The sequence below is a fragment of the Brachypodium distachyon genome, chromosome 3 (genome assembly GCF_000005505.3).
Source record: "Brachypodium distachyon strain Bd21 chromosome 3, Brachypodium_distachyon_v3.0, whole genome shotgun sequence".
NCBI classification, from domain to species: domain Eukaryota; kingdom Viridiplantae; phylum Streptophyta; class Magnoliopsida; order Poales; family Poaceae; genus Brachypodium; species Brachypodium distachyon.
In genome coordinates this window covers 3,376,311-3,494,733 of record NC_016133.3, presented here as the reverse complement: position 1 = coordinate 3,494,733, position 118,423 = coordinate 3,376,311, and the positions used below count along the sequence as shown (strand labels likewise).

The 118,423-nt window shown below is 46.3% G+C and overlaps 11 protein-coding genes, 2 long non-coding RNA genes and 2 other non-coding genes across 25 annotated transcripts; 5 read left to right on the top strand and 10 right to left on the bottom strand.

The window, feature by feature from the left end:
* Positions 1-6,496: 6,496 nt before the first annotated feature.
* LOC104583439 lies at positions 6,497-7,601 on the bottom strand. The gene is made up of 2 exons (XM_010235563.3): positions 7,241-7,601; positions 6,497-7,156 (listed from the first exon to the last, which is right to left on the bottom strand). The coding sequence occupies exons 1-2, from the start codon at positions 7,376-7,378 to the stop codon at positions 6,983-6,985; spliced, it is 312 nt and encodes a 103-aa protein (XP_010233865.1). The 5' UTR covers positions 7,379-7,601; the 3' UTR covers positions 6,497-6,982.
* Positions 7,602-9,327: 1,726 nt separating this feature from the next.
* Positions 9,328-12,202, bottom strand: LOC100829397 (tubulin beta-3 chain). The gene is made up of 3 exons (XM_003569914.4): positions 11,692-12,202; positions 10,579-10,848; positions 9,328-10,277 (listed from the first exon to the last, which is right to left on the bottom strand). Exons 1-3 carry the CDS (start codon positions 12,083-12,085, stop codon positions 9,604-9,606), a joined length of 1,338 nt encoding a protein of 445 aa, XP_003569962.1. The 5' UTR covers positions 12,086-12,202; the 3' UTR covers positions 9,328-9,603.
* A 3,919-nt stretch (positions 12,203-16,121) lies between these two features.
* Positions 16,122-18,695, top strand: LOC100831549 (pentatricopeptide repeat-containing protein At4g20770). Its single transcript, XM_024462158.1, has one exon. The coding sequence runs from the start codon at positions 16,411-16,413 to the stop codon at positions 18,529-18,531; it is 2,121 nt and encodes a 706-aa protein (XP_024317926.1). The 5' UTR covers positions 16,122-16,410; the 3' UTR covers positions 18,532-18,695.
* Positions 18,696-19,111: 416 nt separating this feature from the next.
* Positions 19,112-23,652, bottom strand: LOC100827678 (thiosulfate/3-mercaptopyruvate sulfurtransferase 1, mitochondrial). Of its 2 annotated transcripts, XM_003569908.4 has the most exons (11): positions 23,428-23,652; positions 23,071-23,130; positions 22,920-22,982; positions 22,601-22,725; positions 21,917-22,079; positions 21,766-21,825; positions 20,491-20,549; positions 20,096-20,177; positions 19,948-20,011; positions 19,608-19,675; positions 19,112-19,530 (listed from the first exon to the last, which is right to left on the bottom strand). In XM_003569908.4, the coding sequence occupies exons 1-11, from the start codon at positions 23,494-23,496 to the stop codon at positions 19,420-19,422; spliced, it is 924 nt and encodes a 307-aa protein (XP_003569956.1). In that variant the 5' UTR covers positions 23,497-23,652; the 3' UTR covers positions 19,112-19,419. The 2 variants fall into 2 exon arrangements, with proteins under 2 accessions (XP_003569956.1, XP_010233864.1); XM_010235562.3 differs by having other exon boundaries at positions 19,112-19,675.
* On the top strand, positions 19,672-20,698 carry LOC112271910. The gene is made up of 2 exons (XR_002965448.1): positions 19,672-20,056; positions 20,402-20,698. It is a non-coding gene; the product is annotated as an uncharacterized LOC112271910 (long non-coding RNA).
* Positions 23,653-23,825: 173 nt separating the features above from the next.
* Positions 23,826-27,452, bottom strand: LOC100825821 (thiosulfate/3-mercaptopyruvate sulfurtransferase 1, mitochondrial). Of its 3 annotated transcripts, XM_003569902.4 has the most exons (11): positions 27,133-27,442; positions 26,826-26,885; positions 26,676-26,738; positions 26,369-26,493; positions 25,689-25,851; positions 25,549-25,608; positions 25,220-25,278; positions 24,750-24,831; positions 24,588-24,651; positions 24,260-24,327; positions 23,826-24,181 (listed from the first exon to the last, which is right to left on the bottom strand). In XM_003569902.4, the coding sequence occupies exons 1-11, from the start codon at positions 27,199-27,201 to the stop codon at positions 24,071-24,073; spliced, it is 924 nt and encodes a 307-aa protein (XP_003569950.1). In that variant the 5' UTR covers positions 27,202-27,442; the 3' UTR covers positions 23,826-24,070. The 3 variants fall into 3 exon arrangements, with proteins under 3 accessions (XP_003569950.1, XP_024317927.1, XP_024317928.1); XM_024462159.1 differs by lacking the exon at positions 24,260-24,327 and having other exon boundaries at positions 27,133-27,452; XM_024462160.1 differs by lacking the exon at positions 23,826-24,181 and having other exon boundaries at positions 24,280-24,343; positions 27,133-27,452.
* A 3,391-nt stretch (positions 27,453-30,843) lies between these two features.
* On the bottom strand, positions 30,844-34,273 carry LOC100844888 (biotin--protein ligase 2). The gene is made up of 9 exons (XM_003570928.4): positions 33,809-34,273; positions 33,638-33,699; positions 32,908-33,056; positions 32,569-32,689; positions 32,321-32,476; positions 32,097-32,142; positions 31,891-31,957; positions 31,742-31,818; positions 30,844-31,583 (listed from the first exon to the last, which is right to left on the bottom strand). Exons 1-9 carry the CDS (start codon positions 34,225-34,227, stop codon positions 31,538-31,540), a joined length of 1,143 nt encoding a protein of 380 aa, XP_003570976.1. The 5' UTR covers positions 34,228-34,273; the 3' UTR covers positions 30,844-31,537.
* A 6,677-nt stretch (positions 34,274-40,950) lies between these two features.
* LOC100822544 (protein G1-like1) lies at positions 40,951-43,410 on the bottom strand. The gene is made up of 2 exons (XM_003569891.4): positions 43,247-43,410; positions 40,951-42,177 (listed from the first exon to the last, which is right to left on the bottom strand). Exon 2 carries the CDS (start codon positions 42,134-42,136, stop codon positions 41,318-41,320), a length of 819 nt encoding a protein of 272 aa, XP_003569939.1. The 5' UTR covers positions 42,137-42,177; positions 43,247-43,410; the 3' UTR covers positions 40,951-41,317.
* A 6,372-nt stretch (positions 43,411-49,782) lies between these two features.
* LOC104583438 lies at positions 49,783-52,771 on the top strand. Of its 5 annotated transcripts, none has more exons than XR_731165.3 (3): positions 49,783-51,766; positions 51,845-52,039; positions 52,468-52,771. It is a non-coding gene; the product is annotated as an uncharacterized LOC104583438 (long non-coding RNA). The 5 variants fall into 5 exon arrangements; XR_002965355.1 differs by lacking the exon at positions 52,468-52,771 and having other exon boundaries at positions 49,783-50,362; positions 51,370-51,766; positions 51,845-52,411; XR_002965356.1 differs by lacking the exon at positions 52,468-52,771 and having other exon boundaries at positions 49,783-51,558; positions 51,671-51,766; positions 51,845-52,411.
* A 932-nt stretch (positions 52,772-53,703) lies between these two features.
* On the top strand, positions 53,704-53,776 carry TRNAK-UUU. Its single transcript has one exon. It is a non-coding gene; the product is annotated as a tRNA-Lys (tRNA).
* A 4,162-nt stretch (positions 53,777-57,938) lies between these two features.
* Positions 57,939-59,644, bottom strand: LOC100844580 (actin cytoskeleton-regulatory complex protein pan1). The gene has a single exon (XM_003570927.4). It carries the CDS (start codon positions 59,538-59,540, stop codon positions 58,314-58,316), a length of 1,227 nt encoding a protein of 408 aa, XP_003570975.2. The 5' UTR covers positions 59,541-59,644; the 3' UTR covers positions 57,939-58,313.
* A 9,782-nt stretch (positions 59,645-69,426) lies between these two features.
* Positions 69,427-69,574, top strand: MIR160C (microRNA MIR160c). The gene has a single exon (NR_126875.1). It is a non-coding gene; the product is annotated as a microRNA MIR160c (primary transcript).
* Positions 69,575-70,515: 941 nt separating this feature from the next.
* On the bottom strand, positions 70,516-74,822 carry LOC100840649 (cold-responsive protein kinase 1). 3 transcript variants are annotated; one of them, XM_003575354.4, is made up of 7 exons: positions 74,426-74,822; positions 73,015-73,229; positions 72,793-72,905; positions 72,492-72,702; positions 72,138-72,375; positions 71,707-71,857; positions 70,516-71,216 (listed from the first exon to the last, which is right to left on the bottom strand). In XM_003575354.4, exons 2-7 carry the CDS (start codon positions 73,085-73,087, stop codon positions 70,836-70,838), a joined length of 1,167 nt encoding a protein of 388 aa, XP_003575402.1. In that variant the 5' UTR covers positions 73,088-73,229; positions 74,426-74,822; the 3' UTR covers positions 70,516-70,835. The 3 variants fall into 3 exon arrangements, with proteins under 3 accessions (XP_003575402.1, XP_003575401.1, XP_024318222.1); XM_003575353.4 differs by having other exon boundaries at positions 70,516-71,252; positions 74,426-74,821; XM_024462454.1 differs by lacking the exon at positions 73,015-73,229 and having other exon boundaries at positions 70,516-71,252; positions 74,426-74,821.
* Positions 74,823-92,069: 17,247 nt separating this feature from the next.
* Positions 92,070-93,589, bottom strand: LOC100831760 (2-methyl-6-phytyl-1,4-hydroquinone methyltransferase 2, chloroplastic). Its single transcript, XM_003575323.4, has 3 exons — positions 93,124-93,589; positions 92,656-92,962; positions 92,070-92,575 (listed from the first exon to the last, which is right to left on the bottom strand). Exons 1-3 carry the CDS (start codon positions 93,492-93,494, stop codon positions 92,420-92,422), a joined length of 834 nt encoding a protein of 277 aa, XP_003575371.1. The 5' UTR covers positions 93,495-93,589; the 3' UTR covers positions 92,070-92,419.
* Positions 93,590-105,243: 11,654 nt separating this feature from the next.
* On the bottom strand, positions 105,244-111,412 carry LOC100829021 (auxin response factor 6). Of its 2 annotated transcripts, none has more exons than XM_010235559.3 (14): positions 110,647-111,412; positions 109,896-110,014; positions 109,565-109,663; positions 109,383-109,439; positions 109,137-109,289; positions 108,936-109,020; positions 108,669-108,759; positions 108,373-108,537; positions 108,179-108,301; positions 107,883-107,958; positions 107,568-107,715; positions 106,258-107,441; positions 105,963-106,153; positions 105,244-105,877 (listed from the first exon to the last, which is right to left on the bottom strand). In XM_010235559.3, exons 1-14 carry the CDS (start codon positions 110,702-110,704, stop codon positions 105,682-105,684), a joined length of 2,745 nt encoding a protein of 914 aa, XP_010233861.1. In that variant the 5' UTR covers positions 110,705-111,412; the 3' UTR covers positions 105,244-105,681. The 2 variants fall into 2 exon arrangements, with proteins under 2 accessions (XP_010233861.1, XP_003575362.1); XM_003575314.4 differs by having other exon boundaries at positions 109,137-109,292; positions 110,647-111,411.
* Positions 111,413-118,423: the final 7,011 nt, after the last annotated feature.

The following is a 118,423-nucleotide window of genomic DNA, read 5'->3' as shown; positions in this document are numbered from 1 at the left end:
TCAGACGCATCATCCTTTCAGACTTCCAGTTCCTAAGCGTTCAGGAGCCGGCCCAACGACAGGGCTAGGAGGACTCCGGCCTTGTAGGCCCGTAGCAGGAAACAAGTACTTCAACTCACGATTTATCTCCTTTGCAACTGTACTCACGATTTTGACTTATTACTGTGATTATTTTCTTGTTCTAATGTTGACTTCATTACTCCAATTTTACATTTCTTTTGTTTCAGCAGGTTAGCATTCGGTGAGAGCTGATATATCGAGACTCCCTTTTGTGAGTGGTTCAATTGATTGCCGTGCATGCGGGCGCTGCACTTCATATTGTTGGCCATCCCCAGCTCGTGTTGTAAGGGTCCTGTTTGAAATACAAATTTATTTCTACAAAATACTCTCCTTCCTTCATCTTTTTAGTATTATTGCAGAGATCAATGTGCTTTTCTGCCTAATGTGTTCCTTGATTATCTGCTTGTATAGTTATATACCGACTTGGTTACAACACATTCCCCTGTGCATCCAAAAGGCACATTCTCTTGTATAGTTCTATTAATAGAACTAACTATTCACTTTGATGAGCAATTATAGCACATTTTATAGCCTTCCTATATATACTAGTACAACTTTGCAGCAACAATATTCTGTAACCATACTTTCCTTTGATTTTACAACAAGGAGACCTATGTTTATGCTTAGTCGCTCCTGCCCTATCTAGGGACAAAGGGTAAAAAATTCTAATTTATCATGGTCTTTTTGTAGGTTGCAGAAATTAGTCGAGTCCTTCGCCCTGGTGGTATTTTGTCGCTTCTACTTTCGTAGCAGATGAGCTTCCACCAGTTATCCTTTTGTTGAAGATCAGACGTTCGGTAATTCCAATTCCTTGTCATCCACAAACAATGCTCTTTCTAGCGATAATACAAATACATTTGCTTCACAACCATGATGACTATTTAAAGGCGACGTATCCTGGGAATCCACCTCACTCCGTGCATCCCTCCATCCGTCAATTTCAGTCATCGGATTAGAATCAAGCGCTTCAGCATAGCCTCCTGTAATTTTTGCACTTGGCGCCCGCCTTAGCCTAATCCACATCCACTTCTTGCAAATTAGCCCCGGTCACTATAATTTGTCCACCCTTTTCACCCGTAAGGACCTTAATCTGCTGTCCCAATCCAACCCTACAGCAGCGGCAAATCTGGAAGATTGTTGTGGCATCGATGTGAACAATAAGTCAATAACGAGACGTTGTGTCCAAAGACGGCCGGCCCATTGAAGATGTCCGTCGACTGTGATCTGGGAGGCCCCGTGAATCCGTGATGACTTCCAGCGCTGGGACAACACATTCGAGATTAAGCCCCAAATTACTCTGTCGAGATTAAGCCTCAAATTACTTCATTGATCACCTCAGGCACCACGGAATTATTCACTGTGGCAGTCCCCGCGAGGCTGGTGGCTAGCCGCCCCCGGCACGACCACGCCCGTGACTGCTGCGGTCCGCAAGACGCCGCCACGTCGGGTTCCGTGGCGGTACCCGGCCGTCGGTACCGTGGAGATTGGGACAAGCCAGCTGTCGTGATGACCCCGGGCAGGGTCACGACGACATGTTTTAACCGAGATGACGAAGACAAAATCGGCATGGCCGTGTATGCCGGCACCGTTGAGCCAAACTAATACTAAGCCGGCATTTCGAGAGTATGCCGGCATGACTATCTTATCTTATGAGTTTTCAGAATAAGGACGAACACCCTGATCTCGGCCAGCGCCGAGATGTCTCAACGGTCTTATCCTGACCGTGCGGCGCAAAATAAAACAGCGCTATCTTCATCACAGGAAAGCAGTCGCCGCTTACGTTGCGGTGCCAGGCGACTGCGCAAAGGAAGCACCGAAAGAAAATCTCTGACGGGAGCCGACAGGTGACAGCAGTACTTGTTGCAGGGTGCCAAGGAAAGTAAAGTTGTCTTCCGGGGGGTCGAACGACCAGGATTATTCTTCACACTTCGCACCGAAAAAAAGCGTATAAAGCAAGAAAACTAAAGCGTTAGCTTTCGCACTAGTTGCTCAATCAGTTGCGCGTTAGCGCATCCGTTTTCTTGCTTCGCTATCTAATAACTTTTTATACCCTTCTTCTCTTTTTCTTTGTATCATATTAAACTATTGGATATTCTCTTTTAGTTTTTTTCTCTATCTAGAAGTGGAATAGAATAACCCGGTTGAAGGGTAATGATCATACGTCTGTAATGCATTGTATGTCCCAGAATAGGTCCTATTCTTCTACCCTTTCCGGGTAGTCTGGCTATTCACAGCTACTACCTTAACACCAAAGAAGAGTTCGACCCAATGCTTTATTTCTGTCTTAGTGAATCCCGATTCGACATTAAAAGTATATTGATTCTTTCCCAATAAACGAAGAGTTTTTTCTGTAAATACTGCGTATTTGATTCCTTGTCCCCTGCGGTGCCACCCGGAAGGAACCAAGCCGCGTGCCCGGCGGGGCCCAAGGAAGGTGACGTTGGAACTCGGCCCGCATGTCAGTGTGACACGGACGGCCTATAAATAGAGAACTACCCCTCCCTGAGGAGGGGACTGGCACTTAGGCATCTAGGGTTTTCCCCTTCTTCTTGTTCTTCCTCAAGAATACAGCTCTAGGAGCGTCATTGTAGAGCTTGCTTATCTCGGCTAATACAACAAAGCAGGAGTAGGAGCCTTACCTCGACAAGAGGGCTTCGAACCTGGGTAAATCTGTGTGTGCTTGTGCATCTGTGCGTGTTTCCCTTCACGTCCTCCCTCCTCCGGTTTCTCCTTTGTCCATCGGCCCCAAGTTAAGCCATCTCATGACATCTGCCGTAACACCACCACGACACCAGCAGAGGGACACGGTAGGGGTTCAAGGATTAGAAGGTCCACCGGTGTGGGGTTTGTTTTGCAAAACGAGATTGTGGTTGAGTACAGAAGCGGGCGGCTAATTGCAAGTTTTCCAAGAATGATTACGGGACACATGATTTGATCGTAAGGCTGAACGTGGAGGGATGCAAGGATACACAAAGCTCGTGGATTCACATGATATGTCGCCCTATTTAAAATTGTCTGATTCTTTAAATATTAAGCACCTTTGAATTAGTAGATGAAGATGAAGCTTTGGAGAATCTAGTGCTTCTATTTGCAATTTCACGACAGTTGGCGCCCACCGTGGGGCTGGTTGCGGCGCTGGCTGGAGTTTTCATCCGGACGAGAAGCTTTCTCGCCACTGGAGAGCGCGTGGTCTCCGGTTTGGTCCAGAGATTCGGCTCTTTGGGCTTCATCGACAACAACGCGAGCTGCTTCAACGACGCACCGCTTCCCTGCTTGGGCTGGTTCATCAATTTCGGCACGCATGAGGTTTATGTTGCTATTGACAGTCCTTGCAGGTACCCCGAGCAGGTGATGGTGGCTAAAGATCCCCCCGCTGTCTGCACGGTTCGCGGTAGGCATGTCGACTGCCCTGATGACCGTGTGGAGGTCATGGTGACGGCTCATGGCGCTGGTGCTGGCAAGGGCACCGCAGAGAGTGGCGCGGTCCCAAGCAAATCCGGTAGAATGACGAAGTTCCCCCTGGAGAAGCCGGATAACGTCGTTGCTCAAGCCGGCACATCGGCTCTGCCCCCAAAGCCGACTCAGCTCCAGGCCTCCATCGAATGGCTGACCGTGCCGGTGGCGTCGAACGCTAACCCGGCCTAGCTATTTGCAGTTTCACTTGCGTTGAATGTGTTTTCTCTAAAACTTCTATGTTTGAACTATTTTGCAGTACATTGGTCAAATCACCGGCAATAATACCTTCTTATCAGAAACAGAGCTTGAAGATCTTTGCGAAGCACGCGGGCTGGTTGATTTCACTATTGTCAGAAATGGATTTTATATTATGTTCTCCGCTACTAAAACAAGCTAGTTAAATAATTGTAGAGTCTTAATCGCACAAATCCTTGATTTTACACCGGTTCTTAATTGAATGAATGAATTGTACTTTATTTTTATCATTCTAAGTATTTTATTTTGTTGTCACGTGGGCAGCCTAAAAGACTACGCGAAGACAATCCCATTTGTTTCCACAGCTTGGGTCTAGGGGGCAGCCCCCCCCCCCCCACACACACACCTATACATAGCAGGGGGCAGTGCCCGCCCTCCCCCCAGCATACATTTTTCCACCTGATTGCAGGAGCAACAAGGAGGGAGCCGATGAGATGGGCGATGAGCTCCTCGTGGCTTTAGAGGACAATGTCATGGTACGAAAAAGCCTCGGCTCAGCCTGTAGAAGAGTCGTTTCCTTACCATCTACTTCGTCGAAAAGCACAATCCGGGTGTTGTTGCAAACTAGGCACACGAGGTTGAATGGACGATTCGCCCTTCGGTTTCTCCTCCATAGGATGCAACCACAGCAGGAGCAGGCTGGGGCTACAATGGCAACGACGACGGCTACGGCTATGCCGATGCCGACCCGCCGGCCGGCGAGCTGGATCGGCCGGCCTTTGCACGGTGGTGAGAGTCTGGATTCATATTGTTGCTGGAGAATACGATGTCGGTAGTGAAGGATACGAGAGAGTAAACAACAGTATATAACGATGGCGAGCACGGAGCACATTTCCGGCAAGGGTCGTTGCGATGTTGCCTCGCCGGAAGTGGAAGGAGCCGTTGTTTGTTGCAGGCGAAGCGGAAGAGAGCCTTTGGGCCAGTCTCTTCGCGGGCACGCTTTTACCCCCTAGAGCGGCCCTCTCTAGTGGCAGGGAACCTCCAATCCGGTGAGGCACCGCTGAGGCCAAAATGGTAGCCTGGCTCATGGGCCCAGTCAGCTTTCACAGTTTTTTTAATTAATTGCTTCTATGACGAGTGTACCCATCCGGGTAAACTAAAACAAGGAATAATAGAAATGGTTAGCACTATGATAGGTCGGCCCAGTAGTTAGTTGGACCGATCAAGCTTGACCAGTCGAACTTGACCGTTGGCCCACCAGTTTTTTAGATCAACCATCGGCCGACCAATCAGCGTCTTATATTACAAATTACTTGGTATATAAAGTGCTGTCCAGTAGAAATTTTTTGTTTTAATCAGGAAATTCCAGAAATTGCTCAAAACGGCTGAAACATGTAACAATCATAGGAAAATTATCCAAACTAAAAAATGGAATGAACTTTACATTAAATACATGGTTTTGCATTATTGCCTTATAGAAATATTTTCATGGTCATATATGTACCATGTAAAATTGAACTATTTGCAATGGCTAAATAAGATTAAATATTTACGTCAAAAAAATAAGATTAAAATTTGACATGCAACAATTGACTATAGTTGCATGAGCTTCATGCTTCGATTTTTCATGTGCCATAAAATTATGTTTAAGTTTGTTCACTGACTGTGTCTGAAAATGTCTGGAGGTGCTATAAGGTTTTTTCCTCATAGGGATGGAAGGTTTACTTCATAGGGTTTTCTGATAATGCTGGACTCTGATACTCTCTTTCCCTATTTGGTCTGCACAGTTTTATGATCATGGAAAATGATCATAAAACTAGCTATATTATATCAATTTTGTATGTCATAAAATTATTATATTAATTTTGTATGTCATAAAATGATCAGTGGGTTATCCTCTTTTGAAAAATGATATTTCTATCCTTCTTATGCTCTTCATTTAGAGCATAAGACTGAAGAAACTTCTGACATTCCTTACGTAAGATCTTTCGCAAGTTATATTAATTTTGTATGTCTTCAATCTTAATAAATCTGCTAAGGATTTCTGTATACGTGTTTGGACCGGACGCTTAAATGGCTTTTCCAGATTTACTACTGTAGCATTCAGGAACTAGTGATGTAACTCGGATGCTCCGTCTTCAGTTTACATGGTCTCAAAATCTCAAATAGCACGACATTTTCAATGCAATATTAGCCTATTGCAGCAGAATGTGATCTCTTTTTCTCAAATTAAAATATGCACTTTTTCAATAAATTCGAGGCGCACATCGCAGGGAATCACCTTGTTGAATTTGAACACGAGACCGTCCTAGGCTAGTATACGAGAAGCACGATACGAGATTCTGGAGAGAAAGCACCACTCCGATCCCTATAATCTGGATTATTCAGACTATACATTAGATCCTAGAGTAAATTTCACAGAACCAGTCTTTTCGCGGCCGGGATTTCACAAAACCACGGTTGTTACTAATAGTCTCAGAAAACCACAAATATTGGGGCCGACTGTCCCACAAAACCCAAATCAAAGGGATTAAGGCGTCTGGCACAATTTCTGTTAGCTCTCTGTAACTTGTACAATGCAATGAGTTGTGTTTTAAACTCATCTAATATAGTACTCCCTTTGCCCATAATTCTTGTCACTTGTTTTAGTTCAAATTACAAGAATTATGGGAGGGAGAGAGTATTACTAAAAGGATGTATCCATGGTCTGTAATACTTAGTTTTTCTCAAGAAAAATATACTAGAACTTATGAAGTATCCATGTTGTCAGGCATGCTGCACAGCAGAAACAAAACATATGTAATCCATATGAGGAATGAGGATGATGCTTACACTTCTTGCAACAATGTACAAGAGAGGAATCCATGGATAAGTAAAATCCCATGGCACATTCTAGTATTTCAGAGCCATTCATGTGATCTCAATGCCTTTATGTTCACATTAAAGAATAACCATATACTAGAAACTTAACAATCATCATGGGATTCCATCAACAAGGTCTTGTTCATTCATTACACACAAACAGCAACGCTGCCAGGCATCCCTGCATCCATCAATCTGCATTGTTCCCACATGTATCAATCACAATCAGAAATTAGTAAAGGGATGCAAATAAACGAGACAAGCCTCCATTCTTGCAGTATATGTTTCCATGTCGGCATGTCCTAATTATCACCACAACCTACAGACATCAACACAGGAACACGCATTTGATCGAACACCTACCAGACGCAAATTCGAGACCACCAAAACTGAGAAATGTACAGCGCCATCACACGATCTCCGCCGTCGCTGCCGCGAGAAGCCCGACGAAAAGGAAGAGGAGCGGGACCAGAGCGATGACGAGGAAAAGCTCAGCAGCGGATAGCCGCGCGTTCCCGGCGGCCTCGCGCCGCGCCGCGATGAGCTCCGTGTGGAGGAGGCGCGAGTTCCGGAGCTCGAGCTCCTGCGACGAGAAAAAACCAGTAAGACGCGGCGTCCGAGCTGAGCATACTCAGACTAGGCGAAAACATAGGAGCGGGGGGGCTACCGAGGAGGAAGAGGAGCTCCGGCGGGTCGTCGTCGAGCGGGGCGGCTGCCTGAGGGAGGAGAGAAGGGCCGACGCCTTGGAACAGCGCAGGGCGAGGAGGAGGGCACCGGACCCCGGCGTCTGCTTCTCCTTCTCCATGGCTCCGGGAGGGCCACTCCTTCGCAAAATCACAGGAAGGATGCGAACGTAGAAATCGAGGTGAGGGAAGAAGGAGATAGAGGGAGAGACGGGCGGCGGCCGGAGACCTTGCGGGTTTCGGGGCGGTGGCGGCGAGGAGGGTAGGCCTGGTAATGGTTTGGGTTGAAATGGTCCGGAAGACCAATGCGTGAGGCCTGCTAGGCTTCCGGAACGACTGGGTTCTGACTTCTGGCCCAAGCTGGAGATAAACTCTCGTTGCAAACTTGCAATTTTACTGTACTGTTTTTCCAATAGCGAAGGCGATGGCGGTGTGTTATCTTTGGGGCATCTGTTGAATCTGACGTGTGAAATAGTTGAATCTGAAGATCAGATGGATAAGATATGAGTATGTTATTTTACCTGGGATTATTTTAATCCGACCCGTGAGAATTCGTAGCAGAAGCAGTTGAATAGAATTAAGCAAGAATTTACAAACGACAAACGGTCCAAAGAAAGCACCCGTTGGCGTAATTTTTGTACTCCCTTTGTCCAGAAATAAATGACTTAGTGCAAAATTCATTCCTCAGTTTGCAATATCAGACCAATCTCATCCTTGCGCCGGTTTAGTTGGCAAACATGCAACAGTTGTGAGATGAAAAATAAGCTTATCGGAAAAATATCCAAGACCACGTATCACAACTTCACAAGGCTTGAAGGTTGACAGTCGAACAACCCTGCAGTGACAAAGGCGACAAGATCCTAATTCCTAAAACAGTCAACCAGAAATATTATACTGCTCGTTCGTAACAGATTTGGAAGGCAATACAACACCAATATTTGGAACGCCTTCAAGCCTAGTTTTGAAAACAGGACCGGACCCACCGGTATAAACCGGAACCGGAGCTCTCCGCGGTTTGTTTAGCGCACTGGACCGGACGGGCCACTGGAACGGGAAAAACCGGATGAACCGGGCGGTTTAGGTAAAAACATATGAACCGGACGGTTTGGCTCGAACCGCCCGGTCCAGTTCTCGTTCCAAAAATCCCCCGTCTCCCTCGTCCCGCCGCCATCGAGCCGCCGCCGGCCGCCTGCCGCTCAAGGTCGATCCCGCGCCTTGCCGTCCGCCGCCCGCCTCCCGCTGATGCCCCGCCGCTCGATCCTGCGCCTCTCCGCCCGACCGCGACCAGCGCCGCCCCGCCGATCTCCTTCCTCGCCGGCCTCTCCGACCACATCGGCACGGACCCGAAGGCCGCCGCCGAGGCCTTCTCCGACGAGCACGAACAGCCGGACAGGGCGCCCCCTACGCCGCCACCAGAACCAGAGCTGCCCGCTCGAGCTCCGATCTGCGGGGCAGCAGGGAACGGGGGAAGAAGGCGTCGGCGCGGGAAAGGAGGGAGGCAGATAGCAGGGAACGGGGGAAGAAGGCGTCCGCGCTGACTCCTATCCGGAGCTCCGGCGAGCTTCCATGGCGGATCGGCCGAGCAGGAGCGTACGGTGGCCCGAAGACGTCGATCGTTCGATCCGTTCTTTTTGGCCAGAAGAAGAGTCGACCTGTTTTCTTGGGCCAAAACGACGGATCCATTTTTGGTTCCCAGAAGATGGGCCGCGAAGCAAGCCATGGGCCTCAGGTGCAAGCAAACCACCATGCCTCGGCCCATTAGTTAAAAATATATATTATTTTATATCTTAAAAAACCACCGGTTCAACCGGAAAAACCAGAACCGCGAGCCTCGTCGGTTCGGTCACCGGTCCGGTTTTCAAAACTAGGCCTTCAAGATAATACCCGTACCACAAAATCATCAAGAAAGCAACTAATGCATGGAACAGATCACCCATCTGGGAGTAATCTGGGAGTAACCATTAGTACGACTGTAAAAGTATACTATAATAGAAACAAGAATCCAAATGTGAGAACAAAACTCGAAGACCAATCTCCTGCTAACCACCTTGCACAGCATACAGAAATCACATATCACAAACCTTAGTCCATAGGTGGAACTAGCGAAATATAATTCCAGATTTACTAATATTAAGTCCACAGTTACGCTAGCACCACAATTTCCAGCTTCAAAGCACCATCAACATACAAAAGATGTTCAAAAATCCAGTTTCCGAAGGCAACAAAAGCATCTATAAGTGTATGAACCACCTAAAGATCTATCCGCACCACAAGCACCACCAAATACAGTAATAGTAAACACGAGACACATCTACGATAGCAAGACAATGGAACAAGGCCAGGTAGCTTAGGCAGCAACCTCCTCTTCCTCCTCATCATACTCTTCCTCATCTTCAGCTGTGGCGTCCTGGTACTGCTGATACTCAGCAACCAGGTCGTTCATGTTGCTCTCAGCCTCAGTGAACTCCATCTCGTCCATGCCCTCCCCAGTGTACCAGTGCAAGAAGGCCTTCCTCCTGAACATGGCAGTGAACTGCTCGCTCACACGGCGGAACATCTCCTGGATTGAGGTCGAGTTGCCGATGAAGGTGGACGACATTGTCAGGCCTGTGGGCGGGATGTCACACACGCTTGACTTCACATTGTTGGGTATCCACTCAACAAAGTAAGAAGAGTTCTTGTTCTGGACATTAAGCATCTGCTCATCCACCTCCTTGGTGCTCATCTTCCCACGGAACATGGCAGAGGCCGTGAGGTAGCGGCCATGGCGGGGGTCAGCAGCACACATCATGTTCTTTGAGTCCCACATCTGCTGGGTCAACTCTGGTACAGTGAGGGCACGATACTGCTGAGAACCCCTTGAGGTCAGTGGTGCAAAGCCAACCATGAAGAAATGGAGGCGAGGGAAAGGGATCAGGTTGACTGCAAGTTTCCGGAGGTCAGAGTTCAACTGGCCAGGGAAGCGCAGGCAGCAAGTAACACCACTCATTGTTGCAGAAATAAGGTGGTTCAGATCACCAACTGAAAAGCAAAAGAAAAGGCCAAGTCAGAATAACACGTATCTAAATCATAGGACCAAGGTAGAACAGCACTAAGAATGTCCAAATTCATTTCGATCATGAGTGCCAGAACATAGGAAATGCACAACAGAAAAAGAGGACTATATGGTTGTAAACCACTGTATTGTAATAATTACTAGGAGCAGAGAATGGGAACTAGCATAGTGATGACTGTAAACTACTATATTGTACCAATAGTTACTGAGAACATTGTATCAGAACTAGCACAGTAATTGGGCTAATCACAATATGTTTTAACTTACAGGTGGGTGTAGCAAGCTTCAGAGTGCGGAAGCAGATGTCATAGAGAGCCTCATTGTCAAGGACCATGCACTCATCAGCATTCTCAACGAGTTGATGAACAGAGAGCGTGGCGTTGTAAGGTTCCACCACAGTGTCAGAGACCTTAGGGGACGGGAAAACTGAGAACGTCAACATCATCCTATCTGGGTATTCCTCCCTGATCTTTGAGATGAGCAGGGTACCCATACCAGAGCCAGTTCCTCCTCCCAGAGAGTGGCAGACTTGAAATCCTGTGATACATGACAATCATACTTTAGCTTGGATGTCATTTTAGTTGACAAAGATAGAAGGTAATGAAAAATGATTGCAATTGTGTATGTGTTGAAATGTGCAGCACATCTACACAAATGAGGTACATAAATGATGCTTTGCTCATCTTCAAGAATTTACTTGGAGAGGGGAACAGCTACCATTAATATATAACCCACACTAATGTTTGGAAGCAAAGGATGCAACAGAACCAACATCAACCCACCGAGTGCTGTGAAAAAATAAAAAAATCTCAAGCTATGGTAGAAAACTAAAGCCCAAACTACTCGCCGTAGCATCAAATTTTGCATACCAACAGATGCATGTCTTATTCAGTTCTACTGTGAACCAATGCCGTTGTAACTGAAGAAGTTGCAATATAGAGCAAAGCAGGGTTGCACATTTGCAGCTACGCAGGCCAAACGGGATGCACTGGATCTCTCATATCCACTTACAAATTACACGCACAAAAAAACAAAGTTGTTGACAACTACCTCATCAATTGTCTATTCGCCGGATCTCGGCAGTTAGAACAGCATAAAACCATCCAAAATGGCTACCATAACAAGAGCACAAATAGGATGGATCCCAATCGCTCAAGTACTGGAACCCAGATCTGCTAGTCCAGAACCAGGGCAACCACATCCTCCTACGCAAAATGGGGGCAAAGCCCAGATCTACGAGCTAAGAACCCTAAAATCGTAGCATTCGAACTAATCATTTAACACGGAAGGACCACCAGATCCACAGGCCCCAGAAGCATACGGGATCTCGGGAACATTTCCAGAAAAAAAAACCGTCTAGATCCAGTCGGAGGGTTATACCTTGCAGGCAGTCGCAGTTCTCGGCCTCCTTGCGGACGACGTCGAGGACGGAGTCGATGAGCTCTGCGCCCTCGGTGTAGTGGCCCTTGGCCCAGTTGTTGCCGGCGCCGGACTGTCCGAAGACGAAGTTGTCGGGGCGGAAGATCTGGCCGTATGGGCCCGAGCGGAGGGAGTCCATGGTGCCCGGCTCGAGGTCCATGAGGACGGCGCGGGGCACGAAGCGGCCGCCGCTGGCCTCGTTGTAGTAGACGTTGATACGCTCGAGCTGGAGGTCGGAGTCGCCGGCGTACTTGCCCGTCTGGTCGATGCCGTGCTCGTCGCAGATCACCTCCCAGAACTTGGCCCCGATCTGGTTGCCGCACTGGCCGCCCTGGATGTGGAGGATCTCTCTCATGGCGGCGGCGGCGGGTGGGATAGGGTTCCGGCGAGGTTTAGGAGGAGAGAGGGGAAGGGAGTGTGGAGGCGCCGATTTGATTTGTGGGGAGTGGGAGCGTGGGCGGAGGGGAGTTTTATTTGGAAGGCGTGCGTGAGGGGAGCCCTGCGGGGTGAGGTTACCGGGTTCGAAATTTGAAATTCGTTTTGAGAGAGCAGTGGTGTTTTGGGGGCGGTGTGATCTGGAACGTTCGTTTATACGCTGCTTCAGGGTGGATTTCACTCTCTTTTTGTTTTACGGAAGATGGCATTTTCTCCCGGATATTCCGGTGACATGTTTTTTTTGTGATTGGATCCTGTATTTGTGTCGAGTATCTACTTTTGTTACGTGATGATGCGAGCATGTTTTTCCCAGTAATGTGCCGTCACGTCTATGCGAGAAGGGAGTAGTCACGTGTGTCTATGGGCTGATGTATAGAGAGCGAAGGGCCTCCCAATACCACCTTCCGAGATTGGAATCAGTGGTAGGGGGTGGCGGCGGCGGCGGTCCTAGGGTTCCGAGTCCAGCGGCGTCGGCAACGTTCCTGGGGTTTCAAGACGAGTGGCGAAAGTTGGGCCAATAATTTGGGAAGGGACAAATGGGTTATGAGAGCTAAAATACATTGTTTTGGGCTAAATTGAGAAGCAAATGGGCCAAGTATATATGGTGTATTGGAAAAACTTTATAGGCTTGGGGGGCAGGGCCCTCCCCGGCCTGCATTGGTTCGGGGCAGATCCGAGTCGGGGCCAGGGTGCATGCGGGGCATTGTATGTCTGCATTGAGCAGGCGCGGTGGTAGTTGGAGTGTAATTTGTGCGAACTTCGGGATTGGGAGTCGATGGAATCAGGAAAATTCGAGCTACGTGAACATGTGCTTTCACCAGTTCCGCCCAATGGATTCAACTCTAGGGAGTTGAATGTTTGCCCCAGTTATGACTGCTACGTCCATGGATCATGGAGATGGAGTGCTCCCGAATGAAACCTTGGTCTCATAAAAGAATAGAGTCGTAGTTATTGGAAGTTGTTGTCGATGGCCAAGATAAGCGCAAGAAAGGAGCAAAGATCTATAAGAGCATCCACACTCTTTAGTTTTTCTGCCTCTAACGCATAGAGACAACCTCTAAGGACTGCAGCCTGCTGCCTCTAAGGTTTAGAAGTAGGAAGTGCCTCTTTCTTTAGAGGCAACCTCCAAGAAGTAAACACCGCTAAAATAAAAGGGATAGAGAAAAATCATGAGAGACATGCATGTCAACTTTACTCAGACGTGGGACACAGCTTAGAAATAAAATTGACTCTAGCCGCTGCATCATTTGGTGATAAGCTTAGAGGTATGTCATGGGTCTCAACTTAGAGGTAGAACTACCTCTAAAAAGTGTGGATGCCCTGAGTCCATGGACGGACACGCTCGACGAGATATCTACTTGGCTACCCAAGTTATAACCATTTCTAGTGTCAACGATCCAAATAAAATAGTATAAAGAAAAATATGGAAGAATTTTATAGGAGTGGGAAACCTGGCGAATAATTTTCATGGAACGATCATCAATGAGTTTTTTCTTTCTCAGAAAAAAAGAAAACAAGAGCTTACATCCCATAAAGATCATATAGATATTTTCAACTGCATATCAATCTAGCTGGCGGTATGTCCTCGTCAGATTACAGCTCAAACTTGGCCAACGAAAAGATAGGTATCCAGTAGACGGTACTTCGCTGTCGAGGGCTTCGTTCCAACAACCGCATCTTGGTGGTTGTAGTCGGCTTGAACTAATCACGCCTCCATCATATAATAAACAGCTTTTAAAAATGACGTCTCATGATTGCATCAGAAGCTTATTCCCTAAACCAGAAATTAAGCAGCATGCCGTACAAGGGACGTACGAACCAGGCACATTTAGGCTGATTTGGGTACTGCTCCCGATTTTTTCACATCCTTAGCCATGCGAACACCAAGCTATCCACGAATACAGAAATCCTAGAAACAGAAAATAAGTAAATGGAACTTCCTCCGACCATATAGTGTTTCAAATTTTATACTAAGACCGTACAAAGCTGTATTAGATCATTTATTATGGATCGAAAAGAGTAGCAAAAATGAATACAAAGCGAAAATAGCCCCACTATGGATACAAAATCGGGCATTGGACTGAACACAAAATCATGTTCAGGAGGCAAAATTATACTCCGGCAAAATGTCCAGCACGTATTTTTAGACCACCAATTTACCAACGAAATATGAGTTATATACCACAATAAAGTATATTATCATTGAAATGTTCTTTTGGGTACAAATTTATTGGTATTTGTTGATCAAATTTGGTCAGATCATTTTGCCAAGATGACCACTAACATTAGCGTATATCATGTACAAAAACAGAAAGGGTATCTCACCGTAAATGTCTAGTTTTCATTCTACAAACTCCATTTTCTGCTTATCTTTACTCTGTTTATGTTTTGTTTTCAAGAAAAAGACGGGAAAAAAATCCACCCCTGAGTGGAGAATGCTTCCATGTCAAACAAAATAAACGAGTAAACATAAATATGGCAGAGGAACACCAGTTAATGTCTAGGTTGGACATCACTAGCGTTTGTCTTCCTTTCTTTCTTTGTAAGAAGGAAATGGACGCCACAAACGTAACCTCTACTCTAAACCCCACCATTACACCATTACAGCAATGCATAATTGGCCCCCGCAACTTGCGATGGCCCGTACACACGACACACCACCGCGCACATGAAACTGAGTACTGTATGTTTACTTTGCACTGCAAACTGGATCTTAAAACGGCCATTTGTATTTGTTAGTACGCACAGAAGGATCGATCCACATTGGTGGTCGGCTTAGCCACATGGAGTACCAGGGAGCGGCATCACGTGCCGGCCCCATGAAAAGCACAAAGCGCACTGGGTATGATACCGCCGTAGATCCCCCCGTGAGCTGTAACTAACCTGCCTTCCTCCGTTTAGTCACACTAGCGAGTGTAGTCAATGTTACGTGATCGATCGGTCAACATCACCGGTGTAATGAGATTTTTTTACAGATAGCCCACCATGAGTCTTCTGGCTCCTCTGTTCTTGCCATTTTTGACATAGCCCCTTGGCCCTTCCCCGCATATCATGTAAGGACTAATTCCCTACCAGCCGATCCCTAATTCTCTAACTTCTTTCTTTCATTTTCCCTCTCCTGTGGACTACTCGTCTCCTAACCGGCGCCTCCACCTCCTACAGATTGGCACCATGATCCCCTTTCCTCCATGCTCTCCTTATTGGCATTATGATCGAGTCCCTTTCCTCCATGCTCTCCTTGGAAGGCACTGTCACGTCCACTACCCATGACTTTTTTGTCGCCGCTAGCCACAACACACGCCCTTTTGTCGCCAGTCACCATCCCCGCCGAGTGAGCCGATCCACCGCCGCCGCCACCGCTTTATCGACCTCCACCCTTGTTGTACTAATTTATATCATTGTGCTCCTCGTCCACGAGGAAGGTGGTATCGTTGCCACTATATGAGAACAACATCGTGGTGGGCTGGTGGCGGGACCATTCCACTCGATGAGCATCCTAGGGGGCACGTCCTTCCAAGGCCATGCGACTAGGTCGAAATGGTGCCCTCATTGGTGACCCGTCCGTGCAGGTTGACCATGCACACATTCCCACAAGAGCGGACCACCTTCGGTACTCCCCACATAGCCCTACGTGTTGAACAACGTTGGGATCCTCTCCAACGTTGGGTTCCTAATAAAAAAAACTAATCCTTCCGATCCTAAGTTGTTGTCGAAATATTACATGTATCTAGACGCTTTTTAAAAATAGATATATTAATATTTGGGTAAATTTGAGTTAAAAATTTAGAATCAGAGGGAGTAAAAGAGATTTCCCTTGCATCCACAATCGTTGCAAACTTTGCGAGCCGTCAAATTCTCAAGCCCATGCCCAAAGCAAACGGTCCATCTCACTTGTTGGGCTTTACCGGACCCTATAGAAAGTGTGCCGTTGTACATGTTCCCGCGCAGATGGCGAACCCAGCAGCCCAGCTCGCGGGCGTGCTCCAGGCCTGCATCAAGAGGAGCCCCAAACCAAGCCGCGCCCACGCCAGGGCCGCCCACGCGCGCGTCCTCGCCGCCGGCCTCGGCGCCGACACCTTCCTCATCAACCGCCTGGTCGAGCTCTACTCCGTCTCCGGCCTCCCATGCGACGCTCTCCGTGCCTTCCGCTCCCTGCCCCGCCCCAACGCCTACTCCTACAACGCCGCGCTCTCGGCGGCCAGACGCGCGGGGGACCTCGACGCGGCCCGGGCGCTGCTCGACGAAATGCCCGACCGGAACGTCGTCTCCTGGAACACCGTCATCGCCGCGCTCGCGCGGTCCGAGCGCGCGGGGGAGGCGCTGGAGCTCTACGAAGGGATGCTGCGCGAGGGCCTCGTCCCGACGCACTTCACGCTCGCCAGCGTGCTGAGCGCGTGCGGGGCCGTGGCCGCGCTCGATGACGGGAGGCGCTGCCACGGGCTCGCGGTCAAGGTCGGGCTCGACGAGAACCTGTTTGTGGAGAATGCGCTGCTTGGCATGTACACCAAGTGTGGGGGCGTTGAAGACGCGGTGCGGCTGTTTGACGGGATGGCTTCCCCGAACGAGGTGTCATTCACTGCGATGATGGGAGGGCTGGTGCAGGCCGGGTCCGTTGACGATGCTCTCAGGCTGTTTGCGAGGATGTGTAGGAGTGGGGTTCGCGTTGATCCCGTGGCCGTTTCTAGTGTTCTTGGCTCGTGCGCTCAAGCTTGCGCCAGTGAGTTTGATGTTGTTCGTGCATTTAGGCTTGGACAGTGCATCCATGCCTTGATTGTTAGAAAAGGATTTGGGTCAGACCAGCATGTGGGGAACTCCTTGATTGATATGTATACAAAGTGCATGCAAATGGATGAGGCTGTCAAGGTTTTTGACTCATTGCCCAACATCAGTACCGTTTCTTGGAACATCCTTATAACTGGATTTGGCCAGGCGGGCAGCTATGCAAAAGCATTGGAAGTACTGAATCTGATGGAAGAGTCGGGGTCTGAGCCAAATGAGGTCACTTACAGTAACATGCTCGCGTCCTGTATTAAGGCGAGGGATGTTCTGTCTGCTCGTGCAATGTTCGACAAGATATCAAGGCCGAGTGTGACTACGTGGAACACACTTTTATCTGGTTACTGCCAGGAGGAACTGCATCAAGACACAGTCGAATTGTTTAGGAGAATGCAGCATCAAAATGTGCAACCTGACCGGACAACTTTGGCTGTGATCCTTAGTTCATGCTCCAGATTGGGGATTTTGGACCTTGGCACACAAGTTCATTCAGCTTCAGTAAGATTCCTGTTACATAATGACATGTTTGTTGCAAGTGGTTTGGTGGATATGTATTCAAAATGTGGGCAGATTGGCATTGCCAGGATCATTTTCAACAGGATGACTGAGAGAGATGTGGTGTGTTGGAATTCCATGATCTCAGGTTTGGCTATCCATTCTTTGAATGAAGAGGCCTTTGATTTTTTCAAGCAGATGCGAGGAAATGGAATGATGCCCACAGAATCCTCCTATGCTAGTATGATCAATTCATGTGCAAGACTGTCCTCCGTGCCTCAAGGTAGGCAGATACATGCACAGATCGTGAAAGATGGTTATGATCAGAATGTCTATGTGGGCAGTGCCCTGATTGACATGTATGCCAAATGTGGCAACATGGATGATGCACGAGTTTTCTTTGACTGCATGGTTACGAAGAACATAGTTGCATGGAATGAGATGATACATGGATATGCTCAAAATGGTTTTGGAGAGAAAGCTGTTGATTTGTTTGAGTACATGTTAACTACAGAACAGAGGCCAGATGGTGTCACTTTCATTGCCGTCCTAACAGGCTGTAGTCACTCCGGTCTTGTAGACGAAGCTATTGCATTCTTTAATTCCATGGAGAGCACTTATGGAATCACACCACTGGCTGAACACTACACTTGTCTCATAGATGGATTGGGGCGAGCTGGTCGGCTTGTTGAAGTGGAGGCATTAATAGATAACATGCCATGCAAAGATGATCCTATAGTGTGGGAAGTTCTACTTGCTGCCTGTGCTGTACATCACAATGCTGAATTGGGGGAATGTGCTGCGAAGCACCTGTTTCGCCTTGATCCAAAGAACCCATCGCCTTATGTGCTCTTGTCAAATATATATGCTTCCTTAGGCCGACATGGGGATGCATCAGGTGTTAGGGCATTGATGAGTAGCCGGGGAGTTGTGAAAGGTCGTGGATACAGCTGGATAGATCACAAGGATGGCGTTCATGCCTTTATGGTCGCTGATGATCTTCAAACGGATGGTGGAGAATCTAAAATGTTTAGCAACAAAGAGAGCACTGCTGGGATTACAGATATACATCAAGAAAGGACCTCTGCTGGCTGAATTGAGTCTGGAGTTTCTGCTGTCCATTTTGCACTGGAAGCTGGTCCGTTGTTAGCTTCCCAGGAGTGCCACTTGTGTGCAATTTACTCGAGAGTCTCAGCTTTCACTCTTTATGTAGCTTCATGTGGTACTGGAAGATGGGAAATAGTCTGAAAGTTTTGGCACGAATGAGCTCTGTTGCATATTAGGTGCAAATGAGACTACACGCTTGGTTCATTTCATCATATGCTGCAAAGGATTGGCCCCGATGAGCATGTACTTTGGTGTGTTGTTTCATGTGAAAGAGCAAAAGCAACTGCGACCCCATTATCCGAGGGTAAGCTAAATGGTTGGACGAAACACAGCAATTTGTCGTTTCTTTTTCAGTAACCATAGTTGTCTTATAGCAAAGGACATGGCTTTCATTACCATCCATATGCCCATGAGAGCAGAAGAGTAGTTGCACAATTGCCACTCATAGTATCAAGTGCACAATTTCAAGTAATCATTGTTTTTAATGCTTTATTTCCTCCAGCTACACGAAAAACTTATTTGGTTGAATGAACATGGGAGGATATGCAAGCATGATAGGCAACACAGGTGCAACTCCGAAACAAAATAAATTCAGATGATCAATGTTGTTTTCAAGCCAAGATTTTTTCATTAGTAACTTTAAGTACAGCTTTAATCATGATTTTGATGTTGACAATGCGGTCTAAAGTTTGTGTACGGCAAAAGTGCCCCATTTGCATACTATGTTGGTGTTGCCTTCGGGCATAGTACAGTTGGTATATCTTCCCCTGTAACCTTCACCTTGATTTAAGTGCAAAGCTTGCCAGAGAGACATCATGCTTACAATCTAAACTGATTGCTGCAGGCAATTGCATTCAGCACTTCAGAATCGTTGATTTAAGAGCCAGTGCAAGTAAATTTTGGGTAATCAATATCTGGCTGCGCTTCCCATTCTGTCCAAGATCCATCGTAAACTGGAATATCATGCTTCCCAACTCTATAGAGCCCCTGTAAACCGATATTGTTAGAGCCTGCTTTGTGGAGTCAATGGCACCATTAGAGAAGAGCAGGCAAGATTTCCAGACCAGAGCAAGTATGCAGGCAGTTACGCCAGATCCGCATGTGACGACAATCGGGTGATCAAGGGAAATCCCTGAAGAAACATCAAACTTGGTACTGTTATTGCTACTGTGTGGTGAAACTTTCATACATGATGTTACATATATTCCTGACGAAGTTTTTGTTCTTAGATCAGAAAATCTAGACAGTTGTATTATACATAACTGTTGTTCAGCTTTTGGTAGTGTATAAATTGGGAAAGTTGTTTACTTCATTTCTTGCATCGTAAAGGCCATGAGTATTCTAGAACAGTGAGGTGAAACAAATGAAACAGACTAGAACAGTGAGATAAAACGGAATTCAGACCTGCTTGCTCAAACTTTTTAGATAGTTCATCTGCAGGGAGAAGCATTGGTGAACCATCAAACATCTGGAAACGAACGATGTCAACTGTTAGCTATTTGTGGCTGTCCAGGTATGATGCAATATAATGCATATTTGCACTAATACCGACCTCAGGAAATGGAACACATTTTGTTCCAGGTATATGCCCACTTCTTACTCCTTTCCTTGGTTCTGGTTCTACGCCATCAAATCTATTTATGAAATTTCAGTGCATTTCATCACAGCAATAAGAAGGTAACTTTAGGGGAAGGTCAACAATAAATGAATCAGTTTCATTAAGTTTTGAAAAATAGGTGATAGAGAAAAGTCAAAACCCACGACAATACAGATTCATGTTTAATGCAATAACCTATTAATCTAAATGCCACCAACCTTTTCTTTTTGAAGGAAATTGTGATCCACTAATTTGTTGCAGGAAAGTTTCATGCCACATTTATGATCAGAGCTTCTACAATCGACTCTTCTAACAGGAGTAATCAAAGAGTCAAAATTAGGAGATGTTACCTGCCTCTTGATCGGGCATCAACTAGTTGGTGAGCCTGCACAGCTACATTGTATTTGACCTGTTACATGAACAAATCAGCATAACACACAGGGTGGATCCTCAAGATGTTAGTGTTACTGTCAATAATCTTTGAATTTTTTGTTTGAGTAAAGCTAGGATCTTCTCCAAAGAGGTTGAAACAAAGATCATGAGATAGGAATAATCCCATATTAGAAATAAGTCCGTTTTACCCCCCTGAACTTATCGCAAAGTTCAAAAAACACCCTAAACTCTGAAACCGGGTATTTTACCCCCCCAAACTTTAGAAACCGGACACCTGACCCTCCTCTGCCTGTATCTGCATTGTTTCGCTGGTTTTAGGTGGTTTTGACCCCGTTAACTGCCACGGTGGCAGCCCGATTCCTCTCTCCTCTCTTATTCTCTCGTCTTCTCCAGATCCCCTTCTGCGGGCGCTGCCTCTCCACGTCCACTAATTCCCAGCACGCGGGCGGTGTCGGCGCCAACACCGGCGGTGAGCGGAGATGTTGCAGTCGTGGAGTCTCCTCTCTCCATCCCCGCGACTCCCGCGCCGGTGTTGCAGTCCCATGGGATGCGTCAGTTCAAAGCAATTCCATGGCGGCGACGAGCGTGGCAGGGAGAGGAAGCCTCGCCGGCACAACTCGCTGAGGCGTCTGGTTAGTTACAGATCCAGCAAGAGGCATGAGGAAGAGGAGGAGAAGGATGAAGTAGTGGGGGTCGTGGTGGCTCAAACTCCCCAAACAGCCGCCGCTGGCGCCAGTGAGGAAGAGGAGGTGCCGAATCAGGTTCGCCGGCGTCAATTACCAACCGCGCCGCCACCGCCGGAGTCAAGGGTGTCACGCCGCTGCTGCCACAGGCCAGACTCCTCGATTTGGGAATATGAGAAGAGAGAGAGTAGAGGCCAGGCGTGGGAGAGGGTCAAATGGCTAACTTGACAGCGTGGTATGCCACCATGGCAGTCAACGGGGTCAAAACCACCTAAAACCAGCGAAACAGCCCAGATACAGGCAGAGGGGGGTTGGGTGTCCGGTTTCTAAAGTTCAGGGGGGTAAAATACCCGGTTTCAGAGTTCAGGGTGTTTTTTGAACTTTCCAATAAGTTCAGGGGGGTAAAATGGACTTATTTCTAATCGCAATTAACACCAACCGAGCAATTCATGATCAGATCTATCATTTACCCTTATGTATATAAAAACGCAAGAAATTTTTCAGGTAAAATGAAGTAACTTAAGTTTTCATATATGATGGAGAGCTAGCCTTTTCCAGTGTCCAGAATAGCTGAGGTTGAAATTCAGTCTGAAATGTGGAAGCATTTGCCTGCGAACAATGGAACCATGATTACTCAGTAAGAAGAAAATGGGGGTGGGTTTACAGTAAGATAGCCAGACCATCTTTAGAGCTATCTCACCAATTCACCATTGTAAGTAGTTTGAATAGCACTATTGGCAGCTTTGGACTTCAGAATTGTATCATCAGGGCAGTTGCTTCCAAGATTGTATCCAGAAGCTCGCCACTGAGGTAAACCTCCATCTAAGACCCAAACTTCATTGTGGCCAAGTACTCTGAACATCCTGTTAATTTATGAAGTATGAATAAATATCACCATCTTTTGCATGTAGAGGTAGAGCAGTTTACTAGTCTGGCATGTTTGCCAGATATACTTCCAAAGTGTGATGTCTGGGGTTATTAATTCATTCATTTTTTGTTGTTATGGAAATGGTGACCGATTCAACTTGCTGTCTGGCAACACAAATAAATGGATAAAACCATGACAGTGTAGTGTTTTAAATCGAGACACAGACACGCATTATCCATTCGTGCGTTTTGTCTCAAGATCAAATCTTTGGTGCTTGAAGTAAGCCACGAACAATCATTAAGACATTGGGTTGATAAGTAATTAACTCTATCAACTTGTATAGATGTGAAATGCTACAAAAGAGTAAAGAGGTACCTTCACATGCACTAAATAAAATAAGAAAAATATAATACCATGAACTTTGAACGCCTTACAATTTGACAGCTTAGCTTTCTTTGTGCATTAGCAGCATTCAATCTCATCATTTTGTTAAACTGAATCCAGCGTTCTGCTTACCACCAAACACGAGGCGCGCTGAAGAAGCCCTTGCCATCATAAACAATGACCTTATCATGGTTTGTGATACCAAGTGCAGAAACTGCTGCAGCAAAGGCCTCCTCTGATGGCAGCATGTGTGGCAACTGAAACAATTGCATCCAATAAAAACAAGTCATATATCTATATTCATAGGCAGGAATACCTTAAAAGACAGAAGAGAGGGAGGCTCTGTATTATGTCAACCGCCAAAAGCACCAAGAAATCCTTGCTTCCTATTTTCTCATGTCAATCGATCACGTAAAGAGGAAAGGAATAAATATCTGGAAACATTTCTCACGTCAGTCGTCCGATCAACAATGCCATCGATGTCGAAGAACAATGCACCAGGAATATGGGCCACCTGAGCATATCAGAATACATGAGCTGGGGAAGACATTGCCACAGAAAAAAAAGGGGGAAACAAAACAGAGTAGAACTAATCCAGAAACCTTGTACTCTTGCCATGGGTCCCTGCTCTCTTGTGGCATATACCAGGAGGCGTCCAGTACCTGAAACGGAGTAGTCAAACATAAGAGAGAAGAAACAAAACATAGCGTTCTCCAATCTCTGAAGTCTTGTGTGCACAGCGAAGATACACGGCATGAATGGAGCAAAATCACATCGATTATCCCAGTTGCTTCTTTCTGTTAATAATAATCAGTAAAATAAAAATCCACACGCCAACCCCTTGACTTGACTGGATGATAAGAACAGGTTAGTATTCCGTATCATCTTTCTACGGTGCAGGCGAATAATCCATTTCGGAACTGGAGATGGAAACGCGAAGTAGTTGAGAGATTCTTCACCTTGATGTCAGGCTGCCCTAGGTGCTGCTGCAGCCACTGAGCGGAAACAACTGGATCGTCCTGCGCCATCGGCCCGCCGTGCTGCCCTCCAGGTGGGTGCGGTGGGGAGCCGGGCAGGGGGCCTCCAAGAGGGAAGCGGAAGGGCAGAGAGGAAGGCCGCCGCCGCTGCCGGAGAAGATGAGTCGATTTGGACCCGTGAGGCAGCCGCAGCCAACAAAGGGTGTCAGCGCGGCGACAAAAATAAAAGGAAATACTTGCCGTTCTGGCGGAAGGAATTTTTTTTAATCGAGGTTCGGGCGCAAGGATTGGAGTAGTAAATTAGAGTAGTAATGAGCTGCAGTTGTAAGAATTTAAGCATGATAATCAACACAGGTGCAACTCCAAAGCAAAAAAATAAATAAAAAACGATCAATCTTGTTTCGAGCCAAGAATTTTTCATTAGTAACTTTAAGTACAGCTTCAGACATGAGTTTGATGCTGAAGATATGGTCTAACGTTTTTGTGTGGCAAAAGTGCCCCATTTGCATGGCCATAGTACAGTGGGTATTTCTTTCCCCTATAACCTTCGCCTTGATTCAAGTGCAAAGCTTGCCAGAGACATCATGCCGACAATCTAAACTGAACCTGCTTCAGAATTCTTGATTCAAGAGCCAGTGGAAGTAACTTTTGGGTAATCAATATCTGGCTGTGCTTCCCATTCTGTCCAAGATCCATCGTAAACTGGAATATCATGCTTCCCAACTCTATAGAGCCCCTGTAAACAGATATTGTTAGAGCCTGATTTGTGGAGTCAATGGCACCATTAGAGAAGAGCGGGCAAAGGTTTCCAGACCAGAGCAACTATGCAGGCAGTTACGCCAGATGCACATGTGACGACAATCGGGTGATCAAGTGAAATTCCTGAAGAAACATCAAACTGGGTGCTATTATTGCTATTGTGTGGTGAAACTTTCATACACGATGTACGGATGATATTCCTGAATAAGTTTTAATTATTTGATCAGAAAATCTACATGGTTGAAGTATAAATCAATGTTGTTCAGCTTCCGGTATTGTATAAAATTGGGAAAGTCGTTTACTTCGGTTGTTCCATGGTAAAAAAGGACATGGGTGTGCTAGGAATTTCAGACTAGAACAGTGAGATGAAACATAATTCAGACCTGCTTGCTCAAACTTTTTAGATAGTTCATCTGCAGGGAGAAGCTTTGGTGCACCATCAAACATCTGCAAGACCGACAATGTATCATTAGCTATTTATTGTCGTCCAACGGTCCAAGTATCATGCACTATATTGCATATTTGCAGTTTGCACTAATACCCACCTCAGGGAATGGAACATTTTTAGTTCCAGGTATATGCCCACTTCTTACTCCTTTCCTTGGTTCTGGTTCTATGCCATCAAATCTGATTATGAAATTTCAGTGCTTTCCATCACAACAATAAGAAGGTAACTTTAGGGGAAGATCAACAATAACAAATGGCACAAGTTGTCACACAATGCATGTATCAGTTACATTAAGTTTTAAAAATAGGCGATAGAGAAAAGGCAAAAACCAAGACAATACAGATTCATGTTTAAAACAATAACCATTAATCTAGATAGTGAGCTAAATCATCGTATATGTTTGAAATAAAAACACTATTGCCCAACCTTTTCTTTTTGAAGGAAATCGTGATCCACTAATTTGTTGCAAGAAGAGTAATCATGCTACATTTAATTATGATCAGAGCTTCTACATTCGTCTCTTCTAACCAGAGTAATATTCAAAGAGTCAAAATTAGGAGATGTTACCTGCCCCTTGATCGGGCATCAACTACTTGGTGAGTCTGCGCAGCTACATTGTGTTTGACCTGTTACATGAACAAAGCAGCTCAACACAAATGTGGATCTTCAAGATATTAGTGTTTATGTCAATAAATCTTTGAATTTTTTATTTTACTAAAGCTAGGATTTTCTCCAAAAAGGTCGAAAGAAAGATAATAAGATAGGAATAATCCCAATTAACCCTGAAGGAGCAATTCATGATCAGATTTATCATTTACCCGTATCTATATAAACACAAGAAAGTTTTCAGGTAAAATGAAGAAATTTTAAGTGTTCAGATATAATGGAGAGCTAGCCTTTTCTAGTGTCCAGAGTAGCTGAGGTTGAAATTCCGTCTGAAATGTGGCAGCACTTTCCTGAGAAGAATGGAACCATGATTACTCACTAAGAAAAAAAAGGGAGTAAGATAGTCAGACCATCTTGAAAGCTATCTCACCAATTCACCATTGTAAGTAGTTTCAACAGCAGTATTGGCAGCTTTAGACTTCAGAATTGCATCTTCAGGGCAGTTACTTCCAAGATTGTATCCAGAAGCTTGCCACTGAGGTAAACCTCCATCTAAGACCCAAACTTCATTGTGGCCAAGAATTCTGAACATCCTGTTAATTTATGAAGTGTGCATAAATATCATCAACTTTTGCATGTAGAAGACTAGACGTAGAGCATTTACTTGAAATGAGAGAATGGCTAGTCTGGCATGTTTGCCAGGTATATTTCCAACGTTTATGCATTAATTCATTCATTTTTGTTGTTATTGAAAACGGAGACTTGCTCAATTTTCTGTCCGCAACACAACAAATTAGGTAAAACTGTGAGAGTGCAGTGTTTCAAGTTGACAGACATACACATAGTACTCTTTCATGTTTTCAGTCTTTGAAGTAAGCCATGAACCATCAAAAAACAATGGGTTGATAAGTAATTAATTCTGATCAACTTGTATAGATGAGAAATTCTACAAAAGAGGAAAGATGTACCTTCACGTGCACTAAATAAAATAAGAAACATATATTACCATGAACTTTTGACACATTACAAATTGACAGCTTAACTTTCTTTGTGCAGTAGCAACATTCAGTTTCATCATTTTGTTAAACTGAATCCATGCGTTCTGCTTACCACCAAACACGAGGCGCGCTGTAGAAGCCCTTGCTATCATAAACAATGACTTTATCATGGTTTCTGATACCGAGTGCGGAAACTGCTGCGGCAAAAGCCTCTGCTGATGGCAGCATGTGTGGCAACTGAAACGATTGCATCCAGTAAAAATAAGTCATATATCTATATTCGTAGGCATAGCTTAAAAGACAGAAAGGCATTGTATCGTGCAATTGCCAAAAGCACCAAGAAATCATTGCTTCTCATTTACTTGAGTCAAATGATCACGTAAACAGGAAAGGAATTAATATCTGGAAACATTTCTCACGTCAGTCATCCGATCAGCAATGCCATCGATGTCGAAGAACAGCGCGCCGGGAATATGGGCCACCTGGGCGTATCAGAATACATGAGCTGGGGACGACATTGTCACTCGAAAATGGGGGAAATAAAACACGGTAGAACTAAATCCAGAAACCTTGTACTCTTGCCATGGGTCCCTGCTCTCTTGTGGCATGTGCCAGGAGGCGTCCAGTACCTGAAACGGAGTAGTCAAATAGTACTATAAAAGGAAGGAACAAAACACAGCGTTCTCCAATCTCTAAAGTCAATGGAAGTAAAATCACATTGATAAACATATCCCAGTTTCTTCTTTCTGTTAATACTTAATAATCAGTAAAATAAAATTCCACACACGCCAACCCCTTGACTGGATGATAAGAACAGGCAAATAATCCCTTTCGGAACTGGAGATGGAAACGCGAAGTAGATGAGAGATTCTTCACCTTGATGTCAGGCTGCCCTAGGTGCCGCTGCAGCCACTGAGCGGAAACAACTGGGTCGTCCTGCGCCATCGCCCCGCCGTGCTGCCTGCAAGAGCCGAGATTCTGGACTGGATTGGGAATCGAACCCTTTCAGGTGAGGTGCGGTGGGGAAGGGGCAGCGGAAGGGGAGAGAGGAATGGATGGCCGCCGCCGCTGCCGGAGAAGATGAGTCGATTTGGACCCGTGAGGCAGCCGCAGCTGCCAGCTCAGCGACGACTTGGCGCTCTGGCGGAAGGATTTGATATACTGTACTGAGCTGCAGTTTTAAGAATTTTTTAGATGGAGACGACGACTAGCTGTGAACTTGTGATCGTGAGCAGGCCTGGACGAAAATACAGAAGTTCGACAATGTTACTGAACGCTTCCTGACTGGGTTCGCCAAGGGTTCCATTCATTAGCTAAATAACCAAACATGATTTTCTTTTCAGATCGTTAAGCTTAACAATTTTAACGAGCTCGCTCGGTGAGCACTCGTTAAGTTTCTAGGTGGCTACTCGAACTTATTTTTTGTTGGAATTGTGCTGTTATTTTTCTTTTGCTGTGTTATTTCCGACCTTTAAAGCGTTGTTTAGCTTTTGATATATTTTATTTGCTATCAAAATTTATCCCAAACAAATAATTAATGCCAAAAAAAATAGATCAACATGACATCTATTTATCTTAACGATTTTTAACGAGCTTAACGAGCGCTCGCGAGCTGTCAACGAACCGACCCAAACAATGGTCTCAGATCGTTAATGATAACGATCTTAATGAACACAAGGTGTGCTCGTTAGCCAGCCCTAATCGTGACATATCTTTTATTTCTCTCTCGCTTTGGATTCTTATTATAATCAGGACAGCTGCAAATTGAAAAGCGAAAAATATGGCCATCACGAAGGTTAGAACACTCTTTCTGAAGCTAATCCAACAACTGCTGAAGGTGGACCTTTTTACGGTACACTTTTTCGAGCCCATGCTACTCCAACACTCGCACGCTCATCAGTTGCTTCCTGTCAGCCAAAACTGCTCGCTTGACGCGATGTGCTTCCGCTGCCATGTTTCAGCAATGTGGCCTGGAGACTCCTGAGTTCACTTTGCCCTCCAGACCGAGCAGTAGTATTTCCCCATCCTAACTCACGTACTCTCCTAATTTTGAGCATATCAAGCGGGGATCTGGATTACTCAAATACTCCCTCCGTCCACAAATAAGTGTATTTCTAGGTTTTGTTCTAAGTCAAACTTTTCTAGTTTTGATCAACTTTGTTGAAAAAAATAGCAACACATATGACATCAAATTGATATGTTATGAAACTAAATTTTAAATGGGTCCAATGATACTAATTTAGCGTCATAAATGTTGCTACATTTTCTTATAAAGTTGATCAAATTTTAATATCTTTGACTTAGGACAACACCCAAAAGAACACTCCAAAAAAACACTTATTTGCGGACGGAGGAAATACACCGTCCATATTGATTGGTGTGCACCATAAAAAGACATCAAGATGATTACAACCTCAGCTGGATGGATGATGATTACATCCGCATTTGTCATAAGACAAGTATACCGAAAATGTCAACAAACTCAGCGGCATACTTTCCTGCCCTTCTCATACGATTCAAAAACAACTTGCAAGCTCTTTTTGGTCCGTAAGATCCTAGAAGAAATGTTAACTTTATAAAAAACACGTTTGGTCAAGTTAGAGAAGAGCAAAATATGTACTTCATTGACTTTTTATTACATGCATCTAGATGTTGTTTAGACATAAATACATTTATATTTACACAAACTTGAGTCACTTAATATGGGACGGAGGAAGTACTCGGTTATCGCACCCAAGTTCTTTGCTTGTCTCTATAGTGACCAAACTGTCTACAGACTGATCTTTACTTGCATCCTGTAAGACACTCTTTGGCCACTACAATACAATAACAGTGAAGATGACAAATTAACTCTTTAATATGAAATTAAAAGGAAAATCAAAACATATGAAATACCATAGAGTCACTGTCAACAACTACAGTCAGGTGGTAGCATACAAACTACACTTGGGTACAAATTAGCACAATACCCGTGCATCGCCATGAACTAAAAATGTGATACGGAGTACATATTTAAAAATGTACTATCATCCTATCTTAAATCATGTAATCCATGTTTGGAACGCGCCCTTGTGGAACACGGCATCCAGGTACTTGCTCGGCGTCCAGGCCGGGGCACGCAGCGTCGTCCAGCTCGGGCCGGCCGGCTTGGCTCCTCCCGGAGCGAGGAGGAGCGACAAGCCGTGGCCGCCGCTGTGGATCAGCATCACGGCGTAGGAGCCGAGCCGGCGCCCGGGAGCCAGCGCCGCCTTGTGGAACATGGCTTCCTGGCCCAGGAGGCCCAGGTCCCTTTGGGCCTTCTTCCTCGGCAGCGGCGGCAGCGGGAACCGCCGGCCCGTGAGGGGGTCCAGGAGGGACAGGGCGGCGCATTCCGTGTCGAGGACGACGGCCCAGCCGTAGGCGCACTCCTACGACGCGCACCGGGTGATGACGATGATGAGCGGCGGCTTCTTCTTCTTCTTCTTCTTCTTGTAGCGGGACGAGGGATCGTGAGGAGCCTCTGCTGCGGTGGACGGGGCTCACCTCGACGTCGACGGTGTTTTGCCACCAGCGTACCGCCGCCGTGTCCGGGAAGTTGGGCTGCTCCAGCGACCGGAGGCGCGTGGCCTTCAGCGCGCCGCGCCATGACTTGCAGACGGCGGAGCAGGTCACGTTGTCCAAGGGGCCCACGCGCCGGGCGATCTGGTCCAGGGCTTCTGTCGGAAGGTCGGAGAAGCCGACGGCCGCCATGGGAGCTAGCTGCCGATCTGAATTGAGTCGGCGTTTGAAATTTGAAACCTTCTGGGCTAAGCCACGGCTCCTTTTAGGAGGGTGAACTGATTTAGTCAGCATTTATCCAAAATCCAAATCCCTCCGTTTAGCCTATAAATAGTGGGCATTTAATTACTTTACCTGTGCGTATATACACTACCGGATTTGAAAGTTAATCATCGCCGAATGATGCCACCGTGCTATGTCATCTGCTACCTCCATTTCACAAAGAATGGCACGCACGCATTCCAAGATTTTATTTTGACCAACAATTAGACTAATGGTTTGAGATTTATGTCTTACAAAAATTATATCATTGGATTCATATTTCAAAAACCTTTCCAACAATATAAAATTTGTAACATATAATCTACATACAATTGGTCTAATTATTTATCAAAGTTCGATCTCGAAAAGCGTGGGCGCCATTCTTTGTGAAAAAGTGGGAGTAGTTTGCTTCGTTTTCCCTGTAGAAACTATCCCTTCTACTACCTACATTCCTTGTATAAACTTGATTAAAGTTTAAAAAGTTTGAAGCTAGGCTTCTGCTAAATGAGAAAATTATCCCTTCTACTACCTACGTTCCTTGTATAAACTTGATCAAAGTTTAAAAAGTCTGAACCTACGTTCCTTGTATAAACTTGATCAAAGTTTAGAAACCTTGTGGCCTTGTGGGCAAAGCCACGGCACCTTTTAGGAGGGTGAATTGATTTAGTCTCTGCCCTTATCCAACTCCCTACGTTTAGCGTATAAACAGTGCACAATCACAAGAATATATTTTCTCGAACACGCATCCAAATACATGTCGTTCTGTGTATAACAAGGAGAGTGCCGAACGAAATAGCGCCAAAAATTATTTTTACTTTTGTCAAGAACCTCTAGGTTCAGAATCTGAACAACTGTGATTTCACTAATGAAATCGGGGGCGTATGCTCCTTTCCTAAAAAAAAAGTGCCAAAATCTACAAAAGCTCGAAAGGAGAAACCAGGAATCCATCCAAAAGGAAAAAAAAGGACAAATAGACAGAAAATGTATCAAGACTTAGCTCTGGCATTGCTCCATTTCCCGGCGTGAGCAGGATCGAGTCCACCGCCTCCGGGCATCTTGGTGTAGTGTCCTTGAACACACAAGCGTTCAGAAATGACCACAACTTCCACATAGTGATTTTGACTCCCTTGTTTCAGCCCTCATGGTTTCAAAAGTTTGGGCTCCCATTCGATCTTACGCGGATGGCTTAGTCCTCAATTTCCTTTCGCACCTGAAGGCCGATTAGACCTAATCCTCAAACATCCAAATAATGCCCAACAGTTTCAAACCTGACATGAAAACAGGACTTCGATTCCTCTGGGGAACACTCATGGTTTTAGGCACACACTAGAATGCAGGTGAATACCTCATTGGTTTTGCTGTTTGAAGCATTTTTTCATGCCGTGCCATTCACCTATATTCTGGGATTCTGAACTACCTACCTTCCATCCCCTTGTACAGTGTGTTCTACTATTTCACAACCTACTGGTCTACTGACGCCGTATTATGCTCCCATCTTCCTCCTCACCAATCCTGCGAAGAAATCAAAGCTGCAATGCAGGAAACTGTGTTAGATTTCTTTGATCAATGTGTTCGATATATTCTTCACAATTATGAAGGCAAAAGCATATAGAATGTAGCACAGATATAAAGCAATGACAATGAGAAACATGTTACTATGTTAGTGATGGATAACAAATGGCATTACCTGTTACCATCAGGGTGCAGCTCATAGCTTTTTCCATCATCGCCGTCAGCATATAAATAACCACTTGGTGTTAGTCCCTGAAAAGATTTAGTCTGGTTAAGGAAGAGCAAAATATGTACTCAGTTATCGCACCTGAGTTCTTCCCTTACCCGAATAGTGACCAAACTCTCTACGGAGTGGCCTTCACTTGCATCCTGTACGACGACTCTTTGGCCACTACATAACAGTGAAGGTTACAAAATAACTCTTTTAATATGAAATGAAAATAAATAAAAGAAATACCATAGAGTCAACAATTAAGGCAGGTGGACTGAAAATCAGTACTGGAAGTCCAGCAGAGCATAATTCCCAATACCTGTGAAGCCATGAGTTGTAGTATCGCTCCTCAAGAGCCTGAAATCCTGCGGTAAAAATCAGAAAATATTATGATGCCCCATACCACAAATTTTAGAATTCAGATTAGGTTGCGCACAGAAAGACAAAGAAACTTATGATAAACAAAGTAGTATTATGAGCAAAATAGTATTCACAATTCACTATCTCCTAGCAAAAGGAGAGGAAATATTGACACAAAATTACCTTGGTTTGAGAAAATCTCAAAAAGGACTTCCAATTTGTTGAAGAAGGATGCTAGTATGTCTTCTCGTTTCAGTCCAGGTGAATTAACAGTTAATTCTTGAAGTGCGGCATTCAAACATGTTGTAGGCTTCTTGTTATCGACATTTAAACCGATACCTGAAAAATATAAAAGAATCCAAGTTTTCATAATGAATGAATATTATTTAACCCCTGCAGTTTAGTATCAACAGCTTTAGAAACATGCTTACCAGTACAAATATTATAGGTTTTCAATTCATAGGACGATGTACAAAGAATGCCACCAACTTTTAGCCCATTTAGATATAGATCATTGGGCCACTTTATTCTTACATCTAGCTCTGAAAGGCCCTGAGTTTTATTGCATAGATAACGTCAGAACCAGGAAATTAGCCTGGTGAAAATTTCATTGTGCAATCAATGGACACACTCCCTCCCATCCTAAATTATTGTGTCGTGGTCTTAGTTGAAATTTGAACTAAAACCACGACAAGAATTTAGGATCAGCGGGAGTAACATATAGTACATACCAAACACCCTAACATAATGGTACGGCAGTAAACCCTCACCTCAGCAGAGGACAACTCTTTGATAGCTTCGGTCATGGCAAGGCAAACGACATACTGCATAAGGGGCAGATTACGCGCATCATTCATCTGCGATGTGAACGAGAACATCAGACAGCCCGGAGGTGATTCCCACACATTCTTTGATCGTCCTGCATGAGTCATGGCAATGATTAAGTCATTAAAAAGATTGGTGAAACGCTCTAATGCTTATTAAGATCTTTTTTGAATCCAGCGTACAAGGGGGAAACGCGGAATCAACTAAAACAAAATTCGCTCATGTTGTTTGCTTCACCAAAACTATACTTTTCACAGAAAATTATCAATTGCATCAAATAGATCATTTACGGTTCCAAATTCACTCAACAAGGTTGCTAATTCTGGAGCCATTTATCCCATAAACCACGCAGGTACTTCAATCAACACATAACCATGGCATAATAGATCCACCTCACGGAATTTGATTGCCGAGATAGCAAAATCTCGAGAACTAACATAGATCATTTACAAATCCAAATTCACTCAGCAAGGTCGCTATTTCTGGAGCTATTTATCCCATAAATCGCGCACCAACTTCAATCACTTAAATCAACATATAACCAGAGCATAATCCATCCACCTAACTGCTAGGGATTTTATCGCCAAGATAACAAAATCTTTCAGAACTAACACACACTAAGTCACTAACACTAACAGAGACAGGCAAGCACCAATAAGATTATATTTGACGCACCTCTGCCTTTGAACTGCACGTCGGCGACGCACACGACGCCCACCGGAAGCTTGGCGAAGTTCCTACAAGCAAGCAGGAGAGGACGCGGGAGCTACTTAAGGAAACAACCCCAAGTTGATCGATTTGACACCAAAATCTTCAGATTCAAGAACAAAATAATCTCACACTCACTGCGCCACGAGGTCGTGCGTGGAGGCCATCCGCGGCGACCAGAGCATCCACCGCCCGAATCGCAGCGCCCGGAGCGCGCCCATGTAGGCGGCCGCGTCAAAGCCCTCGCCATCCCCGCCGCCGGCGTCGGACGCGAGGGATACGGAGAGCTCGGCGCCATCCTCTAGGGAGAGGGAAGTGGCGGCGGAAGCGAGGAGCCGCTGGTCCTGGGCGGACTTGCCGGAGAACACGAGGAGGGTGGTACCGCTGGCGGCGGCGGCGGTGCTGCCCCTACTCGCGGCGCATGGGGCCGCGCGGGATGAGTGGGCGGAGAGGTAGCGGCGGACGGCGACGGCTGCGAGCACGGCCGCGGCAGTAGCTGCTGCTGCTGCTGCGGCGGCGGCGGCGGCCTTGGGCGGGAGGCGGGCGGGGAACGGCATCGAGTTTGGGAGAGTTTCAGTAAGCTGGTGTTGTTCTTCTTTGTTTCCTCCGCCCGACACTTTCCTTATTTCAGAGAACGGGAACAAGAAAGTTGGAGTTCGTTTTTTGTCAAAGTTTTGGCAGCCACTCGGTACGTTTTTTTTTTAAAGGGAAAGCCACTCGGTACGTGAAACTGTTCCCGGCAACGACCACCAAGGAGGCCCATCAGTTTACCAGGCCGGCCCATCAGAAAGAACGGATGGAGAAAAAACAAAACAGCAGTTTGTCCGAACAGATTGATAAATCTCAGAACAGATCGAGTTGGCGGAGAAAGATTTGCGGGTTTGAAGGATTCGGGAGAGTTGCCGAACAGAGCTTTTTTCACAACAGATAATGACTTTTGTTTGAGACTCCGTACTACTCTCCTCCGCCATATCTGGATTCAGTGACGTAACGTCAATTTTGGATGGCTGATACGTGGGACAACAGGTCATGGAACTCACGGAAACCCAAAATCAGGTGAAGTACTTCACTGATTGGTTCTCCCCGTCACATATGTCCGCTTGTTTACAACGAAGAAGAAAGAAAATGGTCAGTGCCAGCGCGTCTAGCTAGCTTGCATTCATGAGCCCGACACCAGAGCCACGAGTTTCGTACAGAGCTGTTTGGTTGGAGTCCTGAACAACATGCCCGACGAAATTTGCTGCCTGATCAGCGAGTTAGCAGCGATCAAACCAGGCGCCACCGATGGATGCGAACCAAACAAAGCCCTACGTTCCCGGCGGTCAAAGCTGACTAAGGTCGACGCCAGGAAAGCTGCTAGCAACAGGACACGCCAGCGGAGGCGAAGGCCACGTGGAACCTGCAGGCAGACGCCTAAACCGCCACGTGTGCGCAACGCGGGCTTCCCTTCCATCCGGCCTGCGCTGGTCAGCTAGCCGAGTCACATCACATCAATATCATATCACGTCGACCGCCGGGGCCCATTCGCTGCCCCGATTTGGCTGCACACATATCTATCGCTTGCATGGCACGCTAGCTAGCAGCTGAGAGTGTGAATCCGTTTCAGAGGAGCGAGGGAGACATGCACGGACACCGGCCGGGCCCGGCTATATTATCAGATCAGAGAGTGTAATAAATCCGGACTCGAGTGGATCGAGCTCGAGCTCGAGCTCCCCGGCCGGTCGGTCGAACGTACTGTCCTAGTAGTCTGTCTCAGGTGAGGTGATGTGACCTGAGGCGTCAGGGGCTTGGTCCTGCAAATTAAGTGAAGCTAGTGCTGCAGGAGAGGATAGGACGTGTGATGTATGATGTGCCCCGTCCCCTTGTTTCCCGGCGTGCTATCAGCTGTGTCCATTCAAGCATTCATCTGTCCGTTTGTAGCTATCTATAGGTAACGAGAGTAGTCCGAGGCATCGAACTGTGCGCCCATGCTGGTAGTACCTGCTTCATCGTTTCGAGTTATTACCACTTGCATACGTTCGAACGGTTAAGGACTCATTTGGTGTTTGGGGTAAGTGTATTTTTAGCCACCGGTGTTTTGTATTCGAGTGGTTTGGTTGTTCATGTAAAACTCTTAAAACCCAAAAACAATAGTGGTTTTTTTTTATCAAAAGTGTTTTAATTTGATAAAGAAATAGAGTGTTTTGTAGGAAAAATTAGAGATAATCATCTTCGTACCACACAACCATTTCAACCGTAGAAAACACCCCAAAACTCTTCAAAACTTAAGTACCAAACACAAGGGGTTTAGAAGATATTCACAGAAAATCCAAAGATTAAAAATTTTCATAGGACAATTGACTACAGATATGTATTTGTTTCGAAGGAAACAAACGAAGTGATTTTTAAGGCTCGGTTTACATGATTTTAAAATCATAGAATTGAAAAACTAAATGATAGCGTCTCTTACTCTCTATTCCTATGAAATGAATGCTACGCATAAAACATTCGTAAGAATTATAATCCAGTAAAAGTTATTTAAGAATTCTTCAAACTGAATGAGCCTAACAATCTCATTGACTTCTTGTGTTTTTTTAGAAAAATAAATATTACATTCAGCCTCTTTTATTTCATACGAATGATATTGAATAATTCCTTAATGGCAACTATTATCCTATCACAGTCCTATGTTTTTTCCTTTTCTATGTTTTGCTTTACTCCAAAACATTGTCATATATGAGTGGTTGGAGATAGCACACGAAGAATCTGAATGACAGCAGCCACGTCTAAAACTAAGCAAACACGTTCGCAAAATCCATGCATTTGGTTTAGACCAGATAAGGCGGTCATCAAATTGAGGAAACGCAGAAATAAAAGCCGTCAACGGTTGACTGTCGATCGACCAGAGACGCTGTCGTCGATGCATGGATCGGAGAGCAGGCAGACCTGCCGAATCAGGGGAAACCCTGAAACATGCAGCGCATGCACGAGTCCCATCCATTCCCACTAAGCTTCCTTTCATTCGTACACTTCCTTTCCATAGAGTCTCTAGGCTTCATGTTTGACAACCAACATTCATGTGGTTAATCAAGATCAGACAGACATATCAAATTATTATTGAAAATATGTCACAGAGGTAATAACAATTTGTTATTATTCATATTTTTTTTATTCTTGATAAATGTTTATTATTCATGTTATAATTGTATTAACAGGAAACTAAATACATGTGTGGATAAATAAACAAATACCGTGTCCCTAATACGTCTCTACTAGATTAGCTCGTTGATTAAAAGATGGTTAAGGTTTCCTAACCATTTAATAACGAGGTCATATCATTAGGAGAATGATGTGATGGACAGACCCAAACCTAAGAATATCTTTTGATCGTGTCACTTAAGTTTAAATTGCTAATGTTTTCATTATGTCAAGTATCATTTCCTTAGACCATGAGATCATGCCACTCCCTAGTACCGGAAGAATACTTTGTCTACATCAACCGTCATCTCGTAACTGGGTGATCATAAAGGTGTTCTTCAGGTATCTCGGAAGGTGCTTGTTGGGTTGTATGATCAAGACTGGGATTTGTCACTTCGTGTGACGGAGAGATATCTCTGGGCCCTCTCGGTAATATAACATCCTAATGAGCTTGCAAGCATGTGACTAATGTGTTTAGTCACGGTGATATTATATTACGGTACGAGTAAAGAGAACTTGCCGGTAACGAGATTGAACTAGGTATGGTGATACCGACGATCAAATCTCGGGCAAATAATATATCGCGAGACAAAGGGAATTGGATACCGGATTAATTGAATCCTTGACATCGTGGTTCAACCGACGAGATCTTCGTGGAATATGTGAGAACCATTATGGACATCTAGGTCCCGCTGTTGGTTATCGAACCTGTAGGGTCACACACTTAACGCTTAATGTCGCTAGGGTTTGATGAGATAATAGATGGTGATATCGAATATTAATTCGAAGTCTCGGATGGGATCCAGGACATCACGAGAAGCTTCGGAATGGTCCGGAGATAAGATTTATATATGGAAAAGCAGTTTCAGGGTTCCGGAAAAGTTCGTGGTATTTTCGGTATTGACCGGGAATATTTTAAAAGGTTTCGGAAGTTCTCAGAAGGTTCTGAAATGTTCCGGAATATTTCGGAGAATTTAATTGGGCCTCTATATGAATTAATTGGAGCAATCTAATTAATTAATTATCCCCTAATGGTAGGAAACGTGGGGACTCCACCAAGGTGGAGAACCACGTGCGTGGGGGGGCCGGGCAGAAGGAGGAATCCTTCCGGGACTCCCCTAGCCGGCCCTAGCCTCTTCTTTGAGGAGGGGCAAACCCTGACCACCACCCCTGTATAAATAGAGGGGAGGAGCAGGGGGAGAGAAGACACCAAGCCCTCAGCTGGATCTCTCTTCCCTGAGCCCCTCTCCTTCTCTCCCGTGCGCAGCGAAGCCCTGCCCGCGGAGCTCTCGACCATATCCTACACCATGCCGTCGTGCTGCTAGGATCTCGTCAACCTCTCCCCCTCGTCTTGCTGGATCAAGAAGGAGGAGACGACATCAAGCCGTACGTGTGGAAACCAAGGAGGTGCCGTACGTTCGGCATTGAGATCGATCTCATCGAAAGTACCACTACGCCAACAACAATCCCGTGATCGTAACGCCTTGTGGTCTACGAGGGTATGATGCTCATAATCCCTCTCGTTACTTACATTTAGTAGATATTGTCTTGGATTTTTTCCGCACTTCTCGTAGGAATTTTTTGTTTTCCATGCAACGACCCATTAATTATTAACTAAATTATTAACTAACCTAAACCACTCACCCCTATATTCAGTGGGGAATCTTTTCTCCACCTAAAAAAAAAACCACTCCACCGAGCAAAATGATCTTAACCTAAACGACCCACCACCCACCACTATATTAACTTACTAGCTGGATTGAGCCGTCTCTTCTTCGATCCCCTTCGTGACTTACCTTTTTTTGTTTTTCTTAACTGTGACTTACTGGGAGGTGCTGCACTATACATTGGCGCACTGACGCCTGTAGGCTGTAGCGTACTGGTGACTCTCACAGGTAGGCGATCGAGCCAGCGGGTGTCCCGTCCATGATGATGAACTCCATGATCGATGTTCTTCTGTACAGGACGTACACTACTGCTCCACTGGATGATCGACCGTCCGTTATGAGCGAGATTACTCTCTCCGTTTTATAATTCTTGTCAAAATATTAGATGTATCTAGATAGTTTTTAGAAATACATACATCTATTTTTAGCCAAATTTAAGACAATAATTATGAAGCAGAGGCAGTAGTATGCATGTCGACGCATATGTACGTGGAACCGACGTGAGATCGGATACAGTGCAGGAAGCAGGCAGTGTACACAATTGGATGGTGAATATGTAGTACGTTTCTAGGGGTTGAAAAGTGCTGGCTAGTGCTTGTTCCATGTTCTTAACCATTGCTGTACAGAGAAGTTGAATGCTTTTTATACAGCTAGAGATCAGTCAATTTACGTGGTCGTTGGATCATAATCCAACTACAGCACATGGGAGAAAAGAATGAAAATGACACGTAGATCTTAATCCAACGTTTCTGATGCGTCAACTTATTTTAATCATTTTGCTTAAAAATCACCGACTAATAAATAGACACGCTTTTTTTATCTAGGAGTTGGACTCGAACACGGTCAGTATCATATGCCAATATGAACGAATATGTTAGACACACCCTATAATAGCATTCACGAATATGTTAGCAAATTACCACTTTCGATCACGAGATTTTAGCAAAATATTACCTAAAACCGTAAAAGATGTGCTGTAATATAAAGATCAATCAAGAATACAAGGCTTTCAAATGCAAGTATATTAGCAGTTCCACACATATAATTCAACCCATAGATATATCATTTTCACCTAGCATACGGTTATTGTAGATGAAGTGATCATTGGATGACATGTACAAAATTTACTCCCTCCAGTTCAACACATAAGAAGGCTCATCTCCAGAATCGTGAAATTCCAATATACAAGTCCTTTTTTTTTTCTCTTCCCTCAGTCCTCGTACCAAGCTAGCATGTCCTGCCAAGTTTTTGGCCACCCAATGCATGAAGTGAAGAGGTAGTTAATAAAGTAAATAAGATTTAATGTTTAACCTCACATTAATTACTCTTTTTTTCCTAAAAATAAGGGCGTCCACGCACTTCGAGATTTTACCTTACCCAACAACTAGATCTAATGATACGAGAGTTACGTGCTACAAAATCTATTCATTGGATTCATATCTAAGAAACGTTTCCAACGGTATAAATTTTATAAAATATATTTTACATATTCTTGATCTATTTGTTGCTCAAACTTAAACTTCGAAATGCGTTGACGTCATTTTTTGTGCGAAAAGGAGGTAATATATTTTTAACGGTTTTATAGAAAATTTTGAGAGACCATGTATACGGAGAATTGAGGGAGTATCTAGTAGCTAGATTTGAAAACCGGATGAAGCTAACTTGCATGCAAAAATTATTTGGAAATTTATATGTGAAAGTACAATGCATTATGAGCCAAGGAATAAATGCTTCAACCAATAGGGTAGTGTTTGAAAAGTTGTGCATGCGGATGAGCTCAGATATAGAGAATGAAGTTTTGTTAGAAACACAAGGCCGTCTCTCAAAAAGAAACACAAGGTCGGATACACGGGCGGATACGCTAATCAGCCTAATAGACGGGCGGAGTATGTCCTATGTGTCAGCGTCGAAATCGGATATGGATAATAGAGGATAACCGTTTCACTAAACCATATTATTCATTTTTAGAGAGTCTGTGCATCAAGAAAGTCCACACACAAAATAGTGCAAGCACCCAAGGTTTGTCAACAAAAATCAGAAAGCACTGATGCACGAATAATGGCTACTACGAGTATGATAGTAGAGGGAGTATCTTTTTGCTATTGGACCTGGAAAAAATACAGATATACCACATGGCAATCGTGGTGGTGAGTAATATCAAACCAAAGAGATGACGGATGAACAGAATTTACAAAACTTGCTTCTAGGTAATTTCCTTTTACGGGACAAGTTTTCAGAAAATTACCATAATTCTTGTCTCAAATTTGAACAAAAATAGATGTATTTATTTCTAAAAAGTGTCTAGATACATGTAATATTTCGACAAGAATTATGAAACGAGATACATGTAATATTTCGACAAGAATTACGAAACGAAACGACAAGAATTATGAAACGGAGGGAGTACAAAAGTAGTTTTGACTTGTTACACACAAATTGCACGGTTATTAAGTCGGCTTTGAGACGGAATATATATGTGCCAGGCATTCATATTTCATTGTTCTAGGCATTCAGATTTCATTGTAACATAGTAGTCCTAGTTACCAACAATTTAATCCTGCCAGCAGATACAGAGATTATGCCACTAATTACTCCCTCTGAACTTACGTAGAGTTGATCGCTCCAGAAGTATCAGCTAGCACTGGCGCGCACAAAATAACCTAGAGCTGTGTTCAAATGGCGAACAGAGGACCGATCGCCATTGGCAAAATCAACCTGCGTAGTACTTAATCAACTTAGGCCTACTTAATCCTCTATCTTAGCCTACATGCATTGGAGGAGCATTGGATGATGATGGATCGAGCTAGTTGAAGACGGAGAGCGGCATCAAGCACCCGGCCGCGTGCGCCTCGGCGGCCGCCGCCGCCGCCGCCATCACCAGCACTATATCTTCCCCGGCTCCGGCGCCGCCTCCAGGGACGCCGTCCAGCGCCGCCGCGGCCGCATGGCTCCCCTCGCCGGACGCCGGCGCCAAGTAGTGTCCCTGGAACAGGTGTCCATGCGGGAACAGGTAGTAGGGCGGGTACGGCGTCGCGACAAGCTCCGGCGGCCTGATCTCCCCCACCGCCGCGCTCGCCATTTCCGAAGCCGCCGCCTCCTGGTTCGGCGGCTTCTCCTGCTTCTTCTCCGGCTTCGGCTTCTGGGGATTACTATTCCTCTTGCGGCGCTTCTTCTCGTAGGCGATGCCGCGGGCCTTGGCCTGGGAGTCGCGGACGTCGCGGAGGTAGAGCCGGACGGCGCGGGCCCCGAACGGGTTGGCCTCGGCCCGCCCGCCATGCTCCTCGAAGGCGGCCCGTAGGCGGCCCACGAGCGCGTCCAGCGAGCCCCAGGCCTGCTTCAGCGGGCACGGGCAGGGCCCCGGCGGGGACGGGTGGCCGAAGAAGGGGCAGCCCGGCCCATGGACCTTCGTCTTCCCGAACTGGTCCAGGTACCGCAGGAACTCCAGCACGTGGGCGCCGCTGCACCGGGAAAGCTCCAATGGCGGACGGTGGTTCCGGAGGTACTGCCCGAAGGTCTGCCAGTCCCGCCGCTTCTGCGACTCGTACCTGCTCGGCCGCGGCAATGGCGATCCGCCGCCGCCGGACGGGCTGTCGGCCGCCGCGACCATGCCGGACATGTCCATGGCCGGCGTTTCGAACTCTTCCTTTCTCCTCGAGCTCAGATCTGCACCGGCGCCATGGCAGTAATTAGTGGTAGAAATACAATGAACAATGGCGATTAATTTTGACCGATGGTCAAACGACTCGACAAAAAGGAAAGCAGCTTTATTGCTAGAGTGAGTTTCTCTGGCAGTTCTTGGCCAAGCTCCGTTCAATCTTAAGCTGTGTATGATGCCTATCAGGATTCAGTAAGAACTAGGGTTTCAGGTTCGCTGACACCTACTAGCATAAGTATATGCAGTACACAATCGTGTGTAATTTAAGATCAGAGAGATCTGAGCTTTGTGGCAGGCATGCAAAAGATAGAGCTGACACACAACCTGAGTAAGAGCAGAGATGCAGAAGGGGAAAGGAGCAACACAAGACAAGGCAAAAACAGAAACAAGCTGCAGCGAAGACCCTAGTAGCATCATAGCAAGAAGTCTGATCTGAGGCTGCCTGCTGCACGGTGATAGTGACCGATGCATGGCTCTGTGATCAATTGGCTAGCTAGCTCTGAACCCTAGCTAGGACAGAGCAACAGTAGAGATCAAAGACAAGTCTTCCTGCTAGCTTGGTGCAGGGAAGATACAGAAACTGACATAGAGGGAAAGAATAAACCTGATCAATTTAAAAGGAAGAAGAAGCCATCAATTTAAAAGGAAGAAGAAGCCATCAATCGAGGCGGCCGGATCTGTTCATCTTTGCATGATTCCCCAAAGCGAGAGATCTAGTTATGCATGTATGCTAGCTACGCCCATCCCTTGAAATCGATCCATTTTTTAGCACACGAACAGGGATGAGATTCATCAAATCAAAGATTCAAGCACGTAAACGCTCGGTGCAGAATCAAGAATCCGATCGAAGAACACATACTACACTACATCTCATCATCCATGTACTCTATGTACAAGGCAAAGTAGTACTACAACACAATCAATCATCGACCGAGATCAAGAACCAATACAAAACTACCCCTCTGTTAAAGGAAGCCCACGCAATCAATCAACAAGAATCAAAGAAAGCACCTCGATCAAAAAAATCAAATCAAAGGAAAGCACACACGCGAATTAATCTGAAAGCTGAATACTCACCTGGAAGAAGGCGATGACGAAGTGGCCAGAGGAGGAGAAGGAAGAAGAAGGCAGGTCAAGATCACCAGTTCACCACAGCAGCAGTTGCGAGCTGCCTGAAATGCTGGCGAGGGGAGACAGACAAGCAAGGAGAGGAAAGGAGGAGACGATAGGAGGGCTCTATGTAAAGGGGTGGGGGGAGGAGACAAGGGAGGGATGGGACCCATATGCATGATATCAAGCCTCGTGGGTCAGAGAGATTGAATCGAAGAGGGATTCTTTTTTCCACATTGCAGAAAAAAGGTCGTCACCTCAGTTGTCACCTCAATCCTTCTCTCTCTCTCGTATCATATCATCTACTCTCTCTGTCCCTGTCCTCTCCTCTCGCTTCCTTTGCCTTTGCCATGGCCAGCAGACGTACTACCCTATATCTATAGCTGCGCGCATTGATTGAATGCTGCCGAGGGAGGGTATGGAGATGTCACCTCAGCCTGGATCATGGATGATGATTTCACAGGTCAAGGAAGCAAATGCAGCTGAAGGAGGAGCCATATTTGTCGAATTCAAAGCTCGAGACTCGAGGGAGAGCCACGGAGGTCATCGATCGGTCTGTATTGTATACTGTGTGTACGTATAACCTATACGTATGTACGTACGCGCTGGTTCTTTGTCGGAGCAAAAGTATACTAGCTACATGAGGGAGATTGTAGATGGATGGATGATGGCTAGCTTGCACGAAGATTGTTGGGAAGTCTTGTTTGAATGCGAAGTTTTCAAGCAAGTGTTGCGTGTGAATCTTTCTAAGTCGACTAAAAGAAATCTTCATTGAGTTAGTGATCGTAACTGACCTTTTCTTTTCTTGTGGAAGGAGTACTTTCTAATTTATGGGACTCTCAAAAACTAAAGATCGTAATATAAATGCTTGTGCAGAAAAAAAGTTTAGAAAACGCAATACATTTTCTAGATTCATAGGAGTAAGAAAAACACATGAATCCACCCGCAAAAATAAAGTTTTAAGTGTTATGCGTCACTGAAAACTTTTATCTTGTTTTTATGCAAAGGAGTAAAAAAAGTCGGGGTGAATTATAAAAAGGATGTGGATATATCTCAAGTGCCTGATTTTTAAGAAAAATGATTAAATTTCAATAGACGCATTAGATCCGTTGTATTAATCTCTGAGTGGCATTTACATCATTTCTTCTCCCACGGGTTAATCCAACGGTCAATCATGGCGACTTGTCTGAAACAAAAAAACAGGAACTTATCAATAGCTAAACTGTTATAAAATCCCAGATTTTTCCATTTAAACTGATATCACTAAAAATATTCTTGCTTTTTCCTCTCAATCAAATGGATTAATAGTGTCAACAAAAATAAAATTTCCATATTTCTAAATTTCTCTCCACTCTTCTAACAAATCAAAGAGGCCTTGAAAGATATTAGATTGTTTCATATTTTCTGAACTAGCATGTCAAATTTTAGTTTCAGAAGTGCACAGCTGGCCATCCTTATTAAAATTGTGGCATGCCAATTATTCTGCAACTATTGATCGCATAATATGTGCATCGTTAATTAAGTTATAGATAAAAAAAATCGAGGCACCCAAGAAACAACGCAAGGTTTTATTAACAGTGAGTGCATTACGTTAGGCACGTGCGGGCTCGTCAGAAGTGATGAATGTCCATGGAAAATGGAGATATACGCGCGAACAATATAAGTTGATCTATACACCTTTTTTTTTTCTTCGGATTTACCCAATAATTATATTTTTCGGGCACAAACACATCATTTATCCTTAGCATAAAGGATGCTTTGTACATCTAGTTTACGCCTATATAAAAGACTCAATTGTCATCAGTGGTCTGGACTTATTATTTTGTGTGTGTATTACTTGTTGATTTGGCACAAATTATTAGATAAAACTAATATGGATTAAATGTGGCATCGGCTTAAACATGTAGTATTCTTTTAGTCCGTAGCAACACACATATTTCGTTACTCATTGCAATATTCTTTTCACACTTATACAATGTTATCACGTTATTCTTTTTCTGCGATTTAACGAAGCCGTGCAAAAAAAACTTTCAAATGTCTGATATGGTAAAAAAATGTTAGTGTCAAATATTTCAGAGAGGATTGCCAGTAATTAATTAGGCTAATCACATATGGCATTGATCAAATGTCCATCGTGGGTTCAGAGTTCTTGAGTGACATGTTTTGAAGATAGTTTACCACGTCTGCCGCGGGGAATGTATCAGATAGTTAATTACCCGGCTTGAGAAGTCCAGTTTTTACAACAGTAAATTTTGCGGATATCCGAATGCGCGCCGTAAAAAGTTAAGTTGTGCGTATATTTTCCCCCGCAAAAATAAAAAAGTTGTTCGTATTTATGTACGTGCCGGTCTTTCTGAAAACAAATAAATGGTGTCGCGTAGCGTGTGTTTCATCCCACGTGCAGGTGCCTGTGCGTACGTATTGTATCCGGCGAAAAGTCGTGTGTATCGCTCGCTGCAGATCTGCACTGTACATACGTCACGTGTACCGGCTGGCTGCCCTACCATGTCATATAAGTTATGAATATGGTTTTGGCTCCCGGGTAAATTGGCATATATACATATTCCCAATTACCATAACTCCTTCCGTCCCAAAATAAATGACTTAAATTTGTATAAAATCTACACTTATTTTGGGACAGCGTATTAATTTGTTAGCACCCGTCACACTCTTTTCAAGGGACGTTAAGAACATGCGTTTGTAATGTTTGAAGCTCCCCGCTGATTATTGAAAAACGAAGACGCTTACTAATTTTAAATCGAGTAACTAGAGAAGAATATATACGTTCTGCCAAAAAAAGGTTGATGTTACTCCCTCCGATCCATATTAATATATTACATGTATCTAGACATTTTTTAGACATAAATACATTCATATTTGAGTAAATTTGAGACAATTAATGTGAATGCAAGGGAGTAACTAAAACAAGATAACTAAAGAAGAATATACAATTTTTATGTCACTTAATTAACTATTTGGCGCTGTATATCAGTGTGGTATCCGGGGCACGAAGAAATTAGCAGAATACGCGAGCGTGCACGCAACTGCATTTGCATGCATGCATCATGCAGGATGCCATGCCAGGCAGCAGGCAGTGATCCGCGAGAGAGACCATGCAACGCAGATAAAACAAAGTTAGTACCTCGCAAAAAAAAAAGAGTTAGTATAACACGCAGAGTAATTTGCTGGACACTTCTGCTGCTTACTGCGTTACACAGCTGTATACGTGCCAGGCGTGTCAACAGGTCAAGAACGCCACTAGAAAGATTTCGAGAGACAGGACCTATGCCACGCTTTGGACCAGGCTTTCGCAGCCTATGTAGCAGGCAAGAGAGAGAGAGAACCCAGTTCTGTGGTTCTGACTTCTGACCGGTGTTTTGTCGGTAGGTCGCCTGATGATTTTTTTTAAAAAAAACTGGTTCGCATGCTGCGCGCTAGCTTAATTTCTCCGCTAATTTGTTTCCATGCCGTTGGAATTCGTGCTTATTTCCATGGAATTGGAGCATGGCAGGGTCACGATACCCCGACTCAGTGGCGGAGCAGGAGAATTGGAACGCTGGTAATTACATAAATATTTTAAGAATTAACAATCGACGGATAAATCGATCGATCAGATACAGAGAGTTGCCTGTTACGAACTTCCGGCTATGATGATCAAGGGCGTGATGGGGAATTGCAGAACACATCAGAGGCTCCAGATGAGGCTAGGAGCCAGACTGTCAGCGACGAATCGATCTGCCGGAGACAAACGAGCTGAGGAGTAGGGCCTGGACAAAAAGTTGGTTGCTTAACAGTTTTAATGAGCGCTCGCGAGTTCAGTTCGTTAGTTAAAGAACGGAACCGAACATCAGTTTCAGATCGTTAGCGTTAACGATCTTAACGAGCGAGTCAGCGAGCGCTCGTTAGGCTCGTTATGAAGCTCGTCACGCACAGGAGGCCAGGAGCCCAGGAACCTGCATCTTGCGCTCGTAGGCCTTGCGGTTGCGGCCCATCTCGCTCTCTAGTCTCTCGTGTCTCGTCGTCTCTCTCGTCACACTCGAATACTCGATCCCGAATTCCCGATTGCGTCGTCTCTGGTCTCTCTCATCGACCCAAAGCAACTGGCGGCGGCGGTCCCTCCCCAGTCCCCTCCAGTCGCCTCCGACTCTGGATCCGCCCCCGCCGGATCTGCCTCTGCCTCTATCCAGTCCCCCGCTGTTGTGTTGAACACTTGAACTGCTTTGGAGTAGACCCTTATTTTGCTACTGTCTTGTGTTGAACACTTGAACTGCTCATCTGAAGTGTTATTTTCAATCTCTATAGCACTGTCACCTAACTGTCGGTTTGATATAATTTGTTTGCTGTCGGAATTTACCAAGCAAATAGGTCATGCCATTTTTTTTAGATCAGCTAGCTTTTGAGCTATTTCTGTTAACGAGTTTTTAACGATCTTAACGAGCGCTCGCGAGTTTTTATCGAACCGAGCCAAACTATTGTTTGAGATCGTTAAGGTTAACGATCTTAATGATCTGAGCGCTTAACGAACCGAGCTCTTAACGAACGGAGCGCGCTCGTTAGCCAAGCCTACTGAGGAGGCGTCTAGCCGTCAAGGATGGGGATTCCAATCGACCGGGGCCTGCAGGCTGCAGTGCTCTTAGCGATCGAAGAATCGATCTATGGGCCGAATTGCAGAGCTATGGGCCTTAGAGCTTAGTGATTTGGCGGCGTGGACACCGTGGCGAGCTTGGGCTGGGCCGCTGGGGGATGCGCATCTAGGAACCGCAACCTAGCCGCTACTCCTCGGTGCCAATCGATCTCTGTTACGGTTCCTAAGAGAAACCCTAGCCGCCGTTGTCTTCGAAGAAATTTTAATCTCCAGCGGTTCCCCTCGTCTCTCACGACCGATCTGGCCTTAAGGGACGGGGGGAACCATGGATAAATGTCTGGCATCAAGTTTTGTTACCTTCTTTTGTTAGGTTTTTGTGTGCTTCTCGGTGGCGTCTTGGCGATGGAGACGCCGTCGTCTAGAAAATTGGTGTCCTGGCTCTTTCATCGTCCCGGTGTATGCGTTGTAACCTATGCCATGGAGTCAGTGGTTCTCACGACACGTCTTTTCGGGTTGCTGGTCTTTTTCCTTGTGGATTCATCGACGGAGAAGCAGTTTTACAGCTTGTTTTGCAAAGGGTATTATCCCGGCCATGGTGCGTTCAATGATATTAGGTACTCACCGTTTGAGGTGGGCGGCTCATGCGGCTTTTCAAAACCTCTCAGGTTAGTTCAGCTTGTGCAACCATGGTATTCTACAATTTTGTCAACGAATGCGTGAAGAAGTATCGAGATGCGAAGGATGAATCAAGAGAAGTTTACTTTGAAGGACTACAATGAAGTTTTTAGTTTTGTTAACTATCTTTGTTATTTGTGTTCGTTCGTGTATCGATCTTTTGTAATTTGTCTATCGAATCAATAAAGCCAGATCGTTGATCTCGAAAAAAGAAAAAGAAAAAAGCCGCTGCTCCTCAAGCTCCAAGTCTCCAAGTGATGGACTGATGGTGTCCGGACCGGCGAAAGAAGCTACAAGGGGGGCGAGCGAGCAAAATTTGAATTCGGCAGCAAGAATGCTTCTCCAACGAACAATTTCCTCGCATGATTCTCAAAAAACTAGATCATTTTTACGACGACGCGCCCTGAGAGACCAGCTAGCACTTGCCGTGCCGAGGAGGAAAAGAACTGCATGTACATCAGGCGATGAAACTTGGGCGCCGTACTTGCAGCAGCGAGAAGACCGTGCCGACCGACGCGAGCAGGAGCGCCGCCGTGGAAGCGACCAACAGGACTCCTCCGCTCCGTCTCCGGCCGATGAGGACAGGGGAGGCGGACATGAAAGCGGCCAAGGCAGAGAGCACGGCGAGCGCTTCTGCCGTACTGATCTCGGTGGTGTCGCCGTGGAGGAAGAAGATCAGGTTGGTCAGCTCGACGGCGGCCGTGGCGGCGACGGCCAGCGCCATCTTTGCACGCCTCTTCTCCGTGGAAGTGCCTTCTACTCCTCCGGCTTCCATGTCCTCCATTAATTTGCTTGCTTTGCTCGTCAGTCAAGCCAGAGCTGTTCGGAGTTGCAGTCAGTTGTAGTACAGATGAGCTCCGGGAGAGGATGGTATATGCAGAGGCTGCGGGCCTGCGGCCGAGCGTTGCGGACCAAAAGTGAGCTGGGAGTCAAATTATAACGAACAAGTGGGTCCATTGGGTGGTCAACGGTCAGCCTTGTATGTCAAATTTTTATCCGTTTAAATGAGAATTGTGCTCGTGTGCCACCAGCTTTGGAGTTTTGGTTGTACCGTAGCGGACAAGTGGTTATTGGTGTATTTTAATTCTTCGTGCTATTCTTTTTTTTCTACTAAGCATTCCCATCCCTGATTCCAATTGTCACGTTGGTTCAACAAAAAATAAAAATCCAGTGTGACTTATATTTTTCCAGATTTCTTTACTGCTACTTAATTTCGACGTTCGTGCGTCCATCCGACCGTCAGCCCGTCATTCTCTCGTCTCCTCCCAGTCCCGCCTGAGTCGCCCACGTTTCTCCTCCTCTGGCACAAAAAAGGAAAAAATAAATCCCCCCTTCTCCTCTCCATCCGATCCCCTGCTGCCCTGCACCTCCGCATCTCCTCCACCGCGCTGATGCCGCCCACCTCTCCCCCAAACAGACAGCGTTGTCTTCTCCCCGCAAACGATGCCGGCGCCCTCCACCGCGGACGACGACGACGCGCTCCACCGCGGTCCGCTGTCGTCGCCCTCCCCCGCGGCTGCCGCTGCCCTCGCCCTCGCACTCCACCACGGACGCCGCCGTCCGTCGCAGCGGCCGCCATCCTGCCTACCGGGCTTGTGGAACACTAGATGCGTGGCATCACTGACCAGACGAACCGGAGTTGCGGAGCACCAGATGTGAGCGGGCACGGCTTCACCGGCGACGGCGTCACGATGCAGTCAAGCTTTCTCCTCTCTCCTCGCCCCGATTGTCAGCATGGGCACCAAACAACAGAGTTGCAACCTGCAGTTCCCGCCCTGCTCCTAGCGACCCGCCTCCCCGTGTTTATCCGAATCACAAATAAGGTAGATCCTCTCATCACCGTCTTCGTTGATTCGTAGACACATCAGTTGTCAGCCAATCCATGTGAACTGAGCCTTGGCTAATATTCCACATGCTACACACATTCCGATTTGAAGCCCAAACATGAAGAAGATTAATTTTAACTGTGCTGTATGATGTATGCCGGACAATTTAGCAAAATTACTTTATTTTTTTCTCATGAATCGTTAGTTTGCCACAAATCCACAATATATGCAAGGCTATTTTCTAGAATTTGTTTGATCTTTTTCCCCCTTAAAATTTGTAGTTTGGCATAAATCCATATATTGCATGATATCGAGACTGTGATTGTAAGAGATGCAAAGCTATTTAGGTGGTGCTATGCCACCATCTATGTTGCCTTTATTTTACGCTGAGGTTATATTATGATTTTGTTTCCTGTTCATGTAGTTCAATTCAGAGTTTTATTTCCCCCTTGCATAATGAAGGCATTTCTTTACTGCTCTCAAGAACGTCCATATAAAATGTAATTTGTATGCATTTTTGTTTCAAAATGTTAAAAGGTTTCAATAATGGTTTCTCGGTAACAGTCTTTATGCACTAATGACTTTTTTGTAAATAAGAGTGGAATTAACCATGAACTTCAGTCTTCTAAATGGAGGGTTGAGTAGTTAGTTTTTTGTGTTTCTTTTCCTCTTTGAAAATTAGGTAGGAGTATTTAATCATTTACCTGGAATAGATGGCGGTTTGAGTATTTAGCTTTTGGTTGTTTTTAGTTTCCAACTTATCCTCTTTTATCTTTACAAATAGGCAGTTTTTTCTGTCTTGGTGCCACCTTCTCTGGGCATACTGCAATGTAAAATCTACTGATACTTATTTTCCAGATGGTGCTTCGATTCTGATTAGCAAATAAGGTGTTTCATGAGTATGTGTGCGATGATAAAAATTGTCATGTCCTTTAATTTGGTCGGTGTCAACTATTTCTATTGTATTGCTATAACAGTTGCCTGCTTTTTTTGTTGGGGACAAGCATGCTGACGTGAGGGCATAACCGCTGCCGATGCGAAGCGGAAGCGAGGATTGTTCCTTTAATTTCTGGTTGTTTTATACTCACTATGTAATGTTTGTTTTTTCTGCTATTTTATGTATAATCTAGAGATCATGTATGCCTCTTTGATGGATTTAAGTTAAGTCACCTGCTGGAGCAGCTTGAGGCCAGGTTTGGGTCTTAGCATAAGCTTACCTGACAGTTTCCCCTATTGAAAATGCCTACAATTTACAGTTATTGTTTTCTTGTTCAAGTTCCTTACTACACTTCTGTTTCCCTTCAGGCTGATGATACAGAAAACGAAGCAAACAAATTTCATCGAATCAAGCACTATCTTCATGCCAAGTTATGAGAGCAGTAAAGAAATGCCATTGAGATGGTACGAATTGTCCATTGCATGCATGGTGTTGTTACTTTGTTCCTCATAAGGGTCTGATTTGCTCTGTTTTTTCACAAGGGTCTGATTTCAGAGCACACAAGTCATCCCATGCATTGTCTTTCAGGGGCTAACAATTTGGTACCAATTGAAATTATTCTGAAGTTTGCAAACAAGATTAAGGCGAATGAGAGTTTTTCTGCATACATAGTACTTCCTGTGTTGCCCGAGGATAAGCCAACTGGTGCTCCTACACAAAGAATTCTTTACTCGCAGGTTCGATTGAGCATCTCTGTTTGTGCCTAATTTTTCCCGATAGAGCACACCCAATTTTTCACTTATATTGTAGAACAAAACAACACAAATGATCGAGACAATATATAGGGCCTTGTTAGGTCTTTATGATATATATGAGCCTTGTGATTATTTGAACTTTATTTGTCTTGGCAATACTGATGTTGATGACAGCCCTAGCACAGCCTTAGGTGCAAATCTTGATATACATGTATTATTGGATCGAAGGGCATCTCCAAATAAATGCTCAGTGTACAAATAGAAAGCAAACTAATATGGTTGTGTACATGTGTTCCATACCCGAGACCACTACTTGTGATATTGCTGCAACAACTGTCATTTTGTGTACCAAAATTTCTGCTGAGCCTCAATTGTAGAGGATTTATTGGTTCATGATTCATCATGTTCAGGTAATGGATCGACTCACAGTCCATCGTTGTTGGCGTCAAATATGTAGCATATATTTCACATTACCTGATCGTCATTGCCTCGGGGACAGTAAATTGCTGTTGTTATGTTCACGTGTCGATTGCATTATTTGTTTTCCTCTCACGGTGCGACGAGTACTTGGAATATGTACATGTACATAAGAGTAATGCCTTGTTATCCGATACAATGACTACTCCGAACATGTTAATCCTTTCATGTTTGTCTTTCTTTTTATTAAGTAATAGGATGTTTATCTCTCCGTTGCAACGCACGGACACTTAGCTAGTATTTTTTGTGTCATTAGCTTATCACATTTGATACCGAATTTACCAGATTTAATGATGATGGAGATTCAACGTTGGACGTTCGTTCTTCTTGAGACATACTCCCTCCGTTTCATAATTCTTGTCAAAATATTAGATTTTTCAAGGGGATTAGATTTGTCAAATATAGTTGACATACTCCACTCAGTTCTTTTCCCCTTCCAACGTGGAAGGGGGAAAGAACTGAGTGGAGTGACATGTGGTGCTTAGCCGCTTAGGACATCTCCAATATAGTTAAGTGGTGGCTTGTGGGTTAGAATGTGGGTCTAAGGTGAGAGAATATACATATTTTCTCTCACCCATCATGGAGCTTGTGCCAAGGGCTGCATATTTGACTACATTCAAGTTTGTTCTTTCTTCTCGTTCAATCTCTACCATATCATAAAAATTAAATGCGACAAATTTACAAATAACTACCTTACACCGAATGGAGATATGCTCTACTCGCCATACCAACCTTACATGCGAGGCAACCTTGTTGTGGTCCACTCTCTAATCTTGAAATAAGATAAATTTTGAGGAGTCGTTGCTCTTAAATCCGGTAGGTTGTGACAACAAACACTGATCCCGTGCTGGGGTTCACTTGGGAAAAGAGATGAACTTCCTCGGCTTCTATGAAATTTTCTTGAAACATGACATTTTAGTTAGAAGTACCGTCATGGTTTCAAAATTTCGGCATCGATATGTTGCTAAATATTTTGGCTGCATTGTTAAGAATAAAACAGTAGTATAGATTTGTCTTGAAAAAGTACTTTGATGTTACTACAAAGTTGTTAGACTGCACGCCTAGAACTCGTATGTTCGTTGAACTAAAACTTCTAGGCAGTATGTCAAGCGTAGCCCCAACAAGACACACATTGTATAGGTACCATTTGCAGCACATTTTGAACACAGGCCGTCTTAGCTCAGCTGGTAGAGCGCGTGGCTTTTAACCACGTGGTCGTGGGTTCGATTCCCACAGACGGCGGCACACATATATTTTGTCGCCCTACGCACGAGCGCCTACCTACCATCTGCGTCCTCTCTGAAAAATGTCGTTTTGGAAAAGTAGATATGGATCAAGGCAAGCATCAGTCTTTCCCCGTTGCCTCTATGGATAAACCCAGACTCCGTCGTCTTCGATATTCCTGCGATTCGTGCACTAGCTCTTCTATTGGTGCAGTACGCGTCCTGTCGCCAGTGGACTAATAAACTGCTGCTCGAATCTGTTGGACCGCTCGAATCCAAACCCTGCATGCACCTCGGCGTCAAGTCGATCCATCAAACTCAAACCTGCTGAATTGGTTCAGCCGTTCAGCACGTACCATCTGACGCCGCAGACATCGTCCATTTCTGTCGACTCTATTCCGCAGGGAGAAGAAACGAACGGACGGCGAGGACGAGGGAAAGAATTCACGAGCCCTGTTAATGGGCCGCCCAAACTCAAAACACTGAGATTCTCTCCCCGCCCCGTGATCCTGGGCTCCTGCCATCTCGTATATGGCCCATAAGGCTCAAACGGCAGGGAAGGTCCGGGGTACTCGATCGAGTCCAGCAACTAGTTCCATTAGTAGCACCTCGGCTGCGCAGCCCGTTAGAGTGGCTCGAGGGAGAAGCCAGACGGCAGCCCGCTAGGTATACCACAAGGGTGTCCCGTGCTTGTTAGGGGAACGGTTCGTGAAAGCAGCTTGCTGCTTGGGCCGATATCAACAAAAAAAACGCTTGCTGCTTGGGCCTTCGCTGTTGCCTCGCTGCATCACTGCTGAGGCCTAGCAACCCCAACCAATGTCCTCACAAAAAAGCAACCCAAACCAAAAGCAAACCAAGAATCCCTTAGTTGGACTGTTTAGCGCAAAAACAGGTTTCGTTCTTCGATAAAAACGATAATTAAACTGTCGCCAAAACAAGTTTGCCGTTTCCAGACCGATGATTAAACCATTAGAGGTAAAACATGACACGTATGCACATTCCTTGTCAAGCGACGGGGAAGTTTGGGATTTATATTGCACCCCTAAATAATTAGCATGAACTTTGGTAATAAAATAAAATAAAAAACGAGATTCTTTTTTCCCTGTAGAAATATCCTTGGTGTACAAGGGCGGTGAAGATCGAAACGGTCCGAGAAACGCGTGGCATGTCAAGGCGAAGGGAGGCAGGAGACCTTGAACCGGGGGAGCCGGCGACATGACATGACGAGACGTACTAGTACGTGCAGCAACCGCCACGTACGTAGGCTGGGTCTACCGGTCTAGGAATCGCAGGCGACCAAAGTTTGCTTTGTCCCCGCATCCGCATCGACAAGTCCCGTCGGCCGCTGCCTTCGCCGGCTTGTCTCCGGCGGCGGTCCGTGGTCTGGGTCGACACGATCCGCTGGCCCGCCCGGGCCCGGCAGATCGACCGACCGCGCGTGCTGACAGGGCCGTAATGCGCTGCTGCCGTGTGCCCCAGATTACGATCGCCGCGAGATACTGCTGCTGCTGCAAGCGTCGGCCAGGTGGGTATAGGCGTATAGGTATCTTAGGTAAGGCTAGGAAAAGACAGCATCTTTTTGTTCGTACACAGGGCGTACCTGTATACCATTCGCCGGTCCTTGTTCCCTTTTACCGGATTTACTTCTTCGGATTTCCCTTTCTCCGTTCTCTTGAAAATGGACTAGCTACAGTCATGCGGTATACCGTATACGTGAATTATGTGCACTTTCTAGTTCTCTTATTTCAGCTGAAGTCTAGAGCATCGAGGGTAGAATTTAGTGAGCCCCATTCATTGATAAGTCACATCGTAAGTTTGTATCTTACTCCCACCGTTTCATAATTCTTGTGTCAAATTTGTCCAAAAAATGGATGTATGTATTACTTAAAAATATCTAAATACATGTAATATTTCGACAAGAATTATGAAACGGAGGGAGTACTTCTTTATCTCCACAATCTGTTTGTTACAGACCTGACCACGAAGAACAATCAAAGGACTAATTTTACCTAGACTTGACAATTTCAGAAGTGCACAGATTTCAAGAGGTCCATAGTTTTCACGATATTCACTGAAGCAAGATGGAACCTTAGACCGCATAATCAGGCATTTGCTATTGTCTAGATTTTCGTAAGAAATTATAAGCTTTTCAAAATTCTGGCAAATTCAGTGTAATTCTTCGTAAACTCATATAATACTAACCCAAACGAGAAAACTTCTCCAATTCACATAATTATAAATTGCTGTTTTTTGCATATTTGTTTTCAGATTTTTTTTTGCCGAAGGAGACGGGGTGGTAAGTTATGCCGTGAGTTGCAAATCACTAAACCCGGCTCCTTTCGATAGACAAGCTATGCTAGGATGTTCCCTTGTTAGAAATTTAGAAACCAGTCTTTTGTTTCTCTTTCATTTTACTGTTTAGCAAAAGAGATTCTTCCGGGTTTTTTTAATTTACTTTCCGAAATTTACTCCTTCGATCGATAATAAATGTCTTTGATTTAATATAACTTTATTATAAATATAATAAATGAATCAGTGACACTCATCCTGCACCGGAGGTAGCATTTTCTGGAACAGCTTTTTTTTTAGACTACACTTCATGAGTACGATGGGCTATGCGTACATGGGCCTTCTGAAGATAGGAGCACATGAGTAAGCTACTGGGCCTAATATCTTATCAAGTCCAAATTGGAACGAATTTAAAACGAGGGGAGGAATTGAGGAACTATATCGGCCACGTCACCTGTTTTGAGCAAAAAGATTATTTTACACACGGCAGAGGGGCTTGCCTCCCGTGAGAGGGGCAGGAATTCACCCGTCGCCAGAGGATCCCAGCCGTCCGTCAGATGCCCCATCCACCGTCCCATCGCATCCCATCATCATGGCTCCACCCCTGCCCCGGCGCGCGCTCCGATCAAATCCCTCACAGGCAGGACTAGCCAGCCGCGCGTACCACAGGTCCCTCACGGCTCAGGCCTACTACGCGCCTACCTACGGTTTAAAATTCGGCCCGGATTCTGATCGCAAAAACTCGCAGCATCCTCCCCTCTGTTTCCTTCCGTTTCCTCGCATCTCGCCATTACTCGAACTGAACCGCCCAAGATCTCCATCTTCTCTCTTCCTCGTTTTGATGCTCCAGGACTGCGGTCAAATCTGAAAAAAAATCTTCACTCCGCTCAACGAGGCAGAGAGAGAACCCAGCTGGAATCCTGCCTCCACGATGATGGCCCATGCTGCTGCTGCTGCCGGCCTCGAGTGAAAACTGGAGCCACTGTATCACTGCTACAGTCGAGGGAGCCCAGGAGAGAGAGATAAGAAGGAGAGAGAAAAAGGCCTCACTGGCTATACCTTAGGAGCGGGTACCATAAAGAAAAGATCCTTTTGGGAAAGCTGCCACGAGTCCAAAGAGAACAGGCGAGGGAAAGGCTCTCAATGGAGTAGGCGCCCCAACGCTGGACGAGGAGAGAATGGCAAGATTGACCGTTTTTGAAACGAAATGGTAGTCAGGCAGTGAAAAAAATGAAGAAGAGAGTGCAGTGAAAAAAGGTAAAACTGAATTAACTCAGGCAGCAGCCACATGGGCACTACACAGCTTTGCCAGCGGCTCAGGCACCGAGCAAGAGAGGCCCTCCTCCTGCTTTTGTTTAAGCCTGGCTGGCTGTATCAGGAACAGTAGCCGGCCTGCAGCTGCACGTGTTTTAAAATTGCTTTCTCCGCTGCCCTCTTTTGCCTGGTAGGAGGAGCAGCAGCAGTAGTATATTTTTCCTACACAGAAATTTAGAGGTGCGCACATGCTGCGTGCACAGTGCCCGATCACCGGCACACATGGCCATGGCCCATGGAGGAGCTCGGCTCCGGCCCGGCCTCCGATCTTATTTACACGCCTCACCTAGGTTCAAACGGCCGGCATCTACATCAATTGCCACAGTCACTTGCTTGTCGCTGAAAAGTTTTTTCAGCCCCAAAAGCTACCACCATTGTGCATGGATGCATGGTTGTCTTTTCATCAGATGGCACATGGCTGCTGAGCACCGTGATTAAGCTTCGCCTTTCCATTTTTAACTTTTACATCAAGACAAGAACATGTAGATTAAGCGGTGAAAAGAAAGTACCCCGGGGCATGCAGTAATCACAGTAGGCATTGATTTCGCACTGCAAGATGCAGGAGGCAACCACGAAGGAGACATGAACAGAGTTAATTTTCGTGGTGTTTTTTCATCTCTTGAGGGATCAAGTTTGCTTACAACAAGAAACAGGACTGAGAGTTTAGAGGAAAGGATTGCCAAAAACATTTGAGACAAAATTTACAGTGGACTGGGGTTCTAGACATCCATGCATCCTCTCCTAACAACAAAGAACAAAATCAGAGCTCACCAGGATAACAACATCTAGTACCAATTTGTTTCCTCTTCGATCTCTGGATCACTCCAACTAGTTTCCTCAGACTGTTTTTTTGTTCTCTTTTCTTTTGCAAAGGAAATGCTACCACCTAATTAGGGCTACTTGCATGCTACCGCTACGCCTAGCCTAGTCAAAACAAGGGGTTAATAAATCAACTAATTGCATTTGCTACCAGTGCCGAGATCTCTGCAACTCACGCTGCTGCTTCCGCCGGCGGCCGTCGTCTTCCGGCCAAGCGACGACCGGAGCCTCGCCGCGGCCTCCTTCCCCGCAGCCGAATCCTTCTTGTCCTTGAAGAACCCAAAGGAGGGGCGCGCGCAGACGGGCACGTTGAGCACCACGGGCGTGGAGTAGGACCTGTCCATGACGCGCGACCTGGAGCGGTGGACGCTGCCGGCGGGGGAGCTGGAACTGCGCTCAAGCCCGCCCTGGAACACGATCTTGCCGGAGGAGTTCATGCGCGGGGAGTCCACGGAGGCGACGGATGGCGGCGGCGGGGTGGTGGCCGGGCGGCGGCGCGCCGGGCTGTGGACGGCGCGGGGTGGCGCGGAGGAATGGGGCGGCGGCGGCGGGTGGCGGTGGGGGGTGGGTTGGGAGGAGCGGACGAGGCGGATTCGGGGCTTCGGGGTGACGTCGACGGAGTCGAGGGAATGGCGGGGGAAGTCGTCGTGGTCGTGGGCGGAGGAGGAAGACGAAGAGGAGAGGGAGAAGCGGGAGGAGGCGAGGGAGAGGGAAGCCTCGGAGTCAGAGCTGTCGCGGAGGAGCGGCGCCGCCGCAGAGGAGAGGTCAGACGCTCGCCCGCCGCTGTTTCGTTGGAGGAGGAGCAGCTTGAGGGACCTGGCTGCGGACGAATTGGAAGCTCTCGACGGGGTCGCCGGCACCGGAGACGGAGAAGGCTTGTGAGGCGGCGGCGGGGTCTGGACTTTCCGGAGCCGGAGCAGCTCCCTCCAGCGGCTGGAGCACGTGGGCGCCTTGGGGGAGAACACGTACGGGTCGAACGCCTCCGCCATGGACGAAGAAGAAGGCCGGAGCGGCGTCGTCTTCACCAGCTCAGGCGCCGTTGTCGTCGCCGCATGGATCTCAGCCGCCGGCTCCGCCGCCGCGGACGACTGCGGCCTAAGCGGGAGCAGCTTCCCGTCCGCGAACAGCTCGTCGGCGGGGAGCATGGTGGCCGACCCGCCAAGGCTGAACTCGAAGTCGATGAACTCCTTGGAGACCTGATCCGCCGCGGCCTTGCATTCCGACGGCTCCTTGGAGTCGCGGCCGAAGGAGAGGCGCGGGCCGAGCCAGCCGTAGGACACGGCGGCGGCGGGCGAGGAGGCGGGCATGGGCATGCTAGTGGCGACGGCGGATGCCATGGCGCGCGCGGCGGCGAGGCGCATCCAAGGTGGACGGAGACCAAGGGCGCGGCGGGCAGTACACGGGCTACTGTACTTGGGCTTTGGCTGTGGCGGCGGGTGGGAGGGAGGAAATGCGAGCGAGACAGGGACAGGGAGGGTAAAGGTGGTAATGGGCCGTGTATATATAACCTAGCACGGTTATTTTCCTGACACTCCGGGCCTACACCTTGTGCGAGCCAATCACCGGCCGACGCGTGGTATCATGCAGTGGGGAGATGAGGAGTTTTAATCCGTGGTTAATATTTTTGACAGGAGGTAGGTAACGGTACGAAACAAGTATACTACTACACCCGTACTGGTACAGTACAGAGTGTGCACACCAACAAAAGAAAACGCCGAGACAGCAGACACGCAGCATCTGCATGCAGCAGCGGCAGTGATAATAATGTACGATGGTTAGTACAGTATTAACAAGAAAACGTTGCATTTTGATCACGCCGCGACAAACCAGATCTGTTTACGCAAGTACTACGTGCTTGTTAGCAAAGCTGATCGCGAGCTACAGAACAAAGAGGGGTACAGTGATGCGTATCATGCGTGAATAACGCAAGCACGGCTCCTGTTACGGCAAAATCTTTTGCGTACTAGTTTTAAAAAAAAATCTTTTGCTTACTCGTATTAGCCACTGCCACTGCTGAATGATCTCCAGAGTAATTAATTATGAATTATTACCGGTCGAGCTTGTGCACGTTAAGCCAAATCTCTTGATACTGGCTTGGTACTTGGTATACCCTGCCGTGCAGACAGATGTCCGTGCAACCGCGAGTCCCATCACGTACGCCTGCATCCAGACGACAACAATCGTTTCTTTCAATCTTTCTCGTCTCCGCCATGATGATATGGACGTGGACGCCGATCGATCTAGAACGGTGCCGACACGGCGAGTAGATTGGCCGGTCCGTGATGGAATGGCCTCTGGTTCGGACTTCGGAGACGAGTAACGACGACGCTGCAAAGTACAAGGAAACCATACGGAGTAGTACTCCGTAGGACTCCATCTATCATGGGTGCCCCCGCCGGACGCCCGTTTCGGCGCCGCCCTCCTCCTGATGTTGAAAGGCTCTTTTTACTCTAGGGACGGGAGGGAGGGAACAATCTACACTTCACGTCACGGAAAGGCTAGCGGCTAGATTCTTGTAAACATTTTTTGTCCGTGCTTCATTTCCCTTTTTCTCGTCCGAGATTTCTTTGTGTTCATCCCGTACTACTTCGTGCTATCTGTTTTCGATGTGATTACGGTGTAAAACGGACGCATAGCAAAATTGTTACAGCGGCACGGTAACGGCTCTCTCTTTTAACTTGTTTTTTTTACAGCGGCTCTCTTTTTTACCTTATCTTGTTATCTCGGGCGGAAAGAATTTTTACCCGGTGGATCGATCCGCTCCCCCCCACATTGCTGCGATCCCCCACGTTGACCACGCCGGGACTCGAGGGCACGTGACGCCCCACCACCGAGCACCAACTCCACTCAAGGCCACACCACCCCGCGGGCCAGCCTTATCCTCTCTGCAGCGCGGAGCATCTGGGCCGTCCGTTCCATCCGACGGCTGCTGTGATCTTGGCGCCTCCGGGCACGTGAGACCGCCAGCTGCTGTTCCTTTCGACTGTCGCCACGTGGCCACCGGAGCTGAACGCCGACAGCGGCGGCGCGGGAAAGGCCGGAAAAATGATCGACTGGGTCTCTTTTCCCGTTTTGCACCCTGGAACTGTGAATAATCACGGCCGGGTATATTCGAGGAAAAGGGAGGGCGTACATGCAAAACGACCCAAATCCAGAAAGGGAGGGAAACGTTGGCGCCCAATCATTTGGGCCGCGGCGGAAAGACTAGGCTGCCCTTTGGCTTGTCGTTTCCGCGAGACCGGGGACTGTAGCGGTCAAAGCAGTCCCTGGCAGGGGCAGTACAGGAAATTGCAGCAGATTCCTGCATCGCGAGGTTACAGGTACAGCAAGGCGGAGTGAACCGGGGCCGTACGATAAGGACGGACGGACGGACGGGACCGGGACGGGAGAAGGGAAGCATGTTGGGGATGCGACGAGACATGCTCCCTTCCGTCCGTCGCCAGTGGACCGTATACGGACGTAGTAAAGTAAAGAAGTCCGTATTTTATCGTTAGCATCTTGGTTGCTACCTTGTCGGTTTGCGACATGGATATACGATGGATTAGCGTCGTCGAGTGCAACCTGCGTATAATTAAGAGGAACATCGGATATCTTAAAACAAAACAAAACACCAGTGCTGTTCCGCGTGCTGGTAACGGGTGTTTGCGAATTGCGATGCCATTTTTCTAGAGATTTTTTTTGTTTGGTTCTGGACATGGAAATGGAGTACTCCATGCTGTAGTCGCCGTTAACGAGGGATGGAATGGAAGTGAGCGGCCATTGCGTAGACGGTGGGTGAAAGGAAGTGCGAAGCAGCAGCGGCAGAACCATGGAGTAAATATAAACGTTTCCCTGTCGTGTCGGACGGAAGTGCATGCAGGCACCTGCGTCCCTGCGCTGGACCCGGGCCCCGCTGGTCAAATCTGGGGCCGGGGAACCCATTTCCACCCATCGGTTCATTCATCAGCCCATCCATCCATCGCCTGCCGCGGCAGGGAACACTGTTTGAATGAGACCTTGGGCGTGCGGCTGGGCTCGGTTCCTGTGGCCGGGTCCGCCGGCACCGGTTTCTGCTCGACAAATTAACACGGACACGGAGCAACAAGACAGCGGTGTATCTGCGCGGTAGGTATTTGTATGCGTTTTAGTTTTTCTAACGGAGGAAGAAAAATAATGTCACGAACATGCATGCCTTTTTGGAGTGCATGGATCGTGGTAAAATTCAGAAACGGCATTTTACGGCTCGCAAAACTTTTTTAAGAAACCCGTTCTAGTTCTACACGTACACTCACCCGCTCCGATGACCTGACCTTCTTATCATTACTCGCATGATAAAAAATCATGTGTATTTCCATCGTATCTTTGTCCTTAACACTCCTCGCAGCTGTATGATCGACCTGGCCTCAACCGGATCGGAGATTCCATCGGAGAGTACAGAGGCCTCGGTCAATGCAGGTACTAGTTACTACTCCGACCACCGTACCACGCATTCATTCATCTCACCATCCATTTAAACAGTGGCCTTCGTTCGATCCAGAACCAATAACTCCCGGATCTCATCTCTGGAAAAGGTACAAGAAAGGGGGAGTATCTTTTCTTTCTTTCTTCACTTGTCAGAGACCTCACAGTGGGCTAGCAGTAACGTTTTTCTAGACCACTAGGCGGTATCCACTCCCCTGCGCGGCACCAAAGCCATCCTGTCCTGAGTTCCTGACCATGTGAAAGGCTTTGTATTGCAATTCCTAGACAAACATTTCTAGGCTAGCCACTTAGCCAGCTACTACACCATTGATTGGTTTAACTCTTTGTTTGCAAGCCTTATACACATCTACCGATCGATCTCCCTTGATCACGGATCTGTGTACTAATCAAGCCCATGTTAACCACGAGTGGCTGCTGCGCGCTGGTCAAGCATTCTCCGTGTCGTCGTCATGTGATCTACCCTCCACTGGCATGTTCCTAGGCATTACTATACTCTTCTTATCAACCCGCTAATTAACTAAATGTTTTTTCTTCTGGGTCTTGTTGCTTTGTTGTTAGTTGCTGGTCTCGCTTTGCTTAAACAAAGCGCGCCATGTCGCGTGTAGGAGCTACCGCGGGAGATGGGCGCCCAGATGCCTTGCTTCCTTCCCTTCCCCCGTGGCGCAAACGCCAAGTTAAGCTGAAGACGAACATCAAACAGTGTTTTGGGTCTGGATTACTGATTATTTAATTACGGTTTTCTGCACGCACCATCCCTGATCTCCCTCTGCGCGCGTGATTGAATGGACAAAGTGAAAGGATCGCGGATCACTTGAGGCACGCTTTTTAAAAGAGAAGAGAATTGGCCGGTAGCGTCGATCCTAGCCTGTCTCTGCACAAAAACTCTTGGATCGCTCCTGGCCATATGTATACTTTATTTTGGAAGAGTAAAACAAAACAAGGTTCATCGATGACAGATCAGAATTTCAGAACACCGTAGAAACAAAACACAAGTTAAATCTCAGTGGACGTCCGAATTATTCCGGTTAAGCTCGCTCCGTTTTCAGTCAAATGGCTCTAGAAAGTACTGTCGGGATCGGAGGCGGCAGAGGCAGCAGCCAGCAGCAGCACATATATAACCGCTCCGTGAAAGAAAAGAAGGCGCCGTGCATGATTCTGTGGAAAATGAAGGAGCAGTGTTGCTTGCGCGCCGTATAGTCGTGAGGAATAAAAAGGAGCTGTCTTTCCCTACTAATCTTCTCGTTATTTCGGGCTGCTGCCACGTGGCTGTTGCCGAGTGTAGCACTTGACAAACCCATCTTTGGCCGAATGTAACAGTTGACAAACCCATCTTTCCTTTCTTTTCCAAAAACCCATGCAATTCAAAGCAATTACAGTATACACGCGGCAACATCACAAAGACCATTCACACATCATCACCCATGCAATTCAAAGATGTTCACAAGCATCTGCATCCACCATCACAATTACATCAAAAGTGTCCAAACATCAAAGATTTTCACAAGTGTCCAAACATCAAAGATTTTCACAAGTATCTACATCTATCATCACAAGTGTCAATGGCAACCTCTACATCCACCATTGACAGCATCCAGGATGCAAACCTATAAAATGAAGTGCAGAATAAGTTCAAAATAATGGCATACAAATTCAAACTAGTAACATGGAAACAAAAAGGACACTTGAATCAGAAATGCTGCCATAGGACCATATATGGGTCCTTAGGCTAAAATATGCATTTGGCTCAAAAATGTTGTCGTGGGAGCAAAAAAGATCTATTTTCCCGAAAAACACTACCTAGTGCAATTATTGCGAGGGAGACACAAAAGTTAAGTTTTCAACATAATGGGACGAAAACATGATCAATGTTAAGGCGAACTAACGGGGGTTGATCTCAACACTGCTATGAAGAACCAAGAGGGTTGTCGTGTGTGCTTGTGTGTGGAGATCTAGGCTAATTCGATCCAGCGTCTGCTGGATGCTTTACACAAAGGATTAGAGAGTTAGCACGACCCTAAATGGTTAGGAAGGGCAATAATATTAATAGTTACTGTAAGATTTAAAGGAACTCACAGGGATTGGCATAGGTGGAACGAAGCAGCAGCAAAAGCCTGCATATTGTTTTTGAGGATGCAAGGTTACGTAATGAACTCACTCCCGCGGCTATTATGCGCAAGAAAGTTACCGCTAATTGTTGTTGCCACTTAGCCTCGTGGGCCGCCAGCTGCGTCTCAAAGGCATGCTCTTGCGCCTTCAGCTGCGCCACGAGCTGAAGCCGGAAGGCATGCTTTTGCGCTGCCAGCTGCGGCTCAAAGGCATGCTTTAGCGAAGCCATGAAGGCACCCTCTTGATTTCTCTCGAATTCCGCTGGCCGGGCCTACAATATGTGATCACAATCTCATCATCGTTCCTATGCAATCACATAAAGACGGAGGAGGATGGATGAAAAAGAACTAACCTCCATTGCAATCCACGCAGGCTCTAGGCGAGGGCGTATAGCAGGGCTTGATCTCTTGCTTCCAACCCTGATCTGAGAAAGAGTGGGAGTGGATGCCGTATCACGGATGTCATCGTCAAGCCAGACCACTTCTGTATCAAGGTCATGCTCGCTCGGATCATAATCAGACCCATTCTTCTCCCTTACCATCGTTCTGTATGTAACAATGCGACTGCAAATGGACTCATTGCTGTACGCAGAGGCTTCAGCCTCATTACAAGGCACTGTAGCTTTGACCCTTGCCTTATGGGCCAAAGCCAATGCCATGAGCTCTGGGCACTCCTGACCACCATTGGTTAACAACTGCAACAAAAAGACAGTAAGATTATTAGAGGGGATCTCGCGCATAAAGAACTTGATGGGAAGAAACACATACCCATGCATTCACAAAATCATGAAGGTGGTACATAAAGGATAAGATAGTCTGCACGACCCTAAATGGCTAGGAAGGGCAATATAAACGAACTCACAGGACTCTGCGGAGTACTCTGAGAAGGGATTGGCAAAGCTGGAACGATAAAACCATGGGCTGCTGCAAAAGCCTGCATATTGTTTTTGAGGCAAGGTTACGTAATGAAATTACTCCCACGTCTATTATGCGCAAGAAAGTTACCGCTAGTTGTTGTTGCCAACTAGCCTCGTGGGCCGTCAACTGCGCCTCCAAGGTATGCTTTTGCGCCGCCAGCCGCGCTTCGAAATCATGCTTTTGCACAGCCAACAACTCATCGAAGGTATGCTTTAGCTCAGCCACGTAGACATCCTCTAGCCTCTCGAATTCCGCCCGCGATGCTCCAGCGGAGTGATCCCGTTCCTCGCCCTCCTCCTCCTCCTCACCCCCATCCATCTCCTCCTCAAAAGATGACTCAGAGGGGGGTTGCGAAGGATGCTTTTGCACCGCCAGCCGCACTTCAGAGTCATGCTTTTGCGCACCGAACAACTCCTTGTAGGTATGCTTTAGCGTAGCCATGAAGACATCATGTAGACTCTCGACTTTTGCCCGCGACGCTCCAGCGGAGTGAGCCCTTTCCTTGCCCTCCTCCTCCTCCTCACCCCCGTCCATCTCCTCCTCAAACAATGACTCAGAGGGGCGCGGCGAAGGAGCCCGACCACACCCTCTAACCCTGCCTCTTCTTGGTTTTGGAGGTCTTCCTCCCCAGCCCCTCCCACTTGTCAATCCGTCACCCCGTCTCCCTCGTCCCCGTATAGTTCTAGCAAAATTCTCTTGGCGCCACGGTCGCCCACCATGTTTTAATCACCTGCTATGAGAAAGAGTAAACCAATTAGTACGGATGATACAACTTGATGCAAATAAGTGAAACATATTAAAAAAGCAAGTGAGGAAAAGTAAAGCTATTAGCATATATACGGGCGATGAGAAAAGAATAAATCAATGATATAAATGCAACGATACAGTTAAATAAAAAAGCATGCTGAAATAATCTACACAATGACAAAGTTGATGCATACAACTAATAAGTGTCGGAATCATCTAGATCATAAGCCGGCTCGTCATTGGGATCATCAGGACAGTAAGCTTCATCATCACTATCACGCGAGTCCAAATAGTCATTCTGGTCACTGGGGTCGAGAAGATCGATATACCCTGCGTGGGACGGGGCTGGCTCGGAGTCAGGGCCAGTAGCAGGACGAGGTTGATGGCGACAGAGGACTCCTGCACGGACAAATGTAACCAAGAAAATAACAAATGGTGGCAGTATCAACTGAAGTAGAACACTAGAATCACACTAAATCAGCATTCGTACATAAGAAAGCTTAAGGGACTGGGAAGTTGTATCATTGTATTTTTGGCCTTGAAAAATACAAAAGCTAAGAACACTGAAGATACTATAGCAATTCATATGCTAGTTAGACTCCTAAATAATTTCATCCCAGGTACCCCCATAGGCCGTAGCACAACCAACACTAGAATGAAATCTTCACACTACTATCTATCAACCGCCAATAGTGCAACTTTTGTTGCATCTATAATGAGATAATGCCACAGATGGGTAAAAGCTAGGCTTCTAAAAACTACTAGCAGCCAAATACTTCAGTTCCATCTAAGTCATTATTCAGACATTGCACGAAAAAGCTCAACTCTAAGCTAGAAAACATTATCAAAGATAGACAAAAGATACTACGTATAACTGTAGGTAACAAAGGCATATCTCAGGACCCAGACTTAGTGATAGCATGTACATGTCTTGTAAAAAAAAGGAATTAAACAAAAGTGGAACCATACAGATGGTGATGGCCTAGCCCTGAATCTCAATTCCCTTCGGAACATCGTAATCCTAATAATTCCTATAAGCCTGGCATTGGCATATCTCGGCATCTATACTACACCCATCTTGGGCAAATCTACGAAATATTTACCTAGTCCAGCTTGGTCCATGAACAAAATAAGCTCGTACTGTTTGGTCCATCGTGTTTGGTCCATTGTTTAGTGATTCCGGTAGTAACTACGGGTAACACGGAGGACGTTCACAAGAAAATGTGGAAACACGAACGAAGACCGGCCGAATTTGGGCCGTTTGCTGATCACGGATTTGAAGAATACATCTAATTGCATCATGGAAAGTTGGCGCCGAATCGCTCTAGTGTTTCCAGGAGATTAGATCCACGACGGGAAAAGATCGATCTCACCGACCTCTGATCCCTCCTATGTACATAGTACCCCATATATGTCGCCAGATTGAGGCTCTTTGACGCTTGGTCTCGTGATCTCCCTGTCGGTTCAAATGTTCAATTCCCTCCCTCTCTTTTGCTAAAGGCACGCTATAATAGCTACCTTATTCTTTTATTTTCTTTCTTTGACTAGCTAGTACGTACGAACGGCTAACTAGCTAACTACTCTAGTATCACAAAGTGGCCTCATGAGAATATGATCTCTCTAGAGGAAATCTTGCCTTCTTTTGTCATCCTCTCCAGGAGTGCACGGGGGAAGAAGGAATTCGAATTACATCGTGCGAGAAAAAGGCAGGGGAATGAATACGGCAGCATGCATGCACTTCCTTATCTTTTGGGAAAAGAAAGAAAGAGCGTGCTGGCTTTATTGACCCCGACAGAAAAATATTTTAGGCTTGATTATATGGTCGGAGCTACGCGGGGTTGACATATATTCTGCGAGAGCGAAGGCGGCACTTTGTGGTTCCTTTGTAGTGTTATTAATTACTCTCTCCGTTCCTAAATACTTATCGTGGTTTTAGTGCAAATTTGCACAGAGAGAGTACATGTTTGGGATATAGCTTTGGCTAGATTGGGAGTAACAGATTTTCTTTCATTATAACTGTATTTACATCCCTTGTAAACAAAAACCTTAAAAGGCGTTTTTGTATATATCAAACCCGTTCGGCAACCCTCCACTCCCCCAAATTCTTAACTCCGGTCGTCACTCCACGAATTCTCACTCTGAGCCAGAATCTGGAGTACGGCAAAATGAACTGAGAACCACTCCATTCCGCATCTTCAACTCTGCAGAGTTAGAGTGTTCGGTGCGACTCCACGCACTCCTGGAGCGGAGTTCCGGGGCGGAGGGCCGCCGAACGGGTTCATAATCCCACTGGCCAATTTACTTTCTTGGTACATGCATGCGGCCACACCATGACATTGCCATTAGGGATGTAAACGGCAGCCCGCTTAGGCCTAGTTACTGTCCGCTTAGCCCCCGTCGGGCATGCAGCCAGGCATCAGGGTGTGTGAACACGGTGCCAAAACACACTAGGATACATACTTCGCGGGATTTGCCTTAAACCTTAAGCGCCGTTTGGCAAGCCGTTGACATCGCTAATTGCCATGTGAAACAAACCATCTCGATTTACATATCCATCTCAACACTCCGATCCTAATTTGGAGAACATTCGCTTGTCTTCCTCGGTAGCTAGTGTGGCATGTCATTTCTCAAAAAGCTCCATTTGAGATCCTTTATACATTATCGTGGTGTACTTGTGCTCCATGCCCTTTGATCTTTGCTTTTGCTCGCTTTATCATAGGCAGCATGCAGCAGACAGGAGAGAGCGAGATCAGCCATGGATGGAGTTGCTGTAGCTACTTTTGCTTAGAGAGAAAGAGTGCCCTCTCTATAAATCCAGACCTCACCTCCTTGCTCCTGCTACCATACAACCCTTCACACCTGTGAACTGCTCTACTCTGCTCTCACCAAATTGACCTAGCTATATATACCTTTCTCCAGTAGCACCCTTGTCTTTGCTTCTCTCTACTAATCTTGAGAGATAGAAAGAGAACTATATCTGTACAATTCCTTTGTATCTTCCAAGCTAGCTTGGTGCTAAATTGATGATCTGATCAAGACTGTGCTGTGCCTGGCTCCCTGTATGCCACACATGTAGCCCAGCCCATGAATGTGGTTTGCCTGCTGTGGGTGGCGTGCAAGGAGCCAAGCATGCATTACGCATTATGATCAATTAATCTCTGGTTACTCTTGCAGTTGCAGCCTTGCAGGTTGGCATGTGTTTAGTAATATCCTCTCGAAGTTCACTAAAAGATGGTCCGAAGAAATCAGGGAGGATGGTTATGCACTTATGGTGTTTATCTGGGGATTAATTTTGGTGTGTTACTGCTGTGTGGGAATTTTTCATGGGTATGCTGATTTTGATGCAAATGCTTGTCTTGTACCCTAACCTGATCCACCATTCCCCTCGCATCATATGTGGCCAATTGCACCTCATTTGCCATTTGGCTTTTCTTTGATTTTTTTTTGACGAATTTGATTAAAAAAATGTTCGGTATTTTTTTGGCCGTGTGTGCAGACTTCACAACTGCCAGGCCCCATGGACCCATCTTCTCGCTCATGTGTGATCAGTATGTTCCTGGTGAGCCAGCCATTTCTGCATGCATACAACCATGGAGCACTCCAATGGCAGCACTGCAGTGCTAATACCAAAGAGGCACCTTTACAAGGGAAGCTACTACTCTGGCCTGACCACAAGGTAGAATAAACGGTTAATGCATATTGATGATGATGGTGATGGCAGAGGGGAGGAGGACACTGCCATTGCTGTGTGGCCATGTTGAAAATTATCTCAGTGGCTGGGAAGAGGAACACCTGGGTGAGTAGGTGCTTCCCCCCCCCCACCCAGAGCTTGCAGACATCATGGCAGATGCTTGCTTGGTAGAACACCTGCTAGGGTGTTGAAGCCTGTAAGAAAAGGACATCACATCAGTGTCTAAATCATCCGAATTCCACCGAAGCTGATAGCAGATGAAATGATGTAACAGCATACAGGAAAATGGAGACCATGGGGACTGATCATCACTAGGTGTGCTCCGCACCACAGGGTTGCATGGCAACAACTGGGTAACACCAACATGTCTTGTAAGTTTGCAATTTATGGGTTGTAAATTAAGCAGGCAAGCAGTTCATCTGGATTTTGATGCATCCGGGTTATGTACTCACTGACTCACAGGCCGGGTTTCAAACTTTCACCAGGTAATTGTATTTTGACACCAAACACACACACTAAACAGGATGCACATGCACGCTGAAAGTGCACCATGAATCAAGTACTGTACTGTACGCACACAAGTCAAATCATGAACTTCTTTGATCAAACAATGCTGTTTATGTACTACTATAAATGAAGTGAATCTATACACGAGCAAGATAATCTCTGGAAAAGGCATTCGCCTATGCTACTTCTCTACATGTTCTTCACGTTTGCAACCAACTTGAGGTCACTCAGCGATCTGATATCGTGGTGAATGTTATGGAGGCTTGTGTTGTCTCTTGTGACGACGAAGGAGAAGAGTGTGCCATGATGCTGGATAGCAACGTGGAGGATGAAGCGAAAGCAATCTCATTTTCTTTCCTCATGCTCCTGATCTTAAGGTCCATGAAGTCGCTAATTGTAGCGGGCTTGCTGATCTTCTCCGAGTCAACATCCTTTATGCCCGTTAGCATGCCGACGACTGTTGACATAGTGGGTCGATGTTTTGTGACATCTTGCGTACATAGAAGTCCAACTTTCAGGAACCTGCAGGCTTGTGCAACATCGAAGTCATTGCCCAAAGAACTGTCTATGATTTTCTGCAAATCTCCCTGCTCATAATACATCCATGTCTGCAAGAGAAGAACCCCATTTGTCACCTCTGGGAACTGTAGCAGCAAAGAACAAAGGCCCATGATTTAGAAGATAAGCTCCCTAGCAGTCATGCAAGAATTTATGAATGATTTATGCTTAGCTCATGAGAAAAAAAATTAGCAACTAATGTGCTTACCAGAAGGTAACTAAACTTTAAATTGTATGATAGTTGTATTTCTTTTGCTACTAATCTAATAGCCAAACAATTGACATGTGATGGCAAACATTCTGAAATTCAAGGAGATCAAGGCCGCTTATACGCCCTCCAAATTTATGGAATACAACTCATATTACAAATAGCTTATTTTTGGTTGATGGCAAACATTATAAACCATCAAACTCATATTACAAATAACTTCAGGTTAGAAGTTAATTCGCTAATTATGATGAAATACAAGATTTTTTTCTACAAATAATAACGAGTGACCAAAAACAAGTAAAACACTGTCTGGTTGTGTCATGTCTAACCTTTTCAAGAAGTATCTGATCTTGATAGGATAATCTTGTACTCGTGTTGGATCTCCCACTAACTATTTCCAGAAGCAAAACACCAAAACTATATACATCTGACTTCCGTGTCACTTGTCCTCGAATGGCATACTCAGGAGCCAAGTAACCTCTGTCAAGTAAAACCGAGTGAGCAATGCCACATAAATGTAATTTATGAATAACTATTTAGCTGTTTGGTATTTCAATTGCCTTAGCTAGTTATCTTCTCCACTGAAACAGGTGGATTCATCCTCTGTGAAAGGGACTTTTTTCACGAGATACTAAATATAATATAAACCACTCAACTACTTGGAAGTCAGACTCACACAGAAAGCACTACCTTCCAAAGGAACACATGACAAAATGGAGAAACTAGTAAACACGAGTTCCATATGAAAAAGTTCACTTACAATGTTCCTGCAACCCTTGTGCTAATATGTGATGCGTTTGGAGGTAGAAGCTTCGCTAAACCGAAATCAGAAATTTTAGGGGTGAGATCCTTGTCAAGAAGTATATTGCTTGCTTTGATGTCTCGGTGAACAATGTGGGGATTGACAACGTCATGGAGGTATGCCAATCCCCTGGCGATACCAAGACAAATATTTACTCTAGTTCTCCAGTCAAACTGAATGTTGCTGCGGCCAGAACCTAATGAGAAAGGAAAAAAGCTAAGGAACATTAGAATATCCAGACTTTTCATTCCAAAGATATGTAAATTGTTGAAGAACAGTACGATGGAAAGAACTGGAGTAACCAAGAGGTACCTAGAAGTGTTTGCGCAAGGCTATTATTTTCAAGATAATTGTATACAAGGATCCTTTGGTTTCCTTCCACACAATAGCCATATAGGCTGACAAGATTACCATGAGATATGTTCGAAATTGCCATAAGTTCATTCATAAATTCCTTCAGTCCTTGTCTTGACTCTACAGATAATACCTTGACAGCAATAAGTTTTCCATTCCTTAGCCGCCCCTGCACCATTAAGTTGTAGAACTTTAAATACGTGTACATTTACTCTATTTGAAATCCATCGTTTTATTAGTTGAAAGTTACGCATGTTACCTTATACACAGATCCAAAACCTCCCTCGCCAATCTTATTGGATGGGTTAAAATTCTCTGTTGCCTTTGCTAGCTCCTTATAAGTGTATCTTGTTGTATCAGTATTACCGAGGTCTGTACAAATAAAGCTAAATTTTAAAAATATGGAACATCTTAGGGAAGAAAGTGGACATATCATATTCCACAGAGAGTGTCGAACACAATATGCGTAAGAGATCTACACCTTCATTATGCTTTAAACTTTCCTGGCGGAATGCCCTTCTCTTATGGCAAAAGATGGAACAACAACAACCCATTACTGAGATTCTCAAACTATTATCTGGCCTGCTGTTAATTCAATGAATACCGTTTGCACTTATGATATCTTTTTTTTTTGCGAATTGCACTTATGATATCAACACAAGCATTTCATCAACCTTACTCAGCTGCCATCATGTCCTGAAAACAAAATTGACACTTATGGTTACTCACAAAGAAAAACTACATTGAATGAGTTTTTCTACAGTACCTACCAATTACTGTGTACCCTCCGTTGTTTTCAACCAATAGGTTCGGTCAATTGGGATTTGGTTATACTCTACTACCAAGTAAGAGGGAGTATTACCATATCAGAGGTAAAATGGTAACTACGTGCAGAGAAAATCGTATACATTTTCTTCCTAGCTACAATGTGATGCAAAGCCCACTTGCACAAGAAAGAAGCATCTCTGTTTTCACCCAAAAAAAAGGGAAAGAAGAAGCATTTCTTGCACATTACTCCCTCCCTCCCTCCCTCTCCCTCCTGTTTTGCAGGGAAGAGCAGAATTGCTGATGTACTCTAGAGTAACCTGTTCAAGCTAAGCACATACACAGAGTTCTAACAAGGGAGGCATTCAAAATTCCCACGTGAGCAGCTGAAAGCAACTAACTTAAGCTTATAAGCAAATATACAAATTAGACTAGGTCCAATATACAACATAACTACTTCTCAAGGTGTGATGTATTCCTGGCATGTATCTTTCAGCTTCTCGACCTGCAGCGGCTGCTAGTACTTTTATATTCTAACCATAGGTCTAAAAAATGTTTATGGACATATCAGATTTTCTATTCAGGGCTATGTCATTCTTGGGCAGGCAGTGCCAACTCTTTGTCTCGACGAAATACATTTAGTAGTCTAACCATTTCCTGCTACCAGTAAAACCAACCTGTGATTGCACCTAACCTATTGCACACACAATAACTTAATGCATGATTAGACCGAATCGCCGAAAAGTTCCACCCCACCATATATCTGCGTTCACATCACGCATTCCTCTGCATTTCTGCTATGCAACGTTTCTCAACACCCTTGTGCAAAACCAATCAAAAGTAATACCGATGATTATCAGCTACCGCGCAAGGTGCAGAAGTAACAGAACCAGAAATTTCATCAGCGGATAGCCGTACGAGCAGAATTTAAGCCGAATTCAGTCGTCTCACGAATTCCTCCCAGTTCCCCCTCTGATCATCAACCAACGCTAGACGCAGCAGACTGGAAGACCCCCTAACCCCTCTGTCAACACTCAACAGCAAACCTAAGACCGTAAATAACAACCAGAACTCCCAATATTTCTCCGTAAAAAAACAGAGCAACCAAAGCAGAGCAGCAGACTCACCTGATCAACCGCAGCCCAATTCAAGCCGACGGAAACAGCCCGACGCAACGAAGCCGACGCCGGCGGAGAACACAGCAGGCGCCAGCCACCGCCACCCGCGCAGCGAAGGCAACTCCAGCAAGCGACGCACTAGCGGCCCTGAAAGCCAAGCACTCAGCCAGTCCCCGAACGACCGCGAAGACCCCCGAACTCGAGCGCCGCCGTCGGAGTCGGTGCGACAAACGTGCGTGAGGAAGGAGGAGGAGCAAGGGGTGGGTGGGAAATGGCGGCTGCGGTGGACCGGACCTTGGGGAATCCGGTCCCGAGTGGTATGCTTGACTTCTCAGCGGCGCGCGGCGGGGGGAAGGCCAAGGGGAAGAAGAAAAGAGAGAGGCGGCCACGAACACGGAACACGCACGCGGCGGCCAACGCGGGCGCCTTGAAGCCTTGAACAGGAGAGCTAGCTGGGCTTCGGCGGTTGGCTCGCTCGGTCGGTCAAACCGTTGACCTCGTCGCCATGTGGCCTGGCTGGGTAACCTTGGGCTTGGGCTCGGGCTCGGTCGGGTTCGACGCGGCGGCTGCCACCGGGTGCGACCGGACCATGTGATTAGGATCGAGCCGAGTCCGGAAATTCGATTAAGTCGTCAACGTGATTTGACCCGGTCTCCGGGACAGCGTTTGGGAGTACTCCCACGTGCTTAACGCGGGACATGGGATCGTTAGAAGAAACATGTAGAAACCGATGACCTGCTTTTAGCGCGTGGTTTTGCATGCATGCTTACCAAACAAAGTGCCGCAAACGGGGTTGATTAGGCCTGTTGGTTATTGATTACAGACTGTAGAGCAGGAAGCGAGAGAGAGACAGAGATCGAGCAGTTGCAGAGCAGATCGAGCAGTTGCTATGCCCACGAAGGGACTTATGTAGTACAACAGACGATCTACAGAAGTGGAGATCGTGGGAGCCGGGTGATGTTGACCACGTACAGATACAGAAATCAACTACAGAAGCATGCGCTAAGTACACGTGCGCTAACACCCTGCTGCAGTTTGAGCGTCTAGAGAACGGACACACAAACTGGAACGAAACTCTTGGAACACCGTCGAGGGGAGCCCTTTGGTGAGAATGTCCGCGAACTGCAGGGTTGTGGGAACATGAAGGATCCGGAAGTGCCCTAGCGCAACCTTCTCTCTCACGAAGTGGATATCCAACTCAATATATTTTGTGCGGCGATGATGCACTGGGTTGGCGGCCATGTAGACGGAGGAGATGTTGTCGCAGTACACCACTGTGGCCTTGGACAGGGGGATGTGAAGCTCGCCGAGGAGTTGTTGAAGCTAGTAGCACTCAGCGACGGAGTTGGCGACTGCCCTGTACTCAGCCTCAGCGCTAGATCGCAACACCGCAGGTTGACGCTTCGAGCTCCAGGAGACCAATGAGTCGCCGAGGAAGACGGCATAGCCCGATGTTGATCGCCTGGTGTCAGGGCAGCCGGCCCAGTCCGCATCCGAGTACGCGGTGAGGTCGAAGGAGTTGCAGCGAGTGATCTGAAGACCGTGTCCTGCTGTGCCGCGCAAGTACCTGATGATCCTCTTCACCAAGGCCATATGACTGTCCATCGGGGCATGCATGTGAAGACAAGCCTGTTGCACAGCGTAGGTAATATCAGGCAGTGTCATCATGAGATATTGCAAAGCTCCGACGAGACTGCGGTACGCCGATGGGTCAGCGACAGGGGCGCCGTCCATGGCAGACAACTTGGAGCTGGTGTCAACCGGAGTCGATACAGCCTTGCAGTCCGTCATGTGGGCGCGGTCGATGATCTCTTCGGCGTACTGTCCTTGGGAGAGGAAGAAGCCATGGGGGGTGCGCGTGACGCTGATGCCGAGGAAGTACTAAAGAGGGCCAAGGTCCTTCATGGAGAACTCCGAGCGAAGGCGGTCAATGACGAGGCGCAACAGCCGTGTAGTCGATGCAGTAAGCACAATGTCGTCGACGTACAAGAGGAGGAAGGCGGTGTCAGCACCTTGCTGGAGAATGAACAGCGACACGTCGGACTTGGTGGGAGTGAAGCCGATCGTCCGGATGAAGCTCGCGAAGCGGTCGAACCATGCTCGGGGCGCCTGCTTCAGTCCATATAGAGATTTGGACAGTAGGCAGACATCATGTGGTCGCCCAGCATCGACGAACCCAGCCGGCTGTTGACAATACACTTGTTCCTGAAGGTGCCCATGCAAGAAGGCGTTGTTGACATCGAGTTGATGCACCGGCCAGTCGCGAGTAGCGGCCACGGTTAGAACGGCACGGATGGTTGCCGGCTTCACCACTGGACTGAAGGTCTCGTCAAAGTCGCTCCCCAGGCACTGAGAGAAACCGCGAACCACCCAACGTGCCTTGTACCGCTCGAGCTTGCCATCAGAGCGCATCTTGTGTCTGAAGAGCCATTTGCCACTGACAATGTTGGCTCGGGCGGGACGGGGAACAAGCGTCCAAGTTTGATTTGCCATCAACGCCCTGTACTCCTCCTGCATAGCTGTTAGCCAATTGTGATCACGTAAGGCCGACCGCACGGACTTGGGGATGGGAGAGATGGTATCGGTGGAGGCTAGGACAACGTAGCGAGGGTTGGGGAAGAAGAGACTGGACTTGGTGCGAGTGCGCATAGGATGGTCTACCGCGGCAGACGGCGCGGCAGGGAGATTTGTTGGGGTGGCAGAGGATGTGGGGCTGGGTGGACCTGCCGTGGCAGGAGACGCTGCAGCAGATGAAGGGGGTGGATATGGAGGCGCTGCCGCGGTAGGAAGTGCGGCAGAGTTAGGGACTGGATTTGGAAGTTGGCCTGCCGCGGCAGGAATTGCGGCAGGAATAGGGACTGGATTTTGAAGTTGGCCTGCCGCGGCAGGAATTGCGGCAGAGATGGGAACTGGATTTGGTCGGTGGGCTGCCGCGGCAGGAATTGCGGCAGAGAGCAGGGCTGGGTTTGGTAGGTGGGCTGCCGCGTCAGGAATTGCGGCAGAGAGCAGGGCTGGGTTTGGTAGGTGGTCTGCCGCGTCAGGAATTGCGGCAGAGAACAGGGCTGGATTTGGTAGGTGGGCTGCCGCGGCAGGAATTGCGGCAGAGGTAGGATTTGGTGGGATTATAGGAGACGGGACATCGAGGAAGTTGAGATCAGGATCTGTCGATGACGAAGGAATTTTGGAGAAGGGGAAGATGGACTCGTGAAAGGAAACATGACGTGATGTGATGACGCGATTGGTGGAGGGATTAAAGCATCTGTATCCTTTGTGATCGGTGGAATAACCGAGGAAAACGCAGGGGGCAGATCTTGGCGACAGTTTGTGGTCAGTGGTAGGTGTGAGGTTGGGGTAGCAAAGGCAGCCGAACACCTGCATGGATGAGTAGTCTGGTGGCGTGCCATAGAGAAGCTGGAAGGGAGTAGAAAGGTGGCGAGGTCGGCATGGCCGATGGTTAACGAGGAAGGTGGCGGTGTTCAAGGCTTCTACCCAGAACGAAGGGGGGCATATGGGCGTGAAGAAGAAGGGTTCGGATCGTGTCATTGATGGTACGTAAGATGCGTTCGACGCGGCTATTTTGGGGAGAGGTGTAGGGGCAGAAAAAACGGAGAGACACACCGAGGGATGAGAGAAACTCACGAGTGGGTTTGTTATCGAACTCACGTCCATTGTCAGTTTGTAGGGAGAGGAGAGGGAGATTGAATTGAGTGTGAATGTGGGCTATGAAGTGTTTGATCTTAAGGTGGCACTCAGATTTTGTGGAAGAGGGGAAATGTCCATGCAAAGTGACTGAAGTCATCGAGAAGAACTAAGTAGTACTTATAACCTGACAAACTTTATATAGGTGACGTCCACACATCACAATGTACAAGCTGAAAGGGGAACAAAGACACTGTTTTGGACTGTTGAAAGGGAAAACGCACATTCTTTCCTAAACGACACGCATGACAAGTATGAGATGGTGCCGAGGTACATGAAACAGTACGTAAAACACGGGATAAATTATCACGGCCTGGGTGTCCTAAGCGCTGGTGCCAGGTGTCGGCGTCGACGGAGACAAGGAGGCTGGTGGACAGGCTTGGGCTTGCTGGCGTGATCGGGTACAGATCACCGAAGGAGTCATATCGGAGGATTTCCCGGCGGGTACGATGGTCCTTGACAGAGAAACCAAGAGTATCAAACTCAATGTTAATTGGGTTATCACGGGTCAAAGCACGAACATAAATAAGGTTTTTAATTAGGGAGGGGGAGATGGGAATATTGTGGAGCTGAAGAGGGGAGACAGTGGTGGGAATGGAGAGATGTCCAGTACGAGTGATCGGCAACGTGTCACCATTACCAACAACTATGTGAGAAGAAGAAAAACAGGGAGAAGAGGAATGGAGTATACCAGCAGACGACGCCAAGTGAGACGTAGCTCCAGTGTCAAGGTACCAATCGCCTGGAGTGTGATGCTGCTGCTGCATGGACATCTGCTGCAGCGCGTTGATCAGGGCAGACTGATCCCATGCTGGTCCAGAGGAAGGCTGCACCAGGGCTGGGGCTGTGTAGTTGTACGCAGGAGCCGGAGTCGAGTAGTTGTACATTGGAGCTGGGACAATTGCCGATGCAGGAGCTGGTACTGGTGGTGCTGGTGCCGGAGCTGGCTGGTACATGAGGGCTGCGCCGGCGAACGGAGGAAGCAGCGGCCGTGGTCCGAGCACACCCGCTCCGGGGTAGTGAGGACGCCAGGGGACCGGCCACGCCTGGACCATGCCAGTCCAGCCGGGGTGCGGCGGTTGAGGCGCCACAACGGGAGCTTGAGGAGGTGGCGGTGCCGGCGCTGACTGTTGCTTGCCCTTGTTGCCGCCTCGGTTGCCACCTTTGTTGCCGCCCTTGTTGCTGCCCCTGTTGCCGCGTCGTTGGAGTGGCTTGGTGCAGGGGTGGATGACGCATGCAGAGCCGTGTCCGATGGCGCCGCGTCGGCCTGCTGCTTGAGGCGCTTCTCCTCGCCAATGATGAAGGAGCGGACATCCCGGAAGGAGGGCAGAGGCCGCTCACGGGTGAGAATGGGGATCAGGTGGCGCAGATCACGGTGCAGGCCGCCCAGTGTGGTGTGGACGAGGTCGGCGTCGGAGACGGGCTTGTCGCAGTCCCGCAGTCTGTCAGCGAGCACCTTGAGGCGTGCACAGTACTCCGTGACAGACATGTTTCCCTGCCGCAGAGAATGGAACTCGGCGTCGAGGTGAACAGCAAGCGTGACCTTGTTGTCGAGGAAGAGATCTTCGATCTTGCGCCAGACGGTTGCAGCAGAATCACGGGGGGCGATGATGATGGTGAGGATCTTGGTGCTGATCGTCGTGTAGAGCCACGAGACTACGGTGAAGTCATCCTGGATCCACTGCGGGTCGCCGCAGTGCATGGGCGGAGGAAGCTCGATGTGATCCTCGACGTGGAACTTCCCAAGGACAGAGAGGAAGACGAGGCTCCAGAGGTTGTAGTTCGACACCTGTAGATCCAGAACATAGGGGACATGCTGCTTGATTATGACGTGGTGGAGGTTTTGGGGTGGGGAACGGACAGGAGGAGCGCCAGCGTTGTGGGCAGAGAGCATGTCCGAGAGCGCAGACAAAGTCTGGACTCGGGCAGAGCGGGCTGGGGATGGGGTGGTGCGAGTGCCAGAGAAGAGAACCCCCGCGGAACTGCTCGTCCGGTCAGTAGCGCCGTGGACACGGTCGGCGGCCGGAGTGACTGGGAGCCCGTCCATGGTGGAGGTTGCAGCGGAAGCGGTGGAGCATCACAGGCGGAGCCGGTGAGCGTCTGATACCATGTAGAGTAGGAAGCGAGAGAGAGAGACAGAGATCGAGCAGTTGCAGAGCAGATCGATCAATTGCTATGCCCACGAAGGGACTTATGTAGTACAACAGACGATCTACAGAAGTGGAGATCGTGGGAGCCGAGTGGTGTTGACCACGTACAGATACAGAACTCAACTACAGAAGCATGCGCTAAAGTACACGTGCGCTAACACAGACCAACGCGGTTTACAGCAGTAAAAAAAACTGTCGGTTATGTGTTAGGGCGTGAGTTTCAGATACTACAGTATTAGGAAACGGTCTACAGATACTTTTGGTAGGTATAGAATCATCAATCACGTATATATGTTTCCTAATTCTTCTGTACCTACCGTGATATATAATAGAAGGTAAGAGCCCAAGGCAAATTATTGTTTCTAACTTGGTATCAGAGCGAGAGCCATCTTTGATCTGCTCCGATGACCATCGGCACCACCGGCGCAATCATCACCAGCTCCTCCGGCACGCTTGCCGCCGGCTCCTCAACCTCCACCATGCTTCCCGTCATCCCCATTCCCACCACACGCCTCGACCGCACCAACTTTCTGTTGTGGAAGACGCTGCTCCTTCCTGGCATCTCGGGCGCTAACCTCCATGGCTACCTCACCAGCACTACCGAGGCTCTGCCTAAGAAGATCATCCAAGGCACTGGCGAGGACGCCGTGAAGGTGGATAACCCAGCCTACCTGACTTGGTGGTTGCAGGACCAGCGCGTGCTCAGCGCTCTTCTCTCCTTGATGACCGAGAACATCGCGGCGCAGATGATCGGCCGCGAAACCGCCGCCGACGTCTGGGCGGCTGTGCATGCCATGTTTTCCGCGCAGAATCGTGCGAGTGTCCGGCATCTTCGTCACCAGCTCCAGACGTTGAAGAAAGGCGACATGCCTGTGGCAGAATATTTCGCCAAGATGAAGGGGCTCGCCGACACCATGGCCACCGTTGGCCATCCCCTGGACGACGACGAGATCGTCGACTACATACTCGGCGGGCTCGGACCGCAGTAAATCCCCCTCGCCGCGTCGCTCACCGTCAACAACGCATCGGTGTCTCTTGCTGACTTCTATGCCTTCGTCTGCTCCTTCGAGTCGTCGCTGCAGGCACAAAACGAACAAGCCAGCGAGTTCTCTTCATCAGCTAACTCTGCTACTCGCCCCAACGACACCACCTCCAAGCCTCATCATCATGATGGCAATGGCCGAGGTGACGGTCTTCATGGAGGAGACCGACGCCGCGACGGTGGCGGCGGCCGCACCAACACCCGGAACCGGAACCGCAACGGCGGTGGCGACGGTCGCAATAATTGAGGTGGTGGCGGCCGCTATCGGCCCTAGTGCCAAATTTGCAAGGTTTGGGGGAATGAGGTGCTCACCTGCCGCAATCGCTTCAACCAGGTGTACCAGCCGGAGGACTATCGCTCCGGCAACTCTGCCTCCATTGGACATGGTGACAACCAGTGGTACATGGACTCAGGGGCCACCGATCATCTGACGAGTGATCTTGAGCGCCTCTCGGTCCACGAACGCTATGGCGGCAAGGATCAAGTTCAGATTGCAAATGGAACAGGTTTGACTATTTCGCATATTGGTCATTCTAAATTAGCCGGCTCTAATTCCTTGCTCCTGAAAAATATTCTTCATGTCCCACAGATTAGCAAACATCTCCTTTCAGTGCATAAGTTAGTTTCTGATAATCCTGTTTTTGTCGAACTTCACCCTGATGTTTTCTTTGTTAAGGACAAGGTCACGAGGAAAATCATTCTTCACGGTAGGAGTCGCAATGGTCTCTACCCCATACCCTTCGGTCGAGCTGCTTCATATCGGCGTGCTTACAGCATCACCAAGATTTCTCCCCACCAGTGGCACCAACGTTTAGGTCATCCGTCGAATAATATTGTTCGTTCGATTGTCAAACAGAATAATCTTTTGTGTTCCTCCAATTTTGATTCTTCTGTGTGTGATGCATGTCAACGTGCAAAAAGTCATCAATTACCTTACAATCAATCTCAACGTGTTTCTTCTATGCCTCTTGAGTTGGTGCACACTGATGTTTGGGGTCCCGCTCTTCCTTCGTCGGGGGGTTTTAAGTATTATGTGAGTTTTATCGATGACTATAGTAGATTTTGTTGGATCTATCTCATAAAGCATAAATCTGATGTAGAGGCCATTTTTTATGCTTTCCAGACTCATGTAGAGTGTCTCCTTAACACTAAAATTCGGGGTGTTCAATCTGATTGGGGCGACGAGTACCATCGTCTTCACAACTATTTTCAGCGTGTGGGTATCTCCCACCGTGTTTCTTGTGCACACACCTCCCAGCAAAACGGGATAGCTGAGCGCAAGCATCGCCATCTTGTTGAGACGGGACTCGCACTTCTCGCGCAAGCCTCCCTTCCTCTCCGTTTTTGGGACGAAGCTTTTCTCACGGCGTGTTATCTTATCAATCGCATGCCGAGTCCGGTCATCCAGAACACCACACCCATCACACGTCTTCTTCGCGTCCAGCCCGATTACTCGTTTCTTCGCACCTTTGGTTGCGCATGCTGGCCTAGTCTGAGGAAGTACAACTCGCACAAGTTGGATTTCCGTTCTAAGATGTGTGTGTTTCTTGGTTATAGTCCCATGCATAAAGGGTATAAGTGTCTTGATCGTACCACCGGGCGCATATATATTTCTCGTGATGTTGTGTTTGATGAACAAGTTTTTCCCTTTTCTACACCCGGCGTCACTGTGGACCTCTTGCCACTTGCATCACACACATCCTTTCCTGTAGATGAGCCAGCTACGCAGAATGCTCAGTTGCGAAATTATGACCTAACCATGCTACCTAACTCTTCTGCTGTTTCTGATTCAGCAGTGCAGGTTCCGATCGATGCTTCTGGGATTCCAGCCCCGACCGACGTGCTTGAGCATGTTCCGATCGACGAGGTGCATGCGCACGTCCCATCTGGCGCAGCCCAAGATGGGCCTCATGTTGGGCCTTCCACCGCCCAGCCCCCGACGTCGCAAGGCCCATCATCGGGGTACCCCTCCCCGACTCGTGCAGATGCGTTGGCTTCTGAAGGCGCCACGGCCTCTCCTTCGCCATTGCCCTCGACTCGGGCGGCCGACACCCCATCACCGGCTCCTGCAGCGCCGCCTCGCCATCCCATGGTGACTCGTCTCCGGAACAACGTGCGCCAGCCCAAGCAACGTCATGACGGCATGATCCTCTACGACTCCAACCGCCATGCTTTCCTTGCTGCGCCTACGTCCCATCGTGCGGCTCTCTCGGAGCTGGCCTGGCGCAAGGTTTTGGAGGCCGAGTTCTCGGCGCTGCAGCACAACCAGACATGGGTTCTCGTGCCCCGTCCCCCGGGCATCAACATTGTCGGCAGCAAATGGGTGTTCAAGACCAAACATCGCCTTGATGGCTCCGTGGATAAACACAAGGCGTGTCTTGTCGCTCATGGCTTTACTCAGCAGTATGGCATCGATTATGTCGACACGTTCAGTCCAGTGGTGAAGCCTGCCAGGGTTCGGCTTGTTTTGTCCCTGGCTGTCTCACGGCAATGGTGTCTTCAACAGATCGACGTGAGTAATGCCTTTCTCCATGGCTATCTCCAAGAGGATGTGTACATGCAGCAGCCTCCAAGTTTTGAGGATCCTCACCAACCTACTCATGTTTGCAAGCTTCAGCGTGCCCTGTACGGTCTCAAGCACTCGCCTCGTGCCTGGCATGCTCGCCTCAGTGAGAAGCTCCATCAGCTGGGATTTTCTTCCTCCAAGGCAGATACATCACTCTTTATTTTTGATCATGGAGGAGTCACCATTTTCATGCTTGTCTATGTGGATGACATTGTTATCGCTGGGTCTACCACTCAGGCGGTTGATTGTCCGGTTCACTCCTTGGGTGCGTCGTTTCCTATTAAGGATCTTGGGCGCCTTGATTATTTTCTTGGTCTTGAAGCAGCCTACAATTCTGGGAGCATGTCACTCACTCAGCGCAAGTATGCACTTGATCTCTTGCATCGAGCGAGTATGGAAAATTGCAAGGCTACTTCGACACCCATGTCAGCCACTGACAAGCTCGCCCGCGACACCGGTTGACCATTGAGTTCAGAGGTTGCTTTCAAGTTTCGCAGTATGGTGGGCGGTCTTCAGTATCTCACGCTCACTCGTCCAAATATCTCATTTGCTATCAACAAAGTGTGCCAGTACCTGTCCCAGCCGACTGATGTTCATTGGGAAGCTGTAAAACGCATTTTGCGGTATGTGAAAGGCACTCTTGATACTGGACTTCAATTTCGCAGATCCTCTTCGACTCGTCTTAGCATTTTCATAGATGCTGATTGGGCTGGCTGTGTTGATGATCGTCGATCGACCGGTGGATTTGCTATTTTCCTTGGACCCAACCTGATTTCATGGAGTTCCAAGAAGTAGCCAACCGTTTCAAGGTCTAGCACCGAAGCGGAATATAAAGCACTGGCGAACGGTACTGCTGAAGCCGTGTGGATACAGTCTGTTCTAAAGGAACTTGGTATTATTCAGAATCAGCCGCTAGTGCTTTGGTGCGATAATCTGGGTGCAACATACTTAATTGCTAACCCAGTTTTTCATGCCCGTACGAAGCATATAGAGATTGATTTTCACTTCGTACGAGAGAAGGTGGCCCTCGGTGCACTTGATGTTCGCTTCATCTCGTCACAGGACCAGCTTGCCGACGCCTTCACGAAGCCTGTCACTAGCCAGATGTTAGACCGATTTCGCAGCAATCTGAACCTTGTATGTACTGGTCCAGATTGAGGGGGTGTATTAGGAAACGGTCTACAGATACTTTTGGTAGGTATAGAATCACCAATCACGTATATATGTTTCCTAGTGATTGGGATGTAATATGTTGTTTCCTAATTCTGTACCTACCGTGATATATAATAGAAGGCAAGAGTCCAAGGGCTGATTACGGCAAATTATTGTTTCTAACTTACAGGTGTACTGTAATCGAAGGATTTAAAAAAACTGTTGGTTATAGAAAATTATCTCCGCACCAAGCCTGACGACGAGCGTGGTGATCTGTTGGTTATAGAAGGCATCCATTTTTTGCATCATATGGAGCAGCAGCTTTGTCATGGTACCTGCACACCAGACTAACATGTTTTTCCCAAAGAGGAATACCATTTTTGTACTTACACAGTCCGTAGCACAGCAGAAGATAGCAACATAGATAACTAGACGTTTTTCATTTCCAATCCACAAACCGGCAAGCTGTTTTCATAAGACTTGCCAATTGGTCAAAGAACCATATATATCAGCAATGTCATTCCACCATAGCTGAGCTATATCACATTCAAAACAGAACAGAGTAAACATGTGTCATCATTAACATGCTGTCGGACAAACTTTTTTTTTTTTGCAAATGCTGTCCGACAAAATCTGGGGGGCTACTCAGTGATTTAACATTTGTTGTATGAACCACTTCACAAAGTCAATCCAATCATACAAAAAGAAATGTAAATGTTTCAACATCACTAGAACGTCCGATGTTCTAAAGATACTCCCTCCCTTCCATATTAAGTGACTCAAATTTGTCTAAAACAGTTAATTGATTAGCTTAGAACTTCATGAATTTTACAGAAACACTTGTTTTGCAGGACAGCAAAACAGAAATATGCAACCGAATAATCAAATTTGGAACCGTAGGTGCAGTGTATACATTGAGAATCCTGTTTATGCCATGCTCATTCTCCAATATAAATTGAATTATGTTTCCTAAAACCTTCATGGAAGGTTCTGCTACCTAAAACCCTGCATTTAATCAGATTAAAACCCATGTCCCTGAAGAAAGGAAAAGAAAAAAAAACAGATTAAAACCCTACGAACGAACTGGAAAGCTAGGCCACAGAGTCGATCCGGGTTCCGTTAGAGAAATAAACGCGAAAGGGATCGGAGCACCCTGCGGCCAATCCGAAAGGGGTCAATGCATGGGGGCGAGATCGGAGGATTTAACTCATCGAGAGCGGAGACTTTGGAAGTTGATCGCGAAGAGCGGAGGAGTGCAACAGGGTACGGTGGTGGGCGGGCCGAAGCGCGAGTGCGCGACGGCCATTGGCTGCCTCCGGCCCTGTACGCGCAGCCGTGGCTGCGGTTGAGATGGAGGCGATCTCCTCTCCTCTTGCCGTCTTGCGGGCTCGCCTAGTTTTTTTTTTCCTAGTCCTCCTCCATCCCTGGCTTTACTCGCTTCGGGCCGTGGCTTGGATGTGATGGGCTAGGATTACTAGGCAGGCCATCCTACGTTTCGGCCCAGGCTCAACTGGGGACACGTATCATTATTTGTGTTTTTTTTTCAACGATCATACGATCGGATTCCATTGTTTGTGCTTATACTGGCCCACTTGGTTCTTGTTCCTGACCAATTTACACTCAATTGCTTATAAACTGACCCAAAAAAAATGCTCATAAACCAATGCGGATGATGCACTAGAAACGAGAACTTAACTTTGTACAAAGAGGTAAATATACATGAGCTAGCTGTATAAGGAAATGTAGCGAGTACAAAGTGCATCCAAGGCTACGTTGTGTAGCTTAACACCGGCGTAGGCATGAATTCAAATATTTTGATGTTGAGGGAGGCCAAGTATAAGAATCATACAAAAATTATGTTTTTTTTTCTTTCATATATTTAATTAGCAAATGGCTTATGTTGGGGGTTATATTAATGGTTCTTTTCTTCATATATTCATGCCTTTGGACCACTGCCACCATGTACCATCTCAATTGGGTTATATTAATGGTTTTGCGAATGATCTACTCCCTCCGGCCGGAATTACTTGTCGAAATATTTGAGACAAGTATTTGGACAAATTTGAGACAAGTAATACCGATCGGAGGTAGTACTTAATTATATGTACGTGGATTATAAGTACGTGCATATAGAATACATGGATCCCATAGACACAGGGCACCCAACTAAGTGTGTGTTAAACAGGTTGTTTAGATTACATGTGATACGGGTTATTGTATATTGTTACAGTTCATCCCTATCTCAATGTCTAACCGTAGTCTATCTCTAAGGTAGTTAGTATCTAATCTGTAAACAGTTGTAATCTCCCACGAGCTTGAGTCTCGAGATATAAAGGAAGAGCCGGCCCCTGTTGGTGCGCTGCGCAACCCAAAACCTAATTCCTCCATTGTTTTTACATGGTATCAGAGCCTCACGATCTATAGCCATGACTTCCGCCTCCACCTCTGCTTCCATCACCGCAGCTACTTCCGCAGCTACTTCCCCATCCAACAACTCCGGCACTGTTGGAACTTATTCTGGTAGCGCCTCCATTAGCATCGGCTCGATGACATCTGCCGATGCAACTCCCATCTCTTTTGGTCATCTAATCACGATCAAGCTTGCACAGGAGAATCATCTCCTGTGGAGGGCACAAGTTGTCCCTCTCATCAAGAGCTTTGGGCTCTATGGATTCATTGACGGAACGTCCGTCTGCCCTGCCCGGATGATCGTCGGCACCAACGATGGTGGTGTTGTGCCGCATCCTAACCCCGCGTACCACGCGTGGGTGCAGCAGGATCAGGCGATCCTGTCGGCGCTGCTCTCTTCCATTACTGAAGGCGTCCTCGGTCAGTTCCTCTTCCTCAGCACCTCGCGTGAGATCTGGTCGGCGATTGAAGCGTCCTACTCCTAGCAGAGCAGAGTGTTGCCCGCACTCTGCAGATCCGCCGACAACTCTCCTAGATCAAGAAACGTGACTCATCTGTCACGGTCTACTTCAACAAGATGAAGGCGTTGTCGGACAAGCTAACGTCCATTGGACAGCCGCTGACCAACATCGACTTCGTCTCCTACGTCCTGGCCGGCCTCGACTCTGACTCCGACTCCCTTCGTCACCATTGGTGGCAATGCCAGTCTCCGAGAGAGACCTCTATGCTCATATGCTCAACCATGAACAGCGCCTCGAGAGCAGGGACGCTGATCTATCCGTCGATCCTTCGACAAATGCCGTCAATCGCTACAACAACAACAAATCCTACCGTCCTTCACAGCAGTAGCAGTACAAGCTCCAACAGCAACAGCAGCCGCGCCCTGTCTACTCCAACGTACTCTGGGGGCATCCTGCCTCTACCATCTGGCGGCAACAACAACGGGTCACGGGAGAGACCCGTCTGCCAGCTCTGCAACAAGGTTGGGCACGTTGCATCTCGCTGCTTCAAGCGCTTCAAGCGAGACTTCCTCAGCGTCGGCAATGATGGCCGTGATAGCCAAGTTGCTGCTACTGCTCAAAGGGGTTATGGCGATACCCCTTCCTACAAAATCGACAACTCCTGGTATGTTGATACGGGCGCGACGGACCATCTCACGGGTGAGCTTGATAAGCTCACCATGAAAGAGGTGTACACCGGGAAGGACCAAGTTCGTGCTGCAAATGGTACAGGTATGCGAATCATGCATGTTGGTCACTCTTCCATTCCATCTCCTTCTTCACCTCAATTGATTCGTCGCTGTAATGTGCTACATGTTCCCTCTGTCACTCGCAATCTGTTAGCTGTTCGTAGATTTACAACTGATAACAATGTCTTCATGGAATTTCATCCTAATTATCTTCTTGTTAAGGATCGAGACACGAGGGACATGGTTCTTAGCGGTCATGTGCGTGGCGGCCTCTACTCCATTGAATCTCCCAGTCTGTTTTTGCGTCCGTCTTCAGCGGCGTCAGAACTTCTTCAAAGAAATGGCATTGTCGATTAGGCCATCCAGCTCTTCCTATAGGCCAGCATATTTTGAGTCATAGTGAGCTTCCTATGAGTTTAGACAAGAGTCTTAGAAAAGTGTGTGATGCCTGTCAACAAGGCAAAAGTCATCAGCTTCCCTTTTCAGATTCAGAACATGTAATAAAAACTCCCCTTGAGCTCATATATTCAGATGTGTGGGGCCCTGCCCAAACTTTAGTTAGTGGACATCGTTTTTATGTTAGCTTCGTTGATGCATACAGTAAATTTACTTGCTTGTATCTTCTCAAAAGCAAGGCTGATGTGTTTCAAGTCTTTATTCAGTTCCAACAACATGTCGAACGCCTACTTAGTCGAAAGATAATTCATGTTCACACTGATTGGGGAGGGGAATATCATAAACTCAACTCTTTCTTTCAGAAGTTGGGTATAACTCATCGAGTCTCCTGTCCTCACACACATCAACAAAACGGAGCTGCTGAACGAAAACATAGACATGTTGTCGACACGGGTCTCACTCTCCTTGCTCATGCTTCTGTTCCCTTGCGCTTTTGGAGTGATGCATTCACTACAGCGTGTTTCCTTATCAATCGTACTCCTAGTCGAGTCATAGCCATGCAAACTCCCATTGAAAAACTCCTAGGACATAAACCAGATTACACATTCCTTAAAGTCTTTGGATGTGCCTATTGGCCGAATCTTAGTCCTTATAAGTCACACAAGTTATCTTTCCATTCTCATAAATGTGTTTTCCTTGGTTATAGTCCATCTCACAAAGGGTACAAATGTTTGCATGTTCCTTCTAGTCGAGTCTATATCTCTCGTGATGTAATCTTTGATGAGGGTGTGTTTCCTTTCGCTAATATGCCACGTTCAGTTTCCACTCCATCTTCCTCCTCAATTCCTTTCAAAGCAACAAGTGACCAACTTGTAGATTCAGCATATGCACCATTGCTTTTTACCTAACCATGGTGCAGGTCCTGTTCGTGGCACATGACTCCATGATCTTACCGCTGGAGCTGACCCGGACTCCTCTTCATCAACCGAGGAGGCAGATTCTGCCGCGGCAGACGATCCTGCCTCTCCTACCGCACGTTCTGCCGCGCCCTCTGCCGCGGCAGACTCGTCTCCTGGCGCCAGCTCTGCCGCGCCTTCTGCCGCAGCAGGCGGTGAGTCGCCTGCCGCTTCTGCCTCGCCATCGCCACCTCCACCACCGCCGCCTCCTACACGTGTGCGTACACGTCTTCAGAACAACATCAGGAAACCGTATCGTCGGACTGATGGTACAATTACGTATGCTGCCGAGCGTGATGATCAACGTGAGCCAGCGTCTGTTGCAGATGCTCTTTCCATCCCTCATTGGCGTGCGGCTATGGTGGCAGAATATGAGGCCCTCTTGCAGAACGAGACTTGGCGCCTCGTTCCTCATCGGCAGGGGGTCAACATCATTGATTGCAAATGGGTCTTCAAGACAAAGAGACAGGCAGATGGTTCTATTGAACGGTACAAGGCACGGTTAGTCGCCAAGGGCTTCAAGCAACAGTACGGTTATGATTATGGGGATAATTTCAGCCCCGTAGTGAAACCTACCACCATAAGACTTTTGTTGTCTCTTGCTATTTCCAAAGGTTGGCACCTCAGGCAACTTGATGTCCAGAATGCATTCTTGCATGGGTTTCTTGAGGAGGAAGTGTTCATGAGGCAGCCACCTGGGTTTGCAAACTCTCAACATCCATCACATCTCTGGTACTTAAAGAAGGCACTGTATGGATTGAAACAAGCTCCACGGGCATGGCATGCCCATTTGAGTGGAATCTTGTGTGAACTTGGCTTCAAGGCGTCAAAGGCAAACACATCTCTCTTCTACCGTCATCAACAGGGGGTAACAATGTTCCTTTTGGTGTATGTTGATGACATAATTATGATTAGCTCATCTCCTGATGTTGTGGACAACTTGATCCACCAATTAGGAAAGTCTTTTGCTATGAAAGATCTTGGCAGGCTGCACTATTTTCTGGGTATTGAGGTTCATATGGCAGAACAAAACTTGATACTTACACGGAAGAAATATGCTGAGGAGTTGCTTGTGCGTGCCAAGATGGACAAGAGCAAACCAGCTTCAACTCCCATGTCCTCGAGTGATCGTCTCAGCAAGGATGATGGTGAAGTACTCTCGGTTGAGGAGGCTACCCAGTACCGGAGTATTGTCAGAGGTTTGCAATACCTCACCATAACAAGACCAGATATCTCCTTTGCGGTGAACAAAGTTTGTCAGTTCCTACACGAGCCTCGTACAACTCACTGGATCGCAGTTAAGCGAATCTTGAGATATATCCGAGACACAGTTGCACTTGGTCTGGTTTTGTCAAAATCACCCTCTATGGTCTGCCTTCTCCGATGCTGATTGGGCAGGTGATTCTGATGATAGGCGCTCCACTGGGGGACATGCAATATTCTTTGGGAATAACTTGATTGCTTGGAGCGCCAGAAAGCAGGCTACTGTATCCCGTTCTAGTACAGAATCTGAATACAAGTCTTTGGCTAATGCAACAGCCGAGCTTGTTTGGGTGGAGTCACTTCTCTCTGAGCTTGGTCTTATGCCGAACAGGACACCGGTTTTTTGGTGTGACAATCTTGAAGCTACGTACTTATCAACAAATCCGGTGTTTCATGCCCGTACCAAGCACATTGAGGTAGACTTCCATTTTGTTCGTGAAAGAGTTGCTGAGAAGCGTCTGGAAATCAAGTTTATATCCTCCAAGGACCAGATCGCTGATATCTTCACGAAAGCTTTAGCGTCCAGGCCTTTCCTAGGCTGTCAACACAATCTCAACTTGCAGGCACCCGTTTTGATTGTGGGAGGGTGTTAAACAGGTTGTTTAGATTACATGTGATATGGGTTGTTGTATATTGTTAGAGTTCATCCCTATCTCAATGTCTAACGTAGTCTGTATCTAAGGTAGTTAGTATCTAATCTGTAAACAGTTGTAATCTCGAGCTTGAGTCTCGAGATATAAAGGAAGAGCCGGTCCTGTTGGTGCTCTGCGCAACCCAAAACCTAATTCCTCCATTGTTTTTACATACTTGCATAATTGCATCCAACAAGCATGTAGAATAATATTGTTGAGAAGCGCCTATCCAAACTTCGAATAGTATTACAGTAGTACTAGTAATTAGATCAGGAACGAGTCACAACCCCATGAGATCCATCATAGTGCAGTTACTCTGCAGTTATTGATATGAAACACATCCGTCATGGGTCTGGCTCCTACAGAAGTGACTGGAGACTGGAGTATTGTTTAGGATATCCACTACAGTACAGACGAGCCGACGGTGTATGTAGTCACGTCCATACATAAATACACACAACAGGAAATATATATAGCAGAGAACAATTATATATAAACGGCGGTATTAAAAGTGCCTATCATAGAGAGAAGCACGATTATTCCCATCCCTTAGATCGGCCTGCCTCCGGGCACAATCTTGTCCTTAATCCACATGTAAATCGGCACCAGAAAGAAGTACGTGGCGCATATCGTCCCCACGAGGAAGCGGAACAAGAAGACGATAGGATTGACCGGCTTGCTCACATCCTCAGCCTTCGGTCCAAGCTGCAGGGAGGAAACGTTAATTCAAGTTCTCAGCTGGTGAGCTACGTGCAGAACGAGATATTTATCCAAAATTTATTTACCTTCAAAGGGGAGTCCCCGCTTTCTCTCTTGACACCCGTGACGCAGCAGCCGATGACCAGGCCATGCCTACGGGCGCCACGGTACCATTTCGGCCCGATCCTGTTGAGCTTAACGTCCTTGAACCCGGCTCTCTCGAACCATTCGATGTACTCTTCCTCCGTGGGGAACAGCATCCACATGTCGGCGAAGAAGCGAGAGAGCCAGAACGTCGGGCGCACGGGGCCAATCATACAGGCTACCCCGCCCACATTCAGGACCCTGTAGGCTTCCTTGATTCCTCGCTGCGGATCCGGCCAGTACTCAATGCTGGATGGAGGCCAAAATTAAGCATCATCAGTCGATCATGGTACAAAGAGAGTACTCCCTTCGATCCATCATAACAAGTGTCGAACTTTGTTGTCGCTGGACGGTTTCTTTAATGGAAATCGACGGAGAAACTCGTTGTTTCGGAAAAATTATATATGAACCTGCCGGCGGAGACGTAGCGGTCGAAGGTGTCGGCGGGGAAGGGGAGGTCCTCGGCGTCGCCCTCCATGATGGTGACGCCGTTGAGGGCTTTCTTCCGCCGGGCCTTCTTGAGCTGGTCGGGGGACTGGTCGAGGATGGTGACGTTCTCCGGGTCGACGTAGCGGACGATGCCGACGGTGGTGAAGCCCGTGCCGCCGCCGACGTCGACGACCTTGAGGCTCCGGCTGTGGAGGTCGGCGTGCACGAGGGAGACGTCGCGCATGTCGTCGGTGTACTGGCCCGGGTTGAACACCTCGTCGTAGCCGATGGAGATGAGGCTGTAGAACCACAGCGCCTCCTTCTTGTGCTGGATCAACCGCGCCGGCGCCATCTCGCCGACCAGGGCAGCTAGCAGCTAGCTAGCGGGTGATGTGTGTACGTGAGACTGTGAGTGAGTGCCTCTGAGTGAGGAGTGGACGAGCGAGAGGGGCATTTATACTGCTAGCATCATGGCGATTGCGTTACAAAAGTCCTTGTGCCATTAAGTGCTGCGATCGAAGCAAATGATTAATCTTGCTTGTATATGCAAGGTACCATTTCAGGAAGACCGCAGTAAGACGATGCGCATGCAGACAAGTAAAAAATAACAGCCCGGTTGCGACTGCTGGTAACGGCCCCTGCGTCGCTCTCGTGCGTCGACATGGGCTAGCCGCCACCCAGCGGCCAGCGCCCCAACCGCAGTTGTCACTAGAGGGGTCTCCTCCCTAGCTGTCGGTCTCGGTCGGCATTATGGTTTTTCAATCCATCGGATGGTTTGCGTATACCTCTCCAGGTGATCTATGAATAAAGCAAGTTGGTTATCCTAAAAAAACACTAGAGGAAGCCGCGGGGCGAAACCCGAACAGCGGACGGCGGCGGCAAGGCTATATCATTTGAATATAAGAGATACAACTCTGTTAAACTTTAGAGTAAAGTTCATTTTCAACATTGTCTCTGTAAACTCTATACCAATGAAACATAATATTCATATACCACGTATCAGTGATATGTAACAACGAGTTGGGCTCGGGCTAGCGCCACGTGCCAGCATGGGAGGCCACCGGTCTGTGGCGGAGCCGGTAAATAAGCTGCTCTTAACCTACCTAGCTTTGTTTCTTACCCATCGAAGAGTTTACCACAGGTTGATGACAACATGTAGGTGCTCTGGAAAGCAAGTCTTGGAGTAGCCCTATCGCTTCAACCGAGCTATTTTATTTTCCGTAGCAACGTACGGGCTTCTGACTTGTATTTTTTATTTTTCCTGATCATGGCTGATCTGATCTCAAGTCCTGATCGAATTTAATCTTTTGATCGATGTGCCCAAATAATGTTCTGAGTGCGACCTCATACTGGAGTAATGCCCAAGTGCCCAACTACCGAATATTCTCACAAAAAATATTTTGTTAACAAGAAACTAGCATGATGAGCTGAACCAATACTTATTTTATCAATGTGGATTTATCTTTGTTATATTTATTAAAAATTGTTATCTGATAACAATTATCTTTGTTGGTCGATTGGATGGAGAAGCGACATTGTGTCTAATAAACGCCAATGTTCCTCTTTTTTTAGGTTATTTAGCACCGCACGCGCTAGCTCAGCCAGAGGACGACATGCCACTACACATGTATTCCTGTGCAGCGAGCGGTGAAGAAGGCAGCATAGTCTAGTAGTCTACCTTATGTGCAGGCTTCTTAATTTGCTTATTTGTCGGATTGTAATAAATCACGTTGTTTTTATTTTATTCGGATCGCTCGGCTGCATGCATAAGCATAAGCCACAACTCCGTCCACAAACAAACGTATGTTTGGATTAAAAATTTGTTCACAAAAGAGTATACTTCTCTTTTTTCAAAACACTTTTGTCTGAAAAAAATTGATTCTCTCTCATTACAGGAAGTCAAACCCGACAACATTTTTTCAGCATTTAGCTCATTGTATATGAAAAAATTAAAGATGTGGGAGATGGTGGTTGGCACCCAATGCATTTTCTATCTTACTGCCTTTTCTTTTTTTGAAATTCTCAGATGTATTCCATCCGATCCTAAATTGTTGTCGAAATATTGCAGGTATCTAGACGCTTTTTAAGAATAGATACATTCATATTTGAGCAAATTTGAATTAAGAATTTAGGAAAAGAGGGAATACATTTTTATCAGTGGACAACGGAGTATATCCATTGATACGACTAATAAAACTCTTCATAAAAGAACAAATTAGTGTCAGATCGACTGCAGATTTGCAGTTGTCAAGACGATCGCAGTCCTCCTACTATTCCACGCAAGGCGCCACAGGGCGCGGCGGCTAATCCGACGTCAATACAATACACAATATACCCCCCAGCGCCCAACCTCCTGTCGAGCTCGGCAATTGCCTATACCAAACAGAGCCCACGTGTCTACCACTGTACTATGACAGTACTGACGTGGCCTGTATAGGAGTGTTACTGGACTATGACGGAGACTCGGCAAACCAATCGATCTTCTAGAGCCATGCATTCCGCTCAGTACAGGGGTCGTTGGGCCAACAGCGGCCGGCCTTGATCGTCATGAACTTCACTCGGCGGATGGGCAGCCACACAAGTCCGTCCAATTTACAAATACAGAGGGATACCACCATCACCATTCAAGGTTGTCCCCATTCAAGTGGAGCACGTCCCAAAACAAAAGATCAATGCCTCAAATGGTTGAGGTTATTAATTGCTTGAGATGACGTACATTGGTTGTTTTAAGTCTCTTCTTAACTGTATCTGGCGCAATTCCCCTTCAGATTCTAATCTGCTGTATTAACTTGCCCAGAAATTATATGCGCAGAGCCTGCTAACGTACTCTGTTTTCAGAGGAGGAGAGCTTGTTAACGCTTGTTAACAAGGGAATTTCTAGTAGTATAAGAACGTACGAGTATCATGTACAGAACAACAGAGAAAAGTCTCTTTCGACTCTCTAGAAGACTAGAACAGCCCCCGGCGTATATCAATGAAGGAGACGAGTCCACCATGGTGACAGTAGGAGACCACAGCCTTCAATTATTTAGAAGATGACACTTCGGAGATACATATATAGTCCCCAAAACATTGCCGTCGACCACTAATTAATGTTTGTGAAACCACATTTCCACAATCCAAAAAAATAAATTTAGATGCCATGGAATTACTTTCCGAGACAGAGTGGTCCGCCGAAAAAGAGTGATAGGAGCACTGACGTGGGCCTGTTCGAGTTGTGTAACTTGGTACTAGCACGGCCCATTCTAAGCCCATACAAAAAAGCCCACGTATATTGGTGCCCACGACCTCGTGGCTGTCGGATGTGGGCCTGCAGCACGCGGTGGCGTTCCTCCCGCATCGTCTCTCCGGCACCGCCGCCGCCGCCGTGGGTACCAGGGACTCAGACCTCGTCGTGGCAGCGGGCGCGAGGCCAGGCTGAGTCGCGGGCCCGGCACCAACGTTGATCCGTCCAGGTTTAGATTCCTCGTCGCCGAGAACGGCTCTGCGCGACGTCCAGGTAACTGAATCCAACTCTTGGTCTCCTTCTGGTGTACTAACCCAAGCACAGCAAATGGGTACTAGTGGTTTTGACCAGACTGCTGTGTGGTTAAAACACTGCCCAGCTTTTTGGCAAAACCACAATATAGTATACTAATGCAAAATTCATAGACACAAATGTATCTTGACGCTGGCATGGTAATGCTTTTAGCCTATTCTATACCTTGTCCTGGACGATGCGGCTCGAAAAATGAACTGTCTAGAATGTGCGTGCAAGCTTGGCGTCGGCCGTGGTCGAGCTGGTCGGTTCGACCAAGCCATGGACCGGGCCACATCGAAACCGAGTTATCTTAGCTTCCAGATGTTGGATCTTGTGTCAATCGCTGCTAGATTGCTAGATTAGCCGATCGCTAGTTTTGCTATCTAAGTAGTTAATCAAAGCACATGCCAAACCAGAACCACCACTACGTCGATTGCCGGCATGGCAATGAGCTCGCTAAATCGACCTTGCCCCGGACGCCGCGGCCCAAAAAATAAACCTTACTCCAGACCACTTGCTCCAGACACCACCGCTAAAAAAAAAAAGCCATGTAGTACTTGTGGGCGAGACGATGCGAACGATTACTTATTTTGCTAGATAATTAATTAGCCTGACAAAATCAGAACTACCTGTATGTTGACTGCGCACTCAACTAATCTACCTTGTCTCAGATGTTGCCGCCCAAAGAAACAACAACACTCTCACCTAATATACCTCGCCTCGAACGCCACCACTCGAAAATAGATTCATGTAGTATGTCCATGCCAAACATGCGCCGATTGCTTATTTTGCTAGCTAATTAGTTAACCAGGCCTCATGACAAAATCAGAATTACCAATACAACGATTGCTGACACGATAATGCACTCACCTAATTTACCTTGTCCCAGACGCGGTCGCTCAAAAAGAGTGCTGTTCTAAAATAAGAGTAATGCACCTGGCTAATCTACCTTGCACCGGACCGCCGCCGCTCAAAACTAGAGCCACCTGCAACAAGAGCAGTGCACTTACCTAATCTACATTCCCCCGGACATCGCCACTCAAAAAGAGACCTGTCTAAAAACAAGAGCAATGCATTTACCTAATCTACCTTGCACCAGACGCCGTCGCTCAAAAAAAGAGCCGCGCGAAAACAAGAGTAGTGCACTCACCTAATCTCCTTGGCCCCGGACGTTGACACCCAAAAAGAGAGCTGTCCGAAAACAAGAGTAATGCATTTACCTAATCTACATTGCCCCGGACGCTGCCGCTCAAAAAGAAAGACGCCCGAAAACAAGAGCATTGTACTTATCTAATCAACCTTGCCCCGGACATCGCCGCTCAAAAAGAGAGCGGTCCGAAAACAAGATCAATGCACTTACCTAATCTACATTGTCCCGGACACCGCCGCTCAAAAAGAGAGCCACCCGAAAACAAGAGCAATGCACCTATCTAATCAACCTTGCCCCGGACGTTGCCGCTCAAAAAAAGAGCCGTCCGAAAACAAGAGCAATGCACTTACTGATCAACCTAATTACCCCGGACGTTGTCACTCAAAATGAGAGCCGTCCGAAAATAAGAGCAATATATGCACTTATCTAATCAACCTTGCCCCGGATGTTGCCGCTCAAAAAGAGAGCCATCCAAATACAACAGCAATGCACTTACCTAAGCTACCTTGCCCTGGACGACACAACTCAAAAAGAAAATCCTCGGCCATCCGAAAACAAGAGCAACACACTTACATAATCTACCTTGCCCTGGACGCTGCTGCTCAAAAATAGAGCCAGCTCGAAAACAAGAGAAATGCACTTGTGGTTAGGCGCACATGGTGGGGGAGCACGGGGACAGCGCGGCGGCGATCAGGTCGAGCATCAGCGTGGGTGGGATGGTGGTGCTCAAGGCGTACGTAACACGGCACAATGCATTTACTGATGATGAACAGGCAATTCCAAATATTATTTATATGTTCCTCAAATTTCCACAAGATTAAACCCCAAAACTAGCTAACATATGCAGATCTCTCCGTTCCCCGAACCTTAGCCACCAAAATGGACAGCACCGACGACCAGCTCACCTTCGACGTCAAGGCCCACATGCATGGATGGCGAAGACGAGGTGCCCATCTTCGACTTTGAGGCTGACATGGAGGGCACCGTTGAGGAGCTCATCTTCGACTTCGAGGACGACTTGGACGGCACTGACGAGAAGCTCATTTTCGACATCGAGGTCGACATGGACTGCATCCATGCACTCAGCTGGTCGTCATTAATCATCAAGAAAATGGTTAGTACACACTCAAGAAAGTGGTTAGTACACACTCAAGAAAATGGTTAGTACACACAAGACAGATTAGTACACACTCAACAAAATGGTTAGTACACAGAGACCTGGTGGTCATTAATCATCCAGAAAATGTTCAGTACACAAATGGTTAGTACACACAAGACTAATTAGTACACACTCAAGGAAATGGTTAGTACACACTCAAAATGTTCTATTGCACCTGCGCCTCTGCAAGTTGTGCCACCAGCAACTAATGATGATTTAAGTCACTGATTCCACGCTTTTTAGATTCACATCCTACAAGTCACTAATTAACTTCTGTTAAATTGACATCCTACTGTATCAAATAACCTATGTGCAAATCTCTAATTGCACACTTCCATTAGATTGACATATCCTACCTTACCAAATAACCAAGAGATATATATTCTAGCGTATTAGATTATAAATTTGATCAATGTAATTACCTTTCTCACCTTTCTGTGACCAGAACTCGGAGTTTTGTAAAACCATCATCTTGAAACTTTGTAGTAATCTACAACAACTATACATGTCCCTATTTTGCAGTGCTAGACATGCATACGTACTGTCAAGATTTTCTGTGGTGCGGTAAATCGTACACGTGAATCCTGACATGTTCAGCTATCTCACTTGGAACTAAATCTTGTACCCTACAGAAGGACAGAATGACGGAAGCACCAACCGAAGAGCAGCAGCATCTTGCAATCGAAGCAGCACCAGGAGCGCAGCCTGCTCTTGCTGCCAATGGTCATGACTCGTAGCCGTCAGGGGTGATGGATGCTTCATGCTTCACAGGCTGTTGCGCTGCATATGGTCATGGACCTTGCTTGGTTGGAACTAATCTTTGCTGGGTTAATTCGAACAGGAGATCCCCGCAAAAAAAATAAAAAAAATCAAACAGGAGGTCCGAGATATGCACCGACATTATGGTTGTGCCGGTTGACTTATTATTTTGCTGGATGTGTTGATTATAGACGTGTTCAATACTGTTTCATGAGCGGCCATGCAGGATGTTTTGAGATTTCACCATCTTACAGATCACACTTTAGTATTATATTAGAACCTTTCAAGTATAGTTGCTTGCCTTCTTAAAATAATTTCCTAGATATTCTTATTGCACCTGGTAGATTGCTCCGTGCGGATCTCGTAGAGTAGCGACCATATATGCATGTACAGTGAACTAGCTAGTCTTGGCTGAATTCGAAGCAGAGACCTGAGATATGCACCGACATTATGGCTGTGCAGGCCGTGGGCTTATTTGTTTGCTGTATTTGTTGATTGTAGAGATGTTTAGAATTGTTTATGAGCGGTCATGCGTAGGAAGTTATGAGAATTCACCATTTTACAGATCGCACTTTAGTATTATATTAGCACCTTTCCAGTATAGTTGCTTAGCTTCTTAAAGTAATATAATTTTCTAGATATTCTTTTATTGATGATGATCCTGATGCTTGGCCAGTTGATCCTATCCTAGGATTAGACGGTTTGGCCACTGGCCATCCGATGGTTTCAAACATCTTTTTTTTGTCTGCAACATATTTTGAATGATAAATTTTGTGGGAGAATCGATAAAATTAAATGCTAGACACATTTTAATGGTAAAGTATGTGTGAACCATTTATATGTGGCTTGCATCCTGTTGCTAATTGTGCGACTTTGTTTGACTGTCAAAAATTGTTTGTTCAACATGATGAACAATTTGCGAACTATTGTTTGGAAGCTTGGCAGACTTCCACAATTATGAGTGCACTTGTTGCCTCTCAAGAGAGATACCACCATCTTTAGATTTGATGATTTTTTCATAGAATCCAAACAAGTGCTCTCGGATGACACTTGCTGAAGATGTGAACAATTAATCCAAACAATTATTCGTGTAAAACACCTAATGAAGACAATGTATGATGAGGGGAATGAAGACAAGATCAAGATTATTGTGCACTGTGTAGTGCTCGCTACCATGCGAATGGGTTCTGCATCTGCTGTGACCTCTCCGACCGTGGTTCCATGGTAATTGTGTGAAGGTGAATTCTGCTCAAGCGGAGAAGATTGATACAGAATGGACAACACTGACGACCAACTCACCTTCGACTTCGAGGCGACATGCATGGACGGTAGAGATGAGGAGTTCATCTTCAACTTTAAGGCTGGCATGGAGGGCGCCGTTGAGGAGATCATCTTCAACGTCGGGGAGCCTATATTCGACTTCGAGGTCGACATGGATGACATCCACACACTCAACTGGTCGAAATTAATAACCAAGAAAATGGTTAGTACACACCGAAGGAAATGATTAGTACACACTAAACAAAATGGTTAGTACACACAAGACTGGTTAGTACACACTCCACGAAATGGTTAGTACACAAACCTGGAATTTTGCATCCCTTTGAGAACCAACTGATTTTTTTTTCTAATGATGGTCCTGACGCTCGGCCGGTTGATTCTATCCTAGGATTTGCCGGTTTGACCACTGGCCATCCGACGGTTTCAAACATTCTTTTGATAAAATTGAATGGTAGACACATTTTTAATGGTAAAATATGTGTGAACCATTTACATATGGCTTGCATCTTGTTGCTGATTACGTGACTTTGTTTGACTGTCGAGATCTGTTTATTCAATATGATGAACAATGTTTGCGAACTGTCCTCGTTGGAAGCTTGGCGGACTTCCACAACTATGAGTGCACTTGCCGCCTCTCAAGATAGATGCCACCATCTTTAGATTTAATGATCGTTCATACAATTAAAACAAGTGCTCTCGGACTACACTTGCTGAAGACGTGAACAATCCAAACAATTATTCGCGTACAACACCTTCTAGAGATAATGCATGATGAGGGGAATGAAGACAACGATCACGTTTATTGTGCAGTGCAGTGTTCGCTAACATGCGAATGTGTTCTTGATCTGGTGACGTCTCCGACCGGTTGTTCCATGGTAGTGTGTGATGATGACTTGTGCTCAAATGGAGAAGATTAATCACCGAAGCAGCACCAGGAGCGCAGCGTGCTCATGCTGCCAATGGTCATGACTCGTATAGCCGAACGATTATTTCTGTTTAACCGATCGGTTTCCGGATTTTAAACGAAAAAACGAAAGCCAAATGGTTACAATATCTGAGAACTGGAACCGAAACTAAAAACCGTAAAAACCAATATTTCACTTCGGGTTTTTTGTTACGGTTCGGTTTTGCACACCCCGAGGGTCTGGATCTGCTGTGACGTCTCCGGCCGGTGGTTGCTAATGTGTGAACGTGACTTCTATTAAGTGGAGAAGATTGAGATAACGTAATTGTCCTGACTGCATCCTTGCAGATCTCGTGGAGTAGCGATCGTATATGTACCGTGGACTTGCCAATCGTCGAAACTTCCAGCACATTTCTATATTGTATAAACAATTGTTTTGCTATGGTAATTAGTCATATTGCTTTCCTTCGAAACAACAGCAGCTATGTGTTCGGTTTATCGTTTGATCAGATGCACGAGGATCGCAACTCTGATGTGTGTGCCTTGTGTTTATACTCCATGACCGCATGTGTGTTGGCTTATCCCGAGTCGTGGGGCCGGTTGCAAATTACAGCTCGCCATGATCTTTTGTTTCATCTTTCAGTTGTGGTCGTTTCCCCTTCTAGCAGCCAAAGGTCAATCCGCAGGAGAATTTTGCATCCACATGAGGACCTACCGATTTTCTTGTAATGATAATCCTGAGGGTCCGCTGGCTTTGACTCTATCCAAAAGGATTGGCCAGTTGACCACCAGCCATCCAATGGTTTCAAACATTCTATGGTCCGCAACAAATTTTGGTAGGGATGCAAACTAGGCATTGAAAAGGCTATAATCTATACTTGGTGTCTCGGTGCTTCTTCTCTAATCAGCAAGGTTCGGCGAGCTTAGGCTTAGTCGCGAAGCTAACGAGGTTAGGTCTGCCCGATCTAGCGTGATCATCCAGCCGTCTTTGACGTCATCTTCAACGAGGCAACAACTTGTTTCTCGGATCATCATCGTTGACGTCTTCAGTAGCGGACGCAGGGAAGAAATGTAGGTGTGGCGGAGTTTGCAAAGAAGAAAATCATGTGACAAAGCAACTCAGTAAAATAGTGTATATGTTGCTCTATATTCAACAAATGTAGTAAAAAATCAAAAAATAAAGTATCAACATAAATTATATGGACCGTATACTAGTATATACAACGTATCACTGGCGGATCCAGAAGGTGGCCAGGAGTGGACCACCCTGGGAATTCGAACCATATATCATTATATCTAATATCCTGAGCCTAAAAAAGAAAAAAGAAAATAAGGCTGTCAGCCCATCTCCTTGTTAGGCCCGGCCGGCTCCAAGTGCTGCATTGGGCCTTGTCTTATCAATCGATTGACTGATCAGCCGCGAACAAGGATTCAGGGAACACACATCGATCAGACGATCGATCGATCAGCCGCGGAGGCGGAAGTGACGGAACTGCCTCTGCCGGCCCTAGCTTAGCTAGCGCCTAGCGATCAACGGGGATCAGGACACGCATCCCAGCCGCAATCTCTCGTCATCATTGTCTCTCGGCTATCAGGCGATCAAATTAATGTATGCTTTTTTAATATTAGCATATTTACTGTTGGCGAGTAATATTTGGAGTAAAAAAATAGCTGGTTATAATATATATTGGGTAAAACTGTCTCACAAATTTGGATCCACCACTGCAACGCATTGGCCAGATTTTAGGTGTGGCGGCCGCCGGAGCAAGCCATACTGCTGGTACGCCATTGGACGTCTTTTGGATTCGATTGGCTACTTCACGGTTGCTTTCAACAATCTTTACCTAACTCCGAAATGGTTGGAGGTACAGAGACGCCAACGTCAAATTTCTCTAACGGCACAAGTGGCGGTGTAATATTATTTTGAGGAAATTTCACAGAACCATACTTTCTGTGACAGTGGTCTTAGGCCCGAGTCGTCAGAAACACCATCAAGCCGCCTAATCATCGAGATTAGAGTTTTTTGAGACTCACTGCCCCAAGAGTTGTGGTTTTGTGAGACTGTTAGCAATAACTGTGTGGTTTTGTGAAACTGTTAGCAACAACTGTGGTTTTGTGAGACTGTTAGCAACAACTGTGTGGTGCACTGCCACAAAAAATGTGGTTCCGTGAAATTTGCTATATTATTTTTAGTGATGGGTTGATGCTTTGGTTGATATAATGGAAGCTGTGCTTTGTCCAGTACTTTTTGGGAATGGTCTAGGCTTCTGACCTCCGGCCTCAGACCCTCAGTTATGCTAAAGTGTTCCTGGAGGCAGAGGCCCTGTACATCTCAAGGAGACAAAACCGAACTATTCCACCACACTCCTCGTATGCATCTGCAACAGAAAGAAAGCACTATTCAAGCACCCAACATCTACAGAAAGCAACGGAGGTTATATGCTTCCTTAAACCAGTACATCCTTACAACGGCAGGAGAAGAACCAAGCACAGGTTTAATTATTGGCCTTAGCACATGGCCAAGAAGAATGTAGAGAAGCTCACAATTTTGACACACTACCACTGTCGACAAAATATCAGGGAGGAGGAAAGCACTCAAAAAAAAAATGTGTGGGGCAAACGCTCCACCTTCGATTTCCCCATCGCGAAAAAGCCAGTCAATATTGCGAAACGACGAGATCTGGGATCCAAATCCGGGTCCCAACTGAAGATCCGAAAGAGATGGGAGGAATCGCAGTAGAAACTGACGAGGACAAAATATCTTCAGAAAGAGTAGGTGGTGGTGTGCTGCGCGCAATTCCCAATCCACTTTAAATTTGTCAAAGCAAACCAAATTGGAACACGTTGGCAGGGCCAGAAGGCGCTTGCAAAAGGTGCAACTGCCAGTGCGGCACTTGGATCATAAGCAGGCATCAGGGCATCACATTCGCCCTCCAGGTAGACCACACAGACATACAGGAAAGGGGAACCATCTTTACCAGCCATTAGTTCAATTCAATTCAATGGATGGGCACTCAAAATGGTCAATCATATGGGGACCCAAAAGGCACATGGGAAGGCAGGTCACCCCATGTCTTTGCAGGCCATTGTCTCCAAGAAGCAGTGCCAAAATTACACAGGTATTAAAGCTTCAGGTGGCTTCCCTCTTGGATCTATCTATATATCAGCTTTCCAGGACCATAGCAGACTAGTACTTTTACTGAGAAGAGCCAGCATTCCTGGAATAAGTCCAGTAACAACATTCCTAAAGAAGTTGCTTGTAGATATCAGAAGTAGAATAAATTTGCAAGTGGATCTTAGCAGGATTAGCTCACTGGCCACTGCCCTCTTTAACAGAATTCATGCAATTCGTCGCCACATGATTGTACTCACAATGTAGAAAGTTTGGCCATTGCGTAATGGATTAGCGTTCATCGCCATTGTCCATAGCAACATTGTGGAACCAAAACATCATCAGTATACAGAATATTGACCGAAACAAGCATGTGTGGAACTAAGCAACAAGGGTGAAGGAGTCTAATATTAATTAGAGGCCCTACCTACACGAACAGCGCTGGTATTCTGCAGAACGAAGTGTCAGCCTGTGTTACCGAAATGCAGGAGTTACTACTAAATCCATATCATATGACATAATAATCAAATCGCGGATAGCTTTGAGCCACGCTTGATCTATGTGCTTTGGTTTCAGTTCACAAAACTAGGGAGGAGCTTGCAGAAACATACAGAACAGACCAGCCTAAAACCGAGGGCCATGAGCTCTCAATCTTCAGAACTCAACAGAGCCCACCGCCGCGATCCCAGTGCTTAGGTTCCTCGATTCCTGCCTGCTAACGTAGTTATCACAACCATTGCCGAGCCTCCTTGCAGGAGCCGAGCTCAAGAGCTCGATGCCCTGCTTGCCCATCTGTTGTACCTCCTGTGGCGATAGTATCTTTATGCAGGACACGCTGTTCACAAATTCCCTGCAGATTACAAGATCCATATTTGTAAGGGTGAAAATGAACAGTGAAAAAAATATTTTTCAGGAACTTATTGGCTAGAACTTACTGCCATGGATCATCGCCAACTAGAAGGACATCATTCTCTCGGTCAACAAATACAAGCTGCCAGCCTGATCTCACAGGGTCTTCTAACTGGCCCTCAAGGCCAAATAGGTGCCCTAGCTCACTTCGTAGTTCATGATAGCTGCTAAATCTAGTGATATCGAGCAATCTTCCAACAGCTCCAGACTTGTAAACCTTTAGGACAAGGTATGTCAATTCAAAGTGCTTCATGGAAAATAATACGAAAAGAAGTAAAGTTGATTAATGGTGCATAAGATGGACAAGGCAATTTCACTCACCTTCACGAAAGTGGCAGGTGGTCGATTTACTTGATCAGGATTTTCTGAAAATGGAACATATCCTGATCCATCTAAGCAGCCTGAACTAGTTAGTGCTTCATTCAAGGGGAAATTATTTTGAGAAGGGCTCAGGAAATTGCAGGTGGAATATGGTATCGTGTTTGAACCATTGTCATCCTGAAGGCTTGCAATGCAATCATTCTCATTCTGAAGGCCTGGAATGTCATCTTGCATCAAAAGTGACTGAGAGTCTATATTAACACCAAACAATAGGTGGTTTTGATGGTCAGAATTCTCATCTTGATCCACCACACTCTCTCTTCCAGGCAATGGTGCCAATGAAGAGCTTTGAGGTATATTAGAAGGAGCTGAATCCAACTGTTCTATGTGCGACACTGTAACATGAGATCGAGAAGGGATCACAGACTCCATCACAACCCGCTTAGACGACCACGGGTCAGAGACAGGTACAGGGGTGGTTCTTGGCACATCTTGGAGGTTCGAACCTGCTTCTGAAGGAAATGGTCGCAACACGTCATGCATGGACGAGATATTCAATGGAGAAAGGGAGTTAATATCTGTGTCTTGGAAATTTTGCTGCTGTGAGAACGCTGAAACTGTCTGCATTATGGAAGGTGGAGACTGAGTGCTGGGAGAAAGCTGAGAGAAAACCGACAATGCATTTGGTACGGACTGAAAGTTGGGGGAGTGATTCTGTTCTTGCATGTGTTGGTGCTGTGACTGTTGCTGCTGGTGTGATTCTTGTTGTTGCTGCTCCTGCGGTTTCTGACCGTTGAATGATTGGCAGCGTTGAAGCTGTTGCTGGAGGTACTCAGACTGATTATGGCCTTGAATTGTGTTGTCATTGATGTTTTGGTGGTGCATCTGCTGAAACTGAGGCTGTACTTGCTGCAGAATCTGACTCGATACAAGAGATCGACCAGCAATGTTCTGGGGCTGCTGGAACTGCAGTACTGCAGGTGATACTTGCTTCGCCGGGTTCTGTAAAGCTGCTGCTGATATTGCTTGGTACATGTCAGGTTGCAGACCAAGTAGGGAAGTATCCAACCTTGGCTGCATCCAAGGATTCATACCAAGTCCACCAAAATTGAATGACTGGAAACCTGGGTTTGCACCATCCCGGAGCCACATAAGAGAAGAGGTCAAGTCATCTTCCTTTCCACCTGAAAAAACCCTCACAGGTAAGATCATGTTTACTATTAGAACAATGCATCAAGGACTGAATTAATCATCATTGTCGACTGATATGGCTTGAAGGTATTGAATAAGGTTACAACTGTCATTTGTACCATATAAGGAAGGTAATCCTGTTGGCCACGGCCGCTTCAGTCTCATAGGAAAAGGAGATGAATACATCGGTATAGTTGTCAGAGGCTCAATCTCCCAAAGAGACACCCTCGGCTGCCTCTCTCCAGCAGTTGACTCATCCCATCCAACCTGCATTATTAAGGAAAAAGATCGCATGCTCAATTTTGAAGCACATGGGAGAAAATCTCTAGAATATAATAATACCATCAACTGGATACTGTACCAGTATGCACGTAAAAAAGTGTGGAATCGGAGAGGTATGTAGACAAACAGATAATTATTGTTTCAAGATCTACCTTTACAGAACGCCAGTGCGAGTTCGGCCAACGAGCAGGATCAAGGTCACTTATTCCTGTAATTGTTCCCATATATCTGCAAGAGTGCATAGCAATTTAGACCGTTTATATCATGCAATACTGAAAACATGTAGCTCATTACAACAGATCAGAAAACCAACAAGGAACCTGATATAGAAGGCATCAAATGACTTATCTACATTCTATACTTTGGGTAAATGAATCAAGAGAAGGAAAGAGTAAACTGTGATGACCAGGAAACAAAATCATAATAGATAAACACGGGTTTGACATACCGCCTAACGCTGGATTCTTCTGTCTCGAAAAGCATACGGAAACGCATGCCCACAGATATACGGGTATGGTACACAGCTTTTACATATTTAGCCAGTGGTATGACAAACTCTGAAGGGCTTGCTCTGCAGAACAGGTGGGAAAAATGCTGAGTATGTGAGAGGAAATGTAAGATATATGCAAGGAGTTGTTCTACCTTGGGTTATAGAAAATAGTGAACCGGCTATTTGTCGATGCAGCATGAGCAGCTGCAGCGAGAAGCCCGATGTGCATGCTGTCACTAGATAACACTGATGATGGCATGACTGTTTGTGGCCTGTTTGCTCGACGAATTCCCAGAAGAAGCTGATTGTTATCATTCCTGCTCAACCAAAGACACGGACGAATATTATCAGGAAAACTCTGCTGGGGAAAAAATAAGCTCGAGGAAGAGAGTATTGAGTGTCTGTTGTGATTTATTATATTTTATTTTTTGTGGAAGAGGAGACAGACCAGATAAAGAGGACAGAGTCTCCAGCAACCAGTCTCTTAGCACTTATAAAGACGCTCCAACCTGTGGTCAGAAGATGCCGCTTTGGTTGGCCTGCACCAACAATTTGATTTTGTAAGTTCTTTTACATCATACTGGTTTTGGGAACTTACATGTGTTGTATGGAGAAAGGTTGCATGAAATGAGGGTATATCCAGGCTGTATGCAATATACACTTCCTAAAAATCACAAAAATAAGAAGCAACAAAAGTAGCTTAGAAATAACTAACCTCGAAAGATATGACGAAATTTCCACTCATTGCCATGAAGGTCTTTCGCCATCAACTCCTGTGCTGGAGGCTGCTGAGTGAAATCCTACAGAATTATCAAATGAACATTTATTGCCAATAATAGTCGGTTCAGTTAATCTGAAAAAGTAATATTATCAGTTCAAACGATAATGCACACAATTGCTGATCAACAACACATACCAACGGAGGAAACACCTTCTCTGCTGCTCGGCGGGGAACAGAGAATCCACCATGTGTACTTGTATCACTTGCAGTTAATGTTTTGCAAAAATAATTTGTTGGTTGTTTGTTTGCAGTGCCTAATTCAGCAGGTAGAAATGGGTCCTTGAGCTCCTGCTGCAAAGAAAAACAAGATACAATATAAGTATGTGAGGTACAAAAAGAAGTGTACAGATTGGTGGAAGTAGTTAGAAAATCCGGTATTACTGGGCTGAGTGGTTGTAGCGTCATCTGTGCACAGACCTCATCAGTCTCTGCATCAGCCTGGAGGAAGAAAAACAACAAAGTTTTATGAGATGCAAAGCTAATAAATGGTATTCCCCTAAAAAAAAGCTAACAATGGTATTACTTGTTCTTGAAACAGATGCGCTATATCGCTCCAAACTTACGTGCATGATCACATTATGTAGTTGGCATATAAGCTGCGGAGGCAGGTTAGGGTAATTGGGGATCTGGGACTCAATTTCCTTATTGGTTGATGCGGATACCTGTGGTAGAAATTTATTTTGTAAGTTCTGGCAGAACTGTTTAAGATCTGATAAAGAAACGCCACAAGATAGATAATTTAAGAGGAAGCTTACAAAAAGAAAAGGATGAAAGGAATTTTGCAAGATTTACTGATACTTATACAAATTATGCAGCATTTGAATTTAATCTCTTTTTTGTGAACGGTACATTTGAGTTTAATCTTTGTATTGAGAGGAAGACTGGAAGAGTAACCTGCTCGCTGTGACCTTGAGGAAAATACAACACCCGACTACCAACCGCCGGTAACGAAACAAGGGGCCCGGCGCAAGCATGCCACAACTCTGAATTTAGGCACTTGTGCTCTTCTGCTACTGAAAAAGGAAAATCATCTGAGCAGAAGGCATAGCAAATAATAAAGTTCAGTTAACATCAGTAGCTCTAGGAAGCATCTAATAGACATATCCAAGTTCAGAAAATGATTCCTGCGTCTTGCAAGCAAAACTGTTTTGTAGAACCAAGCATAGCTTGGGTGGTCAGCCAGCGAGGTATGCTGGCAGCCCACCAGAGTTCGATCCTCGAAGGCTGTACTTTGGTGTCTCACTTTGTAAAATTATATATCTATATACTGTCGGACTGCAATCACGCAGCTCTTACAGTTTAATTTACTCTTGGGAACAAAATATGCACGGATAAATGCTAATTTGTTCATAAACATGTAAACAAGCAGACTTAAAGAATCAAAACTTACTCCGTCATGTGTACTAATATTTTTCTTACTTCAGTAACAGAACAATTTTGTTGTCAAGAAGCATAAGTCACAAAAAAGAAGAATAAATTGATAGCTTGCACGGCACATTGGAGTGATTCGGAACACAACACCACACAGATTTAAAGCAAGGGAAGCAAACCAAAGCATCTACGAACTTAGACCGCCAATGGAAGAGGAGAGTATTAATGAGCCAAATACCGTACAAACTGTCAACTGAAATGTCAGGTATTATACCTTCAGGCGACCCCGGCTGGTCAGGCAGGCCGCCGCCGGCCGACGGCGAGAGCTTCATACTACACCCCAGCCACTCAACAACCGAGCTAGAACTTGAGAGGGAAGTGAGCAGAAAAACGAAAAGGAAGCTTCACTTCTTTCCTACACGAAATCACGAGCGCTTCCAAGCAGCATCGCCATCGCTTTCTCCTCCCCAAAACCGGCCAAACCTCTCGCCCTGGCTCCGCCGCGCCCTCAAGGCGCAATCTTTTTCGATCCAAGAAGTCGAAAATTTCGAGCCCCTCGATCCAAGAACCCCCAGCTTCGTCTCCGGGAAGCGGGAGCTGCAGTCTTCAGGAGGAAACGACTGTGGCGGCGGAATGCGCCGCCTTTGCGGCTCCGGGAGGCAAGAAACGCGCTTGGAGCAGAGGAGCCTTCTCGATTGTTAACAACGGCCGCTGCGCCCTCAGACTCAGATCCCGCCGCCACGAGCTCCGAAACGAGAGCTCCCCTGCTCCTGAGGACTCGGCCGACGCTCCACGGCAGATCCGACCGCCGCCGCCGCCTGGCGCCGGAGGGGAGCAAGATGCTGCTGCCGCTACCGCTTCTTCTTGCTTATAGCTTCCTGCTGCTTTGCTCGTAATAGTAGTTCGAGTGAGAGAGAAAGAAGTGCACTTCCTTCTTCTGAGTGCTACTTGCTCCTTCTTCTTGCTGCAAGCTTCTGCTGGCCTTGTGCCGCTGCTCCTATGCAGTTCTTGGGGTTTTAACCCCACGAGTGGTGCTGCTGCTCCCTTCTCTCCTCTATGCACTTTAAAAACCAACTTTTTCCTCGATGGCAACATGCCACGCTTCCGCCTTCCGGTAAAGTTTTTAACCGCTGCAAAACAAACAAACCCGTGTAATTTATTCAACTAAACAAGGAGTTGAAAAGGTTCATTACTGCAAGTTTTTTTATAAAAAAAGTCTATTTATGGGTTGAGTTTAGTTTGGGAACAGTTAAGACGAATTTGACTCTTAATTAACCTATGCCGACAGATTTAGTCTTCGACCAAGTTAAGACGATGTGCTAGTAATCACGTGACCGGTGTTTTCACGCACGTGACAACAGCTCACAAAAGAGAGAGAGAACAAACGTGAATGTGTAGAAATAATTAACCAGCGGCAAGATGGCCAATGGTCAGCTGCTAATGGAATCGAAACGTGTTGAGACGAAGAAAAAGGTTATCAATTCTCTTCTTATGCATGTGTGAGGTCGTGGTCAGCTAGTGAGTGAGTGGGCTTTCTTCATTTCATATAGATCCCCCAGGATACTGCCTTTTTGACCAATGTTTATACACCATCATTACATACTGTATTTATTTTTAATAACATTATCATTTTCTTCTCTTTCAGTTAATTAATCAGCTGGTTAATAATTAGTGTGGTCAAACCAACGTACGTGTGCGTGAGCTGGTGTGGGCGATATGTTTATTGCTCAAAGCACATGCAGTCAGAGAGACACGTATATACTGGTCATCGCTTCGTCGGCCTGAAAAATAGTCTAACTAGAAAGCTAAATTTAAACAAAGCTTAATTTCGTACTTTTAAAGCACCATACAACAGTTACGTTGCAGTAGTACTACTGTAAAAACTGAAGAAAAGAAAATAAATTCGCCATCAAATATACAGCGGAGTGGGGATAATTTATTTAAAATGCTTCTTCCCTGCAGATTAATTAATTATTTAATTACCACCGGAATAACAAATCATTAAAAATGCAAATCTAGGGAACTATTCGCATGGATGCACGGACCACGAAGCCGCTGCATCTGCAAAATTCCGCGACTGTGCGTGCACGTTCACACGAAAGCAGGACACTGACCGGCCCCATAATGCAAGCTAGCAGGACGGAGATATATGCATGTCATTGTCCTGCACTGCGCTGCATGCATGTAAAGCTACCTAGTTTATATCTCCCTTGCCGACACAAGTTTAAGTCAAGATCAGATCAAAACTGTTTACATTTGTGATAACTCGAGATTATTTGACATATCCCCATGCATGTTATGTTATCTTGAGGCTAGCTTGTTGAGTCGTTTGTGCTAGTTGGTGTGCGTGAAACTTAACATATAATGTACAGTAAATACTTGAAGCGTGGAAAACTTGTTTCTTTAATTTACACAAGTTCATGTCTTCGGTGTGCACGTAAATTTCCATAAAATTTATTTTTTGAACGAAAACGGCAAGGGAGTGATTATTAGTGAATATTCAAAGCCTATTTGCATGCTTGAATCTTCCGTGATCAGATGGAATGATTCTTAATATCGACTTAGAGATAGTTTTTTTCTCGGTCGTCTAAAAAATAGCAAAACAAAATATTTAAGGGGTGGAGACCAAACCTTATGCTTTTGACATTGCAATTTTACATACACAAAAATGAAAGAGACTAATGTGTAAATCGTCTCAAAATCTAATATTTCAATAATCATTCTTTTGCAACCACTGGGCAACTTGAATTACCGTGTCAGGGCGTCTAGGCTCAGATGTTATACAGGGTTCCTTTTAATTGAGATTAATTGGTCGGTAAACACACACACACGTGACATATATGTCTGGAAACAACAAAAGCGCAAGAGGACCAAACGGCGCCGAAAAAGCCGATGAAAATGCTCGCTCTCTCGACGTACGCCGGCCGGCTGTTCCCATCGTCCAATCCCAAGTTGCACATGGCGATGGATGGATGGATGGATGGATGCCGATGGCAGGACGCATCTTGGCATCGATCCCGGAAGCACGCACGATCGATCTACACATATATGCTAGGAATTGGGCTTTGGATTATTGGATTCCACTTGGAAAACGACTTAACCGAACGGCACCCCTCTCCATCCACACTGTACACATGTCTGTGTCCTACCTTTGCTACGTAGTAGTACTAGTGTCATATACAACCGACCCTTCAACGAAATGAAAAACCTTAGGACAGAAGAAAAGCCTCTTTAGGTGCAGTCCCCCTATGTTGAGTAAACAATGGCATGCTCATATCTCAACAATAATATGTTCTTAAGTTTTTAATAATAACTGTAATTATGGAAACCCTCTGAAAAATCATGGTCGGCGTGTGTGTGTGTGTGATCTGTGGCACCTCATAACATATGTAGAATTTCCTAGTGTGCCTGCCATGTGTCAAGAACACCGGGTAGCCACTTTACGTGCCGCTGCTAATTTTGAGGAATTCAGTATTTCTGTAAGTATGCGACTTATAGGCATTTTATGAAAGAAGTTTTGTAAGTTTGCAAATTTTGGTTCCAAACTTATATTGGCTTCAATGTGAACTTCCAAGTAGATAAGTGAATTAGGGTACACAATGGAGATAATTAGTTAATAGTTAACCGTGATCTGGTTCTAGCTTGTGGTTGATTATGGCATATTGCACATCAAATTAATCCTTAGTCCTGAGATGATTGGGATAGTCAGATAGCTGGTACTATATGTATGTGTGTAGCGAGCAATTTTAGTCATATTTATATATTCTTCTTCTTTTTTTATTGGGTGGTACCACAGTGCAGAAGCAGTTTGTGTACACCAAGATGCCAGGACCAGGCAGGCACTACAAAGACTTTGGGGCAGGCCCAAGAAGCATGTGTTGATTGTGACAAGTAATATGTCACGATGAATCTAGTCCTTTTCTTGTGTATGTATTTGAGAACTATTGAATGGTATTTTTCTTCTGTTTAATTTAGTTTATGAACTGAATTTTGTTTTTTTTGACCGAAAATGAACTGAATTTTGTTGTTGAGTGTATGATGATATATTAAGTACACGAGAAAGGTTATATCATTACCCTAAATTTTCACAAAACAGACCAGTTGATAAATTGCTAGTAAATATTATTTAATAAGCACTTTACCTTTTATTAGATTTTTTAATTTATTCGCACCGACCTTCATTTTGGACGTCGACTTACAGTTTTTTCTACGAAATACAAATTTTAATAGTATATTTACAAATTCGGCAAAAAATATATGAAGCATGTTTTGAGATAAATTTATATATATGATGTTCATGTATCTAATCTAAATATCTGTAAATAAACTAAGAATTGATAGTTAATTTTTTTTAGATGTTAAATCGGTCAATGTGTAAAACGACCGCTTGTAGAGACCTGGATGTAGTAATTTAGTTATCAAACTACATGAGTTGCCAAATCTGAGATAAAAGCCAGTAAACAAAGCATCTGTACCACTAGCTGCTGGACACGCTGAATTTGTGATGCAGAAGATAGATAAGATACCAAACAAGAATTGGAATATTTGTTCTCTGGGTAGCTGCAAGCATGCATTTCCACTTAGGGAAGTTATGGAGATCAAGAAAATGATAGCTTGGGGCCTAGCTTTGTACAGTAAAATTTGCTCATGTAATGTGCCCATCTGCCCACCCCCATGCATGCAGGCTACAGTGTGGAGAGCAGGACCATGTTGCTCCTGTTGTTGGGACACCTAAAAAATATAATGGTCCACACCCCTCTTTCTCTCTCTAAATTGAAATCTCTCTCTGGTCTCTAGCTATGACCACTTTGGAGAAAGGGCCGAGTTCTTTGTGCAAAACTATATCCAAGAGTCAAATGTAATTTATCTTTTCCTGCTTGTTTCTTTTTGCATTGGCAATGGTGTGAGACAGGGCCAATTCATCGGCAAGATTGTAGCATGGGGATGCTCTAGCTTGTAGGAAGGGGCCGTTTTGGAGTACATGTTAATGAGCTCTGGTAAAATTAAACGCTCTGTCAAATATAACGTTCGCCCCTTAGCTACTGTAAAATCGGAATGAGACAGTTTGCATACCGTTATGACTTAATTTGTGCTCTTTGTTTTGTCAGTATAATCACCATGAATTTAAGGTTCTAGACAAAAAAAAGAGAGGGAGAAAGGAGGGACAACGAAATGGAAAACTAAGAGCATCTCCACTTGACGTCCCCCCCCCCCCCCCCCCCCCATAGACACACACAAATCGTCCAACGCATGGCCATATGAGAAGCGCCAACGCAAGCAATTCGTTTGGGGTGTAGCCGGCACCCAGCCGCACCCCCCAAACGTCCGCCTCTAAATTTGGTTTGTCTCACCGACAGAGGTGTCCCGCGATGCCTTTTAGCTTCATCTGGCGCCCCCGCTAGCCCCCTGTGAGTAGGGTGCGGAGTGAAGTGCGCCGCCGGCTAATTGATTCGTCACGCCGGCTACTTTTTGGTTTTACCGCGGGGGGGGGGGGGGGGGGGGCTGGGTCGGTTTTTTGGCGGCGGCACCCCCATAACCCATTTGGGGGGCCTTTAGGGAGGCTAGTGGAGATGCTCTAACGACCGCTTTCACCGGTGGCCTCCTCCTCTTGGACCGTCCGGGGTTAGTAAGGTGGCCGTCCGGAAATAAGTGTCGGACCGCTGATGGCGACAAATTGAGAGCAAGCAACATACGGTGGATAGACGGTAGACAGGCCAACAAGGCAGGTCGACGGTGGCAGTGCCAATCCATTGGATAGAGTAGGAGGGCGAGTGTGAGCAGAAAGTATATGACGAGGGAGCCGGAAGAGGCGAATCTACGGGGAAGAGGTGGATCGAGCATGATGAAACTTGTTCATATGGTATTAGAAAGAAATTTTGTGCCTGCAAATTTTGGTAAAAAATGATCATTTGTGAGTTGTGCAAGAATTGAAAAATAAGTCATGGTATAAAAGGCTATAAGTACAAGTCATGGCACAAAATGAGCCATGCACGTAATTTTGTTTCGTACCTGGATTATTTGTGATTTTTTTCATAGCACATAATGAACGGTCATATTATGTTACCAATTTTTTTTCAAAATTCCCAAAATTCTTCGATAAGTTTTTTTTTAAAATGATCTCATATGTACCCAGATTTTGAATAGCGTTCTCCGGAACCGAATGGCCTTTTTCCCTCTCTCTGCCTGACTCCTTTCGTCCATGCTTCTTCTTGTATACGGCACGTACAAGTCTGCATCTGAAGTTCTTCCAACTGCCAAATTACTTGATCCTTGTACATGCTCACAAGTTACAATGAGTTAACTTCCATGTTCTTTTCCTCTATACAACTATACACGCTAGCTCTAGCTCCTACTATCTAGTACTATACCCCATCGAACCATACATATGCACGAAGCCATTGCTGCATCCAATCCATGCACGGAGGAGATCGAAGAAGCTAGCTAGGCAGAGAGCTGGAGTAGTCATCAGCTAGCTAGCTATAGCTTTGTCCAATTGCATGTACTACCATGCACTGCCCTTAAACTCTCATCACTGCTGCATTGCACAATGCACATGTACCCCTGTGTGGTCTCCTCTCCTCTCCTTTGCTCGATCTGCGTCGATGAACAGTATGATTGTGCTTGATTGTGACCGGGTGGCCGTAGATCAATCGATCCATCCATCCATCCATCGAGCAGCAGCTGCAAGCAAGCTAGCTGAAGCTATAGCCAGTACTAGTACAAATTGGATCGATCCAGGGAAATAAATTGGCTTCAACTAATCGCCCGGAGGCCGCACTGTGCGGATAGACCGTAGCACAATGTTTGAGTGCCACTTCCACAGTGTGTGGTACTATATACAGTCTACAGTACAGCGTTGGCTAGCTCTTGCATGCACATTAATCATGCCAAATGGAAGGAGGGTGAGATCTGGAATCTGGCATTTAAGCGCGCGATGGATATTAATTCCACTCAGCTCGGGTAAAATTTCTGGGTTTCATCTTGTAATAAGAGTAGCAGTATACTCCATATAGCTAAAGTGAGCTTCTGGTCAACGAATTTGTGTGGGTAGTACTGGGTAAAATTCAGTCCAACAGTGCACATGCAAAAGCCTGACCCGCTCACTGCTGATCGAAACCTTTGCATGTATGCATGGGCTGGAGAGAGGTTGCAGAGTCGCTGATCGATCCTTGCGGATCCAAACTGCTGTTGCTGCTGTGTTGTGTCGTTGGATGGATCGATCGTGAGGTCCTGAAGATGCCACGTGGGCTGGCTGCATGCATGATCGCTCAAAAATAATAGTTGGAAGGACGTACACTGTACTATCACGATGCAATGCATGCGTGCATTATTTGTGTCTAAAAGATCGTCTCCAGCGGACTACCCATTCCACCCGTTCATATTTGTGGATTTTGATGAAAAAAGAGACACAACAGAGCGCCTATTCCACTTTCCAAATCTAGCCAGCCCCAAATCGCCTCACGAAGCACTACAGAAAACCGTCATTGCCGGCGGCAAGTCCTTTTGCCGGCGGCTTTCTATCGGGCCGCCGGCAAAGAGGCCCTATGCCGTGGGCCGGATAAAAAGCCCACGGCATAGGGTCGGCCGCCGGCAAATTTTCCGAAAAGCCGTCGGCAAAGTAACCCCGCCAGCAAAGAGACCCTGCAAGTGGGCCCGCGTGCGAGGTTACCGGCGGGCGAAACGGCCGGCGGTTGGAGAAAAAAAATATCTTTGCCGGCGGCCAACACAAAAAAGCCGCCGGCAAAGAGATTCGTTTTTCCCGCGACAATCCGTTCAAATTTGGATGCGTGCGCACGAATTTAAAAAAAAAAAGAAATAACCCTTTGCCGGCGGCCCCAAGAAAAGGCGGCCGGCAAAGGCCATTTTTTTCCCCAAATGTCCCCCCTTCGAATTGAACCGGGAAGGAAAAAAAAATAACCCTTTGCCGGCGGCCCCAAGAAAAGGCCGCCGGCAAAGGCCTTTTATTTATTTTATTTTTATTTTTTCCCAAATGTCCCCCATCGTAGCTCGGGGCGTAGACACCGGGGGTGTGTGAAGATGTCGTAGCCCGG

Excerpts from the sequence above, each read along its gene's own strand:
- LOC100829397 (XM_003569914.4), bottom strand. The coding sequence starts at position 12,085 with ATGAGAGAGATCCTCCACATCCAGGGCGGCCAGTGCGGCAACCAGATC. Across the intron at positions 10,849-11,691 it reads GAACTGCGACTGCCTGCAAG|GATTTCAAGTCTGCCACTCT; the intron begins GTATAACCCTCC and ends CATGTATCACAG. Across the intron at positions 10,278-10,578 it reads GAAGCTTGCTACACCCACCT|TTGGTGATCTGAACCACCTT; the intron begins GTAAGTTAAAAC and ends TTTGCTTTTCAG.
- LOC100844580 (XM_003570927.4), bottom strand. The coding sequence starts at position 59,540 with ATGCGCCTCGCCGCCGCGCGCGCCATGGCATCCGCCGTCGCCACTAGC.
- LOC100831549 (XM_024462158.1), top strand. The coding sequence starts at position 16,411 with ATGCCCGACCGGAACGTCGTCTCCTGGAACACCGTCATCGCCGCGCTC.
- LOC100827678 (XM_010235562.3), bottom strand. The coding sequence starts at position 23,496 with ATGGCGCAGGACGATCCAGTTGTTTCCGCTCAGTGGCTGCAGCAGCAC. Across the intron at positions 22,726-22,919 it reads TTGTTGATCGGACGACTGAC|TTGCCACACATGCTGCCATC; the intron begins GTGAGAAATGTT and ends CAATTGTTTCAG. Across the intron at positions 20,178-20,490 it reads GATGCCCGATCAAGAGGCAG|ATTTGATGGCGTAGAACCAG; the intron begins GTAACATCTCCT and ends TTTCATAAATAG.
- LOC100825821 (XM_003569902.4), bottom strand. The coding sequence starts at position 27,201 with ATGGCGCAGGACGACCCAGTTGTTTCCGCTCAGTGGCTGCAGCGGCAC. Across the intron at positions 24,832-25,219 it reads GATGCCCGATCAAGGGGCAG|ATTTGATGGCATAGAACCAG; the intron begins GTAACATCTCCT and ends TTTCATAATCAG. Across the intron at positions 24,652-24,749 it reads AAAATGTTCCATTCCCTGAG|ATGTTTGATGGTGCACCAAA; the intron begins GTGGGTATTAGT and ends TCGGTCTTGCAG.
- LOC100840649 (XM_003575353.4), bottom strand. The coding sequence starts at position 73,087 with ATGGGTTGTTGTTGTTCCATCTTTTGCCATAAGAGAAGGGCATTCCGC. Across the intron at positions 71,858-72,137 it reads ACAAGGGTTGCAGGAACATT|AGGTTACTTGGCTCCTGAGT; the intron begins GTAAGTGAACTT and ends TTTACTTGACAG. Across the intron at positions 71,253-71,706 it reads ATCAGATACTTCTTGAAAAG|TTCCCAGAGGTGACAAATGG; the intron begins GTTAGACATGAC and ends TTGCTGCTACAG.
- LOC100831760 (XM_003575323.4), bottom strand. The coding sequence starts at position 93,494 with ATGGCGCCGGCGCGGTTGATCCAGCACAAGAAGGAGGCGCTGTGGTTC. Across the intron at positions 92,963-93,123 it reads CGCTACGTCTCCGCCGGCAG|CATTGAGTACTGGCCGGATC; the intron begins GTTCATATATAA and ends GCCTCCATCCAG. Across the intron at positions 92,576-92,655 it reads GCGGGGACTCCCCTTTGAAG|CTTGGACCGAAGGCTGAGGA; the intron begins GTAAATAAATTT and ends TCCTCCCTGCAG.
- LOC100822544 (XM_003569891.4), bottom strand. The coding sequence starts at position 42,136 with ATGGACATGTCCGGCATGGTCGCGGCGGCCGACAGCCCGTCCGGCGGC.
- LOC100844888 (XM_003570928.4), bottom strand. The coding sequence starts at position 34,227 with ATGCCGTTCCCCGCCCGCCTCCCGCCCAAGGCCGCCGCCGCCGCCGCA. Across the intron at positions 32,477-32,568 it reads AACCTATAATATTTGTACTG|GTATCGGTTTAAATGTCGAT; the intron begins GTAAGCATGTTT and ends TATATTTTTCAG. Across the intron at positions 32,143-32,320 it reads TGAGATTTTCTCAAACCAAG|GATTTCAGGCTCTTGAGGAG; the intron begins GTAATTTTGTGT and ends TTTTTACCGCAG.
- LOC100829021 (XM_003575314.4), bottom strand. The coding sequence starts at position 110,704 with ATGAAGCTCTCGCCGTCGGCCGGCGGCGGCCTGCCTGACCAGCCGGGG. Across the intron at positions 107,716-107,882 it reads CGCACTGGCGTTCTGTAAAG|GTTGGATGGGATGAGTCAAC; the intron begins GTAGATCTTGAA and ends TTAATAATGCAG. Across the intron at positions 106,154-106,257 it reads CACCTGCCACTTTCGTGAAG|GTTTACAAGTCTGGAGCTGT; the intron begins GTGAGTGAAATT and ends CTTGTCCTAAAG.
- LOC104583439 (XM_010235563.3), bottom strand. The coding sequence starts at position 7,378 with ATGGAGAAGGAGAAGCAGACGCCGGGGTCCGGTGCCCTCCTCCTCGCC. Across the intron at positions 7,157-7,240 it reads GGAGCTCCTCTTCCTCCTCG|GAGCTCGAGCTCCGGAACTC; the intron begins GTAGCCCCCCCG and ends TTCTCGTCGCAG.